The following is a 122,396-nucleotide window of genomic DNA, read 5'->3' on the forward strand; positions in this document are numbered from 1 at the left end:
GCTTTAAGAATCAGCTCCCAAAACAGAAACTCTGGGTGGGTTCTATTCACAAGAGAGACAAGAAAAAAAAAAACAAAAAAAAACCCCCCAATTCAACAGCTTCTCGTTCACCGTGGGTCATCTCAAAGATAAAGTAAAATATTTAACGAAAAAAATTCTCAGACAGCACAAAATTCAGGTTTGCCCTCGTGAGTATTCCTCCATTCTTTTAGCGCAAACACATAAAAAGATCTTGTTCTCCTGCTGAAACGACAACAAGGAAGATGAAAAAAAGAGGAAGAGTAAAAAAGTGGAGTAGAAAGCGGAGTGCAGCATGAGACCTGGCTGGCAGGCCATGGTGGAGGCGGGGGTAAGGTAAGGGCAGGTGTGCGTGTGTGTGTGTATGTGTGTGTGTGTGTGTGTGTTTGTGTGTGTGTGTGTGTGTGTGTGTTGGGAGGGGGGGGTGTTGGTTCTCCGGCTCCTCAGACAATCTTCTTGATGCTGGGTCTCTTGAAGCTGCCGGCACTGCGCTGCTTCTGGACCTGACTGGCTGAGCCGTGGCGAGTCCGGCCCCCGCTGGAGAGGGCCGAGCTGGGCGAGAGCTGGACGTTCTCCTTATCCACACCTGGAGGGCAGGTACAGAGCGGGAGGATGAAGAAGAGGAGGAGGAGGAGGATGGAGGGACAGATGAATGAGGTGAGGAGGGCAGGGAGGATAGGAGAAAAGCCACAGCAAAACCATTAGACCTCAGCAGAAAGAACACACAACAGAAATACACAAAACCTGTCTCAGCCAATGGTGTCTCTCCATTTCTCTCTGTGGTTCAGACGGCATCTACCTGCACTGTGTCATTTTAATTTTAACCCTCTTACACCTATTGTAATTTCATATAAATTCATTATAATTAGGAATTATTAATTGTTTTCTTGTAATTTGTTTTTGCAAATTTTCCAGTAACATCTTACAAATTTTCTGGCAAATTTTTGCTCTGATGTTCAGATAGTTTCTACTTTTTTTTTTTTTTTTTTTTTCACTTGAAAGGAAGATGGGAGGGGGGTAAATTTCTGGTCATTCTCTTGCAACTTTTTGCTACTTTTTATTCATGTATTTATTTAATTTTCCCCTTATTTTTGTGTCATTTCTTGCTAATTTGCTCGTCACCTTTTCTTTCCCGTATTTTTTTGTTGTTGAGAGAAATCAAGAGAATTCGCTCAAGTTTCAAAGGGTTAAACCATCAAATGAACTGATACCTCAAGACATTTTATATATAATTTTTTAAAATTATTTTATTCTTAACACTTTGCACATCAGGACTCAGCGAACACTAAAATATATCTGGACTGATATTTTAGCTTGTGTGCACATCGTGCCTGGCAGAACTCTTGTATACTAATAATGTACACACTTGTATACGTTCCTCTGATTATTATTATTTTGCACAATATGCTCTTAACACACTACATCTGACTGTTACTGCTTTATGCACTGTCAATAAGATTTCTCTATTATTTGATTCCATTATATTCTACTATATTATCAGTACAATTATTATATTACACTTTTATACTGTATAATTATGATGATCACTGTGCTCTTTGCACACTGGCAGTTCTGACAGTTATTACATTATCTGCTGTCAAATTCTACTACAACTATCTTACTACTTCTGTAAAGATAATAATTATAATAATGATAACAATAATTGTTATTATCGTCACCATCACTTATCACAGTATCTCCACTTATCCATTCATCAGTCCTCCTGTCTATTCATCTTGGTGGATCTTAGTGCCACCTTAGCTGTTCATGTTCACGTTCACTTTGTCCTTGTGTTAAATGCATCTGGCAGCTATCACTGTTGAATTTTCTTCCAGGGATTATTAAAGCCATCCATCCATTCATCTATTCATCTAAACAGGTGAGACTTTGTCCTAATCTCACATTAGTGGTATTGTTAATGCAATTTTTTTCTCAAAATTAAAATATCATTTCCCATTTAACCTGCTACCCCACGCCCAGCGCCTTAACAGGGGTCTTCCTCCATCTGTCGTAGTCAGAAAGCTTCAGGTCTGTTTGTGTTAGAGGAGTGATGTCCTCTTTCTGCTGCCTGACACAAAGCAGTCTTTCTTTGTGCTATAAAGCAGGCGGGCCTCTTTCTGTCCAAATTTGACCCCATGGTGCACAATACTAAAATGTAAAATATTTAAATGGTTATGGCAATTACACTGAGGTCTCAGAATTACTCTAGTAATGATTTCATGTTCAAGTTCATGTTTTGAGATATTAATTATGAAACACTAGAGGGTGCTATGGACAAGCCTGGCTGGACTGTCTGTGCACTCTCAGGCATGTACTGCAGTCATGCCACCGAGGAGGTAATATTTTTCTTTTTTATCCTTATGTTATTATTATTATTTTTTTATAGAGTGAATGAATCTCCACTGAAGATCATAGGAGACAGATGGTTGTACTGTTAAATGTGAATACTGCCACTAGTTCAGCTGAAGCCTGTTTGAGCCTGAAGTGTGTGTGGGATCAACTCAACACCAACTTTAGCGAGAGTCTGATTTGACCTTGACTGAGGTCAGAGGTCACAGAGTATCAAGGGAAGGGGAAGAGTACCTGGGAGGAGGAGATGTGGCGCAAAAACAGCAGACTTAGAGCAAGACAAAGAGGCTTCAGAGCGAGAGAAAGAGAGACAGGGGCAGAGAGAGAGAGAGAGAGGGAAAGAAAAAGGGAAAAGGGAAAACAAATGGGAAGAGGGAGAGACAACGGGAGAGAAACAAGAGATGATGAGAAACAAAAGACAACAAAAACTTGAGAATGAATGAAAATTAAAACAAATGAATGACAGCAAAATGAGTGAGTAACATCTGATAACACAAATAAAAATGCTGAGTGGAATGATATGAGCATGCGCATATATAAAACACTGAGGGGTCGATCAATTATCATTCCAGCCATCGATCATCGGGCCGATATTCAGAATTTTTCCAGTAACTGGTATCATAAATGTGGACTACAGTGATGGCCAATGTGCTTTGATGCAGCTGCCTCTCCCCTGGAACCAATCAATGGAGCAAAAGTGAGGACAAAGGTGGGCAACTTTTATTACCAGCATTATCCAATTAATGCTTTCCTGGTGTTATCTGGCAAAGGCTGGAATAGTTAATAGGAGGAATATATTATTAGCAGGTGGTGCCTTAGTGGATGTCAACAAAGGCCAAAATTAATCAGCTTCCATCATCCCCTGTAAAAGCAGCGCACCCTGGGCTACGATGGGAGGGACACCCAGGCTGATGGTCCGTGTCCACAGGATCGGTCATTTCCATGCTTCCCATTCACTGTCTATGTAGGCAGCTGCGCGATTCATTCTGGTAGCATTGCGCTGCGTTTTGAGAGACAGGGTGTCACGTCGGTGTCTCCTCATTTGCATGAAGTTGAGGTCAAGGTTACTTTATGCAATTTACAGGCATCTTGCATGACTCACCGCCTCTAGGACACTCTGAAACTGCGAATGTTTTGGTGAACTGTTTTTGTGATATCTAAGAAAGTTTCGAAAAGAGCTGCCATGTTGGTCCGGTTTGAAATTCAGGAGCAACTGTCTATCATCAGGAGTGGCCACGCCCATCAAGCATCCAGATGTGGGAAGCAAAACACACCCCTGTGGACACGAAGCCTTAGCCTGGTATTCGGACTGAATGACCAATTTCCACCCCATCATTCAATTTGGCATTGCTGCAATGTGACCTGGTTTCAGCACACAGAGGGATTTGAATCCTCCTAACCAATCACTAGTGACTGTCATGTCCACCTGCTGTGACGTAGCTGTCAGGTGAAATGGTAGCTGCTTTGGCCAGTTTACAGCGCTACTGTTAATCAGTCTAACCTTGCAACTTAGGAGCTACAGCAGCATTGCTACCTGTCAGCTGGAGACATTAGCCCCTCAGGGAAGCTCTACCGCTCTGCTGGATTTTGTATCAGACACACTAAAACACAAATCTCTAATAGTACTTCTCAAACCAGTCCAGTCCAACCAGACCAGCTTTTTTTTCCAGCTCTACTCTTGCACACCTGATCCAGTTAAGGGCCACACTCTTTGACAGAGACAGGAAGGAAACGAAGACAGTTCATTCACTGGCTACTTACATCAGCACTTTTGGGAAAAATAACGATGTCTCGGCGCCAAAAATCAACTTGAACATATTTTTTTTTCCTTCTACCAACAGAAGTCGATGAGGCTTGCTTGTTTGAGCAACAAACACTATTTAAAATCGGTCTGACTTCAGCAATGCTGTGGCATGTTATCTTTGCGGCGTGGCTCTGGTCCCATATTCAACCCATGGGGTGACACAGTAGTAGCATTGCTACTGCAGATAATAGTTCTACTATTTTAGAAGCCAGGGTACTAAAAAGAGCGTCAAAAGGAGAGTGTGGATTGGGCAACACGTTTTTGTCCGAACCCGACTCGAGATGGGAGCATATTAACCGAGCCTGACCCAAACCAAGCATTCTTTCTTTTTTGTGTTCAAACCCGAAGATTTTGCTTGTCCTCAATTGCTAGGCTACATTAACCACCGGAAACAGCCTTCAGCATTGTCAAGTAAACTCACTAAAATAATGTCAATATGACCGAACATGACCTGAACCCGAACATAATTTTTAAATTTCAGCTCCCAGCAGGTCAGGCAGCGGGCTCAGGTCGGGGGTCCACACTCTTGTTGAAAATGAAACCAAAACAAATGTGTGTTGCTGTGCATCCTTCAAAACAACTTTTCAGTGCTGTGTCACTGTTCAAAAACCTGTTGTTTGTATGTACATCATTTATTTTGGAGCAGCACACTTCCAGCTCGTGGCACTGGAAGTGTGCTGCTCCAGGGAAGGAGTTAAAAGACCAAACTTGGTGGATGTATTACACTCAGAGCATAGAGATTCTTACATGGGCAACAATCCAAACTATCACTTGAACTGAATTTATTTAAAGGGTTCATAATATTGAGCCCTGACTAGCTGACAACTGTAGCTCCTCTAACTCAAGCGAGAATAAAACAGAGTGAATAAACCACTGACTTTCCGCCCAGCTACAGACTCAGCAGTGCCTCTAACATACACGTGAACAGTGTTTGCAGGCCGCTCATCAAAAAGGTGAATGTGAGTAAAGTGTGAGACCTGGCGAGTGCTGTGAGGTGGCGAGTGAGGTCATGGAGTTGGACAGGTTGAGGTTGGCGGTGATGCTGAGCTGGCTCTGGTTGGCGGGGGGGTAGGGCGAAGTGGGGGTCCGCAGCTGCTCCTCTCCTCGCTCCTCCTCCGCCGCCGGCAGGTAGCTGTCAATCAATGCGTCCAGGAACTTGACGATCAGCTCAGCGTAGTCCGGGATCTGAGTTTGCTGGAGAGGAAAGTGGCAGGTGGAGAATCATGAGTCAGGTTATATTAATATATGCTGATGTGGGTTTTTAAAGACCCCATGAAATGGACTCTTTCTTGATTTTATGTATTTCCTGTTGAAACGGGATGTTTGGGACACGGTGCAGGGAAGGATTATTCACAACAGGATATGAGTTTGGGAGAGAAACACAATTTTACTTGAAGGAATAGGTGGATGAGAGGGGATGTTTAAAGATTTGTCAAGGTTTTATTGGTTGAATTTTTAATTTACTCCCACTAGTGCAGGATGATGTCTGACGCTCTGCTGTACAGGAGATCATTTCATGGGGTCTTTAAAAGGCTGGTATTTTTGATCGAGTGACAGCTGATATTTGTGGAAATGTGCATGCCAGAAAAATAAAGTATTCACTGTTTACAATCAATATTATTGCTGTAACAGTAAAAACAGCCTCTGAAAACAGCATTTAGACAGTAAAACAGTAAAATCCTCCACTGAACCAGGATGTTCGGGGTTATAGTAAGACCTAGAAAGCTTTTGTTAAAGCACAACTTCCACCAAATTGCACAACTGCAGCCATTTAAAGGTACTTTCCTACTGATCATTTGTCTTCCAGGTATAATTTTGATAATCACAGGTGATATTTTTTGGTCTGATTTGCACAAAACTTTGCAGTTAGGTTGATCGTGGGGGTATTTGCTTAAATTTTCCATGGCCTGAAAATGTTCTCCCATCCTGCGACAAGTTGCAACATACATCATGCTATATTCCTGTCAGGTGACCTGTTTGGGAAACTCACAGATTCCCTGACTTCCCCTGTCTGGAACAGACCTAAAAATACTACATTAATTGTTGTATATTCTCAACTGATGTACAATCAGTAACTTTTGAAGAATGCTATCTCTAACTCCTCTGCCACTGTGCACTAGTGTGTATGTGCGAGTGCCAGTGTATGCGTTTATGTGGGAGAGTGGCTACATAAATCTCCACACCAATCGGCAGGCTAGCTAGCGCAACCGACTGTAATTGCTTACTGAGCAGAATTTCTCCTGTGTGGCAGGCTCCGAAGCTGCCAAGGGAAAATGAAAATGAAAATATGAAAGGTGGAGGCAATGAATCATACCTTAGAGAAGGGCCCGGCAAACCTCCAAAGTCCATTAAAGCCAAAACCTGTGAAATGACACAAAGGGAAGGGAAGAGAAAGATTTAGGCAAGGGACAGGGGAGTAGGAGTACCAGGGGTACTTCTCCAACACAGTAGATGGCAACTTGCACTTAACTGCTTTTCTACTATCCATTAACCACAGCTTCTGCTAAGGTCAAAACTGGGTTTCATTAAAAAACAAAAAACAAAAAAACATGGGTCATAAATAAGACCTTTGTTGACAAACAGAAAAGTAAAGACAGAAGAGAAAATACTTCCAGCAGCCAAAGGAAATAGTTTTGACAGAGAAATTTGCTATACTCTGTAAGAGCATATATATGTACAAGTTGATGCTCAATTTAGTCCTCTTGCTTGCTGACCAGTGAAACTACTTTGTTTCTGTATCACTACGCAATGGTTTCACCTGCTGTTTATCTTTTAATTTATCGATGCTGTAACATTTCTCTATGATAGACAACCTCTCCAAATTCAGCTTGTTGTTGATAGCATCACGATATATATATATATATATATATATATTTTAATTATTTTTTTGGCATTTATGCTTTATTTAACAGTCACAGTAGAGAGAGACAGGAAAGGCAGGGGAGAGAGGGGATGACATGCAGCAAACGACCTGAGGTTGGATTCGAACCCTGGTCACTGCGATTGGGACTAAACCCTGGTACATGGTACGCGCTCTTAGCCAGTGAGCCACCGGGGCGCCCCACATCACAATATTTTAACGGCTGCTGCTTCCTTTGATTACATCTCATCGTGCACTATGAAGGTGTCAGGGATCTGACAGAGATTCCAGACAAATCTAACCCTGGCAATCAGAGCAGCCCAGACCTCAGGAACTGCCATATATTTTAAAAAAATGTGGGTGTGGTGATTCACGAGAGCTGGATCCAGGCTAACTAAAATCATGTTGTTTGCTGTTCCAGATCACCTTTATTCATGTTGGATGTGGGGTCACCAACCCTCAGTGTCCGACATACCTACACACCTACTGTGACATCAGCCAGTCAAATCAAAGCTATTCAGTATTATCTGGTACTTTCTACACCATCTCCTCTATCATAAGAAACACCTGTGCATATGTAATTAGACATGTAGTGACAGATTTCCGGTGTTAAGCCTAAACGTGAAGACCAAGAGAAAAGGTCAAAGGTGTTGTCATGTATTACTCTGTAAATAGGAGGGCTGGTACTGTGGCGGCGACTCCTCATGGTACACCACACTCTGGACAATGCCATGGACGGGGTTCAGGAGGTTGGTATCCTGACACATGGACAGCAGAGTGTTGATTTTGGAGTCCAGCAAGTTGTGGCTGGGAAACGGAGACATTACACAAAGATTAATTTAATTTTCATTACATTTTCTTTAATTTTCATGGTTTTGTATACGCAGCGCTCCTCATATCTAGATAAATGCATGTCCATTCCTTGTGCGATGGTTTTAGATGACAGCAAAAGGCACTGCTGCTATGGACACCCACACAAATGACCCTGTTTAATTAAACTCTTACAGCACATGTATTCTTACATTTGGAAATTGCAGTCTACCAGCCAGCTCAACAGCTAACAGACAAACTTGAGACTAGTGCACCTCGTGAAACCACAGGAAGCTACACACACTGTATATGTTGAAATTAAGACTAACAGGAAGTCCATGGAAGTCCATCAAACTCCTAAAGAAGTTTCATCATCATTCATGGGAGCAAGTCAAGGCACAACAAAAATGAATTTCATGTATTTAACATCAGTGTGCAAATATTTGATTATTGATGTATAATGGGATTTAGTAGATCTGCACTTGCTTGCTCATGGATGGACTGAAGGAAAGGAGATGAACTATGATTAAGCACGATATGCAAAAATACAAAAGTGTTAAATGTAGCATTTGTTTTTCTGTGAATGGCCCTGTGAATGGCCCTGGGATTTAAAGGCACTGTTGCTGAAAGTACTATTGTATTATCTATAATCACACAATTTGACATTAATTGGACAGACCATTTTCAACATTAATCAAGCTGATCTTGCCAGTTGTAGTTTCATTCAGCCATGATAATTGGCCATGACAGGCTCAGGTTTAGACCTTTCTGCACTATTAAAGCACCATGCAGTTTTGTTTACATTTGAATTATGTAGTAGAAAATTAAACATTTTACCATTTTTAAATTTCAATTCAGAAAAAAAATCTCAGTACCATTTATTATCACAGAAACCATTCAAAACATTTCACTTGTCCATCTATCTATCTATCTATCTATCTACATAAAGATATATAGATAGACACATGGATAGATATAATTTCTATGAAAACTTTATGATAAACCATTTCAATCAATCATAACCCAATTTTCTGAGTTGACTTTGACAGCAAGTATACCAAACTTATAAGATTTTTCACATTACTGGCATCCCAAACCGGTGGAACTCAAAATATGTTGGTAGGTATGTTCCATGAACATCCCTTCCATTATGTGTTAAGTCATGTTTCATTAAAAGTTTGGTTGTCGTTGCTTTTAATTGTTGGTTTATGGGGCCCAGACACCTTTTGGGCAGAGGAAGAAGGAAAAAAAAAAAAAACTAGAATACTGGGTCACTCTGCGAGAGAGTATCCCCTAAACGACTTTAGGAGCTTCTGCCAAAATAGTATTCAGGCAATACTGTTGCCCTGTCAATGAATACTGATAGGTGCTGTAGCCTAGTGAGTGCGAGTGTTCACAAGAAAAACTTGATGGAAGCAGTAGTGGATGCATGGTGCAAATCCATGGTATCCTTTGGACTTCATCCAGAGAAATACTGTAATCTGAACAAAAAGAATAGAGTTCCAGGTCTATATGCTTGGACTCCTGAATATCTGTAATTGGACTGAAAAATCTCTTAAAACGTCTCTTTTGAGGCTCCATCATTCCAAGAGAGAAGCTGCAGCTTGGTTACTTACACCACTGGAAAGACCTTTGGGAAGACAACACTAGCTTCAGCCAAGTACTCGTACAGGATCCGCTGGTCAAAGTCATCAGTGGTATATTTGACCTGGGTGGCCTGGAAAACCACAGCAAGAGTCTCTTAGACAATGACCACGAGCCATTCACACCGACAGAAAATGAACCCTCAGCAGTTCATATTATGGTCAAACATATTCCATTCATTCAAGCTTGTACTTAAAATTTGTAATCAATATGTTAATAGGTTGATTACCAGCACAGTGAGCAGCAGGGCCTGTATCTTGGGGTCAGTCAGCACCTCCTCATCAAGCAGTACGTTGGACTCTGATACAGACACCTTACGAAGGTGAGAGTTTCCGATTCTTTGGGTCTCTGCAAGGGTGAGATGGACACATTTCATTAAATCCAATCACGCAAACTGCTTCACATCGGAGACATAAAGAAACGACTGAACAACATCCCATTGTGAATGAAAGACAATACTCGCCTGATATAAAGCTAACCTAGTGTTTATAAAAGAAAAGCATGATAGCGCTGACCAAATCATTATTGTAATCAGAATCACATCATGGTGGATGGAAGTTCATGACTATTTTAGCTGTTTAACTGAACCTCTTTTAGGTCCAGTCAAACTGATTTAGACAAGGCCATTTTCAGTCAACCCATCAGCTTATTCAGTTGCTGTCACCTATCTCGTAGTCGTTTTCTGCCACTCTCCTCATCTTTGGAGGGGTGGTCATGCCTGATTCCATCTCTGGTCTCTTTGACGCTTTGGAGTCCGATATCAGATGGTCAAAGCTCTTCCTGGTGCCTGGAGGACAAACAATAAAATGATTTCTTTTAGTCATGAAACCCCTTTACTAGAACAGATCAATATATAAATAAGTAAGGGATGTAGGGAGCCTGTCTCTGGCTGGTGGTCACACCTAGGAGTTTCTTGGTGGTAGCCTGGGAGGGCTGGCCCATGTCCAGGCTCATGGACTTGCGGGTTCGTGGGCTGACCTGGCCAACCGTAGGGTAGGGATGTGCTGAAAGGTAGCGCTCTGAAACCTGGGGCGATGTCCATGGCTGATTCTCCCGCAAAGTTCTGGGAGGAAAGGACAGTCAGAGAACAAATTAAAAACTCAAATAAAAAAAAAAGAGGTCAGTGTCATACTTCCGAAACGCCAAAGGTGATCGTTATCATTGGATAGTATCAGTCTCACACAATCTCAATATGTAAAGCAACATGTGACCTCAGGTGAAGCAAAGCTGTAGAGAGACATGCTGTAGAGATCATGCTCTCAACCTTTTTCCATAAAAAATCTCAGCACCATAGCTATGGGCTGGCTAAATGACTCAAGCTACAGACAGAATCATGATGTTTGTCAACAGTAACTTCAAGGCAGAAACCTCTGTGTCATCTGCATATAAAGTCAATGGTGTGGATCAAAGGGAGGTGAAAGAACAACTAACAGCTGAGATTATTATTATTTTGACTCAAGAGAAAATGGTGAAATTTTGTATTTCGGAGTGTCGATTAATAGTTATGAGTGGAAGGGGTTTGTATTTTCCAGATTTCCATCGGAGAAGAGCAAACCTGCTCCTTAAATTACCAACCTTAATCTAGCTGTTAGCCTGACTGGCGCTGAGATGGTGGTGTTATTATCGAGTTTGGCTTATCAAAGACACTAGCTAAGCAATACAGAAACATAACAATCACACCAGAAAAGTCAGATTTGTCAGACCATCATGTTTAACGGTATATATTTGAACATAACGATAACAGCTGATTAATGACCTCAGGAATAATTAAATCTGCCAATCTTTCAAGCTGCCGCAGTTCAAATGAACTTTGATTTGGACTATTACTTAAAAGCAGGAATGGGCAGTCAAATGGCATTACAGCCTGAGAGCATGCAGGCTTACAGATCTGCTTAGTTTGTTTGGTCTTATTTGTGTTAAACTACTTGTGAGTCTGTTAAGAGTCTGTTTTGTAGTGCACTATTATTTGCTACCCAAACTTTACATGCCCCTTCAAGATAAAAGGGCACAAGAGCGTCTGTGGTAAAGGCAAGGCGTAGCTGCAACAGGAAGCACGGCTGACTGAACATCCCATCTGTTACTTCTCCATAAACTTCAACAAACAGCAGCCAAACTTATTATGGTTACAAAGGAAGCTTTTACTTTAGTATGTCCCTTAAATATTTATGCTGTTCATGTTAACTGTTCATAGTCCCTTCATGTTTCTGTCTCACACTGCAACTCAACTCTCAGCTAAAGATTTCAACTTCGACAAATGCATTATCTTGTCAATACTCCCGTTTTTCCTGGGACTCTCCCTTTTTTTCCAACCCTCTCTTCTCTGGTCATTTGTATTTGTGTGTGACAGCTGTAAATAGGTTGTGACTGCCAACTGGTCGGTTCCTGCTGTCCAGCCTATCGGCTCTCTGATGACATCAATTGTGTGCAGGAACCCACTTTCAAGTATTGGTGGTGGCAGCAAAGCCTTGAGAGAGCAGCCCCACTTCCTTATTTCCAAGCACTCCTGTTACCCAACCACTGTCTGTGGTTTTTTTTTTTTTTTTACAGTCAAGTAACTTTTGCACTCTTGAAAACATTGTAAATGTGGTATTCTACAGACAGGATTAGTATATTAGGAGAGTAAACCTGTGGGGGTGATAAGCCACGTTTTGTTCTACCTGGTATTTTTCAGTTGTTTATGCTACGTTAGGGTATTTTATGTGACTGATTTTCTTTTGCTTCACATAGATTACTTAGTTGATCACTATCAGTTAGACTTATTTGTTTCTTATATCGGCTGTATACTACCTTGAAGTCTGTGCTTCCTACATCTGTAAATAGATACAACTGTTCCTTTGATTTGCAACCAGTGCACCAATTTTTCAGTTTGGGAACAGGCAACATCCTCATGCTATGCTTCTATTCCTGGGATATTAGAGGGAAAACAGACAAGAATTTATTATCCTTCTCATTTATATTCACCCGCATGAAGTTTACTTTTGCTAAATTCAACCAAAATTTAAACATTTAAAACCTACTCACAGCAGCTTTAAAAAGATGCTATAACTCTGACAATTCTTAGATATGACATTAGAGGGAAAAGAGGTCCATTTGAGAAAAATGTGCAATTTATTTGCCCTCGATTTGTCAAAGGGCAAGATTTTGTGGGGACAGACATTTATAAACTATATGCAGAGCTGTTTCAAAGTCGCTGCAGTGACAAGTGGAGACACTGGCAAACACGGCCCTAACAAAATACTCCTCATGACACCTGAACAATGTATACTGACTCTACACTGCTGTGGTCTGACCAATGCAGTATTTATTATTATCAATACGGCCTATGAACCGTGCTACAACTACATTTTTGTCTCTTGCAAAAAAAGCACAGTATACACACCAGACACCAGCATGTAGTTGAGCTGTATCATATTTCAATGAAGTATTCAAATAAGTTATGGGTCACAAATTTGTTTTGGTTGACAAAATGTATCATCATAACGAACAGATTATGATCAATTTGTGACTAATAACTGACAGGGGTGGTTGGTGAACTGGAAAAAAACTTTGCTCTGACGATAGTCACAGGCCGGCTTCCTCCCACACAAACCAACACAGGTATTTTGGGCCATTCTGATGTTGAAAGACATCTCAACGGTTACTCTGGTGGGTGTCTTCAGGCAGCTTAACACTTAACCAGCGCTCCATTTCATATCTAGAGCCAAGCACTGCCTTGGAACGTCACTAAACCACAATTAAGACCTCTACTTTCATATTACACCAAGAAAAACTGCCATGTGTCAGATGAGAACATGACTCTGAGTAAAAATGAAAGTGGTTGGCTACTGACCTGGAACACAGTAAAAAGTTTTCATTTTTCACAATCAAACTAAACATTAAATAAACTGAAACTATGCCCCATTCATATAATGTAGGCACATAATTGATCATCTTCAAGAGACACCATCTGACATTTTACACTGCAACAAACCATTTGCAAATCATGTAAGGGTACCAAAGATTTCACAACATAAAGTCAACATTCCTCAGATTGCAAAACCCCACCTTACAATAATCTGCTTTGGTGGTTAACAAAGTTGTCACATTCATAAACCATGGAACTGATAACTGGATGTGTACAGCAAAAGTCTCCCTGGGGACTAGGGACCACCCCAATCTCAAGTCATCAACAGTGCTGCTGCTTTTAGGAAAATGAATGCGGAGGACTTTATTATGGTGATGGAATACTGGTGTGAAGAAATGTCTCATGAAAGTTCATTTTCATATCGTGGTGGAATGAATGGAAGGCAATGGTTGGACAAAAACATAGGAAAAATGATATCGGAGTTCTAAAATAGGACTGCTTGCTTTGGGATATGATTAGCAGAAATGTTAAGTATATACATTTCCTAGATATAAACATGCAAAATCACTAGTCTGGTCCTTTGAGATGCTCCAACAGGCATTGTGTCACCATGACGTCACATAGTGTGATACGAGATGTGACACTGGTCTAATAATTTAGTGAGAAGTTGTGTAACAGCTATCCAATGTTTGCAATTTTTAAGTATCTCTGTAATGAGTCATTTTGTGGTGGAAAAATCAGGAATGACCAAATGTGACAGACAGTGCTGTCGTCAGCTCACCGGCAGCTGGGGTCTGTGATGTGACCAGAGTAGGTGTCCATGGGTACTGTGTCCATTGAGAGGTCGGAGAGCAGCAGTGACTTCCTGTGTTTGAGGCTGCAGCGACTTCTTACCTCCTCAGACACAGTGAGCAGTGCTAGACAGAACAACAAGATATGACGGTCAGCCACCGTACGGCAGGGCCCAAACCACAGCACTACATCAGCTTATTTTTATTCCGTTTTTGTGCTATGTTATTTTTGCATGCCGCTGCAATGACCACATTTCCGAACAAGAATCATTCAAGTTTCACCTTAAAAAAAAAAAAAAAAAAAAAAAAAAGAAACTCTTATGACATACCAGCCAGATAAGCCACACTTTGGGTGTTGACTTCAAACTTGTCACATTTCAGGTGCTTGCTGATGAGAGACAACAGTGTGTGAAGGATTCTCACCGTCCTTGCTACTGTGGTCGGTGATGGGTGTCTGTATCCTAGAGACAAAATTTAAAATATCGACTTTACAATGTAGACTTGTAGTCAGGGACAAGAACTGATATATTACATAGGACCAGGCTAGTTCTTTGACACGTTCTTCATCACCAATACAAGTGTGAGTTTAACCTGCTGGAGGGAGACTGCAGTTTTATGCAGTTAACTGAACAAACAGCTAAAGTAGAGTAACAGAGACGAATCCTCCCAGACAAAACCAACCAATTATAAGACTTGTCCTGAGAGTGGTGCTGCCAGGGTTTGTGTAAGCAGCCCACAAGGACACACTGTGATACACCACAGTTGACTTGCTGACAGATTGAGGACCAGGGGAAAACAGCTTTTCTTCACTGAGCTTTGTTTTATCCACAAATTAGTTCTTGTAAGACTGCAGTTAAAATTTTGCAAAAAGCTGGTCAGAAAAGTTGCTGTCATGCAAACTTGTGATGCAAAAGACAAAAGATGCTTTGAGATCTATTAACATTCAAATTTCGAAAGTACTAAAACCTGTAAGTCTATATATATATGACATGTGCCGACCTTTGAAAAGTCATTGCTTAAGCTGCTACTACTCTCAAATTTCCCTCATGTTTGAAATGACCATCAACTGCATATGTGTGTAAATATTCACCTACTGAAGCACAAAAGAATGCCAACTTTTATATGACTGCTGATCATCATTACATTACTACTACCTGTCTCCATCTGTGGCTGCCTTTACCTTTTAGTAGGTGGCCCACCAGTGCAAAGTTGAAGTTGGAACTGAAGGTGAGGCCTACAAAGTGATCCATCTGCTTACAGTGCCACTCCAAAGGGCGTCTGATCTCCATGAACACTTCCTCTGGACTCTGTAAGGACAACAACAACAAAAAAAAAGACTTAGCCAAGAAAGGAACTGGAAATACTGCCTCACGGACGTATGCCACCAGTCAAGCTGCAGTTTACATCCATGTCTGTCCAAACTCAAACTTGAAGTTGTAACTAAATTGACGTGTGTGATTCCAGTAAATAACTTTAAATGAGAAACATGGCGTCTTCACTTAGGTACTATTATTACAGAGGAGTGGATATCAAATGTCATCACTTCATCAATAACCAGTTTCCCAAAGGCAAGTTCAGCAGGTCAGTATAAAGGTAGCATTATGATCAGAAGATTTAGTTTTACATCACCAGGAATGCAAATTCTTGATTTAGAAAAAAAGACAGCTTGATAAATGAAATTAGAAAAAAATGCCAGGTTGAAGTTAAAACTCTTAAATTCAAATTTAACACAATTTAAGGACTGTTAACGTTTGATATCTGTAAAACTGAACTTAATTCACTTTAAGACTTTTTAAGGACCTGCACACATGTGTGTGCTACCTTGTCGTTGAAGACTCGCAGTGTGTCCAGTGTGTGCAGGTTCTGCTCCAGCAGTGCCGTCCCAGCAGAGTACAGGTTGACCTCGTCCAGCTGCAGCACAGCCACAGCCACCCAGAACAGAGCCTTGTGCATGGGAGAGTCCTGCAAGAAAACACCAGGGTTTTGTTTAGGGTGCAAATCAGGGATACAGTCATTAGCTACACTCACTCCACCAACCTATATGTGGGTTTTTTACAAACTTTTTTTTCTTTCTTAATAAACGTATTAGCCGGCTTTCTACTGTCGTGCCAATCGCAGGCTTGCTAGTGCGTGCCAAGGCCAGTTGCATTTCTATTGTCACGGCTCCTCAGTGGGGCTGTCAGGGCCAGTTTCCAGGTGCTGATGGCCCACCAAAATCCCCATGGGGCCAGACAGGGCTAACCGAGGTCTGAGGTGGAGTTAAGGGTCATAGGTGGGGAGACGGTGCAGCTGATAAGTACAGATGTCAGTGCAGCAGCTCGCTTTTGGAGCAGAAAAATAACATAAAAGAAAAATGGAGAACAAGCAGCAGTCCTGGTCAAATGAGGACAGAGGATAATGTCCAACAACAAATTGATGGTGTTTGCTGAAATGAGGACGTTATGTGATATATAGTGAGAGAGCTGGCAGCAGAGGGGATCCAACACAAAACAGGACAGGTCCTCCAAAACACTGAAGAAACTGAAAAAACTGAGGTCTCAGTACAAGGCAGTTAAAGCACACAACACACAAAGTGTCATCCAAAGGGGAAAAAATGGTACGTAGTTCTGCAGGAGTTAGTCGTGCCAGGTGTTCAGACTTTAACCACTCGCTTCCTACTTGACACTCACATGCATGGACAGGAAGAGACTGCGGGGTGAACGGCATGACAGTGGAAACACGAATGGTTTTTGTTCTCACGGCTCAAGGCTGAGGGCCATTAACACCGTCTGGCTGAAAATAGCCCTTGCTCACAGTGGCACAACCGCGGAAAGACGGATAATAAGTTGAAGTGCTACTTGACTAACATTCTTTGTGGGTTTTTTCCTTGAATATGTGGAATGAAACTGTAAATGGCAGATCACTTTCTACCAAAGGGCAACTGATATGAATACACTTCTTTTGACTAGCAGTGCGCATCTGAAGGCACCTAAATAGAGCCTCCTTGAGAGCCAGTTTTATAACATCAAATAAATATGCTATTTGACAGACAATGTGCCAAAAAAAAAAAAAAAGGAACATGTGAAGAGGCGAAACCAAAACTGGTTCCTATAAAGTTGAAGGTTAATCCTGTTTTCAAGAGGAATTCTGTGGTGAACTGAAAAACACTACATAACCCAAATAATTTTTTTGTGTAACATCAGATACATTTTTTGTGTACACCATCTGAATCTGATTATCAGCAGTTGTTATGATCCATAAATACTGTACATCCATCAAGCATTAAAAACTTGAAAAACACATTGCCAGCATCTGTGAAACTATAGTATCTAGGATCAAATGTAAGGCATCTAGAGGTATTTTTAATAGCCTTACCAAGTACAGCACTCTACAACACACGGTAGCACACAGCATTAGCATTTCCATGATGGTACGAGTTGATCTACAGCAAATGGATACCTTGCTGAGTAGAGGCTGCAGCTTGGTCAAAGCGATGACGGTGGCTTCTATTAACACTTGGCTGTTGTAATTATCTGGCCCCTTTAGACAGCTCTCCAGACCCTGTGGAGGGATGTGGAAACGGAAGAAGAAACAGGAGCAGGAAAGAGGAGGAGGAAGAGGAGAAGAGGCAAGCAAACATGGGAAATCATTACATGACACGACTTGCTGGTAAAAGCATTATTTCAAGTGCGTCTGCATTGACCCGCAGTTCAAAAAACGCGAAGGCTAATGCTTTATCGCTACAAAATAAAAAGCAGAGCTGCAGTGGTACCAATTTTTCACAAGAAACAGTTGTATAGAACATTTATTATGCTGGTAGGCTAAATGCACATGTGACCATTTAAAAAAAAAAAGCACGTTCATATTTACAGGCAACATTTGAAAAAAAAAAAAAAAAAGCAAATTCTTAACACACACTAACACTGAAATGGCTTGAGCAGAAAACCTCTGGGATAAAGTGGAAAAAAAAAAGACTTTTCAACTGCAAACTGAGTTCAAAAGGTCTAACAAGAAGCACTACAGATACTATCAGTGTGTCTCTGTTAAAAAAGGTTTTATCACTGTGGCCATGTAGGTACAGGGGCACTGAATAAGATTTTTACAGTCCCCAAATTACACTCTTATATTTGCACTGGATTCATAGGGGTGCCAATCAATCCAAGTGACTCAACAATTACCTCCATGTGCTCAGTTTTAGAACAAAAGCTCCCCCTGGCTAATGGCATTTGTATCTGCTCAGCCATTGCAGACTGTGCTACGAGTGAGCAACCACCACTGCTACATGTTGCAGTGATGACGGCTAACAAACTCTGTTGCTGTGCAAAAATAGCAAAGGCCACAGCAGTAATATTATTACCAAACTGAGCACCTCCTCACTCACCGCTTTTGCTGCATCTTTGCTCTAATTAGCCAGATTCTTAATCTCTGTTTTGTCAACTAGCAGCCACCGTAAGCTATACCAGAGACTCTACTGGTCACTGAGAGAAGCAGGTAGAAGTCACGGTTTACTCAGTGATCCTTTGAAAACAACTTATGTGCAGCAACCTGATCAGAGAACTGTACGACGAAGCAAGCTGAGCCAGGATTTCTTCATATGAGCTGGCTCGACAAAACCTAAAGCCCCAATGAGAGATAACTGGTGTCACGACGGTGGTTATCAACTGGCTTTGTGAAGCCTGGCTTTCTTCTCTGAGCTCGGTGCACGCTCACATATAAGGGAGCGTTTGGTCATCAGTCACAAAATGGACCAACTGCATGTATTGCATTCAAAATACTAAAATTATATGAATGAAACCAGAGGATTTTCTTGTGCACTGCAGAAAAGGCTCATAGACAGCCACAATAAAAATAACCTCCCAGACAGTTCTGCTGTTCACATGTTCAGTGTATTTATTAACCCTATTTATGACTGTGGAGAGAGTGCAAAAACACCAGAGTGCAGATGGATGTGCGTCCTCACCCGGTCTATGCTGAGCAGTGGGCTGGCCTTGCTGAGGATGCGGATGATCTGCTTTATCTGGCCGTGGCTCACCCTCTTACTTATGCAGCCAAACACCACCAATGCCCTGGGCTGTAGAGACGGGTTGTACTGGAACGCAAACCTGGACAGACACACACACACACACGGATAAGGGATTCACACTCCACAAATATGCACTTAGACTAAAACCAAACAGAAGAGGTACATACTTCTGTGCGAGCTCTGTCCATTGGTCTAGCCACTTGCAGGCAGGGATGTCCCTCATACAAGCCTGGAGAGGAGCCAGCACAAAGAAAAACATTGGAAACGAGCAAAAGCTTTTATGTGAGCCACTAGTGACTCCCTGGTAAACATATGTACATGTGTGTCCAATGAGAATATGGGGCATCCAGCCAGTATCCAGCACTCAATAACAATGACAGGAGGATAGCACCACTACTGTCCTACATAATGGCCTGGGTGAACTATCCCTTTACTGGTTAAATACTTGTTAGCGAACACGTGTTCCAAGTCATTTGAAGCCATCAAGATACAATGATTCAGTTTTTCGGTATGTGTGTCCTTGTATATACCTATCCTTCAGCTGATATGTTTTATCAGCTGAAGGATACACCTGACAGAAATCCTGAGCAGATGGTAAACCCAACAGGCAATGATTTTAGATTATAGGACTAGTGTATACTGATGACGAGTGACTTAAACATGACTATCTCTAACATACTGAGCATGTGACTGTTGATTTTCTGTTGTGTGTGAATCACCTCCATGATCTCCAGCAGGGCCTCGGTGACAGTCTCCAGGGAGGACAAGGCGAACGTCTCCCTCTCGTAGGACCCTGGGGAGAAGGAGCGGTCCCTGTAGCTGGAGCGGAAGGCAATGACAGCCGCCGACTTGACCTTGCTGATGCCGAACAACAGGTAGAACTTGGGCAGGGAGAACTCGGTCAGGCTCAGCCGCAGGACTTGCTTGGTCTCCTCTGGAATCATTAACATAAAAACAAACAAACAAAGGATTTATTCTGAGATACAAGCATGAAAAACATGTTAAAACTGCATTAAACAATATTAAAAGAATTTTTTTTTTTTACAGTAAAATGACACATTACAGTGTGAGTTATCACTGTGGGTCTTCTTACCATCAGCCCTGTTATTTCCTGATTTGAACTATCTAAAATTTCTCTGCTTTCCACTTCAGCCCCTCGCTGCTCCCAACAACAAAGAGGTTGCATTTTTTTAATAATCTTTTTATGAGTATTTTCTTTCATGGTGTCTTGTTTGTTGCAGCGAAGAATGATATTTCTCTGCCATGTATGCGTGGTGTGCACTATGAAGTGACAATTAAGAACTTGACTAGTTGATGCAGGAATAAATACCATCAAATCATTTTTTATTTTTACATTGTTGGTCAAATATAGCAATACTCAATTGACTAGCATCAACCTTAAAGAAGCAAACTGGTTAAACCAGACTTAAAATGCTGCTCTGCTGTTTGTAGGTGGATCCAGAGAAAGATTCCACTCTAGTTCTGCTCAACTTTTATAAATTAAATCAAGCCTTGTCTTGTTCAGTCTTCAAATGCTAACTCTTGCTTTACTGCACTAAGCTCAAACCCTTTGAAAAAATAAAAATGAAGAAAAAAAAAATCCAAAATTGAAAAAATATATTAACCCTCCCCCCAAAAAATCCAAGAAATTATACATAAAAAAGTGAAATTACAAGATAACTACCATGAAATGACAGATGAAAAAAAAAAAACAAACAATGACTAAATTAAAAATACAAAGAAATAAAGTGAATTTTGTTCAGAGGGTGAAATAAAACTTTAAAAATGAATAATGATGATAAATTTCAAAGGTTTAAGCTTGCACTGTGATCAGCCAGTTCTGCCATGGACACTATTATACTGCCCTGTGAGGTCATCAGGTTTACCAATATGCAGATACATATCAATCAGCTCCAGTGCTGGCAGGCCTGCTCACCGCTGAAGTTGAGCTGGGAGCAGGTACAGAGAGAGTGGATGATGTTGATGACCAAACCGTGGGTGGAGGCCCTGAGGGACAGCGGCCCCGTGGCCACCAGCAGGGTCACCACATGGAACAGGTAAGGCAGGTGGGCTGCAACATCCAGGGAGTTGTTGAAGGACAGCATTAGCATGTAGCGTGCCAAGATGGCAATGTCGTCCCACATCAGGTGCTGTTCCAGAGTGGGCGTCGGCGACAGGCAAGTCTTGTCGATGATCTTACACATCCGACCGATAACCTGCCACAAAGTGAAGGAGGACCAATCAAACTGTGAAACTCCAGGGTCAAAAGCCACAAGCCACAAAATCCTGCATGCTGTTAATACATACTTTAGAGATGCTGTTTACATCTGCACTTAAAGGTGTTCGTTTGAACATCAAAACCTAAAACTACCTGCTGATACTTTAAGTAACCGAAATATTTGCTACTATCAAACTCCATTGGTTGTTTGGAAAACATCTTAATGTGACTCGACCTCATGCTGGCTATATTTGGCCAGTCAGCTATATATATGTATACCCTTGGTGCATCGCCTGAGGTACGCTTCAGGTTGGATGCTCCTAATGCTAACTGTTGGTAACTAACCCTCTGCCTTTGGGTTAGGGTTAGGGTTTGGCCTTCCAGCCAGTTCCAGATGACATTGCAATTTGACAGCTATGGGATAACTGAAGTAATATTACATCTTTCAAAATGGGTGAACTACTCCTTTAAAGTGTTTTAGGGTGGCGGTTTTTCTTTAAGGCCGGACAAAAAGGGTCTATAATCAATCAATCCATAATGAAGACACTTTCAGCAGTGGTTTGTAGCAGTGCTTTTTAAGGCCAAGAGGTTCAATCCTTGGGTGACACAGAGGAGACAGCAGGAGACAAGGGTCCATTGTCCTCAATAGGCTTGCCTACCATGACATCAGTTGTGGCTGGCACATGCCAACCACACAGAGTCCACCCTATGGACTAACATAAAGACTGATATATTGTCACACACCACCAGCCACAGTTATAAATTTAATATTCTTAAAACCGTTGGGACACTTGGGGAAAAACTACACAAAATCGGTGAGGGGATCGGCGCTTTCAGTCAAACAGTTTCGCTGTTCTGGTTTTCTTTGGCACAACATCTTCACAATGGCCACTATTCACTGCAACGCCAGTGTCTACCATAATAGGAGCCAGGGCCTTGCTTTTCTATTGTGTGTCTGGCTGTGTGTGCTGTGTTTGTTTATCTCAGTAGGAGGGTGACTTGGGATAAAGAGCACACAGATAGATGATGGATAGTGAGTGGATGAGTTTGTCACTTTGGATACTTTAAGTCAGAAAAAGGGGGCAAATTCACAGATTTGGACACATTTCCTGAATTAGTAAGTATTTCATAATTTCATTTGCAGCCAGGTCTTTACAGTAATACCAAATTTTCTGAACTAAAGTTGAACTAAAAATGTATTTCTTTATTAATCCTAAATATGTGTCTCATCGTCACTTAACAGCATCATTAGTAACATGTAATCAATGCTGCTACCTTTCTAATGTTATGCAAACTATAACTTAAATGTATTTATACTTAATGTTTTTCTAAGAGAACAGAAGTGAGAGAGGTTAATGACTATAATGCCAGCTGACTGAGAATGATGGCACTGGTATGTTGCTTGTTGAATTTATCTAAGAGATGCAGTTTCTGCCATTTTATAAGTATTGGCAAACAAATGCAGAGACATCAGGAACTGCTAAGTGGGCAAAAATGTAAAAGAAAACAAAACGTGTTTAAAAAAAAAAAAGAGAAAGACTGACTGATCGAGTGGTTAAGGCTAACTTGTTTTGCAAAATGAGTAAGATACGATGGTCTTCGAGGATTTTTTGTATGGCTTCACACTGAATGAACATACAGTAAAGACCTTTAATGCCAAAACCTTGTCGATAACACCGTTCTTGCTGAATTGAGGTAATTCTGGAGTCCCTGTTTAGCTTACATTCAACCCTGTGCTAGCATGTATTCAGGATGTTAAGTCTCACCTTGCTGGAGACCAGCTTGACATTCCCTGAAGCCAGTGCTACTGCAGTATCAGCCATGACCTCAGCCTTGATGGAGCCAAGCCCCCCTGTGGCGCTGGTCTTAATAAAGCTGTCCAACACCACATCCAACAGGTCCGTTATCTAATGGCAGAGAGGGAAAGATAAAGGTCAAAGGGTCAAACACACACATGTTGACGCTTACAGGCCTTAACAGGATATCTGTGGTCTTTAATCAACCACTGCACACTCTAGACTTGTTTGTCAGTAAATTAGACAGTTGTACTTAAATCATCAATTACTGTCATGAAAAGGCCAAGACACAGCAGAGAAGATGGATGGATGGATGGATGGATGGATGGGTATCTGTGATCCAGCCAGTAGTTAGACACTCTAATTTGACCACTGTGCAAAATTATGACCCCATAGAACTACCCCAGTGCCCAAAAACTAAACATAATTGTGTTTTCTGAAGATGTATGACTAGTTTCAAACACAAAACAGGGAAAAAATAGGAAATGCTTCCAACATAATGATTGTGTGCGTTCATTCATTATACTTCTCCACTTTTCTTCGTCTTTACATGCATGTGGCATTTAGTTAATTTTAATTTTCATTAAGTTAATGAACACTGTACTACAGTATTCCATGAAGGGCATGCAATTAACAACATAGAAACGGCTGGCATTGAAGAAGCTGACATCTACCTCCTAACAATCATCTCCTTATCACTTCATTCAGTGATTATAAAATGTTCCTCAATAAATCATAATGTGAAGCAGAAGCTTGACATTTCAAGGCCATAGTTAGGTTAGTTTCTTATTAGATCCTCGGAGGCTCTGCTGGCCAGTGCTGATACTAGTTACAGGAATAGAGTTAATATGTGGAGAGCATGTCAGTGAAGACCAACCTGTCCCAGGCTCCCCCAGATCTTGGCCTGGATGGAGGGGTACATCTGCTTCTCATTGATCGTCATGGTGATGAGCTTGTCCAAGATGGCGGTGACTCGCTGCCGCTTGGCATCATCGTTGTGCTTACAGAAGCGAACCAAGTTGAGCAGCCAAGGTGTCATGTACTCCAGACAGAGGTGCTTCAACTCAATACCTGCAAAGAAAAAGATTTGCACACACAATTAGTATGACCAAGAGATTTTAGGTCTGATCTCGATAGTGGGATTTCTGATAGTGTGTCACTTATATTTTTGTCGAAAATGTGCTGCCTGGACCAAATTTTGTGTTGATAACACAGAGCGAGATTACTTCTATAGCAACTAGCTATAAAAGCTATAGAGCTAGCTCAAAAATCCATAATATTCCAAAATTCTGTGACCAGTAGCAGAAAAAACGGTATTCGATAAAGCAGAAAAGTGTGACCACAACTTTATGCTTCTTCGAGCAGCATACATAACGACACAATATGAACATAGAGCGCTCAAATATAAAAGTGTGTGTTGGTGATCATAGTGAAAAATGAACACGTGCCCAGATGCAGGTAGAAGGACAGAGAGCTAGATAACATCTGCTGCTCTGTCCTTGCTGCAGTGATGAATGTAGCTGCTGCAGTTTACGGGCTGAACAGCACGGCAGAGAGAGACTGCAAGCCAGACTGCAGCCACAGCTCAATGCACACTGATGGATGAGGCAATCAAATGCAACCAACCCCCACCCCCTATTTAAAAAAAAAAAAGACAAAAACAAAAACAACTAATGGCTTTTATATCAATTGGCCACGGCTTGGTGTTGTTTGTGGTTGTGAGACAGGGAGATGTGTGAGCGGTTACTCGATGAAAGTAAGGTGTGTCTCTAAGTGTGTGTTTAACTGCATGTGATCCTGGGCCATGGAACTGCTGAGTGGGCGTTCGCCCTCGTGTGTTGTCACGCTTGAAATAGCCTCCCTGAAGCTGTTCGGATGTTCTTACAAAAATTTTTTATGTCCAATTACATTTTACCACTCTGAATACATTTTGGAGCGAGAATCATTAGTTGGCAGCCGTACTGTTCTCTTCAACCAAGAACCGCAAACAGAGAAAGCTTTTAACAGTTGCGGCCATTTCCTTGCGCTGGAAACGGCAACGCAAATGGTCCCGTGTGTGGGTTCACAGCATTTTGCATTTTGAGTCGCCAGCAGTATGGTGAATATCACCGGCTGGTGTGGGATCTGTGGCTGGATGGTAGAGGTTCCAGCTGGCATTACCAATTAATAAAAATTAATTGACTTGAGCTCACCAGGGAAACAGACAGCTGTTGCCACCGCTGTCCATGTATCTTTTTTTTTTTGTCCCTGTAATCATGCAGGTTGACAATATAAAATATGGAGATACTGTTGTTAGCTCGTTATCATCCACTGTTAATGTGTTGGAAATAGGAACCAAATGTCGGTGTGCTGCGTTGTTTCTGCTGGGAAGATAAAAACAGCAACATTTGAATAGGAATGGCTCTTCCCATCTCGCCCGAAAGTTCAGCTTTCCTGAACTTTTTCTGTGTAGCCGCTCCCCCCACAAATTTGAAAAGTACTGAATCGGAAACTAGTAGTGCGAGTCGTGGCTGTTAAAACATACTGTAACAGGAAGAGATTGTGAAAGTACCCGTGAAGGACAGAGGAGTATTGCGAGAGGAGTGTTCGTTGAATCAGCCAGTAAAAAGAGGCGTAGATCTGTTTATTCCTCAAATTACTTTTATATGAGAGTATGAACAGCAAAAAAAAAAAAACACACTGAATCTGGAATTTTTAATTCTGATTTGGGCTACTTTTATTTGTGGCTCTAAGTCATATGTGATTCCTGATGATTTGACAGCAGTGTGAATGCTCACATCAGATTTCATGTGTTTGGTTTTTTTCCCACGGAGCATGCTCATATTTTTGTCAGAGATATCATAATTCATTCACTGTCAGCAGTGGTGGACAAAACAAAATATGGAGGCTCGCAGCAACAATGACAGGGAGTTGCAAATTTAATAGTTATATGTGAAGATGCTTCAATCAAAGCCCTTTTATGCCTTCCTGCTCTCAGCCTTAACAGCTGACGAACCACCACCATGCCACTGTTACCACAGCAAGCTATTCCAGAAATGAATGCCTGCACCACTATTTCATTCACTATGATGACAGACTATTGTGTTCATGACGTTTTTGTTAGCATGTATGCTTGTTGTAAATGTGAACATGTGGGCTCACAGCAGATATTTGTTCACACCTGAGTCTAACAGTCAAGGAAAAAAGATCAGATCTTAGGGGAAAAAAATCACAACTGGGTGACTTTTAGCTGCTGTTTGAACATAACCACAGTGATGGTGATGGGTGACAAAATGTGTGTGTTCTTTTGTGAGAGGACGCGTGCATATGTACATTGAGATTGTGTCAAGTAGCGCCTATCTTTAGATAAAGTTAACATTGTGATGAATTCAGCTCATGTGCTACCCAATCAGAATTGTCTCTGTTTTATGTGATATCATCCCTGAACACATTATTGGTACCCTTGAGCTTAGATGGTAACATTAGCAAGTGGGTAAACATGCAACATGCATCTCTTTCACACACATTTGCTTAGAAATAATGGCAAGTTTAGGGGAAAACAAAGCTAATGATAATGCCTTGACCCTTAACTAGTAGCTACCACAATATTTTGACAGTAGGCTGTTGTAGCAGGCTGATGTTAGCTGCTCCTAGGTGAGCAGCCCATAAGCTAACACTGGCTAACAAGCTCAAGGATGTAATAATGCCGTCAGTGTTGACATCACATAAAACAGACCATTGTGATCAGGTAACATGTGTGCTGACAACGCTGTAATGTTGATCTGAAGTAGGCAGCTGCTTAGTAAAATCTCTATGTGCACATGCATGTATGCCTGTGGCAGCACATATCAATTAGGCTTACTGGACTTGCTGAAGCCTGAGATGCACTCCTCCAGAAACTCCAGAGTCAGATGGGGCTCATTGGCAGCCAGGGTTTTGCTGATGGACACTATGAAGAGGGTGTTGTTGGCTGGAATGCACAGGCCCGATGTCTCCAACAGCTGGCCCTCAATCTTTAAGTTGAAGGTGCAGGTCAACGCACACAACAGATTGTAAGCTGCAGACCTACATGGAGAACACCAAATAGTTCAGGGTTATTAGACTTTTTAAAACAAGAAATTCCAAATGAGTTTGCCTTTGGTCAGGAATACTCCTTCACTCTTACTGAACAGAACTAAGAGAGAACAGTGTCACAGATGCAGTTTCCAAATGAGTTTGCCTCCTAAATTTATAATAGGGAACTGTGTATTTTACAAAAACGCACAGTTCCGCTTACACTAAATAGCTGTACAAATTGTGAAAAGATCAGACAAAAGCAAAACAATGAGTGGAGGACAGGGTTTATATGATCAATCAGCCCATGATGGCTATTCAGAAAAGACAGAAAAAGTTTCAAATAATTTATTTTATAACTGATTTTAGACTGTAAGGCATTTTAATGAGCCTAGGCCAAACTGCATCATTTTCTAACACTATAACAAAGTTCTAGATTTGTTTACACAGTGAGACCAAATTCAAGTGAGAAAATACTGACACGTCCAAAGATTTTCATGAAAATTGTGCATGCAGGGTTATGAGAGTAGATTTGTGTGTATGAACTGTGAGCAAATGAAGCCCACTGGATGTTCCTGCTGTCCATTCAGATTTGAAACAACAAACCGTGTGATTGCTGAAACCTTGTTCCAGTTTTAAACATACACAAGGCAACTTTGCACTTGCTGGCTTCAGTGAAAGGTAAAACAAACAATTAAATTTGCAAAACCAAAACTTGCTGGAAGGTGACGTCAGTAAAACACATAAAACACAAGTTCATGTCAACCAGCCCAGTCAGTCTGTGATTGCTTTACCAGTAGCAAAATATGTAACGCTGGTGAGTCCTGCTCGCTGCTGCTTCATAAGAGGTTTTGTATTTGACTGTTATGTTTGGATTTGGTACTTCTTGTGAGCAAAGAAGTGTCCATACCCTGCACCAAAATATCATCTGGACAAAAAAAGGGTGAATGTACATAGCCTTAATTACAGTGATGAGACACTCCTCTCTGTTGCAGCTCCACTTTGTGGTGTACACTAATAAGACACATGGGGATTGCCTAGAGTAACATCCAGTGCTCTGCAGAACTGACCTGAGACTGGGGTCAGAACTGCCCAGGTTGAGTAAGGCGATGTTGAGTAGGGTCCCAGGAACATCTTTGGGTCTTATCTTGGTGTGCTGGGGGATGGAATCGGGCTGTGACAACTCCCAGCGTGTCCGGATGTGGATGATAGACTGGACGATGGCGTCACACTCCTGATGCATGAAGGTGAGTGGTGTACCCTGGTTGGCCATGGTGAGCGTGAACTGGCTCTCATCCACCAGACAGATCTCCTCAATTTCTGAGGCATAGTAGACGTCATTGAGGAAGACAGGCTGGCCGAGGACACGAGTCCGTTCGGCTGAGGTCACCTGTACTGCCGTAGAGCCCACCTGATTACCAAGAAAACAGATGTTATTACTCTGGCCAACCCAAGGCAAAGTAGAATCTTTTTTGCCACTCATATGTTGAATATACCCCCAACTTATCCTATTAACCAACTTATCTTGACTACACAAATCATTCTATCTAACCAAACTTAAATTTGAAAAAGGCTATCACATGTACTGAATACAAATACTCTAAAATCAACAATCAACCTGCTATGGCTGCCACCTTACCTTAATTGAGACCTTTGTGTCTTTGTGGGCTAACTTGAGGGCATTGTGGAACACTTTCAGGTCTTCTTCCAGGGTCAGCGTGGCCGCGGGCAGCTTCTGTTGGTCAGGCTCAACATGCTCGGCTAGCCTGGCTGGAGAGTCAATGAACTGGAGCCGCTTGCTGCCTTTTAGGCCAGTCAGTAGCCTCTCGTGGTACTTGGTATATTCCCTTACCCAGGTGTTGCAGTTGTAAACATAGACGGCTGCTACGTTCTCATAGGCAAAGCCTGGAAAGACCACAAACCACTTGGAAAGGAAGTCTGTTTTGAAGCGGTTGCTGGGCCCCACATGCGTCAGATCGACGACGATCTCATAGGGCTTGGCGTAATAGGGTTTGAGGGTGAGGAGGACATGGTAGATGAGCAGGTCACCGTTGATCTGGCCTGTTTTGAATCTACAGAAAAGGAAAAAAAAAGACGACAGGTCAAGAACCCATTCATCTGAATTAATGAGCTTCATGCCTTACACAATAAATGAAATGGTAGTGTTTTGAGCGGTCAGCACTCTTACAAGTTTATCTAAACCTCTTCATTGCATAATTTGCTAATCATTCTTCTTTCAAAAGGCACAAATGACAACTTAATGTGCTGACCACTAAGGGAGTTTCTCTCAAACATATGCATATGTTTATTTATTTCTTTGTCTTCTGTCTTTTAAAAGATCTGATTAACACGTGGTACCAAAGCAGAGGCCCAAAATAACCAGGCCAGAAAGAGCCCCAGAGAGGGGGACAGGAAGTGTGTTCAAAGCATCTCAAGAGTGACACAAGCTGCAGCAGGTGTTTCACTCTGTCCATCAACCAAGACCTTCCCTTCACTTCTTCTACCAGGATCCAAGAGCATAAGGTAAGAGTTGCTGATACAGGTTCATTCAACTTCTTTTTCAAAACTAAAGGGAAAAAAAAAAAATCAAAATTCAACCATTTTAATAAGTTTATCTCAAATGTCACTAAAGTGGTATATTCAATTGTAAATTTAAGTTGAATAGTAGAGTATTACACATAAGAGTATATCGTACCTTAAACTTAAAGTCACCTTGAGTAGCTGAGGTTCATCAATCAATACCAAGTTCTGCTGTACTGTGAGACTGATAATACAACTTATCTTTGCTAATTAACATAGAAATTAGGGAAGGAGCAATTTCGACAACAAATCCCCTATGAGTTAGAGCAATATTATCCAATTCCAGCTCTTCCTGCTGCAGACAGTGAGAAAATTGATTTAACCATAAAACGTTGCAGCTATTAGATACATTACATTACTGAACACATAAAATTTCCAAGTGTTGCCGATTTGAAACCAAGTTTCTACATTTTTTTTTTCTTCTCCACTTCAGAGCACAATGGAAAGTGCCAGAACTTCTGTATGCCTGTTTCTCCTGCTCAACCAACTGTCATTCTGTCCTACCATCACGGGCCAGACCTACGGAACAGTTTATCAGCCTAACTCAACCCCTGCAGTAGAATCTGACCTCATTACCACTAACCAAACAGACCCTTTTAATATTCCCAATAATGCGACTGGTGCTGACTGCCTGATTGACACAGAGATGGGGCTGATTGCTATAGCGTCGGCGGTGGGACTGATTTTCTGCCTGCTGGTCTCCACCCTGGTATTGGCTTGCCAGGTATGCCACCTACAGCACCAGGTCCGCGCCCCCCGGCCTTCCCGTTCCAACATGGACTTGGTGAGTGGTACAGGCTACTGGGGCACAGACCGGCCTGAAGGAGGACTGGTTGGACCATGTGACTCCACTGTCATGCTTGAGGAGGTGAGGGCAGACAGAGAGATGGAAGAGGAGAGAGGAGAGGCCGCGACACAAGAGCAAGGGGAGAAGGTCGAGGGAGAGCTTGAGGAGGGTGTCAACGCGATGGCATTTGATCCGGAAGAGATGGTCGGTCAGATGCAGAGTTCCAGTTCCAGGGACTCGTGTCTGGATGTTCCCAGAGATCTAGAGGACATGCCTCTAGTGGTGTAAGAAACACCCCCACTCCACGACGCTCCAGCTTCAGAGGGATTCGAAGCCAGTCGCTCAGCTCCTCTTAAGACATCTCAAGCAACCAGGCCAGTTCGGCCCTTGGCCTGTGGTTCAAATCAAGTTTGTGTTCATTCGGTTTGTTTTATTTACGTTCTTTTCAATTTCTTTCACCTTCCACGATTTGTTTACAAGGACCATACCAGTGATTTTGCATGTTTAGTGTTATATCTACACAATTTATAACCTTAATGATTGTGTTAATTTTTTCCCAAAGCAAGCCGTCATGTTTTCCAATACCATTTTTCCTCCCTTTTATCCAGCCATCAGTTTACATTCATTCCACTACGATATGAAAATGAACTTTCAGAGACTTCAAATTTTCTTCACACCAATAGTCCGTCACTGTAATAAAGTCATCCACATTAGTAAAAACAGTGAAACAGTCCCCTCTGGAAAAAGTCACCAGGGAAACATTTGCTTTACAGCAAATTATGAGTTCTGCAGTCTATAAATGGCGACAACTTTGTTGGCCACAGAAGCACCAAGTGACATTTTTTGCGCCGTTGATGCTTTTCAAAATCCAGTCACACATTACACAGAGACTTCAGCACTGATGTCCGGCTGCAGGAAGTTTATTTTTTGACAATGCTGAGGCTCACTCGGCAGCTACAGCAAAGTACATTACTAAACAGTTACTAGGGAAAACCAGAGAGGGAGCGTTTGGAAACCCAAACGGTATTTGTAGATATTTATTCATACAAAATAATACTAATAAAACGATATCTTTTACTTTTCGATAATCCACCTGCGATCGATTTATCAATAATTGGTCAATCAATAAGTGGTCCCAGCCCTGGTTTTGATGACTTGAAATTTGGCGGTGTAAAACGCTCTCTGCCAGGTAAACAGTCCCCTGAGAAACATTTGCTTTCCAGTCAATTATCAGTTCTGTGGTTTATGGATGGCGATGACTTTGTCAGCCACAGAGGCAGAACACATCACGTGGATTTTTCAACCAAAAATTCACATTTGAAAATCAAGGGATTCTGATATTATGCTGTGAAAGCTCTGGTTCCCCCACAGGATTTGCAAAATTATTTGTTGTGATGTAAAATGTGGCTAAATTGTGGCAAATTGGCCAAATATTCAAAATCACTGGTATGATCCTTTAAATTAAAATAGGAACAGGAATTTTAATGTATGGCTGTATGAGTGCTGCCCTTTGTATAACTGTAACAACGGGTAAAATGCAGAACTTTTTAAAATGCATTACTGTGGTTGGATTGTGATGTTATACACTGTTTTTATCTATATTACATACGGTTCCTCTGTTGACTGCACAACATCCCAGGCCCTCTTGCTAAGTTTCAGAGAATTCAGACAGTAGAGCTAGTTGGAGACTCTCTGCCAACTAAGTAAACACAAACCTAGAGGACATTAAGATTCTATTAAAAAAAACAGGGGAGGTGTACATTTTTCTTGGTATGACAAACATGCAAAAAGGAAAAAACTGAGAAGGAAAGCTAATTTTGTTTTTTGTTTGTTTTTTCCCCACAAATGAATTGTTTTTCTTTTGACAATTCAAAGTGTAACCTTTCAAACATCTAACAAATGAATGAGATATGGTTCATTCTCTATGTTCTTGCTTAGCAATATCAAGATAGACTGCATGATTTAGCTTCTTTTGCTTGCTTTCCAACATAACAGACAGAAGTGAATACAATAATTCTGAAACCCTGCTGACAACAAGGTAGAACAACCACCAACAGATGAGCACAACTCTAAAGCATCATCTAACTACATCCCGAGATCTCTGCCAGACTTGACACAAGGGAGCTTGTTTGCCGCAGAAACTTTTTAAAAGTCATGTTGAAATGATGGTCGACGAGTTGGATATACAATCTGCCAAAAGTGTGTCTTTCTTGTATTTAATGAGTCTCTCTCTGTTGATCTTCACTTCAGTTGTGCCAGTTGAGCTGTCTCAGATCTCTTAACTGTGCTGCAGATATTCTGATCTAACTGTACTTTTATAACTCTCCTCAATGTGAAAAAGAGGCTGTTTAAACACCATGTTCTCAGTAAATGGATGTTTTGCACAGTACGAATGACTGTGTTGTTTCCATCGGTTCTTAAAAACATCTGACACCTGGAGGGATTGGTTAAGTAATCAACAAGGTACAACACACTACTAAATAAAATTCCAAAGAACCAGATGTTACATGATAAAGAAAATTTAAGAAGTGGGTGGGGGCTGAGTGAACTATTCAAAGCTGGATTAAACATAACAATAACTTGTAATTAATACGATCTATTAGGCTAAAATCTTCTTAACCTCTATAGCGAGCAGGGCAATTTCAAAAAGAACAAATGCTATCATTTTTAAATTAATTTCTTTAGATATGACAAGTTGGAGTAGCAGGAACTAAATAATGCAGTTTAATCATGTGTGCAGAAATAATCATTATCACACAGCAGGCCACATGTATGGAGTAATCACTGGCTAAGTTAGCTTTACCAGTAAATAAATATGCACAAGAATATTTGTGATTAATTAACCTACGTAGTTTATTTAATAAAATTTGTAAATTTTTCAGATATGAAACAAAAAGATGAAGTGAAGTCTGCACCCTTTGCAGGTAATCAAGACCATCAGTCAGACTTTTCAAAGAGTTTATCATTGAATAGTTACGGCAATCTCTAAACTTAAACAAGTCAAACTAAAGTAAGCTCCGAGTATCATATGAGACTAAACAGCAAACTAGTTAACAATATTTCAAATTCTACAAGATTTATTTATTTATTTATTTATTTATCGTGAAGATTTATATTTAGAAAATGTAAATTGCTCCCTACGAGGTGACCACTTCTCAACTTCAAAACTTCAAATATAATAATGTAGGTGACAATTATCATTCTCTCATTTCATTCGTTTATCACTTCTGATTTGTTAACAGTGAAAATGGCGATAACAAGGAGTGAACAATCTAGTATTTTTGTTTGTTTAACTGTTTTAATGTTGTAAGACTTGGGAAGTTGGACATAATTACAGGGAGAATTTATTAAAAAACAAAAACAAACAACAAAAAAAAAACAAATTCTGTGATTTTATATACTATGTAAAAAAGGGCCTCATCAAGGCAGGAGGCTGTACTAATTGTGTATTTCACAGCAGCCTCAAAAAAACGGAAGGGAAGTCTTAAAATAGCAAGCTGATGTGGGTAGAACAAATTCTTGCACACAAGATGGTTGCTGAAGTGGTCACAAAGGGACAAATGGCTTTCAGTGAATATGTGATGCTCCCTCAGTTCCTCCACATCACAGCCGCAAGTGTCACAAGAATAAAGGCTGTTGTCACTGAAGAATGCTAAGGACTGTATTGTAGTGGAAGGTTTCTCCTCGATGCAGCAGATAAATTCAAGGCGAAGAATTAATCACATTAACATACAGCACTTGAAACAGCCGTGTGTTATCCATCGACACAGAGGATATCACTTGGAGACAGAAAGCAACCATTATGAATTTGAATTATACAAGGGGATCGCATTTCAGTTCATCGTTTTCACACATCACCTCTGAATTCACAGCGTGCAACTTCTCTGTTTACCACAGGCAGATATAGAATCTGAATGCACAAGGATGTCACTAGTTTCACAACTCATACTTCCTGTAAGTGAAGCAAGAATCAGTCATGCATTCCACCAGAAGAAAAGCCCTCTACACCCAGAGGTACTGCTGTCATTTGAGGGACACGATGTGAGCAATGCAACTGCAAAATATCGTACAACTATTGTACATTTAATAAATCCTGGAATAACACCAAAAGTTAGCCTGTGTACAGTTTTTTTGGTAAGTACATTTTAATTATTTAAAATATTAATGCAGCCTAAGATGCATATAATATTTTTTTTACCATAAAATTATCTTGACAATAGAGAAAAAATGGAGCAAGATGTACTAGAAATTTTACTGACGGTTAAAAAAAAATGTGAATATCCACCGAGTTCTAATATTTGTAGTTTATCATCTCAATATGTGATGCTTTAATTTCTGCCAAAAAAATGCCAAAACTCATGAGCAAATTTGATTCAAATTTATTAAGTCCAAGTTCAAGTTTATATGAAGCCCCATATCACTATTTTCAGTCTCAAAGGGCTTTACATGCCCACAAGACACCCCCTGACTTAATCCTCATATGAAGTATTATGGAATTAAACCGGTTGCTTTCTTGATAAATGTTGCGTTTACACTGATACTCAATAATGTATGAATAGGCAAAACCAAATTGAGAAATAAACATGGTAACCCTGATGAAAATGTTAACTGTGGTACTTTAGACGGACATACCATGTCAAAACCTGCTGCCAAAACACCGTGCCAACTCCGAGTTGCAGTTTGAGGAAACTATGCGAAATGTTGAATTACATTTCACAACACTGTCCCTTTATGCTGAAACTGCTTTAACCCATTGCCTCATAAGAGAATGTACAGATTCTATATCATGTATCACTAACAAAATGTCTTTTTCTCTGTTCACTAGCAACAAAGACACAGAAACCTGTTGGAGGGCAGAAGAAAATGAGGACCATATGTTTTGTATTCCTTATTTTTCTGTGGCTGCTGCCCCTGACAGTAAATGGTATGCCAACACCAAGCTACAATCACATCACCACAAATTTAACGACTGGTGAGGTGACAGCAAGTGAAAAGACCTTTACATCCCTTAACGTAATACATCAAAATGTCACCAGTGAACAACACGCTCAAGAATTGTTGGCCACAAGGAAAACATCCAACTGGAATTCATTCTCAACTGGTCCTTTTCATAGGAGGACGAAGAGAACCGTGACATCTGGCTTTCATACGGATGACGAGACAGTACAACTTAGTGGTTCCTCAATGAATACCACCACAATAAAGCCTGTAGGGGTTTTGCCTACACTAGATGCCGAGGCTGCAGGTACTGATTTCACATTGACCCAGATTGCCACAACAACAGAGACGCTAATTACAACTGCCAGCCCTGGACCTTTCCAGCCACCAGCTCAGTATTCTGCAACACTCGGTCTGGAAGGATCAACAGATACCCAAACAGTACCAAATCCAAGTATTTCAGTTTTGTCTTGGTCAAATGACTCGACAACAGAGGGAACACAAAACACAACAGGAGTCCCACCTCAACTCGCATCATCAGCGACAACAGCTATAACCATTCGAACCAACATCTCAATCACAGAGGCTCCAAGTACATCTCCACCGCCAAGCACTGCCTCTCAAAACCCAAGCAGAGAAACAACATCCAACCTCACTGCCACTCGTAAACATCTTACCAGCCCACCTTTGGTAGGTCCAACACAGGCAACAACTTATTTCTTGAATGAAACACGTTCTGCTACGCCTGCTGAACACAACTCTACGCATGAAGGCACAGTCACAGTTGATGGTGACAGTGGTGGGGCTACACGGCACACAGAAGGTATGCACAAAACATCCATGGCAACCACGAGGAAACCACTAATTGTCATGACCAAGGCAAAGAAGAAACCAAAAACACAAGAGAAAAACACTGACAACAAGTCAAAGGCAAATAACCATGGTATAGCTGTGGCATGGATAATAGGTGCAGCATTAGTGCTGATGTTGGTGGGGTTCCTGGTCATCTATGTAAAGAAACAGAAGCTCCAGAAGCAGCAGGTCAACACTAGAGACTGGGCTGGCCCTTCACCATTTCTCGATGGTGCACATGACAGCAATGGCCAGGTAGAAATGAGGTCATTCAATCGAGTTTCCCTCACCAGCTTCCTGCCTCAGAGGCTTTCCAGGAGGCTGTCCTTGCTCCAGGAAATGGATGAAGAAGACATTAAGACAGACAGTACATTTAGAGATAATCCCCCTGGCAGTACGTTTGGAATTGAGGTAGCCAAAGATGACACACAAGCAGGAAATGAAACCGCTGTGGTGGTTTCAGAAAAGACCCAGATGGGGGAAGCTCAAGAGGCTGATGGACCTCTTTTCGAAGAGACCACTCCACAAACCAGTGACACATCATCCACACCTAACCCTGAAACTAAACAGACTGCTGCACCTTCAGAGCCTGTTGACCTCGGAGAGGATAATTCTGCAACTGCCCCTCCTCCATCTCATTCTGTAGACCCAAGCCCTCCACCACTGTTGGATGAAGGTCAGGTTCAAACCTAGATGAAAAGAGCATCCAATCTTTTCGCCAAGCACATTTAGCATAAACTCTATTCTGCAGAATCACTTTCACTGGACTGTGCAGCAACAAGTGTGACTATAAAGACAGGAAACTCACTCTGGTCCTTATCCTAACAGAGGAAACCACAGTCACCAAGGTACAGAGCAAAAAGATGCCTATCTTTACCACCCCTGCAAAAAACAAGAACATTCTGAGTGGATATGTTTTAAATGATACCTAGGGCTGGTAGGAAGGCAAAACATTATTTTTGAATAATTTAATGCATATATTCATCTACAGTATTAAGCCTGGTCAAACATTTTATTCAACATGTATATGATGTCATTTCCATTACAGTTCTGCTAAAAGTAGATGTAACTGTTCCTACATTCTGGTGGCAAAAGAACAAAAGCCTACATACTATAGCATAATAATAATTATTATTATCATTATTACAGATATTATCATTATTATTATTACTATTGTTTTTGTTATTTTTATTGTTGTGGGTGTTGTTATCTAATGGCACAGAAAATCATATTGTAAAAATAAAGAATGCTTTCTATGGTGTATGCATTAAAGAAAGCTTTTAACTCAAGAATAAAGCATCCTAAATGCATGGATAAAAGACACCAAGAGGGAGGAATGTAAGTGAATGAAAATCAGACTGAAACGGAGTCTGTCTAAGGCAGGCCTGACACCATTAGTGAGTGAATTACTGCAGTGCTGCAATAGCTCCCAGTGTAGATCAGTGCTGCCCGGCAATAAAGCAACAACACAGAAGGAGACCACAGGTAAGAAAAGGAAAATGTCAAAACTGCAGAAAAGCAAGCTATGAATCTGACATGAAGTCACATGTCAGATTCCCCCTCCGATTCATATCTTCAATCCACCATGCTTATTGTTTGATGTTGTGGTTTTTCAGTATAGTAGATACCACTAATGCAGAATCAGCTGGGTAACATGGCTACACATTTGGGTGTGATGCACAGGGAAAATTTTTTTAAAATCATGTTGTGAGAAGCCGTACCACAAGTTACCCTGATGGTTAGTGACAGAGAAGCAAGCAACCTCTGTTCCCCATCCCCATGCCAAGCAAACCTCACACCAGAAACAAACCCACAGCATTTTCTTTATCCCCCTATAAAAATGCCACCCAGACTAGAGGATACAACCAGCATAAATCCAAAGTCCTCTCTTCCCAACACCTTCACTGCCCTTCCCAGCCACACACTGAATAATATTTGAGACAACGTTCCAACTCTGTGGATAGTGCTAAGGGAGGAAATATAACTATAAAAGCTTGCAGAAGTCCTTGTATTTGTATTGCAGCTAACTGGAGGGCACAGGGCGGGGTGCTGGAGAAAGACAAGCAGAAAGTTGAATGACATCACAAACTTAATTTGGTTTTGATTCAGATTTTGAAAGCAAGAAGTTGACTAGTGATATCAGCACAGGACTGGGACAGGCATATGTAGACAAGCATTCTTGCAAACAGTCCTGGATATCATAAGTGGAGTAAAAATCTCTGTTTTACCACATTCTGTTCCTCTGCTCTGCTGCTGACTTTTACTAGTGTTGAGGACGTTTTGAGGCTTGAATCTTAAAAGAAGGTGTCAAACACATTTTGCTTTGCCCAGACAATATCCGATGCTTTGGTGGATCAGATTATTTTAAAATTAGAAAGCAAAAAAAATGAATGGAAACCATTTAATGGATAAAAGTAGGAACAAAGTTCTAAATTTCAAGTGCTTGATTTGAGAAAAGATTAGCAGAAATGCTAGGTATATACATTTTGTAGATATGATTCTAAACATGAAAACTCACTGTTATGGTCTTTTAAAGTCAATAAATGATGTCTACAGCTGCCCAAAAGAAGAGACAACAAAAACCACTCTGGTACATTAGTTCGCCTCAATCTGTCTTAGTGAATATTCATATTAGGAAATAAGTTTCAAGACTTCCACTTCCACATACATTTCTCAAGATCACATTGAGAGAAAAACCTGTGGTTTGTGGATTACAGTCAATGTAACAGCATTTAAAAACAAAACAAAACAAACAAACAAACAAAAAAAACGCTTTTGATACAATCACAACACTGACATCACATTAAGGCTGCTTATGAGACAGTACTGCTGCTGCTAGAACACCACCAATAGTGTGGGCACTGTCATCATAAAACAAAAACCACCGGCTACAAGGCAGTCACTCTCCCCATCTTCCCCGTGCCTCAGCACTTTTCAGCTCCCAGCTGGTCATATTGCAGAAGCTGTTAGGGGCTTCCCGCAGGAAAAAATAGTAGATGACTCACTGATGGCTAAAAAGACTATTATCAAAAACAGTGTACCTTACAGCCTGTGACAAAAAAAATTATAGAGTTAAGTTTGTGGAGATTAAGGAGTAATTAAAGATATAGATTTTTAGCCCCACCGGTGATACTGTGGCGCTCTGTCGGTGGCAATGTTGGTCAGTTGGTTGGTCTGCTCGTTATTTAGGTCATGAGATCTGGGGCTCGGAGTTTGTTTCACTTCTGGTTCGGGAGACAATTAGGATTCACTTTTAGCAGGGAGACGTCTCCACAGTAGCAGCTTAGTCTGTGTTTCTTGACTGTGGGGTCCCACCATGCTCAGATCAGTTGTTCAATTTATCAGATTAATTCTGGTCTACTTCTGCTGAGATGCACCTTCATGATTAAAGTGACGAGCAGTATGTGGTCACAGACAAACTAAAGAAACAGGCCACCTTAGAAGGTTTCTCATGAAACCTGGGTTTGGCTCAGGAGTTTAATAAACTCTCTTCTAAATGTTATGTGCACGATTTTAGCATTGAAACTGCTGCTCTAAGAAACAAATCTATTCAACTCCAGTCACTCAGTCTCCCCTTGCACCTTACAGTGTTGTGTTCACAGTTATGCATTCACATGTTTGTCTTTTATATATATATATATTGTGAGTTTTGGAGTTTCCTCAAGAAGCTGTTCACTGTTGGTTATTTTCAGTTGTATACTCTTACATCTCTGGGACCCACTATCATGTTTCTGCACTGCTGATTTTATCATGGTTTTTGTACTGTCAACGATGCTGAGAGGTTATGTGAGGCCAAACAGAGAGTCTGAAGGCATGGCCATACTCTCCCAGCTCACATAGGAAAAACACACGTAGCTCAAACTTATGTCAATTTTCTTTCTAAAGATGTCACTGCTGTATAATTGTCCTGATGGAATGGCACATTTTTATATGAATGACTGCACATTTTTCCAGCTATTATTCAGCTATTATGTTGAGCCATGATGAGGCTCTAAATTGTTTTGCACTGCAGCATCACCTGGTGGGATGTATTCCTCATTTGGCCCTAATGTAAAACCACCACTGCAACCATCAACAATCTTGTCTATTTTGGTTAGTGTTCTGCTGTAACCAACAACTGCCATGCTTTTTAAATTGGCTCAATTTTATTATGAGATCTTAAGAAATTCTGGATGTTGTGTGACAATTTTCAAGCAACGTGCATGTGTGACAAAAATGGATATGGAGAAAAATGGTGGTGTATTGTGCCTGCAAGTTGCACATTGTGAGCCACTATGACAAGTGGCTAGAGATGCTCATACACACAAGTGTGTCAATCGCTGGTGTAAGAGTGTATGAGAAGCAGAGAGAGAGAAAGAGTTAAAGAGAAAGAGGGAAAGAGAGACAGAAAGTGAGTGAGAGAGAGAGAGAGGGAGAGGGAGAGAGGGAGAGAGAGAGAGAGAGAGAGAGAGAGAGAGAGATGCCTCTGTAGAGCGTCCAGATCATGATTATAAAAAGACTGTAGTCAGCAGTGCCCACCTCTCCCCCACCTCCTGTAGCCCTTCCCTCCCCTGCTCCCTCCTATCACCATCCTCCAATTCCACCCCTAGCTTGCCTCAGCAGCAGCAGCAGCAGCAGAGTGGGCCGGCACAGTGCTGCAATTCTTTTTCTTTCTTTCTCTCCCCCTCCCTCTTCCGCCCTCCCTCAAATCCATTTCTCCTCTTCCCAACCCAGACTTGCAGTTGCATCAGGAGCCTGCAGAGAGTGAGCAAGAGGGAGGCTGGAGCGAGCAGGTAGCCCGTCAGGTGCCATGCCAGTATACCTGCTACACGCAGAAAGAGCTTAAGACGCTTCTGCAGAAAACCAATAAGGGGGGAAAAAAACAAAACAAGGTGAGGACAAGGTGAGGGAAGAAAAGAAGAAAGACCTACGTTCACCATCGAGTGAAAAGTGGAGAGGGGGGAACCAAAATCAACAGTCTGGACAACAGCAAGAGAAGAACCAGAGGTAAAATATCATAATAATAAAACAAATAAATAAATAAATAAATAAAAAAAAAAAAAAACAGAAAAGGATCGGGAGGAGGAAACGACAGGGAAAAGGAGAGATGACAGACTGAAAGGATGGAGAGGATGAGGTGAGTGATTTATGAAATGGGAAGACAAATTAAGAGCACATGTCCCGTGCACATACATCACACACTTCAATTCCAGGGCGGTGAAATATTTGATTGCGGAGCATATTAACCCAGGAGACTGCAGTATTGTGAAGGGCTGGCTCGTTAACCAACTACTATGCCTTGCTCCATCACTGCGCAGATATCTCTATCGGATATTCCATTATCAATCTGGCAGATCTTAATGGGGACCTTAAACAAAGTGACTTGATAGCATTTAAGCATTACAAGAGAAATGTAATGGTGCAGTAAGAATGGGAGGTCTAACCGTGTTAAATACTCAAGCGGTTTCATGTGCCATGGTATGAACAACTTTCAGGAAAGCTGCACATTTTTAAGGGCGGTAAGATGATAGCAGTCTGTGAAAACACACACACAAACATGTCCATTTTATTTCCAGCAGTCTCCTGCTTCTGCATCTGGGGACAGTCGGTCTGTGTTGTCCTAAATGAATTCAGTCGAGTCTCACTGCAGCATTTCCGAGCTACCTTCCCCACTGGCATGGCTTCAAGCCTGGTAGCATTCAGAATGCCTCGGACTCTAGGAAACTGCATCAGTGCAAGACAAGCTAGCTGTCTCTCCAACTCTGGAATAGGGCAGCCCTAAACATAACTGGAACTGTCACAATATTAAATAAGAGAAAAGCCTAAAGTGTCAGATAGGCATCTGATATGATCAGACAGCCCGTCATTTGTACTGCTGTTGCCATGCATCACAGGCAACTCTGAAGGTGCCTTCTTGAACAGATAAAATGAAATCAAATTACTTACAAGGTATTACATAGTAGTGGCAGCTACATTTAAACAGGCTTAAGGTATATACTATTTCACCATAACTGTCAAAGCCAGCTGAAAGTGATTAGATATTAATAGAATTTGTAGACCGTTAAACATCTAAAAACAGTTTTGGCAAGTAGTACAACAAAGACAGTGAGATGAAGCCAGTTACCCTGCAGTTGGCCTAGACATCACAGATAGCTGTCTAAAAATACCCTAAAAATCAATCTTAATTTATATTTTGCTACTGAACTGCAATGGAATTTTCACAAGAGGACATGAATAGTAATTCATGCTCATGTGGAAGCAGTCCACTGAGAAATAGAGTATATCCAAAGGAGGACAAGCAGTCACTTTAACCTTGAGAAGATTTTTTTCCTGTATATGAGTTGGCTGAGGTAATAAGAGGGACACAAAAAACAGGGGTACAGATTGTCCAAAACCATCCTAAACTCCTGACCAAAAGAATTATCTTAACCATTGTTAAGGGAGCAAAATAAAGGTCAGAAATATGTCAGCCACATGAGAAATGCAAAATATCACTTTGGTGATGATTAAAAAGATAATTCTGAGCCCAAACAAATTTTAATCCAGTGTTCCAGATAGTCAATAGAAATGCATGAGTCCACGTATGTATTCATCTAGTTGATAGACATTAGTCAATAATGACAACTTCTACATTTTACTTGGAATTCCCACAGTAAAAAAAATTGAAAATCAAACGAATCATGAACATAGTGTGTACCCTGAACTTTGTCTCCCATTTTCCATCTCTTCATCCTGACATTTAACTCAAGATTTCTAACCTCCCAAATCCCCCTATCTTTTTCTCAAATGCCACCAAATGTGGAATTTACTGCATCCCCACCCCCAGAGCCCTCACCATGCCTGCCTGCTCTGCTCCGTTAACCTGCCTGCTTCTACTGCTGCTGTCTGGCCTGCTGGGCAGCTGGGTGCTATCCATTTGCCCTTCCATGTGCTCCTGCAGCCGGGGACACCGGGTGGTGGACTGCTCTTCACGAGGTCTCACCAAGCTACCGCCTGGTCTGCAACACAACATTCGCTCCCTAAACCTCTCCTTCAACAGGTAGGCAGCCCCAGCTCTGCATCGCCATTTGGCTGTACGTTGGACCAGACTGTCTATGTGCACAACACAATCAACCAGTCACCAAAAATCTATTTAATTGAGCAACCAGAAAAAGAGGGTTGACAAGCTTGTGAGCAGAGAAAGTTGACAACAGCTTAACTTTTCATGGTCACAGGCCACCAGCAGCAAGTCAACCTTCTGCACTTGCTTGATTCCCTGCCAAGGCGATGTGTTCCATAGACAATAGTTCAACCTGGCATGTACAAAATGGAGTCAACAGGTTGACTGAGGTCACTGAAAACTCCACAGCTTTCTACAGCATATGTTTACCCTTGATTAATGCTTCCTAATTTGTATTTCAAAGTAAACACCAAAGCAGTGAAGAATAAAAAACTTGATTGCTCAAACTCTGTAGCTACACCAGACCACTACAACTTAAAGGAAAAAAAACAACAACCAAGTGTCTTAGTAAGGTGTTGGGCCACCATGAACTGCCAGAACAACTTCGATGCTTCTTGATACGGTTTCTCTGAACCTAGTTGAACACCTATTGGAGATTACAGATGGTGCTCTCCACCACCATCATCAAAACACCAAATGAGGGAACATCTTTTGGAAGAACTATGCTCTTTTCCTCCAGTAGAGTCCCAGAATCTTGACAAATGCATGCACTGAAGCTGTTCTGGTGGCTCGTGGTGGCCCAACACCTTACTAAGAGAGCAACAACAAAATAGAGCAACAACTTCACTAAGGTGCTTGCAGTGTGAAAGCAGAATAAGTTTCAAAGAGGTGGGAAACAAATATAGAATATGGTGTGACAGGTATAAATGGTAACCGTACTGTGCATCTGCTTCTGGCTATAATATAGTCTCTAGTGTAATTTGGAAAAGCACTCACAAAAGGTTATTGTATTGTTTAATGAATCACTCTCACAGAATACTAGATCATTCTACCAGTTGTTTATGCACAAAAATGAACATTTTTTAACTCTTCTCACAGCTTGCAAGGCCTAGACAGCCAGCTCAGCCACTATGCCCACATGCGAACCCTGGACCTGTCCTACAATCGTCTGGAGCACCTGCCTCCTGCCCTGCCCCGGTCCCTATGGGACATCCGAGCGGCAGGGAACCATCTACGCTCCCTCGATAAAAATGACACAGCCTATCACTGGAATCTGAGGGTGCTGGACCTGTCGGATAATGAGTTGGAGAGAGTGGTCTTCATCAACAACACACTGCCCAGTCTCCACATTCTCAACATCAGTCAGAACAGGTTTTGGACTGTGCCAACTAATATGCCACACAACCTGGAGATCATTGATTTGTCCCATAACTTTTTGGTGCAGATCCTGCCTGGCTCATTGGATCGGCTGCCCAGGTTAGCTAAATTCTACTTGCATGCTAACCGCTTCACCTGGTTGCCTGAAGGGATTTTTGATAAGCTGACTGGACTTGAGATGATGAGTCTTGGAGATAACCCCTGGGCTTGTGAGGAGGAAGAAAACATAACAAAGCTTCTACGATGGGCCGAGCAAACCCGTGCCAGCATTTTGGGCTGCCCCTGTTACACAAGGCCAACCTGTGGGCAGGCCCATTTGGCAGTACCTGGGATGGATTTGCATTTTGCCTCATACACGGAGCCGCCACTTGGGACTGATACCAGGGATGTAGGGCGTGATAATCAACCTCCTGCAAGGACCTCAGAGGTCACCTCTGGTTACCAGGCAAAATCAGCACTAGTCGAGACTGGGATGTATGAAGAAGAAAGAGGGGGAAACGAATCTGGGGACCTGCTGTTTGCCACAACTTTTTACAGTTTCTCCACACACACAAGCACAACTGCGCGCCCGCGCTCTTCCGCCACCAAGCCCAAAACGGTAACCTCAAGGAACCGGGGCCACAAACTCCTGATCCAGACTCCACAAGCAGTCACCTTGAATATTTTAGCCATGGTGACAGTATTCAGCACCTTCTGATACCACCTTTACATGATGCATTATGCAAACACTTATTTTTGAAACTGAATATATGACCAAGAATGACAAAACATCGTTTTAGCTGCTTCATTTTCATCACCACTGTAAAAACTGTTCTGACTGTTACTGCCTAATAATGATAATAATAATGTCCAATCTCTGTCATCCTTTCAAGTAGCCTATCCTCTACAAAACGCAATATGCCAACGTCTTTCAAGCTCATGTACACCCAGATTAATGTACTATATAGACATACACAACTGAAAAATACTTCAAATATCCTGACACTACTCAGCTGATGTGGTAATGTCAATGCTCATCTCTCAGTATAATGCTTGTACACTGACAGACATTGCTGTATTTTATGCTTTCTTTGAGTTAAAAAACAAGAAAAAAGCATTTGGAATGGATTAACATGGTGCTTCAGTTCAAGTTCATGGTATGAGATAAGTTCTTATGCAATGCCAAATTTCTTGTTTAGCAATGGCATAAGTGGAATAGTTAGTAGTTTACAACTACTTAAGTAGTTACATCCCCTTGATATTTCACTTCCATTATGACGTTTGGTCAAGTCAACCACGACCAACGCATATAGCTAGAATGATACTTTACATCATGTTAAACTTTGGAGACAGTATCCTAGGTAAAAGCAAAAGGGACAAAAAACAATATCCCCAGACAAACTTAACAACAGTTTTACACCAGGTAGTCAAGTTAATTCTTAAGGTTAAATGAAACAACTTCACACAAAGAAAAGTGGCAAAAACGTGTCCTCAAAGAAACAAGATTCAGGCTGTTCAAAGATGCCTGACTTTTCATCAACTATAAGCTAGGAGGCTGTGATTTATAGGTCACAGATGTTGTCATACCTGGTTGCACACTCAATAGCCCTAAACCCACTGTGGCCTGTTAACAGTTAACACAATCTCCTCCTCCTATCTTATACAGATCAGCAGTCTGCCCTGTGGAATGAGGTGAAGCCAGCCTCAGGTGCTAACATGGGGTCAGCTTTGTTGTTTTCCCACTTATGCTTAAGGTTAGACATAACCACATTTTGATTTCAATTTAGGAAACTTCTGTGTTGTCTTTTGAGGAAGACATTCACAAGCAATGGGTTTGAGGATTGTGAGTGGACTATTGCTGTAGGTGGGACAAAGAACATGGATGATATTACGATGCACAACAAAGTACTGCAATGGAGAAAATGGCTTGCTGTTGAGGGACTTTAATAAAAAAACAGGGGTATGATTGCTCTGAAGGCAAAGCAGTAGTCAGACTTGAATGCTTTAAATTGGGATTAGGGATTATGTGTTCTTGTAAATTAGTTTGTTAAGAAGGCTAATTAACTAGTTGCCTGGCCAGCAGCAGTGCAGTTGTTAGATGGTATCCTCAAAGGGTGCCAGTGTTGCCCTTAATTTTATGCTGAAGCCCTCAAAGATGACTACTAATGAAACAGTCAAGGCAGATGTTAACTTGTGAAGACCACATGACACAACTGTTGAGTATTATTTGCGGCTGAGGTAAATGTTGCATAATAATGGTGAATAAAGTTGCTGTTGGTAGTAATATACCAGGTTTTAATAGATTCAGCATTGTCAATCAAGAATAGCTATGTCTTTTCACTCATCTTAACATTTAATTTGCTTTTTTATCCAAGGACAAACCCCTGGCCAGCCAACATTTAGACAAGAGTTTTGGGAGGGTTATTCCTTACCCAAGGTGTGAGTAAACAAGTAACTGTGTGGCATTCAGACTGTCCAAGAAAGTGATGTGTTATATTTCTCAGGCGAGTATCAGTGGATCGTAAGTGCCATGGCTGTGTGCCTAAAATATAGAATCAGGAGAGGGACAAGTTCAGTGACTGTTAGTCCAATCAGACACAGCATTTGGGCTTGGACAATGTCAGATTCCAGCACCAAATGTAAATCTCTTGGCTGGGTGGGGAAAGAGGTTGTGAATATCTCCCTTTCTTATCCACTGCTGCACATTAATGCATGTGATTGAAGTATTTGGCAAGCTGAACTTAGGGAAAAGGAGTAGGTGTAAGAAAGAGTATTGACATGCACTGGAATGTACCAAACTAAGACTCTAAGTGTCCCTTTTTTTTTTTTTTTTTTTTTTTTTTTTTTTGAAGAAAATGGAAAATGTCAAGTCGTTATGGCTACCTCTGCTGTTGACAGGGGTCTCAGTTTCCCTGAAATTTCAGATGTTGTGATGATGGTGCATTAGAGCATGTACAGACAACAACTTCAATGCTGCATGCCAAGTCAACCATGAACAGTCAAACCACTAGGGGGTGCACAATATATCGATATTGTATCAATATCATGTCTGGGATTTTGGATATCGTAAGACTGAGATATGGCATTAGTGTTGTCTTTTCCTGGTTTTACAGGCTGCATTACAGTAAAATTATGCAATTTTCTGAACTTATTAGACTGTTCTAGCTCCTCTATTATTTGCATCTACCTGCTTGGTCATAATATCCATATTTCTAATGAGTGTTTAAAATCTAACTTTGTGAAAGCACCAACAGTCATACCTACAATATCGTCAAAATACTGACATAGGTATGTGGTTGAAAATATGATATTTGATTTTATCCATAACGCCCAGCTTCACTGGTTACCATATGTGTTGAGGACTACTGTGAAGACAAACCTACTAACATTGAACCTGGACACTTAAGCTGCAGATCTATGTGAGCAGTTTGTCATTGTGAAACTGGTAGGGGTATGCTAGAAGAGCACAAACAAGGAGGAACTGATAACAAAATGGGTGATTATGGGTGAAATTCTGGGTTTACATTGCTGGTCACTGAGTGGAACAGTGCCAACAAAAAATTCAACAACCACTCTTAGTCAAAAGAGTATGCAAAAAAATCTATGAACTGTGTTTTTCTCATACAAAGGGAATAAAGTGTATTATGTCATTTCTGTTTCATAGCACATTTTATCTGACAAAGATGTGCAAGCAAAGCAGTAGCAAATGGTAGGTCTGTAATAACTAAATGGGGTCACACATACACATCACCAATTTATTTTGTGTTGCATTAAGTATTTTAAATAAAGTTTGTTGATAGTTTGGAGGGTACAACAGCTATTAGACTCTACAAATGATAAAATTTACTGAAATTGAGCACTGACGAGGAAATAACAAACACACACATATGATATGTGAATGTTATCAAGGACTCAGGTCCTCTCTGTCTGTGCAAGGGAGGTGATGATCCAAAAGATATCAAGAAAGAACAGCCATCTGGCAATTTAGCTCGGGAGGATCTACTGAATTTGAATTAACTTGCAACACCTGAAAAGGAGGCAGAATAAAACATGTCTCCAAACCATATCTACTACTATCTACTTCTGTATACTCAGTGAAAACTGCAGTTTTCAAAAACGGTGCCTAAAGTCTACAACCTAATCAAATTCACAATTAAAGGCACAGCAACAGCAACAATTATACTGTCACATAACACAAATGACCACAGAATATATGTGACTGTTTCAACATCAATGATTCAGTACCAGAGACTCAGTGATTACTTAAACAAAGATTTTGGGCTTTCCCAACTCAGATTTTCAACTGCTGAAAAAACATGGAGGATGATGCAAACAGCAAGTGCTAAAAGCTGCAACACATTTAAGCTCTGAGAGCAAAAAAGCCTTGTATTAAAGCCAAAAAACTAAATGATAAAGCAGTAGTGTAAGTGTATTATGTTACATGGTGACACATGACTTCTTCACTCGATGTTTCCAGGAACTTGCTAGTTTCTAAGTGTCAAATAATTTCATTATTTGAGTGTAGTTCAGGTCGAGCAGAGGTCATGAATGTACTTATACGTCAGTGAAAACGTACTTTTTGCAAATACTTAGGAAGCTCTCTCTCTATTATTCTGACACTTGAGAGCTGCCATAAGTTGTGCTAGAGACCAATCAGTGTTACTGTCCAGTTCATTTGTCACCAGTGGTGGTTACTCAAAGTCACTGATTACATAATACCCATTTAAAAACAAATTAGTCAATGCAGCTAAGTTTAACCATCGTAAGACAATCTCTGTACAGTGTTTTCAGGTGTAGAGCAAAGAAATACCTGCTGTAGTCCAAAGAAATGTGTAAAAATTAGCGTTTGGTAATGCTAAAACCTCTGTTTTCCAAGATTTTCAATTAAATGTGTCTTATTACTGAAATTAAGCTTGTTTAAATTCATGTTACAACTTTTGACTGTGTGACTGCCAGGCCTTACCTGCGAGCCACATAGTAGAAGACTGGGTTGCCGGTCTTTGAGGTGCCTGCCTGGTAGAAGATATTGAGCGTCTTCAGAGCTTTGAACTCCTCCTTCTCATGGACCTGGTGCCTGGAGGACACAAAGGAGAAACCCTAAACCTCAGGATACATTACAATTTCATTTAATTGACAGGGTGATAGACTAGGCCACAATTCAGCCACGCATGTGTGGTCCAAATGCACCAAGTAGACCAAAAGGCCAATGCACAGAAGGACCCGTTGTAGGGATGAGTCATACTGAGACTTTAATGATACCCCAAGGGAAACTGAGTCAGCACAGCAGCAAAACAGTTATGGGGTAAAGAGAGGAAAAAATCAAAAAGAACTAAGACTATAACAAATGAGAACTGTTAGCAGTAGCAACAAACATGAAAACATGAGCGATGGGGAAATAAAGCAAAAATGGAATACAGCAGCGCTTGCCTGATTGAGAGAAATGATAAAAATATCAATACACACTCAGTGTCCACTTTATTAGTTCCATCTGCACAATCTAATGCAGCTCAATGCAACAGCTATACCACCAATTCTACCTTTTATCAAAGTTTATAATGTGTATACTGACTCTGATGTTGTAATTAAATGTGTAAATTTAATTCCATGATTATTATTGAGGTTGTAGTTTGCAGAGGTCTTGTATTGGACTACAGTATATTGAGGTGTTTCAAATTTTTTGTCCTCACCTATATATATACAATGAGGGGGACATAATAGTGGAAACACCTCTCAATAAAATGCAGTCCAGTCCAACAGCAGCACTAACTATGAGCTCAATGCCAAACATAGAAGTGAATGAACACCTCTATTACTGTGACAACAAGACAACCTGAGCATTACAGGCAGCAGAAAAGGAAACTTTATGGCACAACAGTTGGATTGGATTAGACTGTGCAGGTGGATCTAGTAAAGTGAATACTGGGTGTATGTAATATATGAAAACTAGAAAGAACATAAAAATAGAGGAAAGCAAAACGGGAATCATCTCCATGTCATCTACACATAGTTTCCAAAATGTACATTGCATGCACATGAAAAGGCTGCAGAACAAAAGGATTTTTGGATTGCTGTACATGAGGAAACTTTGTGCGGACACTTTATGTTACAGGCCGATATAAAATGGTACCTGGTCATGAACTCCTCAAACTTGGAGCTGGTGAGGTTGAGACTGGACCAGTGGGTGTCAGCCACAGGTTTGTGTTCAGGAGGTCCTAGGTAGGCCAGCAGGGTCGCCATCTTATCAAAGGGTCGCCTGCCCACTGCCTTGTGGTCCCTAGAATGGTAACACTTAGATTTCATACAGCACTGATACTAAGAACATCCAAATTAGTTAAACGGAGGTGGTTTCCAGACCTGTTGCTGGAGAGGTACTGGCCTATCCTCTCCTGGTTGTTCCACAGCAGTCGGTGGAGGGCCAGCACATTGCCGTCACTGATGAAGGAGAGACTGTGGTTCACGGAGTCACTGGGCGGTGAGTCGGATGCTATATCCAAGAAAAACCTGCAGTAGTACAGGAGATTGGAGTGGGGGTTAGTTGTAGTGGACTTCTCTAAGAGTGGATCTAAACACATAGACACATATACAAAATCCTGTGCAATTACAAATTTGAATTGTTCCTATAAAGACAGAGCAAGTCCCAACCAACCCAGAGGGAAATCTTTCCATCACTCGACGTTAACTTTATATTTTGTGTCGGTGTCTGCTTGAGATTTTGTTTTATTAACAAGCTAGAAAACATGCCCAAAAGCAAGTGTATTTTGGGATGCACTTACAACAAGATTCTCTCAACTGTCTTAAAGATTCAAAACAGAAACTTTAAGAGGAGAAAAGTGATTAGAGGCAGTAAGACATCAAATGCCAGGGAAAGAAATAAGGGACTCTGGCAGTGATTATGTTCACCTGTGCAGACGCACTTTGTCACTGGTAAGTCAAATATCCAATTGTCAGTTTTACCAAAGAATAACTATATTGCTGTAAGATAAACAATCTGAAAAATATAAAACCTGTGTCATTAGCTAATTAACACTATCAAGAACACACCGCCTGTATGTGGTTCTTCTGAGGCCATAAATATATTTTTGCCTCCCTGCTGCGATGTGTCAACAGTAACCCTGGAGAACACTCAAAAAATGTTAAATTTTAACACGCTACATCATTTCAACACCAGCTTGGTCATATCCACATTACTAATGATTGTTAACCAAAAAACTTCTGTGTAAATATCTTTACAAAACACCGAGTCATCCCTACAAATTTAAGGTATCAAGGTATTCAGTCAAAGATATCATATTTGATTTTGTCAACATCGCCCGGCCCTATGTAAAATTGGATATGTTTGATTGGAGATGAATCAAGGACACTGTGAAAGGAACGGGCATTGGCTGTCAGGAATCTAGGAAGACTGTTGTCTGTGTTCACTATGCTGTATACTGATAAACTGGCAGGGCAATTACTGTGAAACCACACCAGCTTATAAGTGAAGTGACTTTCCTGGCTAATAACAGTGCCTTACCGTCTGGCTGAGTCAAAGTTACTCTTCACAAAGTCATTGAAAGGCCTCATGTGTTCCTCCTTAGTAAACAAGACATGGTTGGCAATGCTCTGCAAGATCTGAAGGAAGAGGAAGTGCAGCTTTAAAAGTAAAAGGTAATTGCAACACTTTACATGAAATGCAAAAACAGGTTATTACTGTTAGATAATTCTGCATATCTTAATGCACACTTTATACAAAATCCAATTATATTTATTTCTTCCCAAATTTATTTTGGTGAAAAACAGCATGTTTTTGTGATTAATTGCTGGTTAACCAGTAGATTAACATAAATATTCCAGCCAACAATATCATGACAGATTTCCCTCGAATGATCTGCCATTAAACATTCAGTCAACTCTAATGCTTTACTTATTCACTATAGTGTTTTTATACTTATTCAGTTGTAATTCATAAGAAAGAAAACTTGCTTTTATGTATGGCATATTCACTTATGCAGTTTACTAACCAAAACCTTGTTTTCTTTTCCTCTAAATATGTCTCTTAAAGTCACTGGAAATAAACATTATCTCTAATTGAGGCATGGCTCAGGTATGGACCTAAGGTAAACAGCAAAAACTGAGGAAAAATTAAAAAAAAAAAAAAAACTGGCTCTTGGTATTCTACTGCACCAGGAGCCTGTAATGTCTAACAAAATGCACCTAAGCTGCAGGCAGTGGCACAGCTGCACCCTGGTGGCTGAAATTTATTCTTTTTGCAGAATCCAGAGCTGGTGACAGCTGTGGATGATGTACAAGGCATTTGACAATGGATTGCTTCACCAGCTACACTGACTGTGTAACAGGTTGCACTGTCCTTTTTCCATATTGTTCTGGTCAAACATACCCACTCCTGAACACTGTATGTTAGATCTCACTCCGATATCCTGTTTCCACAGGAAATATGCAGAATTACAGGAGCAAAAACTGACTATGTGACTTATCATTCTGTTTCAAAATCATGACTAATCATGTGGACATGTGGCAGTCCACAGGAAAAAGCTGTTAACATCCTTCTGTTACCTTGGACATGAGTTTGAGACCCCGCTCTATCCTGGGCAGGGGCTTCTTGTCCAAGATGCCGGCCTCATAGGGTGACACAATTGCTGGGTTGACAAAGCGCAGAAACATGGCACTGCCAACCGCACCTATGCTGTTCTGAGGGAACCGCTGGCTCACCACCTGGATGAAGGAAAATGGAGGGGAGGGAGGGGAGGGAGAGAAAGGAGTAAAGAAAAAACAATGGGGAAATGCAGAATAGAGGGAATGGCACAGCATGGTTTGAGGAGGGGATGAGGTTTGAGCAAAAGCATGGGGAAAACATTGAAGGTGGATTTCAACATATGATGGAGCACAAATTATGCAATGGTGCGAAAAAGGAAAATTAAAAAAAAAATCAATTGATGTAACAGGGATGGAAGTAGAGTAGGGTGAGATATGGCCAGTAAAAGAGGTTGGGGAACAGTGGGTTCAGGAAGTAGGGACAAAGGAGAAAGACCCATGAACAGAGATGTGGGAAAGTAATCAACACTAATTTGGTGCTGTAAGAAGATCAAGTAACGTTCTCACTTAATGCCAGCCAGAAGAGAAAGAGAGGGAGATGAAGAGAGAGCAAGACAAGGAATCCAACAGTGTCTTCTCTGTTGGTAAAAATGACAATGTGATGAAGAATAAAGACTGGAATTCATCACCACCAAAAAGAGAAAAGGCAGATGACAGATGTTGTGGAGCGAAGCAGTGAATGACCCACTCTGGTGACCTTTCAAACCACACATCACACCTTGCTTTGGAGGAAAGCAGGCTTGTGTGTGACATTCCGGAGGTGCAATAACTCACATTCGTAACGTCACAAGTTCCTTAATCGGACACACTCTCTCTGACACTGGTGAGATTTGTATTGTGTGTTTATTTGACAACTCTTTTTCCTGTGATGGACCATTCGTGATGGTCCAAAACCTCTGATTCCAAAACACAATTTCGATTATCAGACATGCAGCCAAACATAGACCTGTCTAATGCTTTAGCAGCTTTTCTTCCCCATGTGTCCCCAAAACATCTGTTGACAAGACTTGGATCGCGGCTGCAGCTGTTCCCTTTAATACATGACTTAGAAAACAGGAAAACAGATCTAACTGAGACCGCAAAGTGTTCATTAAACACTTGCTTAAATAAATGTATCCAAGCTTCAGCAGGTAATCAACCTGACTTCATCCTGTGAAATAAGGCTGCACTGTAAGAAAACTTTACTCTGAGGTCAAACTGACAGTTATGGTTACAGTAAAAAAGCATATCAGAGGGAGACGTGTCCAATAAAGGAAGTACTGCCGTTAACTCACAGAACAAACATGCATATGGAAACACATTCGCATACAAAGACATTTACTGTTCAACCATCCAGAATTCCACCTATGGCTTCAAAGTCACTGATGTTATGGTATTGGCAACAAATCTCAAAACCACCTAGTATTGGAATGTAGGTATGTTCTCATGCATATAGAACAATGCCAGTGCAAATGAACAACTGAAGCATTTCTTCCTATGTAAAATCCAAAGAAGAAATACAGAAACCTATGCTAAGCCCTGAATAAATTTTCATTCAACATCAACAAACACACAATGCTCCCTAAATATAACTGACTTCATTATCGCTAAACTGAAAACTGGATTCCCCAGAAATTATCTGTGAATTGAATCAGCTCAAGCTCATATCCAGAGGGGCTTTGCTGCCTCTAATCCTAACTCAGATTAAACTCTGAGCATTAGAGACGTATACACCACCAAAAGCAGAAGAGGCTCAAACTGTGGTAAGGTCATTCATAAATCCAAGAAAGAACAAAGCAGATCATGTTATTTAACTACTTCCCCATGTCAGTCACTAACATATGACCAACATATATACAATCACATGTGCATCAATTGGCCTGAAAATGACACAAAGGATCATATATACTAAAAGATATAAAAACACACTTTTCACACAAGATTAATGTTTAACAAGAGGCCAGATTTTGCAAATAGTTAGTGACAAATTTAGGACTAATATTGCTGATAAAACTACTGAATTAGCTTTTTGACAAGTGAAAAGCCTGGAAACAATTATGATATGTAAATGAAGGGCAAAAAGGCCTGCAGTCCAGAAATCCTGACTATTATTGTGGGTAACGACACTTCAAGGCCAGTGGGTTTGAGAAAAGGTTGAGCTACAGTGATAAACAGTGCTAAACCTGCAGTGGCAAAGCTGATGCTGGTATAAACACTTGAAGGGAAAATATCGCCAACCTAGTGGAAAGTAGACAGATGCTCTTAATATTTAGCCACGATGCCAATGCAGTTATTCAAGATGCAAGGACAAACACACAACCAACTCCGAAACTACCAATGTTGATGAAAGGCAAGGGCACACTGTTAAATCACAAAATGTTTGCTGACAACTTAACTCAGATATGTGTCTGACCCAACCAATAATAAAGGTAAGGTGTTAGATGTGTTTTTCCCCTTGGATTGACTCTATGCTCTACAGTCCTTATAGTCCTCTACGGAAGATTTTACGGGTTACCTTGGTTCTTCAGCTTTAGAAACTAGTGCTGCATTGAAACTAAAAGGGAACTGTAGACAGTAGAAAAACACAAAGCTCCTGGCCCATTACAAGCACTTTGGAAGAAGCAGAAGAATGGGATTTTGTTGTTCCTGTCTGAAAGGTTTTAACTATTAGTGCTGACATACATCAGCTGGTTGGGATATCTGGTGGAAAATTATCAGTCTACATTATTATGCTGAACCAAATCTATCTATATCTATCAATATTAATCAATCTATCTATTAATCTCTATATTTTGATATCTATCTATATAATTAAACTAACAAAACTTTGCTACAGTCCCTGAGCCATTGGTCCATTAAGCATAATAAGTAGCAAATTGAGTCTGCCTCTAAGAACTTAAGGAATTGCATTTGAACTGACCTTTAACTTTGAGTCTTTGAGTCACACACTAAAAGACTTGTACAAGTCTATTCTCAGCAACATTGGAAAAATGATTTAATTTTGGAGATGCAGAGACGATCAAACAAGCTTTTATCTTGTGTTGACAACTGCACTGGCTGATTCACCTGCCTAAACTAAAAATAGGTTGCAAGGCCCAAATGTGTTCAAAATGCTGAAGCAAGGTTTTTAGCTAAAACTGAAAGACCATATTTGTCGCTACACTAGCTGCCTGTCCGTTAGCATGGCTCTGTCCCTAATTATCTTTCATAACTTTTGACATAAGCCTGTGCACGATGAAGGATACTCAGCAGTGGAAAAACAGTCATGTAATCAGACGAGTTCTCAGTTACCCTTTTCTACAAGCGGTTCATGTATGAAGTAAATGGTAAATGTATGAGGAGATGCCACAAGAGGTAATGCCACAAGTTGTTGGGGTGTGAATTTCTTTTCTAAGTTGTGGATGAAATGTAGATTCTATCTCAAGGCACACTTAGGCTGTTCTGGAAGTTCATAGCAGCCCAAGTCCCATTTTAATACTTTGTACCAGTGTTAATTTTAGCTTGACAGTGATCCATATCTTAAAGGGTGAAAATGATATAGCATTCAAATCCATGTCCTGACACTGAAGCTAGCTCGGCACAGTTTCAATAGCAAATTTCTTTACCTTGAGAAAAAAAGCAACGACACAATCTAGGCTGAATAATAATAAGCCTGTTGTCTACATGATAAACTCAAACTGAAGCCTCAAGTAGCGTTTCATCTTTTACCTTGTTACGTTGATCAATGCTGCTTGTGTGTCATGGCATTGTGTTTAGCTTAACCCACACCATCTGTTATGTCATCTAAATGATTGGCTGCTGCCTATTGGTGTGCTCAAGCTGACACAGCCTGACAGTGCTTCACACAGGTCTTCACTCCTTTGTTTAGATATTTAATTACCATAATTTATTTTATCCTTATGCTGCCTGGCAGATTTGTCCTCCACTTTGAGTTTAATAAAAACACCACTACTAACATTTTCATTTGCTGTTTGTCATTTTACATTGCTTCCGTTTACCTCTAGACCGGGAGTTATAACCTAAAGCTGAGGCTTGTCCAGGATATGCCCTGGTTTAAAAAAAAATCTGTTCTCTTATAGCTTACATCATCATAGCTGCTGGTAATACTGGAATGTGGTCTTTTTGCTTGTAAGTGTTAAGTTTCAGCTTCAAGAAAAGGTTTAAAAGACAAGTAACCCAGCTCTGTGCAGTTGATGGCCCAATTTGATATGGATCAGTTTGTTAATCATCCACTCCATGTGAGTAGCTCTTGATAAGTGCCATAAAGATGAGTTAGTTTACACTATAAGACACTACGCAGTTTGATTCCCAAACCTGTTGAAGAAAAATATAAATGCTCTTGTGGTAGAAAAATTAGTTGAGCCTCAAGTGTTTGATTCATCTGTGTAAGAGTGTAATGTTACGTCTTTCCTTTGTAATGTCTTCTGTTCAAGGACCATATGAAGCCCTAAGGTGCCTTGGTATGCTCCTGCTGCTGCTGCTCCCTCTGTTCATACTGTAGGTGTTCCTGCCAGGGCATTTGATTTGGGTGTTAGATCTAAGGTAAAAAAGTCCCTGTTGTTTGCCTCCTTTTGACCCATCTGTCAGACCTCCTGGGTCTGCTGACAATGCCCGCATTCAAGTCTGTTTGGCATGTCTCCAGTTGGGGGGCAAACAAAGAGAAAGCGAACAGGCTGAAGAGGGAGCAGATGCTCTTGAGTTTCAATTATAGTCGCACTGTCTTGAGATTCAGAAAAAGGCCAGAGTGCAGCAGCTTGAACTTGAAGCCAAACAAGAGAGTGCTGATATTCCTGTTGATTCCCAGCCTGATTCTAGTAGTTCTCAACAATTATTTGATGCTGCAAAACCTATTTCTTTGTGCCCAAATTTCAAGAAATACAGTCCAAAAGTCTAAGGTGTGATTTCACTAGGTCCCACAGCTTCTTGGACCTGAAGACAAAATGGATCGGTACATGTCAAGGGGCAATTTTGCCATTTTCCATGGATCCTGATAATTTCTCCAGCAATGCATGACCGTGAATGAGACCTGGGTCCATCACTTCCAACCAGAGACGAAAGAACAATCAAAGCAATAGAAACAACCAGTTTCTCTGACTCCCAGGAAAGCAAGACTGTCATGTCAGCAGCCAAAGTGATGACCATATTTTTTTGTGATGCAGAAGGAGTGCTGCTGGTGGTCTGCCTGGAAGAGGGTCACACTATCACCAGGGCAGACTTTGCTGATCTTCTGAGACAGCAAAGGGAGAAAATCAAGAAGATTCAGCTTAGAAATCTGACAAGAGGGGTGTTCTTCCACCAGGACAATGCTCTGACCCACATGTCCACAGCTGCCATGGCTATAATTCAGAAATATGGATTTGAAATGGTCACACAGTCTACCTATTATCCAGTGCTGGCACAGAGGAGGTCCCTATACAGAAGGGACCAATATGCTCCATGGCCACCAGATTAAGCGTGTTAATGTAGGAGGAATATCTTGAAAAACAAATGTCTGATTTTCTAAAACCAACTCCTTCTAACTTGGACCACAAAACTATTAATCACCAACTGTAGGTGCTATGTTTTTATTATATTGTCTGTTATATGTAGAAGGTAATCCTGTGTTGAGACTTAGTTCACTGGTGAGGGAAGGTGAGTTAGGGTCACTCACCACTGCCTTTCAGTCACCCTGGCTCGGCACACTCCAGCAACAATAGGTAGGGCTAGTTATATTTTAGATGGGCAGGTTATTTTAGTAAGGCAAGCCCAGCTGCATCTGCAAGCCCAGCCACTGCCTCCCTCTATCTGCTCAAACTTTTTGAGTTTCATAGGGTTGATCTTGGCTCCAGAGTTAAAATACTTGATTGTTGTTTTTTTTTTTTAACTGTTTGCCACCTGCAAGAGGTGGCATCATTTTGCTTTGAGTTTAATAAAATGGCCACTATTACATTTTTAATTGGTGTTGGTGTCATTTCATTTTCCCATAGACTGAGGGTCATACCTATTTCAGTGACATCAGCTCATCATTTTCTCTTGGTGTGCATGGCAGCAATGCAAGCTGAACACACTGCAACTGAGCAGCGTTGCTCTCATCTTGTGTTAGCAAACCTCCAGATACAGAGGGTCTCTGTAGGAATATCTAGCCTCATTGAGCAGCACTCAGCAATAGCAGCCAACCCACATCCCAAAGCGTTACCCTTCAAGCCAAGCTACCTCTAGATGCCAGTAAGAGAAAATTCACCCCAAAACATCACTTCCCTCATTCTAATCATGCTGGACAATTCAATCAACACTTATTATGAACAGGGTTTATGTTTATAAAAACTAGACAACCAAAATGTAAGTGTGACATAATCTTACACTTTCTGGACATGTTCCAAATGCATGAAGGAGAGACTTTTTTTTTTTTTTTTGCATAACATATTTTAAACTGCTTAGGATGTCACACTTTAAGCTTTTTATAAAAATAAACTTGAGCATGGAGTTACCTGTTTTTTCCAAAATGTTTTTACCTGGCTTCAAGAAAGTTGTTAATAGTTGCACATCAAAAGTCTGAAAGCTGAAGTCTGACAGGTGGTAAGATTAAAACTGTTCTGCTTTAGGGTGAATTTTCACTTTCCCATTCAGATACCAGCTGAAGAATCCACCCCATGACATTAGGAGGCCAGTTTTTCAGAACATTTCATCTAAAGCTAATTCATGTCTTAAGTTAAGACATATCAGATGGGGGTCACCTACACTGCCTTCTGGTGGTAGTGATGATGATGGTGGTGATGTGATGACGATGGTGATGGTGATGGTGATGGCATGTGTGTTTGTGTGAGTTGGAAGGGGACGGTGAAGTGCTGATTTATCCTATGGATCTGTATGACGTGATGGAACATGATTTAAAACAACATGGATCATTTCAGTGCAGATGAAATGTTCTGAGAAATAGTCTCCTGAAGTGCAAACAGAGATACTAGAAAGAAAAGAGGGAGATACCATGAGAAGAATGCCACTGTTTGTCGGGAGTTGTTAATTGAAAATAATAAATAAAATGGAAGCAACTTGGCGCCGATATTAGTACAATGATTTTAAGAGAGGGATATACACAAACTTGGATATGGAGAAAAGAATAAAACATTTCCAGAGAAACATCAACTTAAAATCATTTTCTTTAAATGAAAAAAATCAAATGAACAAAATGCAAAAAAAGGCTTTTTTGCTTTAGGGGAAAAAGTGGCTGAGGGAAAAACAGATTCTCTGAACTTACTGATTTTTTGTTTTCCTTTTTTTCTTTTACTGTTGCTTTATTCAGTAGAGAGTGGCAAGTAGCCTACAGAACAGAGATGAGCACAATCATGGTCACAGCACCAGCTACACACACGCGCGCACACACAGACACACACACGCACACGCACACACACTCGTAGCACAGCCCTAACCACTGGAGGTGTACACACATTCACATCTTGGAAAAAATGGCAAATGTTTAATAACTGCTGATATAAAAATGTTTGTCACTGCTCTCAAGGTTTGTTATGAGTGTCCATGCATGCGTTTGCGTGTTTTTACTTGGACAGACTATATTAGTTTGTATGCATGTGCCTCCACAAAACGCTGCAAATGGAAGTCAAAAATGAAGAATGATTAACCAAAGATGTTATCAGAATAAAAAAAAGAAAACCAAAATCTGATTCACTTGATTTTTGTATTTGATTTACATTGCACACCACTTGTTTTGTGCACACCATTTTGAATCGGTAACAAATTAAATAAAGGAATTTAACATTGGCTATTCATTCATTTTGAATACATGGTTGTTGAGCATGAGTGAGCTAAGCTGTGGAGCATTCCTTTTACCTTTGTAAGGGCATGGTAGCAGCAATGCCAGGCTGCTCATCAGACATTTAGGTGGAGACAGCAGGATGTACTCATACAATGATGTGTTGTCTTATTAGGCAGTGTTTGGTAGAAATGGCTTGTATGTATAAGGGTTAGACCGATACACTGACTTATCATCATACTGAAAAAGCACTGTCCTTTATTAAAAAGATGCTTTCAAACCACAGTTTGGCGATATTTTATTATTATTATTGTTGTTGATGTTATTGAACAATTTGTGGATTTTTGTTACGGGCAAAAACTGTCAAAAATCTGCAGTAAATCTTGTTTCGCTCTACTTTAAAGAGCTAACTCGCCATAAACAGTTTGATTAGTATGTGATGTAACATGAATACATTTCTGTGGGACAAACTATTTTGAAACCTTGTACAATTTTGCGTATCAAAATGGTCAAATTTAAAAATAATGAATATATACAGAACACAGACAATGTTGGCGATTGGAAACTTCAATCTAAACTTCAATATACAAGTGTCAGTTATCAAAAACCCCTATCGGTCGAACCCTAGTGTGTGTGCATGTGCATAGAAGTTGGTATCCTAATGCATGTGATCTGGGAGAGCAGTGAGTTCAGCAGCGTCAAGAAACCTCAGAGTGGAGAGGCAGTAGCTTGAAATGTGCGAGTGACAGTGCACACATACAAATGAAGGCAGAGAGGTTGGGTGAGCAGCCGGCGGCCATGTTGGGGTGGGGGCAGCTACCTGGTAGAGACAGTGGCAGACACTGCGGAGCTGTGGGGGGAACTCGCTGGAAGAACCAATGATGGCCTGGAAGAACTGATCAGTGATCTGCAGCAGGTTCCTCTGGTTTTCCTCCAGGTTCTCCCCTTGCTCTAGTCTGAGAAGAGAGAGAAGGAGCTCCAGCTGTCATATACAGTACAGGCCAAAAGTTTGGACACACCTTCTCATTCAATGCGTTTTCTTTATTTTCATGACTATTTACATTGTAGATTCTAACTGAAGGAATCAAAACTATGAATGAACACATGTGGAGTTATGTACTTAACAAAAAAAGGTGAAATAACTGAAAACATGTTTTATATTCTAGTTTCTTCAAAATAGCCACCCTTTGCTCTGATTACTGCTTTGCACACTCTTGGCATTCTCTCGATGAGCTTCAAGAGGTAGTCACCTGAAATGGTTTTCACTTCACAGGTGTGCCTTATCACGGTTAATTAGTGGAATTTCTTGCTTTATCAATGGGGTTGGGACCATCAGTTGTGTTGTGCAGAAGTCAGGTTACTACACAGCCGACAGCCCTATTGGACAACTGTTAAAATTCATATTATGGCAAGAACCAATCAGCTAACTAAAGAAAAACGAGTGGCCATCATTACTTTAAGAAATGAAGGTCAGTCAGTCTGGAAAATTGCAAAAACTTTAAATGTGTCCCCAAGTGGAGTCGCAAAAACCATCAAGCGCTACAACGAAACTGGCACACATGAGGACCGACCCAGGAAAGGAAGACCAAGAGTCACCTCTGCTTCTGAGGACAAGTTCATCCGAGTCACCAGCCTCAGAAATCGCAAGTTAACAGCAGCTCAGATCAGAGAGCAGATAAATGCCACACAGAGTTCTAGTAGCAGACCCATCTCTAGAACAACTGTTAAGAGGAGACTTCGCGAATCAGGCCTTCATGGTCAAATAGCTGCTAGGAAACCACTGCTAAGGAGAGGAAAGAAGCAGAAGAGATTTGTTTGGGCCAAGAAACACAAGGAATGAACATTAGACCAGTGGAAATCTGTGCTGTGGTCTGATGAGTCCAAATTTGAGATCTTTGGCTCCAACCGCTGTGTCTTTGTGAGACGCAGAAAAGGTGAACGGATGGATTCCACATGCCTGGTTCCCACTGTGAAGCATGGAGGAGGAGGTGTGATGGTGTGGGGGTGTTTTGCTGGTGACACTGTTGGGGATTTATTCAAAATTGAAGGCACACTGAAGCAGCATGGCTACCACAGCATCCTGCAGCGACATGCCATCCCATCCGGTCTGCGTTTAGTTGGACCATCATTTATTTTTCAACAGGACAATGACCCCAAACACACCTCCAGGCTGTGTAAGGGCTATTTGACCAAGAAGGAGAGTGATGGAGTGCTGCGGATGACCTGGCCTCCACAGTCACCGGACCTGAGCCCAATCCAGATGGTTTGGGGTGAGCTGGACCGCAGAGTGAAGGCAAAGGGGCCAACAAGTGCTAAACACCTCTGGGAACTCCTTCAAGACTGTTGGAAAACCATTTCAGGTGACTACCTCTTGAAGCTCATCGAGAGAATGCCAAGAGTGTGCAAAGCAGTAATCAGAGCAAAGGGTGGCTATTTTGAAGAAACTAGAATATTAAACATGTTTTCAGTTATTTCACCTTTTTTTGTTAAGTACATAACTCCACATGTGTTCATTCATAGTTTTGATTCCTTCAGTTAGAATCTACAATGTAAGTAGTCATGAAAATAAAGAAAACGCATTGAATGAGAAGGTGTGTCCAAACTTTTGGCCTGTACTGTACATACATATGCATATATACAATCGAAATCTAAAGTTTGTGAACCCTTAAAAATATTCAGGTTTTCTGAGTGATTTGGCCATTAAACATGCTCTTATCTGCATCTATGTCACAGGTATTAATACACAACATGAGCTTAAGCAAGTAACACTCAAAAAGTATGATTCTTCATGTCTTTATTTAACAAATGTAATCATCATTGAAAGTGGTGGTGGAAAAAGTAAGTGAACCCATGGTCTTAATAACTGGCTGACCCTCCTTTTGGAGCAATGACCTCAACCAGGCACTTTCGGTACCCACAGATCAGACCTGAACATCTTGCAGGTGGAATTTTTGCCCACTCTTCCTGGCAGAACTTCTTCAATGCCTCCATATTTGTTGGCTGTCTTCTGTGTATGGCTCTTTTCAAATCAATCCACAGCATTTCTATTGGGTTTAGATCCGGACTCTCACTTGGCCACTCCAAAAGGCAGATTTTGTTCCGCTGAAACCATGGGGCAGTTGACTTGCTCCGATGTTTGGGGTCATTGTCCTGCTGCAGGACCCAGCCTCTTTTCAGGTTCAGCTCAGAGACAGACATCCTTACATTCTCCTGGAGAATTTGTTGATATACTTGAGAATTTATTTTCCCCTTAATGATAGCAAGTCGCCCCTTGATCTTACGGTTTCAGACAGCTCCTTACTAGGAGGCATGTCTTCCATCTGCATGAAGTACTTGTTAAGAGCTCAAATTCAAACTTTTCAGTGTTTTTATCTATCCAACTAACTCTAAGCCACTCCCAAAAACTCATTTCATCAAAGGGACTCCAGGTGTGCCAAATTCTGACTCCAAAGAGCTCATTAACCAAGTCATTAGCCTGGGGTTCACTTACTTTTTCTGACCCTCATTTTCATTAATGATAGGTTTTATGCAACATAGTCTAATGTTCTCCAATGATCTGCATGTTTTAAGATAAATGAGATTACAGTTGTTTGTTATGGTGACTTTCATGAAAAGAGGATTTTGTTTCATATATTTAACATATCTGTAGAAAATTTCAAAGGGTTGACAAACCTTAGATTTCGACTGTATCTGTATATAAAAAATAGTACTATAGAGAGCAGAAAATACTCTAATTTGATTGAGTTACAAACTTCTGAAAATATATTCTTCAGTATTTCTTGAGAAAAAAGTCCATTCTCTCATTTTATGTTCTTCTGTGTTTCCACAACAGTCATGTAGGCAAGAATTTTTTACCTGGTGGGATCAACCTCAAAGCTGATGTGCTCAGGGGTAGTAATGACCCCTCTTAATAAAGGTTCCAGTAGCTTCTGCAGGTATGTCGCCCCATACACCTGACACACAAAAGAAATCAAACAGGATCCAATCAATAGAGTGACAGAGAACATCAACTTGGCTAGTCAACTAAATATTTCATGTCAGGGAGAATGTAATAGATTACATGAGGTATTTCAAATGATCATTTCTATTCACTTATACATGGTTATAAATGGAGGTGGGAGGTTAGGTATTCATCATACTGAAATATATTTTGTCAGCTGAATCTAATCCTCACTTCAATAATGGAGTGTCTTTCCAGAACATATCTAGTCACAATGTTTGTTGTTATTACTTTATTATCAAAAGTATGACCAGTGAAATCATTCCAGTGTAGCATGACACGATTTTAGTCAACAATCTGTAAAACCTGCAATGAAATGTGTCTTATCCTGCTTAAAGGAGTTTCTAACCAACCTAAAACTATTACTTTACAATGGTTTTCAATGAAAAGGTTAGTGTCTGGAGACAGATATTGTGTCACTGAATGCTGGTTCAGAGGGTTTTCCACGTTGACAAGGACAGAGTTCATAAATGTTTTTTGCTCCAATTTAGAGATACTGAATATCATCAATCAGCACTTTTACTGAAAAAATGTCAGTACTGGCTAGACTCTATACGGAGCACGGTGGAAGTGTGAGCTGTTGTCTACCTTAAAACAAAAGGTCATTATTTTGCTGGCCAGGCTGTTGCCTCTGAAGAGTGTCTGCATGGAGTCGGCCAGCTCCACCTCTTTGGAAAACATATTCCAGAGGAGCTGGTAGAGGAGGTGGCGGGAGTCGAACAGCGTCACCAGCACTCGGGCTAGCTCATCCTGGAAACATAATTCATGCATACGTCATGGGACACAGATTTGAGGATGCGTTGTAAATTAACTTAACTTCAACATCAGCTCATGTGCACAAGACATTATTGACACTGTGTGATTTATGAGGTATGTGATTTGATGTGATTTCATGCTCCCCAGAAGATGAACCCTGACAGTTAGGGTGATTTCATGTCATTTCCCTATAGCTTCTGTCTGGCAAAAAAATGGTTCTTACACAATATCTCAACAGCTACTGGGCAATTTTGATGACCCTATGATTTTTCCTCTAGAGCCACAATGTCAACTGTGAAATGTCAAAATCTACCAGGAAGACATTCATGAGATTTACTTCATGTTGAGGGTCATGTACCAAAAGTATGCTCCATGCACAGTACCCTGAGTATACCATTTTAAAGTACATAAAGATAAGATGAAAAATCAGCAAATTGTTTTTTAACTTGAAACATGGAAATTGCCCTTCTACTTGAAACATAAAGTTTTTGTTTGCTTTTTAGTGTTTATTTGTTAATGTTTTTACAATGTTTTAAAATGACGTAATGTGTGTGTTTTTTGTATTTTTGCCATGGTATCAAATCAGGTACAGTATCAGGCAATCAGGCAAAAATCAGGCAATTTTACTGGTATTTGTATCAACAACCAAAATTCTGGTGTCTTTGGCACATATTGGACAAAAATCACATTTAATTGAGTGGGTTGTTTGATCGTGTGTATAAATAGAAGGAAATTTGAATTCCTACAATATGGCCCCGTCAAGTGTTGTGTTATTGTGCATTGTTCATTAAGTACTATCACTTAAACTATGATTTAAAAATCCAGTATCAGCAGCCTAGTTACTGACAAAAAATGGTTTAAATGCCTGTAACGTAATGTAAGAAGTCAGCCCTGTGGCAAGGAAAGGTACACACCCACTGAGATCCAGGGACCACATTGGCCAGCGCCATGGCGATGGGTAGCTCTCCCTGGTCTCCCATCATAGTGACCAGCTCCACCAGCCTTTCGAAGCGGTCGGCCAACACTGTCTCGGCCAGCGTGTCAAACTCTGTTCCCTGCTGCAGGATCTTGGTCAGCACTTCCATGAAGGTGGCTCGCGTCTGCAGGTCCTTATGGTAGCCCAAACCTGGGGAGAGATGCAAGAAAAATCTAGAAATGATGGAAACGTTTTGTTTGCAGCACTTCATCATGAATGGTATTATAACAACGTTGTTTTTTTGTTTCATTTGTCCCATGTAATCAGGCACTCATATTGGCAGCAAGTATTTTTTTGGTCAACTATAACAAAAGGCAGGCTGAAATAGAAGTAGATTTTTTGGTAACTATGTTGGAAATAAAGTGGTAAAGAGCAATTGTGCACTATAGTAAAGCAGGCGTGTTTGTATCAGTTTTACCATTGCTATTTTAATTAATTTACTGGCTAAAAGCTCGTCTATACATCAGGTCTTGGCCTCTTAAGTACTTAGCATAGCACACTACCTGTAATTACAATATTTCCAACAGCCTTTGAAGGCAGTATCTGTTTGCTACTGTTGTGACCAGAAAATCTACTTGATAATGAAGTAAATATTAGGGATGGGAATCAGGAGGAACATCATTCCTAATGTCATGTTGATTTTACATTGTTTCTTTCTTTTTAATCACTTGTTTTTTATTAGTCATGAGTACAAAGAATAAAAAGACTGTCAACCTGATGCTTGTTTCAACATCCTCTGGGTTTAGTTGTTTTTTTTAACCTAACCTGTAATTTCTGACACACATCAGAGCCACAACAGTGGAACAGTCCAAATCCACATGTACATTCAAACATTCAAGTTCAATGTCAGGTTCAGGTTGATTTAGATTATCTACCACAGCTGAGAAGTTGACGTGTTGTCTGAGGTGAAATGCAAAAGCATTGTGTGCATAGAGCCTATTACCAGACTCCAGACTCATATAATATTTGTACTGAAGACTTTGATGGAATTTAATAAAGGGTATGAAGTATATTTTTTTGCCGAAATGGAAGTCATCACTATATTGAAGTCATTCCACCAAATAATTTCCTGTGAGAAACCTGCTTTTCTCACTTAGAGATTATTGTTACAGATGAGCACAGAAGACTGACAGAGCTTCATCACACAGTTAAACAATAATCACCCGAAGTTCAATATCAGCAAAACCAATGAGGAACAGGAGGCCGCCTGTCCTGGTTGTCATCAAGGGAGAGGAGGTGAAGTGAAAATGCTGAGTTATGGTATTGAATAATGGCCGAACTTTATGATGTCAGTGATGTTGACCTTTCATCTTTTGGATATAAAATGTCATCAATTCAATAGTTTATCCTCTTTGACATTTGTGTGAAACTTTGCCATAATTAGAGTATGACTTCTTGAGCTATAGCCAAAAACGTGTTTTGTCAGGTCACAATGACCTTCCAATTCTAATCAGCTCATCCATGAGTCCAAGTGGACCTGAGATATCATGTTTGTAAGGAAGGGACAGATGGACAGACCCAAAAACATAATGCGTCTGGCCATGGCTGTCGCTGGTGCAGAGGAGGATGTCATTTTCTATATATTTTCATCCAACTACTGTAATGTAATTCATTTAATTGAGTTTAATTTTAAAATGTTCTAACACACACACATATATATATATATATTTTAATATTTTATGTCTGTTTTTCATTTGATTTAAATTAAGGACAAAATATCAATTCAGGTTCAGCGTGGAAGAACAAAAAACACTGTCAAAGGAAAAAAAAAATGGGATTTGTAACTGAATCAATTTTCGTCCCCATAGAAGCCCCCCTTAGAACCCATAGAACAATCCTCTGACTTCAGAATACATGAACTGGACTGCAGCTGCTGCCTGGCTTAGCTTTCTGGTCACTTAATTAGGCTTCTGATTGATTTGTTCATTGACTTTTCTAACAGGCATTTTGGCCAGTGACAAAAGCTAACAGAAACCCTGGTGGGAATATTTGTGGCTCTAGAATTCAGCTATTACAGTACAAGGAATATCCTTAATCATGCAACCTAATGTTGTCTGCACATCAAAGAAGGATTAATGAACCAGAATGACTGATGAGACTGGTGAGGATACTGGCCTGTCATGTACTCCAAAGAAGGCACACTGCCATCAGAGCCCAGTCCCAACACAGAAGACTGGAGATACTACAAAAATGTCATGATTTCGTTACTGAATCATGAGGGAGACAAACGAGGTGCAGCAGGCTGTGCCCAAAGACTCCCACATATGCCTTCTATTACTAATTCTTTGCCTACACTGCCCTCTGCTGTGCTGCCAATGAAACTCGAAAGCATACCAGCAGTAGCGTGCATACCTCTGCAGCTGTCAAGATAGGATAGTTCAACATGATATACTACAGCTTAAAATGTTGGACAGTCACCTGTGCTGTAGGTGCAAAGTCCCCGACCCCCCACCCCACCCAAGCCTTATGAAAATTATCTAAATTATCTAAATATGCTTAATATCTTCTCTCTCTTTAATATCTTCTCTCCTGTCCTTATTGCCCACAGTTCCAGCCCCTGCTAGTAGGGGCTGGGTACCAACGTTGTACTAAGGTTGTATGAGGGAAGTTGTACATTACATTTACACATGAAAATTGGTTTATGTTAAGTTTACTGAATGTATTCAGACTACTGAATGTGAAGGGGCTATTACTTTGCAATTGAATTAATAATTCATTATTAATTTTCCATTTCATCTCCAAACTTATATGTGAAATGTGTTTGCTCTTGTACCAAGTATTTAGTAAGTATGCCTCACTTCCTTTGGGCCAGTCTTTTCCAATCAAATGTGTTTATATTTTTTGGCAAAGTCCTTTCGGGTATTAAATTCTATGTGATAGCTAGAAAAATAAAGTGTCAACATATGTTGTGCCTGATGTTTCATAGAGACTGGATCAACCGAGTGAGAGCAACAGTGAAAAAGAATTGTGTAAGATAATCCTATTGGTTACTCACCAATAGAGTGCATAAGGCCACTGTCTACATTGGCATTGAGGAGGTTGGACATGGCCAGGACAGTGCAGTGTCGAAGTGATGCCAGGCGGCGAGACATGCCCCTCTTCCTCCCACCCACTGCCTGGCCCTCGTCCTCTACCTCACTGCAGTCATTCAGCAGGTTCATGAACAGCGTGAAGTACCTGGCCACCAGAACAGACAGGACCAGAGAAGAATGGGAAATCCAATGAGAAAAGGCTTCACTTTGTTAGCAATCAGGTTGCGCCCTATTACTAACCTGTGTCTGCATGTTTGCATATGTGACACATTTTTATTTGTTTTGTTGTTTCAATGTGTTTGAGAAAATTTGCAAATTCTAATGTTTTATTCACATCTTCTTTTATACACTTTCTTATTACTCTTCTGCTTGATGTGGTCTTGAAATGCCAGGACTAAATGTTGTGTCAGTGGTAAATCTAGGGGAAATACTGTGTAGCATGCTCAGTCTGAGAGAGGAGTTGAGTGAACGTGGCTTCTTACTTCAGGAAGAGCTGGGATTTAGCCTCCATCAGTTCTACTCCATCTCCCTCCTCCGGCTGCAGTGGAAGGCCAGCTAGCAGAGACACTACTGCCTCCATACTGGCCTGGTCCAGGTCCCTGCTCCACAAAACACCAATAAGGTAACATGTAAAGACAGGTTTAATGTGTGCCAGGGTACCTTGGTAAAATAAATGTCAGCGTGCAAGAAAACTAAAGAGAAAACAGTAATGTGTGAGATTATTCAAAAGGCATGAATTAAGGCAAGAATGTAATAGTTACAAGCACCTTGTCAGGCACTTGATGTCATCATCAGCAGCTTGGTTAGAGGTTCCCATTACCCAGTCAGTCAGGTACTCCACCATTTTGTTCCTACAATACATAGAGAAAGGCAACAAGATAAACTCAGTATCCTTCTGGGGCCTCATGAATAAAACTTTGCATAGTTTTCACATAACAAGATGTGTAAAGTGATGCATATGTGCCCACCCTTTTTACATCCCCATCAATGCAAAAATTAGCAAACACATAGAAGCCTCTGTATATGAATAATGCACCTGATTTTACAATTTTGTCAAGCAACAATGGTGAAGGCAACTCAGAAATGGTCAAAAAAACAACCTTTCCCAATAGTGACCAAAAAAATAACACAATTTTAGGTGGATTATCCTTTGACAACTGATGGAGTGCCACAAATGTCACAGTGGCCTTGACTGCAATGGCCTTAGAATTATACACTGGCCAAGATAAGACATGGTCAGACATCAAATCTAATAATAAAAAAACAAATTGTTGCACAGTGATAGTGACACCAGAGAGTCAATATAGGGAGATATTTCACCTACATGAATAGCATACTTGTTTTTCCTCTGGTTTTGCGACCAGTCAACACCACATAGCTAAATGTTTCTGGAACTAAAATTTAATATCACCCTCCAAGCAAGGACTAAATCAGGTTCCAGGAACTTGTAATGGTGATGTTGCCATTGGAAATGCTTTCAGAACCCATGAAAAAGCCTACACAACACAACAACCTGAACTTGGTAAGTTCTTAAAGTCGAAAAGGCAATGAAAAATATGCTATATACATATATTAATTGAAGTTTCAAATGCTGTTGGGATTTGCTTTAAGGATGCATTTTCCCTGACAGATATAAATGTGGCACTGGCAACTGGGGTGAAGCTCTAGTCAGCTGATAGCACTGCCACCAACCTGAACTTCATTTCCTGGCAGAAAGACAGGTCGTCTCGTCTCTCCATCATCACCTCTACCAGCTGACACAGCTTGGTCTTGATCTGGATTGCATGGACCATGTTGCCCAGAATGCGAACATATCTGAGAGAGAGAGAAGAGAGACCAACACACCCCAAAACAACTTCAGCATGTCCTGTTTTGATGTCACAATGACAAGAAAAATGACTGTTACATCTTGTTAGGTAAAACCCTGTTTGTGTTTTCCTAAGACATCACGGTTCATCAATTTGCATGTAAGCATTTACATGTCCCTTGTGATATCCCTTGTGTGTTTAAAGACTAAACCCCAAACTAAAATCTCTGTGAAGCCTGACCTCTAACAGTGAAAAGTAGGGTGTCTGGTCTTTGCTGGCAGGTGATGTTACAACCCATAGAGAACAGCAGGTGGTGACATCACGTACCATCAAAGACCAGAAACTCTACTTTTCACCATTAAAAGGTCAGGTTTCAAAGATTTGGGTTTAGGGCTTAACTGCTCTTTTAACATGGCTAACAAGCTAACATGTGTGTGTGTGTGTGTATGTGTACGCGCGCATATACTGACCTGACCAAGTTGAGCATCATAGTTTCAATGCTTGCTTGTCCCAGGTGTTCAGAGCTTCCCTCTGTATGGTTATCTAGCAGGTTCTTCATGATAGCAATGGTCTGCTCCACAAACTGCGTGTTAGTCTCATTGATAGGGACCTGGAAAACCACAGAATGACTTACTAAGTGACACCAGCAGAATGTGGACAACATCATCCACACTGACATATATAAATAATTCTACAAATACACAGGGCCAATAATGGTCCACCATATCTGGTGATGATATCACAGGTTGCGAAAGATCCTACTTTGCACCAAAAGAGGTCAGGCTTCAGAGATTTAGGTTGGGGTTTAGGTACTTTTTAAAAACGTGATCTGGTCAAGCCTGTGTTGTTTACTTCAGATACACTATATGGACAAAAGTATAAGACGACGTTACACCTACATAAGCTTTTCTGACCTCCCATTCTAAATCCAGAGGCATTAATATGGAGTTGGTCCCCCTTTGCAGCTCGAACAGCTTCCACTCTTCTGGGAAGGCTTTCTACCAGATGTTGGAGTGAATCTGTGGGAATTTTTGCCTGTTCATCCAGAAGAGCATTTGTGAGGTCAGACACTGATGTTGGCCTCAGCACTCGGCGACCCTGCTCTGTAACTTTACATGGTGCGACTCAGGCCCCTGGTGGCTGAGTCGCTGTGGTTCCTAAACGCTTCCACTTTGCAATAATCCCACTTCCAGCTGATGGTGGAATATCTAGGAGGGAAGAAACTTCACCAGCTGAATTGTTGCAGCGGTGGCTGTAATAGTAATTGCATTACTATTACAGCAGCACACTGGAACTCAGTGAGCTCTTTAGAACGAGCCATTTTTTCACAAATGTTAGCTGCTGGATTTTATACACCTGAATTCAATTAGTAAGCCATGTGGTCAAATATTTTTGTCCATAGTGTATGATGAATATGATGGCAGTTCAACTGATCACACATTTATTGTAGAACTGATTAATGCTTGTCTTTGTGAAGCCCTTAACCCGAACTTATTATAACAAGACATTAGATGAGATTGCACACATATGGTTTCACTATTATTGCTAATATTATTATTAGCAGTTAAATATTAGGCTCAAGAGAGCACCCTCTGGTTCCACTTACTGGTCCTTGTGTGTCAAAGAATTTGCCTATACTGTTTCTGAGCTTGTTGAAGAGCATGGGGTAGAGGGCAGGGCTGAGCTCCAGTCCCAGCAGGTCTTTGACGTTGGTGCGAACGTGGAGGCCAACCCTGTCGTGGCCGCAGACCAGCAGGGCCAGCAGCCGGTCCAGGAAGCGGCTCAACGGCGTCTCACTGGAGGCTGAGGAGGAGCATGAGGCAGCGGAGGTAACAGGGTTGGACACTTCACAGGAGCCCAAAGAGCTCATGGACTGTTTCCGCTCAGTCAAGGGGCCCATAGGCGGGCTGTAGGTGGCTGGGCCAGGGGTGCTACGCTGCTGGAGACAAACACCACCCAGAGCACACAGGAAGCCCGTCATGTTGATCCACTCCTGCTGTGTGGGGGTGGGGGGTTGAGGGGTGGATACAGAAACACTGAGTGACACAAGCAAAACAAGGAGGCTAAAAATGTTACACAACAAGGTAGCTGCAGTTTAAGAAAGAAGTTAAAACACATTTTTATGTCAACCAAGACTGAGACAAATTAAAAAATAAAACTAACACAACAACCACCCCTTTCTGACTGAATATACTTAATGAAATTTCTGAAAAAAATAAATGAACAGAGGATTCAGGGTACATACTATATGACTAACCCTGTTCTACAGTAGTGGGCAGTGCCTTAACCACAATGTGTGTTAAATCTTTGTCAAGACAATTTTAGAAACAACAGATAATCTGCATGATGGTTCTCAATGTGGGGTACAAGGATACCCAACATTAATTTAGATTAATTAAGATTAATTGATGCTTTAGATTAACTGTGGGGCCACAGTTAATCAAAGGCAGACATTTTCAAAGAGGGCCCATGGGCAAATGGTGATCCTCACAAAGGTTTCTGATAGCCAACGATATGTTACGATCTTAAACACTGCCAAGGACTCTGGCAACCTCGACCTCTCAAAGGCTAAATTATCAAGTCTCCTACAGTAATACCTATAGGCTCAGTGCCATCTAAAATATCAAATTTGATCACACACACACACACACACACACACACACACACACAAAAGGTACCAAGAAAGTATGAAACATTTCAGTGTTCCTCTGAAGCACACTTACCTGCCCATCATCTGCCTTGTTTTTGGGGAAGTTAAGAATGTGTTTGGTGGCCTGTTCCCATTTATTATTTGTCTCCTCCCAAGCCTAGAGGTGTAACAGACAAACAATTGGAACTATGAGAAGTGAGAACAAACTTTGAGCAATGAAATTGCATGTTAGGAAGCTCATACTAGTAATTTAAAAAATCCCTCCAAACAATTTTTTAATCAACATGTGTCAAACAAAAAATTGAAAATCTGGACCTTACCAACTCTAAAATTAAGAATTTTCGTGCTTTCATCTTCATTTTCGGTGATTGCATATTTCTTACATCACCAAATGACAAATAAGCTCAAAACATGGAAGGCACATTGCAAAAAGCATTTTAAAAAACACGATTCCAGTGTTTTATGATTTCTACCAGGAACCTGTTGGATAGAGTTGTTTTTAAAGATGATTTGACTGGCTCAGAAAGAGTATGCTAACAAGCAGGGACAAAGTTTGAGAACAGGTAATGATCAAAAACAGTGCATCATCAATGCACTAAAATGTGAAGAACTCAAAAACTTACCAGCCAGTGTGGCAGGTGAGCCTTAGTGAATTATTCAAAGAAAAAATTGCTGTCATTTGCTTGGTGGAAAGTAAATTCAGACCCTGCCAGTATATCATCTGTCATCTCGGGTGAGTTACAGGTATTTAGGGAGAACAGGAAAAAAACGCTGAATTTTTAAAGAATTTCACCTCAGTATTTCCTGGAGTGGGATGCTCTATCCTTCTCAGCAGAGCCATCACCCTCTTCTGCAAGGTGGAGCGACCTATCAAAAGAAGAATCAAAGGAAACACACAGTGAGTGCCCATGGGTTGACATGGTTTTTATTTTCTTTAGATGTAGGCAAATCTCAGAGAGACGGTTATAGATAGAAAAATCACAGAGCTATGCCCAGGAACCTAACAACAGACCAAGGCCAATTTAGACAAACACTGCCACAATACTATGACAGAGAACTGTGAACACACTCCCTGTGTTCACAGTTCAATGACAAGTTGGCTTGAGAGCATATTACTGCCAATTATGTGATCGCCCCTGTCCATCCAACTGTCCATCAGCAGAATAACTTAAGGCGTACTGGACAGATTTGCATGAGATGAGGTGGAAACGTTGGTCACTCTCCAGAAAAGATTAACTTTTTGGGCCAATCAGTATAGAGGGGGCGTGACAAGGTCGAGGCTGAACACACCATCGTTTTCCAACAAGTCCTCCACCACACAGGTTGTTTGTTACCACCCTGTAATATGAGCACAGGACTGTTTCCTAAATTAGGCACCCCTACCGGCAGCAGGAGATATGCCATAAGCCGCAGTGCACAGGCGGTGGCACTTTGGTTACGTTTAGGCGCCAAAAATACTTGCTTAAGGTTAGAGGACATTTGTTGCCATGGTGACTATAATAAACATGAATAAACAAATTAATAAAAACACCCAAAAATGAACACCGCACTCGCTTCAGCTAAGAATCAAACTCAAACATTCACCACCCCGGCTGCACTGTAGAGTCGCACATTGTAACTTTGACAGATTCAACACGAGCAGTGGTGTCTGGTAGAGAAAGTCAAGATGACATGTTTTTTGGCGGACCTGTGCCCATCATGTTGCTGACTGAGGCCAGTTCACTGAAGGTGGCATAGTTGGGCAGAATGGTCTGGACAGGAACCTCATCAGCAGCACTGCGGATGTCAGCCTCCTCACAGAGGTGGCGGAAACAGGACATGGCAACAAGCACCGCTTCAGCATCCGGGCTCCACAGGAACATGTAAAGAGAAACCTCCAGCTTGGTCTGAGCCTGCCGGCAGATGGGTATGCCACTGCCCAAGGTGGCACATTCCTGTAAGACGGAAAAATACAGTTCACATAAAGCAAAGGTTGTTTAAGGCTACGCTGTTTAAGCAAAAACTGGGCACAAACGGCCTTGGGCAAATTAACAGTCCATCAAGTCTCCCTTTACAATATTTGACAAATGCACAGTGTACAATACAAACTGTCTCCTTCTAGTGTGTCTGTCAGACAGAAGATTTCCCTTGACTTGAATGTGTTTATTTCATGTTGTTGACCGTCACAATTGGCCTACTGAGACAGTATCTGTCCCGTGCCTTGCAAACAGGAAATAAAGCATACAGAGGCTCTGCTATCCACTCACTACATTCCCTAGCACTAACTCACCCATAGCTAAAATATAACAAATTAAACTGTGCACATCTTTAAGTATTCGTACCACAGTGCCCTGTGTGTCAAAGAGAGGAGACTGTGTTGGATGTATATGGATTCTCATTAGACAATTAAGTTAATTTGTTAACCAGACAAAAGGATATCTTCCAGATTACTGCCTACTGCACTTGTCCTCAATTATTCTCAACAAATGATCAGGCCCAAAACACTTTGTTTAAAAAAAATGAACATTTTCTTGCAGATTTTGGAGCAGCTTTAGAGAAAATCTTGACACTTCAGAATTTTTTTATGACCATATAGAAGACAGGTGACAAATTAAGGTTTAAAAAAAAAAAGTGTTTCTGCACAGACTCTACAGGTCTCTGGAATTCGACTGAAGGAATGAACACACTATTTGACCAATGTGACTCGAGTTTGTTGGACAGCACACGCCAATTCCCATCATTGCACACGCTGCTTCATAGATCAAGTTAATTACAGTAAATGTATAATTCCAATAGGTCTCCCAGCACCTCCCGTACTAGGAGCCATGTGATATTGCAATGCCCCGCCACAAGCCCATCTGGGTTTGGACCCCAATACCTGCTTTCTAAAGTTGTTTTTTTTTTTCTCTGTGTTGTGTTCTCAATATAAAGTTGACTTTACCTTGTTCTTGAGCAGAAATTTATTCCTGCAGATGAGGATTTCCCTCAGCCACTTGAGCACTTCTGTTCCATTGACCATCTGATGGCCGATCAGCTTCCGGCAGATGAGGAAGAGCACTTGGGAACTGAAAATAGACGGGGTGGTGGTATAAGGGAGGAGGCTTTACCCTGCCAGCTTCAACAATGAGGGATGCTGATGAAGTAGCAGTCCATAAGAGGGGTGAGTCATTTCCCCCTTTTTCTTGTGATTCCTCAATTGTGGATTTTTTTTTATGGAAAACAAAAACTGCTACTTGTAATTACATGAGTTAGAACTGATGTAGATGTTTTTTCAGTTCAATATATCCAGTTTTAATTGTTACTGGCTAAAGTACCCATGGTGTATACAGTTTAAAAGTAGTTCCTTTTGATGCTGCATCAAAACATATTTGACAAAGGGGCAGGCAGCAGGGTGAGGATGTAACCCCCTCCCCTTTAATCATTATAATTATTAGTCAAAGTACTATCAAATTGTTTCTTCCTAGCACACAGTTACAGTGTGAAAGTTTCTCATAAACGCTATCGCATCTATTTTCCAATTCAAACAGGAAAATAAAAAGGAAAAGAACTGGTTAATATCCGCAGAAAATGGGTACCAGGATGTGTTGTTTTTACACTGGCATAATCCGGTTGCTCACGATCATTCATGTGCTACAAATGTTATTTTGGGAGCTGTTTTGCTGCACTGTGGAAGTGAAAGGAGAGACTGAAATAAAGGATTCTCTGGACAGAGTGCTTGATCACTGCTCTTTAGGAGACACTTGTGTACCCCTATTTTGTGATTTCAGCTGCTTAAGAAGGGTGTATTTTACAAAAAGAAAATCCTGTCTAGTGCAGCTAGTCCAGTGCAAGTCTTGGTAAAAGAAAACAACACACAGAGTTAGGGAGTTGTTCTTGTATTTCCTAAATAAATGCATAACCTAACATTCTCATTTTATTTAAAGGCAGCTCTGTTTTGACTGCTTTTCATGACAGTGGGCTGCAAAATACTGATTAAAAAATTTCCTGTGGCTTATTATTATTATTATTTTTTTAATAGGTGACCCATGAATTACGATTTTTGTTTTTCAATGGAAAGCTGAGGGGGAGTAGTGTGAGTACCTGATGTCCCAGAAAGTTTCTATGGGGGCATCGGGGTTCCACAGCTCTATGGTCTCTGGCTGGTGCAGGACTAAAAGAGCCTGGAGGGAGAAAAAGCAGGGGTAAAGTAGGAACCAGGAGGAGAAGAGACACAACATTATGTGATAATTTGCATTAAAAAAAAAAAAAAAAAAAAAAAAACTGATGACAAATGAAACATCTGAAACTACTTCTTTAGTCTTGAAGGCAGGAAATTCAAATAAGGATAGCAGTACTGGGGCAATGACTCAAGTCACAGCATGGCAACCAGGGAAATTAAGAATAAAACTGAGTCATAACAGCTTGTTATTGTTACAAAATATGTGGTTGATAATTCCTAAAAATACTTCACAAGCTCCACAGTGACATGCCAATCAATAATAAACTACAATTTGATTTCCTTCTACATATTTATGAATGAAATGCTGCTTAATTGGGTTTATCCATTTTGTGATAAAGTAGACTTTGAAAATATTACAAAACACGGCTTTGCAAATGACTTTTGAGGTAGGAAGTACATTCAACATATTTATTAGGCCTCAAGGACACACACAATTCATCTCATTCATGAAACATGAGCAGAATGTCAAATTTATGAGCATTTCTGTATTCATCAATATTTTAATAGCTCAGATCTTCTCGCAGGTACAAACAAAATTTACACCTGTTTATGACTGCTGGTACTGCATGTGTAAATTATAAGTGCAGCAAAATACTGTCAGCCATCAAAAATTACAATTTTAATTCATGCTGTGGTGTGTTATATTTGGAATTTTGCTTATTGATGATAATGAGAACCTTCTACCAATTTCCAACTGACAGGGATTTATATGCATGTGGATATGATTGAAACTGACTTATCCACAGCATTCATGAATCCTGTTCAAGTTCTTAGTCGAAATGTTTTTAAGTGTTGAAATACACACAAATTTAAAAATGTTTCATGAATAAGACCCAATGTGTTTTGGTTTACTTTGGCTTTAAACATTTGACAGACATTAAATTTGCAAACAGAATTATTTAAAAAAAAAAAAAAAAATTGCCATTTATTAGTTACTTTTTAAGTTGATCAGCCAAAGCCTAGCTTTTCAGATCTGTGAGTGTCAAAAATAGACCCAAAAAGTAACCAATTTAAGCCTGAGTTCCTGAACAAAAGCAGAACAACAAGAAACTTCAAAAAGAGTAAGAAGAAAGGAAGTGCTATGGACATAAATTTTCAAGTATTGGAGGAGAGGTTTGGCATCTGACCTCCATGGCCTCTTGGGAGAGCTGGGTGGCGTTTGTTAGAGGCACAAGCTGCACCAGGCCAGTGATGAGCTCTGCTGTGCTGCTCTGGATCTCTGGGGCTTGCTTCACCGGGTTCTGACAAACAACACACACACAGACCATGAGAACAGCGACAACAAATTCCACGCAACCATGTCAGAAGACAGATAGGTCATGTGGTACACACCTCCAATGAGAAAGCTGGTAGATGTGAGCTTCCATCTAAACAATACTGTTTACCTCAGCTTTCAGATGGTAAGTTCTACTTGGGGACAAGCAGTTCATGGACCCCATTTAACCATCTTCCTTAATTCTGACATAACCCAAACAGGAAACACCCCTGATATAACACACTCATCACACTCTCATCAGCACTGAATCTACCTGACATCAAACTGATAAATGGTTAGATCGTACCAATGTTGCCCCAACACAGTTTTCTCATCAACACACCATCAGACCGACGAACCCCTTTCTGATGTCCTCCCTGTGTCGTTCCAATACAGTCTTGAGATTGTTTTTAAAGTTGGGTCTCCATCGTAAAACTACGATGGAGTGCCTACAATGTACCTACGTAGGTAAGATGCTTTTTCCAAAGTCGAGCAGATTCATAATCTCACACCTTGTCCTAACTGCATCCATGTGTTTGGGCAGTACGTCGCAACAGCTGATGCGACACAGCAGACAACACCAGGCGTCCATTGACGTTTTTGGGAAAGATTTTACATCGCATCGCTTAGAAGCTGTTTAAACGACATCCTTGTTTATAATGGGAGAAAACTGTTTTTCCGTTGACTTGCTCGTTACACCTGATTGACAGCCTATGTCAGGTCAACGAATGCGTGCTATCTGGGACATGAAGTAGGAATAAGAGAAATATTTCAAAATCAGCAATATTAACCATGCAAGTCATTTTGTAACTTAAAATTTCTTGGCATATAAACTTCCTGATTATTAGATATTAAAAAAAAAACAGAAAAAAAGAACCAAACCTAGATTAAATCACGACATCAAGTTCTCAAATGAGTTTGAGCACATGAATACTTCAAATGTGTTGCTTATGACTGTAACATTATTATTCCATGCAGTAGAGGCAGGCATGGCAGACTCACATGCAGCATGAGTTTCGGGTCAGCGTGTATGAGCTTGACCAGAGCGAGGAGGAGGCACTTGTAGCTTCGAGTGTCCAGTTCTGTGGCTTTTTCTTTGAACTTAAGGCTGGTCATCTTCTCTTTGAATGTCAGACTCTGTGTGAAAACAGGAAGGAAAGTGGCAGCTGTTGGTGAGACTGAAGCACAACTCATTAAAACTGCCTTGGGGTATCAAGGGAATACGCTACAAAGGAATGTGCCACATTTTTGTAAATACAGTACATGGGTTCCACCTCACACTCTATTCACTTTCCTGTCCTTGTTCATTATGTGATCAAGGAAGGAGAGGGAATACCCTCTTTCCTGTAGATAATGTCTGGTCATACTGGTTGAACTGTAACTGATAGCAGAATTCACCAATTGTTAGGAAACTGTCAATCACTATAGAATGGGACAACACAAAGACAGCTTGAGTAGACCTACTGTATGTCTTAGGAACAGAATTTATTCATGCAGCAATACTAGGGATGGGCAACATCATTTTTTTGGCCCACAAATCAACAAAGAATCTGTTTACAGGAATTTGTAAGCCGAGTCCAATAGCTAAAACTTGTGCTTGCTATAAATACTTGGACCACATGAATTTCATCATGAATTGCGGTGATGCAGTCAATGTAAGACAATCAGACAGATAATTCTTGCTTCACCATGGGGTCTCAATTGTTCTGTCATTCAAAAATCAGAAAGTTCCTAGCCAAGCCTAGCCTGGACTCATCCACACCACCAATCATAATTAATTCAGAGAGGGACCATTAGGTAATGTATTTCCTGCAGGACTGTGTGATTTGTTTGACTTAAGTCAATAAATATGTTCGGTTATTATTAAACATAATCCATTCTTTAAAGAAACACTATATTGATGTCAAAAGTCAGTTTCACATCCATTTTGGACACCTGAGGATTCAACTACTTGTGCCCATCCATAAACTACACATTTTCAGATTTGGGAAGTAAGTTACTTAGTTTAGCTTTAATTATTAATCGTCACCTAGTAGTGCTCAAACATTGTGGTCAGTATAAAGTGTCAAGCTGATGTAGGAGACAGTGTTGCCATTTTCTCACCGTTGTCATGCGTAGTGGAGCATGGCTGCCAAGGCTTTGGATGACCCGGTTGAGGGTGTCAGAAAACATAAAGCGAAGCTCTCCAGAGTAGCAGTACACTGCATCGATCTTAGGCCACCAGTCCAGATGGGACTGAAACCAGACGACACAAGATAGAAAATGAGAAGGAAACATAAGAAAAAAGATAAAACCATCATCATTGTTCTAATGAACCTATGGTATCCAAGTAATGCTTTGAAGAAATTATGCATTTGAAACTTACATTGGTGATTATTCTGTGCAAAGAGTTGACCAGGACAAAGTGAAAGGTCGGGGGAGAGGAAGAGGCCAAACAGACCTTCAGGAGAAAGAGGGAAAAATAGATTTCAATATTTCTGTCCACTGACTCACCAAGCTCAGTTACCTAAAAAAAGAATACCGTTTTTCCAGTCATACACCTAGACTAGGGCTACAACAATAACCCTATTACCGTCATACCACCGTATTTGGAAGCTTAAGGCAGCCTATCTATTTTTGTGGCCGTTGTAGTTTAACTCTTTGTTTTTCTCTTACTGTTGGCACAAATTATGACGAGCAGAACATTATTGTGTAATTTTAAGTAAAAATTCTTCAGAATGTAATGTTTGCCATCTCTCTGGCTCTTTAGACTCTTCTAAGAATAAAAGGCATTTTCAGTGTCAAATTAGGCTGTGATCCACTCTGTCAGTGTGCGTCAGTGTTGGTTTTTAATTGGTTTTCTATGGGGATTGTTCGTTTGATGATGATGAGTCTGTCTGCACTGGATTTATTGTCAGTTTTGACGAATAGAAAAATACAGAGGCTGAACTTTTGACAATTAGCGGAGACGTCATCATCCATTTTTTTCCTGTTTCGGTTATAGCTGCAAAAGCTTGACTTTCTGTAGTCTCCTGTAAAGCCAAGTGGTGTCCACTTCCACGTCCAGTCCCAGTTAAGAGACTCAGAAAAATACCACCACCAGTGTTGTGAATTTCACACTTCACAAACACTAGCTCAAAGTTCAGTTTACAGATTGAAATGAACTAGTTTATGTTCATTGCTCACAATTTTGAATTTTGATTTCACAGTCCCACAAATGAACTAGTTCACATTCTTCTGTTGGTTTGTTTTTAAATGAGCTGCTCTGAGCTATTCTTTTCCAGCAGAAACCTCCTCCTACTATCCATTTCAAAATCCCCGATCATCACCACTGCCCACTTCCCAAACTACATGAATGACTGTCAACTACAATAGTATCACAGATTTTATAGTAGTTTTAAAAGCCAAGAAAAAACAATATGCGGATATGTTTTACCACTTGTTGGACTTGGCTATTGGGTGTACCCTTTGTTAATGATTTCTTGTGATCATCATTTACTCGTGAATATTCCCCGAGGCTGCTGAGATGCTTATACTTATACGTGTCTATTCAAATTCAATGACAATGTGGTTGACATTATGACTTGTTTTTCAGGCTTAGCGGGCACAATTTGCTAAAAAATGTGAGATTTTTCCATTCCTTCAGCAGTGTAAGTTGTGTTGTCTGAATTTGCACGAGCCATGCAGCATGCCAGCTGCTGTAAATCCTTAGCCTTGTTGCCGTAAAACCGTCTTGTTAACTCTTGCGAGAGTTAACAACACTCACATTCATGTTTATTTGCAAACAGATACATTTATGAGAACATTCAAGGAATGCATATTTTAAAGAACGACAGTCATGGTGGGATAATGAACTGTGTCTGAAATATCACTTAAACAATGAAAATGAGGTCTCTTATTGAATCAGTTAAATATATAGGAACAGATAGCTGGTAAAAATTGAAAAAAAACAAAAACAAACAAACAAACAAACAAACAAAAAACACACACACATTCAAATAGATCAGAATGATTAAGGATACAGGTCCAAGAGCCTTGGCCAAAAATTGCCTATTCACATGACACTGGCTGGCTTAACACTGGCTGCAAATAATCCTAAATAAATTCACATGACTGCTTGGATATAGGTGCCTCTAAAGACGGGGAAACATAAAGTGAATCTACTAAATGGCAAAACACAGTAAAAGTCCATCTTCAACCAACATCACTGTTAAACACTGTAAGAGAAATACTTGAAACTATCCACTATCATATGCCACAACCTCAACATTTCATGCCATCTACCTTAAAGTGCTGGTTGTTGTGAGGGTTAATGCGAAAACAGGAGACAAAGCAGTCCATCATAAGCTCTACGTCTGCATTCTGGCTGCCTGTCCCCCGCCAGAAGGGTTTGGCTGGGTTGAACAGCAAAGCCTGGTGAGACAGAAAAGGCCACAGGTAAGTAACTGAAGTTCAACTCGCAACCCTAATCTCCAATGAAGTAAAACTGGCAACGCATGAGAAAAATAAAAGCAAAACACACTTGTCACATTATCCTAAGAAAAGCTTATCTTCAAGAAAAGCCTGCATTTGCAACTTGTCAGAAAAGACTCAATAGTGACGTAAGCAGGTTGATTTGATTTATCCATTAATTACGGCCAATCAGAGTGTTAATAACAATTGGTTATTTAAGGATGAAAGCACTGCTTAAAATTCTGTTTTGGGCACAGTTCAACTAGCCTGTCTCAGTCTTTGCTGTACGTTTTCAAGGAACCACAAAATCCATCATTTTCCACAGCTACAACTTTAAGTGTATTTTAATCAACAATCAATGACATATTGTAATCAATGTCCAAAGATGAGGTTTAAAAAAACAAAAAAAAAAACAAAAAAACACTGATATTCTGTGTAAAGGCACTGACCTACATTGATCTCCTATGTTGTATCTCCTTGTTGTTTTTTAATCTTTTGTTTGTTGTCCTTGAGTTTAATGATCCTTGTTAATTAAAATAACAACCTTTAAGGAGCCTCATCAACATTTTGGGAAAAAAATAAATAAATCAGTCATTCTTTTGAAAAGGCAGTATGAATATTAACCTTATTTTAAAACCAAATCTAAAACATTCTCAAACTCATGCTATTACAATGATCTGATCCTAATACTTTTTAGGACTGCTATTAGTTAGAGTAATTTTTCACTATTTTTCACTAAATTATTTGAAAATATAACCGCAGGTTTCGCTTGGTGCCCTGTGGGTGTATTGTATGATGGGAAACAGAGGGGTTAGCAGTACATCTGGCTGAAGGTAGTGCTTGAGTAAATGTTATAATGTTACCAAAAATTGACACGGTCAATAAAATGGCGAAGGAAAATTTCGGGTTAGTGTTTTAATCACATGCAGTGTTGGACTGCAACACTTGGCCTTCCCAGAATCAGGCATTATGGCATTGTGAACAGATTTGTACAGAGATGTGGGTGTGTCACCACACAGCCTGTCTGTTTGCCAGCTATGCGATTGGCCATCACAGCATGACATCCGGTTGCACTGCGACAAAAGTTCATTCTGACTCAACTTTTTTGCCGGAACCCCCTGCAACACACACTGCAGCTGCCAAAACGCACAATGTTTGTTAAAACAAATGAGATTCCATTTTTACCACAATGCCTGATCCTGTCTGCAGCCTCAGTCCAGTTTGGCCTGACGGTGGCGCTACAGAAAGGCCATGCGGTCACCAAAGCTGACAGGGTGCATGCTCTAGGTAGCACAAATGGAAGTCTGTCCAACAGACTTTAAAATATCAATTTGACATTGTGGCCTCATGGTGGCTGCAAAAAAGTGTCCTAAAATACATTAACCTGTGTTTTTTAGTTTTTTTTAATTTATTTACTGATACGTATGTGTCATGTACAGTGCCCGACATATTGCTGTTTGAAGGTTGGGGACTTTTTTAGCCAGCTGCAGATGTGAGATATCAGCATAAAAAAGTGAAATCACATGAAATGGATGTACGGATAGAGCTCTGTCCATACTCCCTTCACCTTCAATCAAGTAGGACAACAAATAAAAACAAGGATTAGCCTGCCTAAACATGAATGAATCTCTTCAACCTTCAGGGTTAAGGCACACGTCTATTTTGTCATCACATCATTCGGCTTATACTGGCATCAAGGGTTGAACAGATTAAAGGACCAACCTTTCATATGTTCAACCCTTTAAACCAACATATCTGACAACATATCTTGAATTGATTGCCATGAAATTTGGTGAGCACTTTCATGCTCCAAGAGGATGAATTCTGTCAATTTTAGTGACCTCATGACCTTTCCCTCTACCACCACCATCAGGTCCAAATGAAATATATTTGGGAGGTTTAACATGAAAGGATTCCCGAGAGGAAGATTTCCTCTTGTCTGTGGTGACCCAGTGACCGTTCCTCTAGTACTGCACTCAGGCAAAACATTTGACTTGTCTCTAAGTGTAATGAATGGATTGCTAAGGAATTTGCTGAGCGTACTCATGCTTCTCAGGGAATGAGCCCTATCATTTTTGGTGTCACCGTCACCTTTCTTCCAGCGACACACTGAGGCCAAAATGTCAAATCTGATATCTCTCAATCTACTGGGCGGATTGCCATGACACGTGGTGAGCACAGTTCATGCTGCCCAGAGGATGAACCTAATGGTGGTGATCTCATGACCTTTCCTCCTGTGCCACCCTCAGGCCAAAATGCACAAACCCCTTTCTCCCCAGCATGTGCCAAGGCAATGGAGCACCAGTGGAGAAGGGCTAATGCTTGTTTTCTGACAGCTAAGTTGTATTGCAGATTGGTGGCAAAATAGACAAAGCAGCAGGAAATGCAATCACACACATAAACAGTAGCTTTCTGGTTGTATGAAATTCAACAATTGGAGGAGAGAAAAGTAGGCAATACTACAACAGCAGCATAAACAAAACAACTTAAAAAAATGCAACATACTGATATCTTTTCACCCATTTGCCACCTGGTTGGGGGCAAATGAGTGAGTGGTCTGACCTTCAGATCCATGACAATGGACTGGACCAGGAGGAAAATGACTGAGTGATCCTCCCAGTTGATGTAGGTGGAGGCTTTACAAAGTTTAACACAGGCAATAGCAGCGCTCTCCATCAGCTGCTTGCTGCCACCCTGGCCAGCTAAGGCTTTCCGCAAACTGTCCAGGAAGAGCTTCTGCAAAGAGGAAAGTGGCAAAGAACAATGGAGTCAATCACCAGCCACAGCAGTGTCCCAGTAACCCTAACCCCATCACCATCCCAGTCAAGTCAAGCCAGTTCAGCTCCAATTTATTCATACCAAGCGTGTCATTACAAAAAATGATCGTTCTACTCAATTCAAGCTCTGTGTAAAAAGCCTATCTAACCTTGCTAGCTTCACTGACACCACCAGCCCAATCCTGTTCCCAAGCACCCTCGCCTATCCCATTCTCCTTCTCGGTCACATTGCCACTCATCATGTCCATCTCATCCCAGTGCCTGTTATAGCCCCAGTTCTTTTACACTGTCTCACTGACTATCCCTATCCCAGTCCCTGTCACTTTTGCCTTACAAATACCCATCCAAGTCCCGTACACCGTCTCCAACAACTTATCATGGCCCCCATACTTACTGTCTTACCTTCACATTCACTGTTCCTATCCTGACTACATGAAAGTAATACATCCATTAACACTAACAGTAAGACTGAAGGATCTCACACAATCAATCAAAAATGATGCAAGTTGCAGGTTTTTTCCTCCCACCTTGTTGGCCTTGCTGTCGTCCACAGTGTCTCTAGAGATAGTCTGTGTGATTTCAGGACAGAGGATGAGGAGGATGATCTGCAGAGGCCAGACTGCCGCCTTCCTCTTAGCACTTTCCGCGAAGCTGTCAACCAGGTCAAACAACTTCTCGGCAGCCTCTGAGGGCCCACCAACACACACACACACACACACACACACACACACACACACACACACACACACACACACACACACACACACACACACACACACACACATTTGTTAATGATATGGACACAACTTTCAACTTCAATTAGCCATGATTACATTGATTCTGAGCCACCAGTATAATAACCATGGACATGCCATATGATCAATACAGCTGAGAGTCATAATGTTTTTTGATAGTGTATCAGTTCTCCAGACCTTCACATTGATAGATAATGTGTAATTCACAGGCTCTGTGCAAGTATATCTCATTATGAACTGTTGCATAACATCTTGACACATAGATGGCAATACAAAGTATTTCACAACAAAACAGCTGAGAGGATAAATCCCATGCCGTTGCATCTCAAGACAGAAGTCTGGAAGAACAGAGCTAGACAAATCAACTGCAGTTTGCACAAAGTACTATTTCATAATAAAACAGTCAGCAAACAACTTAAGGACACACTGGCTGAAAGAGGTTGCTGAGAAAACTACATCTAAAGAGGAAAATGCTATGACACACACATTTGTCCAACTGTATTGTCACTGATTTAAGTACTATCTTCACTGTTAAGTTACATTACATTCCAAAGATAAACTTTTACCATCAAGAAAGAATGGTTTTCTTTATTTATAATCTATGTATTTTATCTTATTTGTCTCTTCCTTTATGTATTTTTGTTTGTTTCCCTACTATATGATGTGTGATGGTGAGAAAAAATGTTTTGACTGAACTTTTTTATACTGGGGTCCAGGTTGTGAGCACTTAAATGAACATAACAAGATCTGTGAGGATGGATTTGCTGCCAAGTTGACGAATTAATGCCTGGATGCTCCCACAAGTCACTCATTAAGTGCGTTGTAGTCGCTATGTGAGCAAGCTAGCTAACCTGGTTAATATTAGCTCACAAGCTGACTAGACTGCAGCACTCAGGGGTGGAGCCAGACACTGTAAACATTCAGGGCTTGCCCAAACCTTAAATCTCTAGTTTGTGGTTGTGAAGTTTGATGAGGCTGTTATTATCCTAAAGGCCAAAATAGGTCATTTTATAAAGTGACGTCAAGTTCCAAGAACTGGTCTCAATACAATCAAATGGCTCCTATGGGGGCTAACATCATCACACACGAATAAAATCCACACTGAATCCACAAGAGTCTCAGCTTTCCAGTCAAACCCAATTTATGCAACTCCAAGACTGTTTAGGCCCCAGTCTGCACAAACACACCAATTTACAACAGGCCACAAGAACACATGTGGACTGCAGGGTTTGTGGCCCAAACTGCATGGAGAAGGTGGGCATGTCTGCAAAGGGGAGAGCCGTGGCTGTCCAGAGAACCCATTTTCATTCAGAGATCTGGAGATCAGAGACCGTGCTGAAGAGGTGGTCTTGGCATGGTTACAAACATTTAAATATTTCCTTTCTCCAGTTTTCAACTTTGTGAGATTTATCTGACTCTGATCAATGAGCGGGCTGAAATCCCACATGGCTTTTGTTGATACATTTTGGTTGGACTGATTTTTTTGTGTTAAACCAAACCAAAGGAACAATGCAACCAAGTATCAACTATTCCACCGACTCGAACCAAAGCTGACACACTATAGGTGTGAAAAGGCTCTGACACTGAAACTTTGCGCTGAATTAGCACAACAATATGTGAAGAAGCTTTTCCTCAATATTGTCTCAGTTTCCCCACCTGCCATGTCTGTCTGCGGCCGCTGGTAGAGCATGGTGAACTCATCTGGGTAGTTCTCCACCCAATTCCAAAACGCCTGGGGAAAGATCACAGCGTTAAATAAACCAATGGCCCGTGCACAGATGAGCATAGCAGGAATGAGCAAATCATTAGATTTGTTTTAGATTTGTATTCGTAACAACAGCTCAGCTATGCTTCCATCAGATTACCTGGCTTACTGCAGCTAGCAGCTGACTGTACATGTAAAACACCTAAGTCAATGACTGCACATTTTTTGAAGAGCAACTAATATGCCAGGCACCACAATGCTAAATAGAAATAGGCCATTCGCAGAAATACCTTCTCTAAACTGTTTATGACAGCTAGTTGGGCAGGCTTCTTTAGAGCTTTGAACTTCAGTACAGTTTCTGAAAAGAAATAAAAAGCATTAAATACAACACAACATCATTAACACATGCAAATACTAAAATTCTCAATCTCAATCTTTGGAATTGCAATCTTGCTGGTATTCATGGCTACAAGGCTTGCCGGATCAGGATTTATTTTAGTTGGACAGTAGTTTTGAGACAGTTTGTTGTTAGAGACATGGTCACAGCTGGCATTTTCAGGGAACCCATTCTCAATACAATTCTCAATATGGCAACAAGAGAACAAAAAAAAGAAATAGGTATGGTATTCATTTTTTTTCCATTGTTCCCGTGACCTATTTCATAAGACCTGGTAGTAGTTTTGGACAGTAACACATTTTAGAAATAACTTTTTTTCAGTAACAAGTCGTGTGACAAATTACTTTTCAAATTGTGGAATACTACAGTTAACAATGAAGAAATTTGCTTTGGACATTTACCTTCTGTTAAAAAAAAAAAAAAACAATTTAAAGTGGTAGATCAGGTTCTTACCCATATAGTGATATTTACTCCTCCATACGAGTGTAACAGACCTTTTTCAGAGCAGCCATTTTGACATGAAATATTAGGACAAACACAGGTGTTACTGATGACATTAATGAAGATTCAGTTCCATTTAGATGTAACAGAGCTAAGGCCTTCACATTGTGCATGTTGGCTCAGTGGAATGACTCTGTTATGCCTAAATTTAACAGAACCTTAATTAATGTCATCAGTAACACCTGTGTTTAACTGCTACATCATGTCAAATGACTATGAGAACAAGTCCTTCACTGTGAGTGCTCTTCTCCAAAATGAATCAAGTATACCTGGACCAGCAAACAACACCATTTTGAGCAGTGACCCAAGGCTACTTTATTTGCACTACAACACAGGATTGCTTGGGATTCCTTACCAGCGTTGTTTTCCAGCCCTCTTACTTGCTGACTGGTGGAATTACTTTGTTTCTGTGTCACTACACAACAGCTTCGTCAAACCAGATGTGTAAACATACATATGGCGCTGGTCGGAGCTGCTGCGTTGCGCTACAGAAACAAAGTTTTACCGGTTAGCAAGCAAGAGCACTGGAAAAGAGCGCCGATAATGAATCCCAAACAAACGCTTTGTTGTGCATCCCTCACAACATTTTTCAACTTTGGGTTTCCATTCAAAATCGTGTTGTTTGCTGGTGAAGATCCACTTCATTATGGAGAAGAACCATCTCAGTAAAGCATTCATTCTCACGACAAGGAAGGAACTCATTGGTCACACTTGGAGGATCTATTACTCATATGGAGGAGCATCACTTTAAATTAAATTTGTTCACACAATGACTATCCCCAGTCCTTCCCTCTAATTACTGTTTCTCTTTCAATGATGTAATCCCAACCAACAAAGACAGAAAAAATAAGCATCAAGCTTTGCCAGAGTGAAAATGTTGTCATTACTTCACATAAAGAAAAAAAGAATGAAAGCTTTAGACATCACCAATACTTGGTTTCTTAATCATTCATATAGAAAATACAGTTGATACTACTGAGTTACCCTGATCTAAGAGCAGTTAAGAGATGAGACAATAACCAATTTAGGGGTTACAGCAGGAAAGCAATATAGTAAGTAGTGAGTAGTGTAATAAATTAATGCTCTAATAATAAGTAAAGCCATGAAAGAGTAACATTTGAGTAATATTTTGACTATTACACTACTCAACACTGTCAAGGAGTCCCGGGATGCCGCTTTAAAAACTGCTGAGACTGTCCTGACAATCTAGAAGTGCTAACCTTGTAGCAGCCTCTTTAGTTTGGAGCAGTCCACGTTGATGTACTGCATCAGCTCTATGTCATGGACGTCCACAGTGTCCTCTGAGCACACGGTCAGTTCTTGTAGCCTGGGAGAGAAAAGAAACATTCATCTGGTTGGAATAGTGAAAAAAAGTCAAAGGGCCTTTTTTTTTTTTTTTTTTAGCCTTTATCTGTTCAGCGAAGGCTTTCACTGAGCATGCCACTGCCTCTTTTCTAGCAACACCACGCCTCACATTCAGAGTTCAATTTATTCACACTGGGAGCTGCCCGGTGCAATCAGTTTTTATTACTGAGTAATACTACTGGAGCCATTGGTGGTTTAGTGCATCTCAAAAGTAAACACTAAGGGAAAGAAGAGAGTGCTAACTGCCCTGTTCTATGCTCCGGGCTGTGATGTCACTGATACGGCTGCTGGATGTCTAATGTTGATGTATTTGTGTTGAAGCTGCCAGCTGGTAACTATTTTATTTCAATATTCAATGAAATTTTTTACATTCTATGTTACATTTTCCCCTCTAAATTGTATTCCTTTCTGGGTGGAAAAGTCTCAAACATTTAAATTTCAACCCAAGAAATCCTCAGTTGGGGATTCAAACCTGAAACCTTTGGCCACACCTCCTCCCAAAGGCCTGAGAAAAATGTACTATCAGACACAATAAAAAGGGAAGGCAGGAAAAATTTTTAATAAAGGAGGAGATGGCTACACTCACTTCCTATGGCCTGTATTTTACAGGTGAAAAACCTGTTCACTCAGCTACCTGGTGGAGATGCGGCTGAAGACTGCGTTAAAGTTGTTGCAGCTGAGCGAGAAGAGGACACCCGATGCTGATGCGCGAAGCTCGGCAGCATGCTGGTGGCCTTCGCGGTACGTATGGATGAAGTGACAGATCTCTGGCAGGAGCTGCTTCACCAGCATGGTTTCATCCAGACGCAAACAGTCCTTGGATTGCTGGGGAAGAGAGGAGGAAGATGGTCAGCAAAAGGACTTTGGCTTTGTCTGTTTGACTGTTTCATGACGCCATGTTGATGCCGGGTTATTTGTTCGTCCATCACACACACTCTCTTTGAATCTGTTAATTAGTCAGCTAGGTAGTTTATTGTCCCTGAGGTGAAAATCTTGTTGGCACACATATGAATACAGAGTAGGGCTGTGTGATATGACGATAAATATTGTTTGATGAGAGAACAATGTCCATCAATAGAGATTTTCTTCAATAGTTTGTATTGCTATTGTTGTAAGAGCTTCTTTATGGTCCTATTTTATGCTCCTAGTTGTCTTGAATGCACCATTACTACACGTGTGCCTGAAAAACAAACATGGAGGAGCATGACACAGACCGAAACTCCCAGCAAAACTCCATTACAGAACAGGACTCAGCCCAGGCAAGATAATATGAGGAACATCTACTTAAAAAGAGGGGTTGTTTGGATGTCGTTTGGATATAAGAAATGTGACACTGACCAGAAAACAGTGCTTTGTGCAGATCTGTTCCCATGTCAGACTCCAACACAACAAACCTCTTCTTCCACTTACAGAAGAACGTGAAAGCAAGTACAGCTACATGAAAGGCAAGTGCTGGAGACCAGGGCAGTGATATCTCACCACATTATGCTACCATTTTCAAAATTACATTGACCAAGGAGGGAATCAACAGGTGAAAACATGGTGATACAGCTGTTACTGACTGAACCAGTGGAGGACGGCATCGTCGGTAGGGTAAGACATTTTTACTGTTGCCATGTTCGACGTGCATCAGACATTACCACAGCTATAGACAAAACTAAGATAGCAATGGGTGTAAAACCAGGGTGATAATAAGAAAGCCAGATGTAAGAAACAGAATCTGTGTCCAAGAGGGCGTATAAGTAGAGATCCCTAACTCTCAAGTCATGTGGATCCCTGTGAGCCTTGGGGTCAAGGTCAACTGGAGCCTGCTCTGCACTGTGCCTTTGTGTTTCTTGTGTCTCCTTGTGTTTCTTGAGTCTCTTTAAAGGAAAAAAGTAAACATAAGAGAGGACTGCCCCCAAAACACGCCTTTCAAGATTACCTATGGACTACAGTCGGTAGAAACTCACTCCTTATAAAATTTAATATGTAATGAATTGAGTTCTGTGGCTTGCTGACTGCATGTGGTATTTGGCAATTACTTCTACTTGTGTCCTGTGTATAGGTAAAGAATGAGAGTAAAGTCAAAGCACAGCAAACCAACAAAGTGAATCTTGAACAAGTATCTAAAATCATGAGTGCAGGAGAGCAGCTGGCTTCCATCTGACGGTGCATGCTAATGAAAAAAAACCTATACAGGAAACTAGCGATGGCTCTCATCAGATGCCGGGCCCCCACCAACTCAAGTCAAGGAAACACCTGCAAATGTAATCTGTGGCTGCCGAGTCGCTGAGGTGCCTCTCAGAGAAGAGGGAGAGGAGGATGGATAGGGTCTTAAGTACATTACCAGAAGTTTGTGTCTGGGTGAATGCTAGCAGACAGAACAGAGACGTTCAATAATTTCTGGGTTTGGTTTCAGAGGTTTTAAAGTAATGCAGATGGATGGGAGATGGATGGGTTCCGGAGGCTGTCAACCTACTCCCACCTCGGGAGGCTTGTCATAGAGGTGCCATTTCAAGTCCAGAGAGTAGAATCACAGATCTTGAAAGAGAAAAGATCAGGTCTTTTCCAACAGATGAGATAAAAAAAATGTATGTTAGGTTTTTTTAGCAGATGACAGAGCATCATAGAGGTTGTGCTCTAGCCAGAAGTGGTGATTTACAATGGTTGTGCGCTGCAAATATTTAACAGGTCAACTATATTGCAGATCATCTGTACAAAGCAGCCAATTATCTGCTACATTTTGGATTCAAGACATTTAGACACAAAGAGAGCAGAGGGTATGAAGATGGGAAAACACTCACCCCAGCCAGGCACTTCTCCAGTGTGTCCAGGATGATGAGCTGGGAGAGGTAGAGGTTCTTCTCAGCAGCCTCCCCAAATATCCGCTATAGAGGCAACCAGAGGCATGGGAAAAAAAGACAGAGCAAAAGTCATTAGAATTTTTTACACAGCAGGAGGTGCCATTTGGAAACCTGAGGTGAGGCACCATAACCTTCAAAAGCCTCACACTGTTGGTTTAAGAACATTTAATATGGTTTCATTCAAATATATGAATTTTCAAAACTCATCATCATCCCAGCTCTACTCATCTTTACTTCATGATGGAAAAAAAAAAGTAAAATGTCTACTCGTATACTGATTTATCTGATTTATGGTAAATAACAATGTTCTGGTCAGGGCTGTCAAATTTGCTGCAAATTATGCAGCAGAATGCAGAATGCAGAAACTGGTAGGAATCTGCAGCTGTGGAACAACCCGCCTGAGGAACTCCAGCAAGAAACAACTCTCATTTGTTTTTTTTGTTTTTTTAATTCCAAGACATGTACTTCAAATACATATGTGATATTGTGTGATAAGATATCTTCATAGTTGCTGTAAGGTTTATTTTTTCACTTTGACCGAGCCAGGCAAACAACTCCCATACACTTCAAGTCTTTATGCTAAGCTAACATGCCATGCTACCCAGAAGAAGAGAACCACTGGATGTACAGAGGTGAAAGTTACAATAAACACAGTCTGCTGAAATAAGGTCAAAAATAAGATGCTCTGCTTTAAACTTCAGTGAAAAAACTGGGATTACACATGTTCTCTTTCAAGCATTACAAATAAAAGCAACCACTCTGCAATCCGACCTATTCACCACAGCTTGTCAAGGACATGTCCATTCAAAAAAATCTAATCAAAACACAGAGGAGTAACAGAGGAGTATACACAGCTTTAGCAGAAGACACTGATAACCCATCCAGGCCTGAATAGGTGTAAACCTTTATCATTTAAGATATATTTTTCTTGTTAACCGTTTCAGCTGAGCAGCAGTAGTGTCCCTGAGTAATATTAACTGCAATAATATTAATACAATAATTACATTATTGCCAGAAATGAGAAAATAGAAATGCAGTGTAAACAAAGGGCATAATCCAGAAAAGACAAAGCCCAGAATTTCTGGTTTCAATTCTACCATAGCACTGATGTACCATTGCAAGATTAAGCCATTAATGTTAACATCAAGAAATAATTAAACCATGTTTTGGTTTTTGACTGACCATACAAGTTTTGAACAAGCAACCTCTACAAAACAGCCAACGTTTTGAAAACATTTTTCTCTAGAAAAGGCTGAAAGGGTGATGATGCATATCAGATGCCTCACTGTAAAATTTTCGGGTAATTCTATAACATAAATGTAGCTTTCTGGTAATTTCTTTACATATTTTGGGGGTATTTTTTGCAACTTTATGGTGGTTTTGTTCCATTTCCCCCCATTTTTTTTTAACTATTTTTTTCATTACTTTTTTTGGTAATTTTCTTCTAAAACTTTACTAATTTGTGGCTAATTTTCTGGTCTTTTTAGTAATTTTCAACAATTTTTTTGCCTATTTTAATCGGCTGTCTTGGTATCAAAATGAGTCTGAGCAGCTTAGCTGAATGCACCATAAAAGCTTTTGGTGTCTATCTACTGGCTTCAAGACACATGACCACCTTCTTGCATATGAAATCATAAAGAACACAAATGATGAATATCAATGAATAATAATTTAATTAAATCAATCAAATGTTTAGCACCTGACTGGTGGAGGTGTCTCAGTTAGTTCCAATTAGGCTACTTGCATTTTTTAGGAGGTCATTTAAAGTGAAAATATGATCCACTGGTAGATCATTTTGACACAAGTAGCAGAGTTTAACACAGAAACTCAGGTGTTAGTAATGACATTAATGAAGGTTTTGTCCCATTTACGTCTAACAGAGGAAGCGACCTGGGCTGCGTTCAGAATCACCTACTGACATACTATTCCTATTCAGTATGATGTCAAATTGAGTTTGTAGTGTGTTCCAGCTGCATAGTTTGTGGAAATACCCGGATGTTTACTAGATTCACAATATCTTCCCCAGAATGCAATGCGCCAGGCTGTGCGATGGCGGACGGTTCTGACGCTGACCAGCAGCAGCGCCGTACAAATGTGTGATTTATTAACACTACACCAGTGTTGTGATGCTGTAAACAAGTGCAATTTAAGATTTAAGCAAATGTTTCTCTGCTCTCAGCTGCTCACGTCACGTCACATCATGTCACGTCATTAATTTACTGGCAACAGCAACTCACTGAAACTAGACATAATGTTTCTGCGGCCAGTTGGCTCGAAGTCACTGAAAAAGACCCTGTGCTCCCTCCCTTCAAAACAAAAGCCCTGCTCTTGGTTTTAATGTATTCAACAAGTTATTTGTGAATAAATGTTTTATTTTGCAAACAACCAGATGAGCTATTATTCAAGACACTGTGGTTAGTTTGAGAGTAGTTTAACATCTATGAAACTTTTTAAAGTGACATATTTACAGTGTTGGAATGAGAAGTGTAGCAGCTTTTAGAGCCTGGTTTAGAGTCCCGATGTCATGCCGGTCAGTGTGAAATGCATTCTGGGATATTTAGCAGTATACTTCAGTGTGAACAGTCTGCCAGTGATAGCAGACTACTGGTTGGTTGAGTAGGCAGTATGTTGTCCATACTGTTGGAGTGTGTAGTAGGCAGGACGTTAGTAGGCTATTCCAAACACAGCCCTGGTGTTGTTCATGCTGACTCACTGGACTCTATATAATAGATTTCTAATCATTATTATTATCATTTGAAACACCTGTGTTTACTTGCTGTTTCATGTCAAATGGTTGCTGTAAAAAAGGACTATTGGTCAAAACCAAACCAAACCAAACAAAACATAAAGACAAAATACATGAACGTGTTAAGAGCCAAACTTGGTTAGCATTAATTTCAGGGATATGTTGATATTTCAGGTTATCAAAAAGCACTGACAGAATCATTACCTGACTCAGAAAAAATGCTTTAATTGCTATGCCCTACGGAAACTATCCATTGACAAGCTTCTCACTAGCCGGTCCCACTAACTGGTCAAATGAGGAGGAAGAAACCCACTCACCATATTGTTGACATTTTTGAGGATGTTGGTAAGGCCGCTGATGACGAGGGAGAACTTGTACTTGGAGATGTTGATCAGACATTCCTTGTTGTGCTCTGTGCTGACTTTGGTGTGGGTGTTCTGGTGTCCTACTTTAATCGGAAGCTGAGGGAAAAGACATAAAAAAGGATGGTGATGATGCAGTCAACAGTATTTTAGGGGTTAATCAATCAATAATTGATTGATTTGGTCAGCTGAAGAAGTCCTTAGTCCAGCACAGACCTACAGTCTTCAGTTCATACTGCATGACATGAAGGCGATACCAAGAAGTTCACTCAATACTGAGAGGAATATAATGTATTGTTTTTAAAAATTCATACAGCACCAGTGTCAGCTCTGTTTTTATTAAGTAGTAGTTATCACACAGCGATCAGTTTAGGGTGGAACCATTTCATTAATGCTGTACTACATTCTGCTAACAGAAATATAACTTCATTTTATTACAATTATTAACTTTTAAGGGCTCTCAAATATTGGGCGGATGATGAAGCTGGAACTCTAAAAATAACAGAATAATTTATCAATTAAGAAAAATAATAAATAAGAGATTTTCTTACTTATTATGGGTTTACCATACTTGAAAAAATATACCCAATTTTGTGGCGATCAAACAGAATACTATAAGTAACAATTTCAAGGTTTTTTAAGAATACTTTTTAGTAATCTGAAAAAGTGATTCTTGTGTCTGATTTTTCCCCCACTTCTGAAATGAAACGATAATCTTACAGCATTGCATTTATTCGCTAATGTTATCAAATTTTGGCTGGAAGAATGTTTGAATGTGCCATTTATTTCCCTAATTAGCAAATGGTTCTCTAACACTGTAAAAAATACAGCTTCAGTCAGCTGGGTTCTGTTGATGGGTTCTGTCTGGGTTCTGGTTCCGGCACGAGGCCGCACAATTCACCACAAACCACCAACTCACACCCGAAACAGCGCCAAACAAAGAATAACCACTGCACCCAGCAGATGAAGAAATTAGGGCTGGGATGATATGTTTATCTCCCAGTTTGACACTATCATGACACCTGGGTGCTGATTTGAGTACTGCAATTCTCAAGTATTACAATTCAATATTAAAGGAAAGGAAATAATATCAAATTTCTAGTATAACAGTTCTGTTATATCACAGAGAAGCAGACAGAAAGGACTACAATATGCATCTGAGAGCTACATTTACAATATAATTTGCAGGCGGAGCTTTGTGAGTGAAGAGGAAATTAAAATCAAGGGAAAAGCTCACCAGTGCCAATGCGAGCGTCAGGTAGCGACACTCCACGTCTTGACAGTGCATGTACAGGACAAAGATTTACAGAAACAACACTGCTCTTGCAGAGCAGGCTAAGTCAATATGTTGTTCTGTTTTAAGCATTTAGTTATGATTCATAAAGAAACAGAAAGATAAAGGAAATTAGATAGAATGTTAGCACAATTAAAGCCCTCATAAATTCAAAGGCAAGGCTACCTAATGACTTGCAATGTCTGATATTTATAAAACTGAACTGAAGACATTTTATGATTTCTTTAAGGACCTAGAGAAACCTGCACAACTGCCTTTGCCACAGTGCCAAATGAGAAACCTTGGTATGTAAACTGCTAATGTGACCTGACCCGGGCTGGCCTGGCAATTCTGGCTCTGGAATAAATTTAAAAATTTTTGCTAAACAGTCCTCCTCAAGGGGCAGAGAAAGGCATATGTTACTGCTGAAAATGGGCAGCATCCTCCTTTAAGTTTTGGTTTGTAACTTCCTGTGGGTGGAGGGTGACGATTAGTGTATACACTCAAAACCAGAGCTTATTTTTGTGTAAATAGGATGAATCTACAGAAACGACACGGTCTCAAGTGATGAGAAAGCTGTACGTTTAATATTAATTCTTGCAGCTTGGTTAAGATTTCACCCAGTCTAACGTCTGTCCATGGGGAGAGAGGGACCTTGGACGCTCCCACCAGGCCAGACAGTGGTGGGTGTGTGAGGATGAGTGTGGAGGAAGGGGGGGAGGGGTCTCAAGACAGGAAGTCATTACAGCCCCGTGGTTTAGTCGTGAACTCAGACTGACACACACTCACATGCATGTAATACACAATGTATTAACAGGCCAGGCCCCTGTCTCCAGTCCACTGCAGCACAGCACAGTCAGAAAGCTCTTTGTTTCACACAGCCAGCGCTGGCCACGGCTCCAAAGGTCACCCGATCCTTTCTCCACCACCACGGGTGACCCAGGACCGTCCAGAACCATGGGACTTTTCAGCGGTTCTAGCAGTGCCTTTAGTTCAGTTCAGTTTTCACAGTATGAACCAATCGTGAATGTGATGAAGTGCATCATAAAGAGACTTTTAAATAGAGTTGTCATGTCTGTTGAGCCAAGTCGAGCTGACAGAACTTGAATGGAGTAGAACAGTCTTTCCTTTCAAATGAACATACCAGACATTTTTATGTGTACTGTTGCCATGGAGTTTGTTGTATTTACAAAGTACCATGCCAGTGATGTCAAATGTTAGGCCCATTTGCTACAATTCACCCACTTTTTACATTGAAACAAACTATTTTGCAAAAAATGTGAGATTTAACAAAATACAGTCAAAATCCCCCTTTTCCCCTTTTGATGTAAACTCAGCACAGCAAAATGGATTAGCTCTGCATCACTTCAAAGTTTGTGTGAGTGTAGGAGCAGTTCTGCTGGGACTGAACTGACAGGTAAGCTAGCTGAGTCTCTCTGTGTTGAATCAGCCTCCGTCACTGAATCAGTCGTGTTCAGTGAGCGGGAGAACGAAGCCTCATTACGTTGCGGCTGAGGTTGCAGTTTAGTCTGGTTATTCGCTCACACAGTGGCTCAACACTCAGCACCACTGAACCAACTAGTGACTGAATCATTTTTGTGAACGGACTGAAATGAACTGAATCTTCCAAATGATCAATAATTCCCACCACAACTGTGGTCTCTGTGTTTCACTGAGGGCAGGGCTTAGCCCCTCACACACACACCCACACACACACACACCAGTCTACACAGAGTCTCTGAGCAGAGCAGAGACAGGTGAGGTGAAGATGATGTTACCTGAGCTGACATGTCATTATGTGAGTTTCAGTGAAATAAAAGCTTTCCAACAAGAGACATTTATTAATGTGATCCATCTAAAACCAAAGACAGTCAGACGTCGACCCCAAAAGTCTGAAATTCCACCCAACCTGAATCTGATGACATTGCAATGTCATATTATCATGACACACAAGCTGTACCCAACTCACAATGTCCAGAGTCCACATTTCAGCACAACCAATCAACTAACCCCCCAACTAACTCCACACACGCGCACCTGTGTGTGTGCGCGCTCCGCTCAACTGCTCTGTATCCATTTGGCTGCTTTCGCCAGTGTGAGAATTATTGTTCATTTCAGTCCGTTCACCGCAATGATTCAGTCACCAGTGGGTTCAGTGGTCCAGCATGAGAGCTGCGTTGCTCCTGAGCACCGAGTCACTCAGTGAGCGAGTAACCAAACTAAACTGGAGCCTCAGCCGCAACTGAACAGAACTGATTCAGTGACGGAGGCTCATCCAACACAGAGCGACTCAGCTAGCTTACCGGTCAGTTCAGTCCCAGCAGAACTGTTGCCTCCCACTCACACAATCTTGGAAGCAACACGTAGATAATCCATTTAGTGAATTTTGGGAATTCTTAAAATACGTAAATAACATAAAATATTTTGTTTCTCTCAGGAGGAGTGGGGGGCTCCATTGGAGGAAGAACAAAATAGGAAAAATTATACTGGTGTTTTATAATGCAACTGCTTGTTGCGGAAAAAGATTGGCCAAATTGTAAAGTACAAACATTTTGTAGATATTACGTTAAACGTGCAGATTCACTGCCTTTAAAAAGGTCACTTTGGGTACAAATATGTCTGCTAGTTTGCAGAGTTAGGTTAAAGAAGAAGCACAATCTTTGCTAATGTTGTGCTACTCGTGTCGCTACTGTCAGATTTCAGGTGTTTTTATGAGAGCTGTCTAGGCGCTTGTGTAACACATCAGGACATGGGTTCAAATGTTCACAATTCTTTTAGTAATTTGTCCTTTAAGGCCACAGCACAACATATCTCCACACCTCTTACGGTAGTGTGACTCACTTTACAGCCCTCCTGACTTGTCACCACAGAAAACAACTACAATTGCCATTCTGTACCAGCCAAAAGACAGAGGAAAACAGAGCAACAGCCGTCCTGTTCCACTGAAGTCATTCCCAGGTTGCCAGAATCTAGCAATCAGTTTCCAGGAACTTTATCTGGAACCATGTCATAACCAACGGAAACAACTTCAGAACCCATGTGAAACAGGAATCACAGTGCGGCACACCTTTTCAAGTCCCTACAGTTGAAAAGGTCTAACACACACACAGCTGTTCCTAATGTGCTTTACCTCAGCAGAAGGGTGCATGCACATCCACTGTGAGTAGACAACATGATGTCAAAACATGATGTAAACCATAAAGTTTAGACATAAAGAACACAAAATTATCACGTAAGATGGTTATAAACTTAACTTCTTATAACCTTAACATAACGGCTTGACAACTGTGAAGAATGTGTGTGTGTGTGTGTGTGTGTGTGTGTGTCTGTGTGTCTGCCTGCACATATAGGGCCCTATCTTGCGCCAGACTCCCTAAACCTGTTATTTGCGGATTTAGGGTTGCGCAAGAGGCGTTCCCCCGTAAAAGTTGCTATCTTGTGCACCTCACGCTATCCGCAAAAAACCTGCGCTACCCGCTATATTATGCATAGGCGTGTTTTGGGCGTTACGCCAGTTAAACCAATCAGTGTGCCAGGTGCCATTGCCTTTAAGGGCAGGATGCGCTATCCTAAATCCTAAATCCTAAACCCGCGATGGAGAGAGGGAGGTAGATTTTCTCAGGGCTTCTACTGAGGCTAAAGCAAATTGGCTCCACATATATATACATATTATATATTATATTATAGGCCAGTTAATTCGGGAGGTGGAGCCACATGTGTCCAAGTGGACGTGTCACAAGGTTGTACTGATTGAGTAAAATCCCCGGGCCACACCACAGACACACAAGAGGCAGAGGTGGAACTATGTGTAAACTAATTTAGTGACAAGGTAGATTGGGCAAATAAAATATTAAAAATAAAAATATAGCACAGCTGCTGGCTTATGATAAAACAATAAAACGTGCTGGCGTAAGTGTCCAATTAAAACAGTCTTTCCTCTAAACAGTCTATATGAGTAATATACTCAGTCCATTCCGGCGGCGCCCCAGTATCAGTCTGACCGTGTGCGTGGCGAGGCTCTGTCGGGGCGCGCATTGAAGCCGCCTGGGCGCGCTCTCGTAACAAACTTTAACCAAACTTTAGGGATAGCGGATAGCAGGTGGTCAGCACCACCCGCTATCCGCTTTCCCTAAAGTGTGTGCACAAGATAGCAACTTTAGGGATAGCGCATGAAACACGCCCACGGACACACCTCCAGGCGCAAATGACGGAGTCGGCATAACGGATAGCGGGTGGCGCAAGATACTGTTTAGGGATAGCGGAAGTTCCTAAATCCACAATTTGCGGGTAGCGGGTAGTGGCAGCGGATAGCGGGTGGCACAAGATAGGGCCCATAGACCCCCAAGTGCAAACTTTAGGGTTTTGTTCTGAAAAACTTTACTTAGACAATATTTCACAATTACCAGACTACTAGATGTTCCACACTACAACTTCACATAAAATATCTTATATATACTACACTTTGGAATACACTGGGCCTCATGCAAGAACCACTTGCACAAATTCATTTTTGAACGACATTCACAAGCCATTCAAGAGAAGTTACCAAATTCACCAATACTCAACAGAATTTTGTCTTCAGGTACAAACAAAATTACGACTGCTCTGGACTGATCATTTCTACAATCAGCCTGGATCCCTAAGCAGAAAAAGTGTGTTTTTCAAGACAGGAATTTTTTAAAGAGAATATTCCTAAATTTAAGAAAAAATAAATACACAAAAAAAAAAACATGTAAATACTTTAAATAATTCATATCAGGTGACCGATCTAATGGCCCTTTTCCATTAGTATCTACTCGGCTCGACTCGGCTCGACTCTACTCGCCTCGACACGGTTTAGGTGGTTTTCCATTACAGTTGAGTAGCACCTCGCCGTGGGTGGAGTCGTCATAGCAAGGCGGCGCACCGTCCAGCTCCCTCTGGATTCTTTGGGCCGCCACCAAGCTCAGAAAAGTCTCCACGTCTTTATTTGACCGCGGTAGCGGTTTGCTTGCCATTTTCCGACTTTGACAACTTCACTGACGATCAATGCGCACGGCTGCTGTTGCCGTTTTTTTTTTTTTTTTTTTTTTAAATGGCGGGTTTTGTTTTCGTGCGGGAGTCGCTCTCGTCACTCCCTGTCCAATCAGTTGCCTGCACGGCGTTTACGTCACATTTTCAGCTCGACTCAGCTCAACTCAGCTCGCTTGGAACCCCGGCTGAGTAGGTCCTAAAATGGGACCTGCTAGCGGGTACTACCACCTAATGGAAAAGCTCTTAAACCGAGTAGAGTCGAGCCGAGTCGAGCTGAGTAGGTACTAGTGGAAAAGGGGCATTACATGTTCGTCTCTAATGGTACACGTCCACATTTTCCACACTTCCCATAAACTGTCTATGTAAGAAGCTGTGGTATTCTGGTAATGTTACGCTGCATTTCAAGTGACAGGGCGCCACATTGGCGTCTTCTCAATTTGCATGAAGGCTACTTTATGCAAATTAGGGGCCTCCGGCGCAACTTGCTACCTCTGGAAACCTCCGACAAACTTTTAAACTAACCACCATCGATCTGAAATGAGGACAGATTCAGCAGCTGCAGGGTTTATTTATGCCTCAGATGTTTTCAGAAACACATTTCGGTGAACTGTTTCGTTAACACAAAACAAAATTTCCAAAAGAGCCACCATGTTGGTCCAGTCGTAAATCCAGGAGAGGAAAGCCCACTAGTGAAGGCTGGGAAGTGTTTGTGCAGTTTTCGGAGAGAGCAACTGTCAATCATCAGGATTGGCCACGCCCAAGAAGCGTCCAGATGTGGGAAGCAGCGCGACACCTAGCGTCAAGTACGCTGTGGATGCACACCATGAGTGTCAAGCAGATGATACAGTCCATGTCTATTAACGCATTCAAGTTTTACATTACACGCTGAGGTGAAAACTCTGGCTTTCTTCTCTTGGATGTCATTTTTATGAATGAAACTTCTGGCTTGATGTCTGGCCTCTATGGTATTTTCACCTATGCTAATTCACAATGCACACTCATATATAAGCAGGTGGAATTCATCATATTTACGAGGGTCACTGAGGAAATTTTTCTGACATTACGAGCGTTTGCTGCATCTAGCGTGGACGACTCATGCGAACCCAACACACACACACACACAAAAAATTACAACAAAGATAAAAAAACAATTTATACATGTTTCTGCATCAAGTCCAGTGAGCTTATATTCAACTTTTAGATACAATTTGCAGTTTACATTTTGAATTATGGAAATTTGTAACATTTACAACAAAATGGATAGGAACCGGCGGGGCCAGTTTTAAATATTACGTTGCAAAATCTGTACAGTTTGAGATATGTGCAGATGTGGTCCACCTTTTTGACAGCCCTGTACTTTCGAAGTTACAGTGTTTGTATTTCTTCTTATATAAAGATGAATGGCAGAGTGTTAATAGTCTAATCTGATGATAAAATTACAAAAACTTATTAGTAACTCTTTGTTCGACTTTTTTAACTTTTCAAGCTGTGGCAAGCACACTCCCTGCTGCCTCAGCTAGACCACACTTTTATCTTGAAGATTTTTTTTTTTTTTTTTTCGGGCGTGATTTATTACTTTTTATTACTTTATTACTTTATTTCAGGGGTAATGATTACTTCTAACAAAGTGCACCACCTAATGAATCAAACTTGTTAAGGAGGTGCACTGTGTCATAGATGTGGACAGAAAGGTACTGCCAGGCAGGGACTTAATCATCCCAGCAACAGCTATGGGTGAACTGGTTCCAACAGTTTAACAAGGGGGGAAACTAAACTACGGAAACTGAGAACAAGACATTGATTTGAAGGCTTCAGTCAGGACCTAGCCTAGCAATACAGAAGACCACAAACAAACTGACCAAAGTTAAAGACCCTCTCCACTCAAAAATGTGGTTTTCTTACATTGCTGTCCCTATAATGTCTGACCTTGACCACGGTGATTTGAATCTGTGCAAAAGTTTGTCACTGGAGAGGTGTTTTCACACTCCTCTACTGGAGGTGGAGGTGTGTGTGTGTGTGTGTGTGTGTGCACACCCCTTAACACTAAGATTCAGATGGACCCCGGGCCAGCTGGATTTAGTACATCACAAATCCCACAGCCAATCAGTCGTCAGCCAACAAGGCACTGCTTTGCGTTTTATTTAAAAAAAAAAAAAAAAAAAAAAAAAAACAAGACCAACTGGAAATGGCTGCTTCACATAAACAATATTAGTGCAACTGCGAGATTCACTGATTTTTTTTGAAAAACATGGTTAGATTATCAGCTATGGTACTTTCACGGGTGCATCTTAGGGACTTCCTGTTCTGCATACACAGACCAGCCCCTAACAAGTGTTTTTTTTTTTTTAAATCACTGTGACCAACTCCAACTGATTGCTTCACATGAACAAGTGTAACTAAGACAGTCGCATTTTTTTTTACATGAATAAGATTATCAAATGTGATACAAATTACTTGCAGGTTAGTGAGCAGGCAGGGGTATGGTTGGGAACTATTTGTATGTTCACAGATGCACACATAGTTAATGAGTGATTAATGAGTCATTTCCTTTCAGACCATATACATGCAAAGTTTCAGTGCAAAGTGGTGGGGCAGAACTGTAAAGTTACAAGTCTATTTATAGGAATACAGTCATTAAACTTAATTTCCGCTCTACTTCATTTTGTTATACTGCATAGTAAAAACTCATGATAAAATTTTATTCTGATGTCAACTCAGTGATTATTCTATTGTACAAGACAGCATGCACTTTCTCCAAACTTTTCCACCATAATCACCACATAATTCGGTACAAATGACCATTTCGATGAGGACGGTCTTATTAAGAGCCAGCCTAAATTGGTTGTTTATCTAAGTGGCAAAGATGTCTAGGGAAGTGGCAAAGTTAACAGTTCAATGTCAGCACTTATTTTGCCATTTCACCCTCATGTGCACAGTCCATGAGTTATTTGGCATACTGAACACACAACTTATTATTGTGACTTATGTGAAGAAAATAACTTGCAGGGAGCAACAGCATTCCCTCAAATGATTCAAACATCCTCCCGTGGCAGAACCTCGGACAGAAAGGAGAGATTCCTTCATATGGCTGCAGTGCACTACCTCAGGCACATCTCATTTGTTTACATTAGCTTGCTAGGCCAGCTAATATTAGCTACTTATCTGACATAACAGGAGAGGATAGACATGAAAATAGAATATGCATGTGTGTGTGTGTGTGTGTGTGTGTGTGTGTGTGTGTGTGTGTGTGTGTGTGTGTGTCTGCCTTCACATACAGAACCTTAATGTGCAAACTTTAGGATTTTTTTCAAGCCAAGTATTTACCTCTGGAGGTGACATGCAAGGAACTTTACTCAAACAATATTTCACAATTAGCAGACTACTATATGACTTCAAATACAACATTTAAAATAGTTTTGAACACACTGCAGGAACCACCTTTAGCCACAAATACAATCACAACTGCTGTGAACCTGCTGCATGATCATCTCTACATCCAGCCTGGCTCCCTAAACATAAAAAGTGGGTTTTGCATGGAAGAAATTTTGTAAGACAACACCCAGCAACTGAAAAAGCAAAGATAACACCAACACAAAAATCATATAAATCAATGTAGCCATGCACTACCCCAGGCACATCTCATTTGTTTACATTAGCTTGCTAGGCCAGCTAATATTAGCTACCTAGCTGACATGATGTGACACCTTAGCTCTCTCGCTGACGTCCAGATAATGATAAGCAGTTTGATTAACTCTTCGCCAGAGTACCAAACAGTGTTTTCATGTGGCAGAGCAAAACCCAGGACGAGTCTGGGATGGGATAACTGTGCTGAGTGATGGAGGAAACAGCGCTAGCTAGTCAGACCTAGCAACAACTCATCCTCAGTGTTTTGTAGTTAGAAGCAGCAACAACGAGCTCAACCTCGACAACGCAAGTCGACAAAAACGACCCCTGGATTAGCGAGAAGGGCAGCCTACTCTTGTGTGGCTGTAAATGTGGCCGGGCTGCTAGGGCCTAAGAACTAGCAGGGCTTGCTACACCCTTCCACGGAGTCATATTAGCCCATCTTACCTGCTCATCAAATCTAGTAATCACGGCCTGGACCCATTCCACTGGTTTGTGAGCCGCCATGGCCGGGCGGGGGGACACCGCGACGCTTCGCCTGTAAATCCAAGGTATGAGAGCGGAGGTGAAGGGGTTAGATATGCATGAAAATCTGTCCGGGAGCGATGGAAATGGGCGACAGGGGCGAGTTATTTTTCCCTTTCAGTAGGATTCACCATGCCACCGCCATGACACACCACCGGAAGTCTTCCTCAGAGAAACTAATGGGAGGCGTTGGATACAAGTGTCAAGCTGGCGCGAATAAAAAACTGAAAAAGGGACTTCCGGTGGCTACTTTCATAATGATGCCTCTTGAGGAAGGTGTCTAAGTAACAAAAAATTAAAATAGAAAAACGCATTATTATTATTATTATCATTACTATTATTATTATTATTATTAGTAGTAGTAGTAGTAGTAGTAGTAGTAGTAGTAGCAGTAGGTCCACCTGCACAGTCTAATACAATCCAATATAACTGTTGTGCCATAAAGTTTCCTTTCCTGCTGCCTATAATCAGTACTTGAGTTGAGGGGGGATGAGGGTGGATGGCATCCCACCTGAAATAAAAACCGTCAAAATAATCCCCCCTGTAAAACTGCCATCCTCACTTCATCAAGTGAAAAAAAATGACCATCCCCTGAATTTTTTTTTTTACAACTCGACTACTGCCTACAATTGTCAGGTTGTCTTGTTGTCACAGTAATAGAGCTCATAGTTAGTGCTGCTGTTGGAGTGGATTGCATTTTATTGAGAGCTGTTTCCAATATTCTGTTCCCCCTCATGTGTATAAATAGGGGAGGACAAAAAATTAGAAACATCTCTCAATATAATGTAGTCCAGTACAAGACCTCTGCAAACTACAACCTCAATAATAAACAAGAAATTAAACTGACGCATTCTCCACAATGTCAACAAAAATGAGCATTATAAACTTTCTTAAAAGGTAGAATTTATAGCAGAGCTGTTGACCTGAACTGCATTAGACTGGACAGGTGGAGCTGAGTGTATAGAGCATGTAGTTAATAAAAATGTAATTCAGGAAGGGGCTAACAGGCCGACTCAGACCAACACTGAAGACTGAAATGGGAGTATGGACATTATGCATAGAAAGAGATTATGAAATAGATCCTTTTATGATTATGATTATGAGCAGCAGTAACACTGTTCAGGCTTTTATTGTGATGGAAGAATATTCTCACTTCCGGGACGGTATTAATCAACAGCAGGAACTTGATACTGCTTGCTCGGGGCGCGTGCGTCAACTCTATTCAGGCCTATCAGAGTGTTGTTAGATGCAAAGCACCTCTATGAGCTTTAATGAAACTCACTCATTCACACTCAGCCACTCACTCACTCACTCACTCACTCGCATGAATGATTTTGAAAAGGGAGTGAGGAGTGACTGCCACAGTCTGATGACATCTCAGAGTGCAAATACAGTCAAAAACAATCTGCAAAACTGTCGAGAAAACAAAGTGGAGTGATGAAAACCAGGTTGAGCTCCAACCAAAAAGTTACAGATGAATACAAGTTGCTGGAAATAACTGCATGATCAGTGTGGCACCTGTGTGAGGTCAGCATCCCATCGTGAGCGTGCAGCATGGTGTCATCAAATTTTTTCCTTCTCATTTGTCCACATGACAAGAAGAAGACAGCATTTACAAAAAAAAAAAAAAAAAATCTACTCTGGAGGGCATTTCCCAAAAACTGCATTTTCAGGCACTAAAAGTTTTAGGATCACAGTTAGCTGTAGATGAAATAAAAACAAAATAGACTAAAATGAACCAACACACACTGAAATTACTTTAGTTTTACGTTATCTGGAGCAAATAACACATTTCGCCCATTGTTTCTTCACATTCACTCAACAAAATGAAATGATCATTGGTGTGAGAAAGTCATATCGGTCCCCGGACTTCCCATTTAGTGATGCAGAGAGACGGCAGCATGACTATTTATCGATGACGTTCAGCCCATCCAGTCGTAGCTGGGTAGGTTCTATATGTAGAGGGTTGGTCAGGTTTCTAGTTAAAGTCCCAAGGAAATGACTTCACATGACCAAATGACCTCACATGACCTCTGCTTCCTGTAAAGCAGTAGTATTTTTGATAGTGACATCATCCTGCACTAGTGGGTGTGCATTAAAATTTCACAAATCTTAAAACATCCTCTCTCATCCATCAGTCCCTTCACATGGAAGTGTATTTTTCTCCCAAATGGATATCCTGTTGATTTGCACTCATGAATGATTCTTCTCTGCATCATGTCCCGCCCAAACTTCCTGTTTCAACAGGAAATACATAAAATCAATAACATAAGAGTCAATTTCATGAGGTTTTTAAGTGTAAACCATGGGAGATAGCACAAGTCTTGTAATTCTGTCCTAATCATATTTTTTGAAAAATGTAAATTCGTGGAACAATGTCATGGGTTTTGTAATATGATTAACCTTCATAAAAATGCTCAAATACTTTTAAAAAATAAAAAATTTCATGGCTGTTCATTTGACGGATATGTATTATAACAGACACTAAAAAGTCTAAAGTTATTACTTAATACTAGGGTTATGTGAATGCAGGTGAATATATTATCCTGGGGTGAAGGATGTGGTGCTACAAGGTACATTTTAAGTCAATATTATTTGCATATAGTGGTGAAGAAAATGCAGCATTGCATGGCATTCATTTTGATGTGGCATATTGTTGAGACTGGACCGGAGGGCTAAAAGTGAGGGGTGGCGGTGCTCATGTCCCACCCACGACTTTGAACCCCTGCATTTTTGAGATCACTGCTTCATCCCTGCGCAGCGGCAAGGGCAAAGCATTTAAAAGGAGTTTGAACGGCAGCTGTATAATAAATTAACCATTGCTGGCTCTTCATTAAAGCCAAATATAAAAATCATGTTCGTGCTGCTTTGAGCATTGTGGTTGTAATTGACAGTTTTACCACGATGTAGCTAGAGTATGTGCCGTCGGATCAGGTTGGCAAAACCAGAATGTGCCGGTCAGGTTTTGGAGCACACCCAATCCTTTTGGAATCAAGCTTCTAAAACATCGCCTAAAACACAGCTAAAATTGCACTAATAAGTTGACCACATGCACAGGTGTTCAGTTACATGATAATTATCTGTTTCGTGATTTGTGCCTCTAGTCATTTTGCTGACATTTGAATTGTGAACTGTATCACAGTTCACACAAGTTTGAGTGGAGCTTTGTGCCTGTCAGTCCACCTTCCAGTTCATATATCTCAGCTTGTCACTACTCCCTGGATGTGTGCCTTCCAGGGGCGCTGCCAGGGATTTTGGGGCCCATGAAAAGAAATCTTATCGGGCCCTTGTATAGCCGGCCAATAGGCAAACCTTTTTATTTCAGGCCTTTCGAGGGCCCCCTCCCCTATTGTGGCCCTGGGTAATCAGTCCCGCTTTTCCCCCAACCACAATGCCCCTGGTGCCTTCACTTGCCATGACAGTGCAGTACAAATAAAGAGTGGTCCTTCACATCCATGTCAACCTCTTTTTCAAATTTAAAGCATTAAATAGGCCAAGTTAACTATAAGCATTACTTCCAACAGGCTACAATGTGATGGTATTATGTCTAATGAAGGAAAAGATAGGTATTATAATTTGCAAGCAACAAGGTGGGTAAACTATGACATCCATTCAAATAACAACGACTTAAAGAGTGATTATATAGTTCAAAAAGAAATATTTTCTGTTTAAAGACCTTATCATCATGTAACTAAGGTCAGCGTAGCTCAGTGTCATAAAAAGAAAAATTTTAGCCAATTAAGTAAACTCTTCCCTCTTCTTACTTCCCTCATCTGCAATAGTTGTTAACCTAAATTTGATGCTCTGCACCTTAGCCGGCATTTATGTAGAATATTGTAAATGCATTGTAAATGTTTTTACCTCAAAAAGCTGTGCTTAACTTATTTACTTATTTATTTATTTATTTTACCTGAAAAAGCATAGCTGATGCATTTTTCAAGCCCTAACTCATGAAATAGACTCAAGATAACTGAACTCCCCCTCTCAGGACTGCTGCTTCCTACTCGCCTGGATGAGGCAGTCAACTTTTTCCCAGGAAATAACCTTCACCTCAGACTTAAGGCCAGATTATGGTTCTGCGGACACTCGACGCAACGCGCACTTAGTTGCCATGCAGATGGTGTGTGCCCAATATACCTCTGCGTTAAATGCTAAGCAATTCTCCGCCAAAACGCTATGGGGCGCGTTTTTTTTTTTCTGCAGACCTACTTAGACCCTGTGGCGTATGGTCACAGCTCTTGCTGTTGTTGTGCCAGCAGCGCCATTTGTAAAAGGAGCAGCAGTAGATCCAGATCCAAGCATGATCCAAACTTTCCAAACAATTTGAAATCAACTGACAAGTCGAGATACGATCACAACAGCAGTTCTTTTAAAAATAACGCTGCCGGCACAACAACAGGACGTGACGCCAGAGGGGCGAAATGCCAGAAATGATGTAGTTCGGCGGACCAATCATAGCTCTTGTACGTAGGGTCTGCATAGTTACAATTTTTCGGAGGTGCACGGCAAGTCTCTGCGGCAGTCACAGAACCCCCGCAAGCTTCGCACAACCCCTGTAAGCTTCACGTACGCAGAACCATAATCCGGCCTTTAAAGCTGCTGATGTAAATCCCAACCACATCACACCCAGTTGCAAACCACTCCACTGCACATCAAAGCTGACTGTCCAGTGAAGCCAGAAGGACAAAATCATCTGCAAACAACTGACATGCCATCCTGACTTCACCAAACTAGACACTCTCCAGACCTTGGTATTGATATTGCTTTCATTAATATCACAAGAGGGGATGACGTGCAGCAAAGGACCTGAGATCAGATTCGAACCCCGGTCGCTGCGATCGGGACTGAGCCCTGGTACAGTCTCCATTATCTGCAATAAGCAGCTTGTCTACTGTTCCACTAGGATGGAATCTGCATTGATCCTGCTGAATTTTAGTAATCAGTTACTCTGCTCCTACCAGCACCCTGGCAGCCCCTATTTATGGAAAGAGAAGGGAGATTTCTAAGCTAAAACAGCCCAATATCAAGATTTTGAAATTACTTAATCTTGTGTCGTGTGAGATCTGTCTTGGACATAAAGGTCAAACAAATAAACGATGCAATGTAACACAGACGTATATCTCCCAGTCATACCCTTCACAGTACAAAGATCAGATGCATTCAACACACTATGCAGTGCAACCATCAGTGTATTTTTTTTCTCAATTCAAAAGATAAAGGAATGATAACAAATGAATGAATGAGTTTGTATATCTGGCTATCTGGCTTGAGATGGACCTCAGAAACTCTCCATTTCTGGAGCCAGGAGGGTAGGTGAGGGTAAATTGAAACAAGCAAAAAACAGCACCCAAACAGGGCTTGACGGGGGTTCAAGTGTTTAGCTATCTGGATATAGCCCAGGCTTTTATGGTCAGTCAAAACAGTAAATGAATGTTCTGCTCCCTCGAGCCAGTGTCTCCACTCTAGCAACGCCAGTTTGACGGCAAGCAACTCACCATTCCCAATATCATAGTTGCGTTCTGCTGGGGTCAGGCAGCGAAAGAAGAGGCACCTCCAGTGTGAGGCATCTACCTCACACTTAACTGATGAGAAAGGTCAGGCTGAACCAGGATGGGGGCTGAGGTGAGCTCTTGAACTTTGTGAAGGCTTTATCTCAGGAGTCCAGGTGAACAGAGTGGAAGAAGTGAGCTGGATAAGGGGCACTGCACCCGACTGTCGTCCCAGATAAAGCAGTGGGACAATTTTCTGAAGCCCAGAAGCCGATGAAGCTGTTTAAGAGATGTGGGTTCGGGCCACTGCCTGGATCTTCTCAGGGTCCGTCGTCACCTGCCCGCTTTTGGTGATGTAACCCTGAAAACTCTAAGCTTACATGAAACTCACACTTCTCTGCCTTCACAAACAGTCTGTTGTCTAGGAGCCTCTGAGGTAACTGCCGGAGATGTGTTGAGGTTGCGGGAGAAGATGAGGATGTCATCAAGGTAAACAAAAACAAAATGGTTTAGGAAGTCTCTGAGTACATCATATACCAAAGCCTGGAACACTGTAGGGGCGTTGGTAAGGCCAAAAGGCTGTCTTCCACTAATCTCCTTCCCTTATTCTGACCAGGTGTGAGGCATTTCTCAAATCCAACTTAGAACTGACGGTGGCTCCATGAAGTGGCTTGAAGGCAGAACTGATGTGAGGTAGATGGCAGTTATTCTTTACAGTGATTTCAGACCTTGGTAATCAATGCAAGGATGCAGGGTGCTGTCTTTTTTTGTATTCAGTATGGTGAGTTACACAAGCCAGGGGTTTTCCATCCAGAGCGCTGGCCTCAAGGGTGAGATCAGGTGTTTCACCATTCATGCCAGCCTGAGTTACAAGATTCTTGTCCAATAAATTTTTGTCAGCTCCTTAGTCTACTAGGGAAAGCAAAGCAAGGCTTGATGGCTTGAAGTTGCATTCTGGGTCATGGGTTGAGAGAGGAGAGAGTTTGGCTCACCAGCACCCCCACTCTCTCTCTCTCTCTCTCTCTCTCTCTCTCTCTCTCTCTCTACGTTGTCCTTGGATGAGCCATCCATCGGCGTTCTCCATACATCTGGCCAGTTCGTTTGTACCCACTGCTACTGGTGAGCCCCGTCTCCATACCAATCTCCTTGTGTGCCCACTCTGAAAGTCCAAAAATGAGGGCGAAATTATTCCAGCCACATGTTGTGAAAAGAGTTTTTAGCTGCTGTACAACAGCGCTGTGTTGAGACAAGTGGACTTGCTGTTGCTGGTGAGATGAAGTTAGCTTCACATTTGTACTTTGAGTTGAGTTCAGGGAAAATAGAGAAGCTACTGGCTTCACAAAAATAACATAAACAGTCTGATCAGTCCACGAATATGTTCAATTTGAGAGCCTGAACACTAGTTCAAACAAGCTGTCAGCTTTGTGAGACATTTGTTTTACTTGTGAAAACCTAGAAAAGGTTGACTTCACTGCAGACCACATGAAAGCAAGCCTAGAACAAAACCTGCTGTAGGTAGACAGGTCTCATGCCTTTTACTAATATAGATGCCACTGTTATTAGTTTGCTGATGTTGTGCAGACAAGATCATGCGTCCAAAATGTGTTCAGGTTGTAACATGGTGACCTAAGACATAAATCGTTTAGAAAAAAAAAACTGCCTGATTTTTTTTCCATGAAAACTTCTCTCAGAATTCTGAGATAATTATGTTATTAAATCTGTGTTGATTTTTTTTCCTTGTAATATTTTCTTAGATTTCTGAATTGCTAACAGAAACAAAATCAACAAGTGTGTGTGTGTATGTGTGTGTGTTTGGCACAGTACATGCACCACTGGTTGTGCCAGATTTCCACTGTAAGTTACCCAATTTAAGCGCACATAGAACCTTCATGGTCACATTTTCAAGAAAACACATCTGCCACTGTTCAGTGAAAACAATAGACAGGCTGCTTATTAGCTGCTTATCACAGGGTCCTGTGTGTTCATGCCCTGCACAGACTGCTGGTCTTCTAGCTTAAGCTGGAGGGAACACCACTGGCTTTCCAAAATTTTTGTTTCAGCTGCTCACTGCTCAGTCACCATATTGAGCTCACACTTGAAGTTAGCTAACATCAGTTCTTAATGGAACTGATTGGCCAATGTTGTGTGCTGTGGGTTTGGCAGGCCTTCTTTTCTTGCAAAGGATCTCCCAAGCACAGACAATATAAGATGTGATGTTTCATGTTGTTCAGTTTTATAGCAACAACACAGGCAGCAGGCTAAACACATGAGGTGACTTCCACGGGCTGTGACTGGCATCAAATGACGCTTTTGTGCACTACGTCCTGAACACACACAGAGCCTGGACAGGTGCATTAAATTTATTGCTCCCGTCCTTGTTCGCCAAATTTGTGGACTGCTTGACTACTCAAGACATCATTTGCATCAGGCAAAGACAGGCACCACCACCAACAACAACAATGATAAATCTAGTGATCATATTGCAATCATGTTCACCTGGCAATTTCATTGCTTTTGTGTATGTACACATGTACACACCCAACATTGCCCCCCAGTAAACATTTAGAGACTTTTCTACATATTCACATCCCTACAATGTACCATACTCTTTAAATGGACTAAAATGTAATTTCTTGGAGTGGGCGGGAATGATTAAAATGTCTTTTTACCGTAAGTATTGCAATATAGGGGCATTTGCAGGGATACAGTGGTTTGCACCTTAAAAAAAGGAGAACCTGAAGGACAACCATCACTGCGTCACTCCATCTGACGTGTCTTAATGATAGAGTGACTAGACAGAAGCCACACCTGAATAAAAGGGGTATGACTGCCCACCTGGAATTTGCCAAATAACATTTTTAGGACTTTGAGCCCATAAGTGAAAAGATTCTCTGATGAAATAAAAATGTAAGTCTTTGGTCTGAATGCCATGTGCCACATCTGGCAAAAGCTAGGCACCACTCATTATTTGGTGAATACTCTCCCTACAGTGAAGCATGGTGGGAACACCTCTCCATGGCAAGCACTGGGAGACTGGTCAGGATCGAGGGAACAATAAACAGAGCCAATCCAGAAAGATGCTTTTGAAAAACCTGCTCTGCAAAAACATTCGCTCTACACAACCAATTCTCAGTTCTATGGTTTATGAATAGTGACAACTTTCTTAACCACATTACATTACAAGGTCGATGTTTCAACCAAAGTTTCAAATTTCAGCATAACAAGTGTGGCAAATAAAATGAATAATTTCCTATTTATGGAACCTGGACCTTGGTAAAATTAAAATGGCCAAGACACTGTGAACTGTGGAGTCTCTACATCACCTTCAGTTGCTTTATGTGGTTCAGATGCCTATGCATAAGCATCTTTTTAGTTACCTTACCCTAAACTTTGACAACTGCATCATCTCTTAAAACTCTACAGCTAAAAAACCTTGGTGTCGTTTTAGACTCTGGTCTAGTTATATTGCTAAAATTAGGCCCATGCTAAGTATGGCTGATGCAGAAAGTATTTTTCATGCATTTGTCACATCTTGCCTTGATTACTGTAATGTTCTATACTCTGGTCTGCCTGCCTTTAGTACCTAAAGTCTTCAGCTTGTCTGTAATGCTGCTGCCAGAATCCTGACCAGAATGAGGAAGTTTGACCATATCACACCTGTCCTGGCTTCCCTTCACTGACTCTCAATTCATGCCAGTGCAGATTTTAGAGTCCTCTTATTGACTTATAAGTGTCTACATGGGCTAGTGGTGAGTAACAGTGACAGTTTACATGTCACTGCTGAATTCTGCCTGCATTTGGTGGGTGAGCGGGGGTTAATGTCAAGCCCTGGTGTTCGATCAGAAAGCCCTTACTTTCCTTTTATACATTTCCTTCCACTGTCCTTTAAGCACCCTGTGGCACTTGCTTACCTGATGATCCCTTGTTGCTGTTGATGCTATGCATCTCTTCAAACTGCCCCCTGCCCTGCAACCAGCATCATGGTCTTGACAATATTCTGACCATGGCTTACTTGTAGGGTTTTATCGCTTATACGTATATATTTTTGCTATGATGGGGTCCAATCCAAAAATTGGACGATGTATCAATTGTAATTTCCTAAACATGGAGTTACTTTTTGCATCTCAAGTTGCATCTCTCCTGATTGAATTACATCTGAGGCCTTGACATTAACATGGTTTTTAAAATACACAATAACACCTCCATAATAAATTCAGCACCTTCTATTGAAATAGAAATGTGCAGATTCCAAAGAACATATATGAGGGCATCAGTCTGTAGCCCCAGCAGGATTGCAGATCTGCTCCTCTTGGCCACATGCACAGGTTCCTCTTTGTTGGGTCTCTTTTTGGTGCTGGGGTGGGAAAACAGGAAGCTTTGGTTGCAGGGCATCCGGGATGTCTCTTTACCCGGGTGGCAGTCACAGTGGCTGCCCTTCCAGCTGCTCTTCCAACTCTCACTGGTGCAGCTATGCTTTCTCTTGTTGCTCCACTGCGTTTGCGACGGTGTCCTTCTCCCTTCATGGCTCCACATGCTCTGAAATTTGCATGAAATTGTTTGGTCCATGAACGGTATTGTCAGTGTTGCCAGATGTATGCTAATTGTCATTTTTGTACAATAATATTGTCTTTGTCCGATATTCGATCAATAATGACCAAAAAAAATGGCCAAAAATAATTTTGCCATTTAATGGAAATAATGCAAAAATTAACTTTACTTCCTAACTGCTGATTCTGGATTTTTTTTTTTTCTTTTCAGCATTAGAAATAATTTTAGAAAAGTCCAATTCTAGATGTGTGTTTGGAGGGAAAGATATCCAGCACTACCACCACCACAAGAGTTGGATGGGGTTTATGTTTTCTCCCCATTCTGTTTGTTTGTTTGCAAGCAGGATATTTCTAAAAGTTATCAGTGAATACAGGGCTTTTGTCTTACAAAATCCTAGATTCCTAAAGGAAATTATTCAGTTTATTATTGACTGTACATTTGCTGTAAAATAGATGGAATATCTTGATATTTCTTCCTCCTTTTATTTCCATTAGACTTTCTGCTCAGTCAGTAGGTATTAGAGTGACCTCCTGTGGTCATTTTCCAACCTCACAACTGGACCCACTCAATTACAGCACAGAAATAACTGAAAATGTCCCCTATGTTTTCAAAGCACCCTGGCACACCCTGAAAAAGGGTAACCTTTTTTAACCACCAAAATAACCACTCAGCTACCCAAGCACTCTTTTACCAGAGGTTAAAGATCAAGATCCAACTGATTATAAGGATAGATTTTGATTAGCTAGAAGTATATTTACAGATCATGATCCAAATCTGATTTTAAACGCTTGAAAACATCCTCATTGTGTTTATTACTGCATGTAAAGCCAGATATATTCAATGGAGCTTGTCAGAGGTCTTAGTTTTTGATGATGTTAACGAGGATGTTTGAGGGTGAAGATCTTTGGATGATATTTTACATTTGTGAATGTGCTTTGTGCACATGGTTTCAGAAGTAATCAGTGTTCATGACTTAGTAATTAATAACTACTAAATATCTCAACCATAGAGTAAGGTACTCAAGAACAGCTCTGGAATAAACTGCAAGTTAATAGCAAGAACTCCCCGTTTAAAAACAGAATTTGACAGTATAAAATATACAGGAAACACCATTAGTACCATCAAAATACATGTGAACAAAGGAAACTGTCTTTGGTGAGGTATAAGAGACATTGAGGGTTAAGAATGTACCACTTGGTTGGTGTAATTTTGGACAGAGTGTGATTATTAAAAGGTAGGAAAATTTAAACAGGTCTTTGTATTAAATTTGTCACTGAATACAAACTTTTCTAGCTATGATGTACATAAAACTGTTCCATAAAAAAATGGAAGTAAGGGTGACATCACAAATATTCAGAGCAAGAAGGAAAAAAAAATCCCCTTTTCACAACACACAAAGAATCCAGTAAAAAGAAATCTGGTGTGGTATTCCAAATTATTGTTAGTCATTCTCTAGAAACACGTTTCTTAAAAAGTGTTTTTGTTTTAATATAATATTGTTTTAATATAGTTAAATAAAAGGAATCAGGGGCCCATTCATAATTCATGTTCTTCAAATGAGTAAATATGCCATCTTAGAGTGCACACTTGTCTTTTTTCTTTTCTTTTCTTTTTTTTACAAACACTACTGCATTACACAAAATATGACTTTTATAACCAAGACTTCTTAGTCCGTCCTAGCCTGGCCATGTTGGCCAGCTTGACCTTCACTTTGTCTCTGTCCTCTGGACTGCGCTTGGAGGTGCACTCCACAGTAGAGTCCGTCTCAAAGGAGATAGCTGGGGCATGGGTGAGCAAAACTCCAGTCTTCTCTTGGACTATGGGTGCTGGGGTCTGGAGAACCAGCCTTCCCCTCAGTGAATGCTTCAGCTGCAGGAGGAGGGGGTTGTGGTTTGAATACAGTCCCACTGTGTCCTTCTCCCGACTGCAGCAGGTGGAACAGGCAGAGCAGAGGACTCGGAAGATGTAGACCCAGCCCAGGTAGTGCAGCTCTGCGATGTTGAGCACAAAGCAGCCCAGGCTGATGCTGAACATGAAGTTAAGGAAGATGGTCTTCTCGGTGGCACGTGACACAAAGCAATCTGTGCGAGTGGGGCAGGGGTAGGTCTCACAGCGGTACAGGTGAGGCACCTCAAACCCAAACAGATAGTACTGTCCCACCAGAAAGGTGATCTCCATGACAGAGCGTAGCAAAACATGAAGGATGTAGATGAGCAGAACCTGGCTGGACAGCTGGGTGGGGTCCTCCCCTACCTCCCCATAGTCCTCCTCCAGGAGGCTCTGTTCCACTTCTTCTCTCTCCTTGGCATCCCATTCTTCACTATACTGAGAATAGTAGGCAGGCATGCCAACCTCAAGGGCCTCCATGCCATCTCCTCCCAGCTGCCCATAGCCCTTCCTGTGAGGCCTTTGAGCCATTACCTGCCCCCTCTGCACCTCCAGTTTCTCATCCTTGGCAATCTTATGCAGAACAAAAACTATGTAAAAAATGGAAGGGGTGGAGACCAGCACAATTTGAAAGACCCAGAAGCGTAAATGTGAAACAGGAGCAAAAGTGTCATAACAGACATTGTTGCAGCCAGGCTGTTGGGTGTTGCAGGTGAACTTGGACTGCTCATCGCTGTAGACGGCATCACCAACCAAAGTCACCAGGAGGATGCGAAAGATGAGCAGCATCGTGAGCCAGATCTTGCCTATCACTGTGGAATGGTTCTGTACCTCAGACAGAAAACGACCAAGTATGGACCAGTCACCCATAGCGGAACCTTAATTAAAAAACAAAAGAAAAGAAAAAAAGAAAGGGGTTTGTATATATGTTTGGATAAAAAGTGAAAGTAAATAATTGCATCATTTAAGACTATATTTATGAAATATTTAAGGATTTAGACTTGTGGAACATTCTGAGTTTTACACCGTCATTTGCAATCCCCATCCTCCTCAGGCTTTCCAGAAATCGATCAATTGTATTGTATAGGCATAGGGGAGAAGGTACATAAAACTGAGGCGTAATGTAATGCAAAGTTTAAAGCAGCAAGACAATAAAAGTTAACTCACCTTAAAATAATCTGTGTCTTTCCAAAGCAAATCTGGAGAAAGTACTTTTGCCATGCAATCTGCATGGCTATTTTTAATGTTGTAGCAGCTTGATGGATGAAATGAATCCTGCTGAGCGTGTTTTTGGAGAACAGGCTGACCACACATATTCAGCTACACGATCTGAAACTGGCATTGTGTTATGGGACTACAAAGGCAGGCAATGTACAGTGCAACAAAGATTTAAAAAACAATGAGGGGTACCTTTTCTGAACAGCCGGGAATAGTCAAACAAAAACTGTATGGAACAGGCTGGAAAAGGGACACAATGCAGGTTTGTGCAAAGATTCTGTACTTAACCTGTTTGAAAAGTAGAACTTAGAGAGACATAAAAAAATCAATATTTCGTACTTTTTCCAGATGATGCTTCATTGAAAAGGTGATATCAGAGCAGAGCAGAGGCTAGCAGTGAGCAAGCACAACAGCTCCCAGCTGACCTCTCTGTGGTTGTCCGTCCAATCAACATACAGTTGACCCAACTGTGTAAGAACTTGTTTCAGTTTCTTCCATGAATACTCCAGTCCGAGGTAGATCACAGGGGTTAGTCATTCAAAATAGACTGTCCTCTGGAGACAATCATCGCTGGTAGAGAGTAGGACGCAGAAACGACACACGCAGGAATCCAGTCCAACTCCACAATCTCAGTAGATACATGTATATCTATCTCCCAATACAATAAAAATCAAATCCTCTGAGTCTGTTCATCCATTCAAGTGATTATTCAGTTGAATCTTTAAGAATCTTCACCAACATCTGTGCCACTGAATCGTCTGCAGCCCCTCAACTCTGGTACTAATGCACAAGGCTCTGGTCTGGGACGATTCCCCTGCAGTTTGCTAAGGGCTGGAATTCAATTGTCATCCTATGCAGACGGAGTGAAAGGCTGGATTAGTTTCAATGTGCAGGGTCATAAGTAAACACCACAGGGCAGCCAGATGTAATCCACACCTGAACACTTATTAGTTCATCAAAACAGAAATGAGCATATTGCATAGCCTCCCTTAATGAACTATAGAACTGTGCATGTGCTGCTGTGTCATTTAAAAAAAAAAAAAAAAAAAGGACAAAAACAAAACAAAACAAAACAAAAACAACCTGTTTGACAGATCTGCTCACACATTTCCTGACTTGAAGACAGTAAAGAATTTATATGGCCTATTTTTTGTTGTGGTTTATGTTCATCATAAAGTAAAGTTTTTCTAATGTTTTATTTTTCCTTTTTTATTTGTTAAGAAGAAAAGAAGAAAAAGAAAGTACATAAAAAATCTTTCAATATCCTCTCTTTCCAAGCAGTTGTGGATTTCTCCACTGTAGTGGGCATTATGTATTACTGTAATGTGACAGAGTGGAATT

General features: G+C 40.9%; 3 protein-coding genes across 11 annotated transcripts; 1 reads left to right on the top strand and 2 right to left on the bottom strand.

Moving 5' to 3' along the window:
• Window positions 1-339: 339 nt before the first annotated feature.
• Window positions 340-108,074, bottom strand: nf1a (neurofibromin 1a). 9 transcript variants are annotated; one of them, XM_030066297.1, is made up of 58 exons: window positions 107,836-108,074; window positions 97,434-97,577; window positions 94,311-94,394; window positions 92,159-92,349; window positions 91,380-91,486; window positions 89,552-89,619; window positions 89,213-89,288; window positions 87,329-87,486; window positions 86,587-86,760; window positions 83,857-83,985; window positions 81,959-82,033; window positions 81,697-81,828; window positions 80,596-80,730; window positions 79,466-79,579; window positions 78,200-78,279; window positions 77,061-77,184; window positions 75,828-76,074; window positions 74,934-75,007; window positions 74,214-74,297; window positions 73,097-73,486; window positions 71,961-72,100; window positions 71,375-71,497; window positions 70,450-70,533; window positions 70,165-70,281; window positions 69,646-69,827; window positions 66,589-66,800; window positions 65,507-65,668; window positions 64,774-64,871; window positions 61,739-61,874; window positions 60,406-60,468; window positions 53,154-53,312; window positions 52,114-52,211; window positions 50,955-51,101; window positions 50,728-50,874; window positions 49,564-49,674; window positions 28,808-29,240; window positions 28,239-28,579; window positions 26,978-27,180; window positions 24,014-24,207; window positions 23,107-23,247; window positions 21,059-21,338; window positions 19,842-20,056; window positions 19,290-19,351; window positions 19,060-19,201; window positions 17,559-17,660; window positions 15,942-16,082; window positions 15,301-15,427; window positions 14,450-14,581; window positions 14,111-14,246; window positions 10,388-10,548; window positions 10,150-10,272; window positions 9,715-9,833; window positions 9,458-9,558; window positions 7,696-7,838; window positions 6,486-6,532; window positions 5,149-5,365; window positions 2,602-2,655; window positions 340-604 (listed from the first exon to the last, which is right to left on the bottom strand). In XM_030066297.1, the coding sequence occupies exons 1-58, from the start codon at window positions 107,893-107,895 to the stop codon at window positions 462-464; spliced, it is 8,382 nt and encodes a 2,793-aa protein (XP_029922157.1). In that variant the 5' UTR covers window positions 107,896-108,074; the 3' UTR covers window positions 340-461. The 9 variants fall into 9 exon arrangements, with proteins under 9 accessions (XP_029922157.1, XP_029922155.1, XP_029922154.1 ...); XM_030066295.1 differs by having other exon boundaries at window positions 73,097-73,483; window positions 86,530-86,760; XM_030066294.1 differs by having other exon boundaries at window positions 86,530-86,760.
• Window positions 34,564-37,208, top strand: evi2b (ecotropic viral integration site 2B). Its single transcript, XM_030066303.1, has 3 exons — window positions 34,564-34,669; window positions 35,361-35,538; window positions 35,671-37,208. The coding sequence occupies exons 2-3, from the start codon at window positions 35,399-35,401 to the stop codon at window positions 37,016-37,018; spliced, it is 1,488 nt and encodes a 495-aa protein (XP_029922163.1). The 5' UTR covers window positions 34,564-34,669; window positions 35,361-35,398; the 3' UTR covers window positions 37,019-37,208.
• Window positions 108,075-119,600: 11,526 nt separating the features above from the next.
• Window positions 119,601-120,709, bottom strand: LOC115370284 (gap junction delta-2 protein-like). The gene has a single exon (XM_030067239.1). It carries the CDS (start codon window positions 120,705-120,707, stop codon window positions 119,601-119,603), a length of 1,107 nt encoding a protein of 368 aa, XP_029923099.1. The 5' UTR covers window positions 120,708-120,709.
• Window positions 120,710-122,396: the final 1,687 nt, after the last annotated feature.

Source organism: Myripristis murdjan, chromosome 13 (assembly GCF_902150065.1).
Source record: "Myripristis murdjan chromosome 13, fMyrMur1.1, whole genome shotgun sequence".
Classification (NCBI taxonomy): domain Eukaryota; kingdom Metazoa; phylum Chordata; class Actinopteri; order Holocentriformes; family Holocentridae; genus Myripristis; species Myripristis murdjan.

Coding starts and splice junctions, on each gene's coding strand:
- nf1a (XM_030066294.1), bottom strand. CDS start 107,895: ATGGCGGCTCACAAACCAGTGGAATGGGTCCAGGCCGTGATTACTAGA. Junction 89,289..89,551: donor TCATAAACAGTTTAGAGAAG/GTATTTCTGCGA, acceptor ATCTTTCCCCAG/GCGTTTTGGAATTGGGTGGA. Junction 82,034..83,856: donor ACAACAACCAGCACTTTAAG/GTAGATGGCATG, acceptor TTTCTCCTGAAG/GTCTGTTTGGCCTCTTCCTC.
- LOC115370284 (XM_030067239.1), bottom strand. CDS start 120,707: ATGGGTGACTGGTCCATACTTGGTCGTTTTCTGTCTGAGGTACAGAAC.
- evi2b (XM_030066303.1), top strand. CDS start 35,399: ATGAGGACCATATGTTTTGTATTCCTTATTTTTCTGTGGCTGCTGCCC. Junction 35,539..35,670: donor GCAAGTGAAAAGACCTTTAC/ATCCCTTAACGT, acceptor GAGAACCGTGAC/ATCTGGCTTTCATACGGATG.